Source organism: Myxine glutinosa, chromosome 1 (genome assembly GCF_964187855.1).
Source record: "Myxine glutinosa chromosome 1, kmMyxGlut1.1, whole genome shotgun sequence".
In the NCBI taxonomy this organism is placed as follows: Eukaryota; Metazoa; Chordata; class Myxini; order Myxiniformes; family Myxinidae; genus Myxine; species Myxine glutinosa.
In genome coordinates, this window is record NC_136261.1 from 280,583,660 (window position 1) to 280,702,697 (window position 119,038).

Sequence of the window (119,038 nt, forward strand, 5' to 3'; positions counted from 1 at the left end):
GCATGAGAGAGAGCAATTTACTTTGGAAGAATTCCCAGGATGAGTTGATGTCAGAGGTGGTAGAGATGGGAGACCAGTCCAGATGATTGATGGCTGCTTGAAGACCGTGCCAGTTGGCCTGAGTGAAATGCCAGACTCGTCGACGCTGAGCAGGCTCCCTGAGGATGGTCAGAGAGATGTCCACTTTAACATGGACATGATCAGATGATCCGATTGGAGCAGAAGAAGAGCAGCAGACATTTTCAGGGAAGTTAGTCATAACCAAGTCCAGAAGAGAAGATGTTCCGTTGACTGAGATCCGGGTCGGGAAATTGACAGATTGTGTCAGTCCCAGTGAGTCGCAGAAGTCCTTTGCTGAGGAGCCATGGCTGGTGAGAGAGGTACCCACACCCAGCCAACTGGCATGATGACAGTTGAAATCACCACATATGAGGAAGAGAGAGTTGGGATGAGTAGATAGAAGTTGGTCCATATTATCAGACAGCGAGATGTAGATGGAGTCATCACTGTTTGGTGGACGGTACAACACACATATGAACAAGAGGTGGGAGCGAAGGGGAAGCCGTAGCCAGAGGTATTCCTGGGGGTGAGGTGGAGAGAGTGCAGTGCAGGGCGAGTGAGGAAGAGAGTTTTTGATAAAGATAGCAACCCCGCCTCCAGGACGAGGCTCAGGTCTATCATACCGGAGGAGGGAGTAGCCCGGGAGAGATACTAAGGAATCAGAGACATCATAAAGGAGGAAAGTTTCTGTTAAGCAGATCACATCTGGTTTGACAGAAGCAACCTGTATGGAGAGATCAGTTAAGTTTGAACGAAGGCCCCGGATGTTTGAGGTCCATACCGTTAATGAAGAGGAAGGGGGAGCATCAGATACAGAACAGGGGGGAGGAGGGGTAGGGTAAGATGTGGAAGAGGTGGAAGAGGTAGGGAGAGCTGTTGAAGGTGTGTCAGAGATTTCAGAATAGCTCGGAGAAAGGGAAGGATGGGGCGGACAAAAGGTTTGATGGTGATTGGGTGTGGCACAATGAGGTGTTATTTGAGGAGGGGGAAGAGCGAGGCAGAAGGTTGGGGGAGATGGAGGTGAGAGTTGGAAGGGGGAAGAAGCGGGGAGGACGCTTTGAGGAGGGGGAGTGAGAGGGGGGAAATTGAGAAGCAATGAGGGTGGGGAGATTTGAAGGGGAGGGGTGAGGGGGGAGTTTGGGAGGGAAGGGACAAGGGGAGGGATTTGAAAGGGATGGGATATGGGGGAGATTTGGAGGGGAGGGGTGAGGGAGGAGTCTAGGAGGGGAGGGGCGAGGGGGCGTCTTGGCGGGGAGGGGTGAGGGGGTAGTTTAGGAGGGAGGGGGCAAGGGGGGAGATTTGAAAGGGATGGGTGATGGGGAAGATTTGGAGGGGAGGGGTGATGGGGAAGATTTGGAGGGGAGGGGTTATGGGGAAGATTTGGAGGGGAGGGGTGAGATTGGATTTTAGAAAGTGTACGATTTATGGGAAACGAACATTTATTGCAAAATGAGTTTCTTGTGACCTTCGAGTTAAAAATACGTTTAAGGACGCTGGATGGAGGATGGAGTGCAGGAGAGTTTAGGGAATGTAGAAAAAAGGCACTATAGGAGATGGATATTTTTTTTGGGATGAATTGATTTGGTGAGCAAGTCGAAAGCAGCCTTTTAAAGAAGAAGAAGAAAAAGGTGTTATAAAATATGACGGAATACATAACTTGAGGGGAAAGTGTAAACATTGAAGGTTAATAACAGTGAAAACTATCTGGGGAAATGGGGGAGAAACACGTGGTCGAAGAACGAACGAACGAATAAGAATGAATAAACGAATAAGAGAAGGAAATGTTTTTTTTTTTTTTTTTTTTGAGTTGAGATTTACACAAGGAAGTAGGCTATGGGTGAAAAGACTGGGAATACAGAGAACGAAAGTTATTGGATCACAAACGACGGACCACCGAGAGAAAAACAAGGCCTCAAGGTTGTACAGTGTACACTGTACAAGGCCTCAAGACACGACACGAATTAACACGATTTTCAATACAGGTATGAAAGATTTGCACCGAAAAATCTTCGTCGGGACACAATATACGTACAACACCATAAATAAATACAGTTTTAACGAAAATACAAATGGGAACAATCACTTAACTTCGATTTCAAATCGTTCGCGACGCGGCAAAGGCCTTGCTCGCGACACGGCAAACAGACGATCAATTTATGAAAGATAAACACCGAGAAACAACCAAAGTTGCACACAATAACTTCACACACCGAAAGATAAATACAGTTTCGACAAAATACAATTGTGAACAGACTTAACTTCGAATAACGTGGAGACCGAGTGGAGCTTCGAAAATCCCTCCCACCGTCTCCGAGATCTCGCGAGATGAATTGTTTCGTAAGCATCACAAAACAGCCAATCAGAACTATTGTTTCGTAAACATCACAAAACAGCCAATCAGAACTATTGTTTCGTAAGCATCACAAAACAGCCAATCAGAACTATTGTTTCGTAAGCATCACAAAACAGCCAATCATAACTATTGTTTCGTAAGCATCATGCAACAGCCAATCAGAACGATTGTTTTGTAAGCATCACAAAACAACCAATCAGAACTATTGTTTTGTAAGCATCACAAAACAGCCAATCAGAACTATTCTTTCGTAAGCATCACAAAACAGCCAATCAGAACTATTGTTTCGTAAGCATCACAAAACAGCCAATCAGAACTATTGTTTCGTAAGCATCACAAAACAGCCAATCAGAACTATTGTTTCGTAAGCATTACAAAACAGCCAATCAGAACTATTGTTTCGTAAGCATTACAAAACAGCCAATCAGAACTATTGTTTCGTAAGCATCACAAAACAGCCAATCAGAACTATTGTTTCGTAAGCATCATGCAACGACCAATCAAACGAGGATTTCAATAATCTTACAACAGTGAATGCACGGTTTAATACCACAATCCTTGTTTTTAATTGTGTTTAATACCACAAATACGTATTCCATGGGTTCTTTATTCCGTTTTTCTTGTCTTAATAGTTCGTAAATGCCTTCTTTATTACCTCCGCCACCAAAGGTGGATGGAGGTTATGTTTTCACCTCTGTCTGTCTGTCTGTCCGTTTGTGAACAAAATATCTCAAAAAGTTGTGGACGGATTCGGACGACATTTGGCAGAGAGGTAGCATGTGTGACACGGACGAAATGATTCGATTTTGGTGAAGATCCGGATTCGGATATGAGAATTATTTAATTTTTAAGTGATTCTTCACCATTGGGAGATCAGGCCAAAAACGATACGTAGCAGGATATCTCAAAAAGTTATGGATGGATTTGGACGAAACATGGTGGAGCGGTTGTGTGTTTCACAAGGAATAATCAATTCGATTTTGGTGAAGATCAGAATAGGCCTATGGATTCGGATATGAGAATTATTTAATTTTTAAGTGATTCTTCACCATCGAGTGATATGGCCAACCAGGTGGAGGTATGTTCTCCACTGAGTGCCGTTCTAGTTTCTGTCTTTTATCATTTCCATATTCAGGCTGCAAACTTGTTTGCCATGCTCTTTGTTTGTTACAGACAAACTAGCAGTCTTCATCAAGAATGACGTTAAAGAAAATCACAAATAGGTTTTTCTCGATATGATGTTAATTTATTTTTCCTATCAGCTGAAAGAAACTGCTCGACATTCACTGGAGTTGACTTGCAACTGTTATATGAAATATTTTGACCTTACTGTAGGTACAATCCCCAAGCAATTGCAACTCCATGCATGATAGAGAGCCTATCTCGATGTTCTTGGCAAATATCTAAAGTATGTAAAACCATGCGTCGGTTACATCACAGGGCCCTGTTATATGGCTGCAAGGTCAGGATGGGTAAAGGGAAGGAGGATGGGCAGGGAACAATGAACTGTGAAGAGCTACAGAGATGAGACTACTGCAATTCACAAGGCATGGAGATGACCTTTACTTTGATGTTAACTGTGGAATGGCTGGAAAAAGGACGCCTGTTGTAATAACACCAAGTGTTATGTACTGAAGTTGAATAATTTACTTCTTGGATACATGAGAGGTTCAGAAAAACAAGATGTGCCAATTTTCTCTAAACCGTTCATTTGGTTAACTATAAGGGCACCAGATAGAGCACATACCTCCGCTAGTCTGAACAGTTTATGTTTTGTATCCCACAGATAGGCCGGATCTGGATGTTCTCCAAAATTGAATCAATCCAGATTATGGTCGGTCTTCACCAAAATTGAATCAATCCAGATTATGGTCAGTCTTCAACAAAATTGAATCAATCCAGATTATGGTCGGTCTTCATCAAAATTGAATCAATCCAGATTATGGTCTGTCTTCACAAAAATTGTATCAATCCAGATTATGGTCGGTCTTCACCAAAATTGAATCAATCCAGATTATGGTCCGTCTTCATCAAAATTGAATCGATCCAGATTATGGTCCGTCTTCATCAAAATTGAATCAATCCAGATTATGGTCGGTCTTCATCAAAATTGAATCGATCCAGATTATGGTCGGTCTTCACCAAAATTGAATCAATCCAGATTATGGTCGGTCTTCAACAAAATTGAATCAATCCAGATTATGGTCGGTCTTCATCAAAATTGAATCAATCCAGATTATGGTCGGTCTTCACAAAAATTGAATCAATCCAGATTATGGTCGGTCTTCATCAAAATTGAATGAATCCAGATTATGGTCGGTCTTCATCAAAATTTAATCAATCCAGATTATGGTCGGTCTTCACCAAAATTGAATCAATCCAGATTATGGTCGGTCTCCATCAAAATTGAATCAATCCAGATTATGGTCGGTCTTCATCAAAATTGAATCAATCCAGATTATGGTCGGTCTTCATCAAAATTGAATCAATCCAGATTCTGGTCGGTCTTGATCAAAATTGAATGAATCCAGATTATGGTCGGTCTTCATCAAAATTGAATCAATCCAGATTATGGTCGGCCTTCACCAAAATTGAATCAATCCAGATTATGGTCGGTCTTCACCAAAATTGAATGAATCCAGATTATGGTCTGTCTTCATCAAAATTGAATCAATCCAGATTATGGTCGGTCTTCATCAAAATTGAATCAATCCAGATTATGGTCGGTCTCCATCAAAATTGAATCAATCCAGATTATGGTCGGTCTTCATCAAAATTGAATGAATCCAGATTATGGTCGGTCTTCATCAAAATTGAATGATTCCAGATTATGGTCGGTCTTCATCAAAATTGAATGAATCCAGATTATGGTCGGTCTTCACCAAAATTGAATCAATCCAGATTATTGTCGGTCTTCATAACAATAGAATGAATCCAGATTATGGTCGGTCTTCATCAAAATTGAATCAATCCAGATTATGGTCGGTCTTCATCAAAATTGAATGAATCCAGATTATGGTCGGTCTTCATCAAAATTGAATGAATCCAGATTATGGTCTGTCTTCATCAAAATTGAATCAATCCAGATTATGGTCCGTCTTCATCAAAATTGAATCAATCCAGATTATGGTCGGTCTTCATCAAAATTGAATCAATCCAGATTATGGTCGGTCTTCATCAAAATTGAATGAATCCAGATTATGGTCGGTCTTCATCAAAATTGAATGATTCTAGATTATGGTCGGTCTTCATCAAAATTGAATGAATCCAGATTATGGTCGGTCTTCATCAAAATTGAATCAATCCAGATTATGGTCGGTCTTCACCAAAATTGAATCAATCCAGATTATTGTTGGTCTTCATAAAAATAGAATGAATCCAGATTATGGTCGGTCTTCATCAAAATTGAATGAATCCAGATTATGGCCGGTCTTCATCAAAATTGAATGAATCCAGATTATGGTCGGTCTTCACCAAAATTAAATAAACTCTTCCTTGTCACACACCAAACCATTCCACCAGATTTCATCTCATTTTGTTCATAACTTTTTGACATATTGTGCTATATATTGTTTTAGCCCTATATCTCAATGGTGAAGAATCACATAAAAAATTATATCTAATATACGAATCGTCACCAAAATATAATGATTTCATCCTTGTCACACATCCAACATCTCCACCAGATTTCGTCTGAATCCTTCCACAAGTTTTGAAGATATCCTGTTCACAGACAGACAAACTGAAAAACAGACAAAACAGACAGGGGTGACAACATAACCTCTATCCACCTTTGGTGGTGGAGGTAATTACACTATTATTTTTATGGCATATAATGCCCCATTTGGCATATGACAACCCTCATTAAGAGTTTGCTGTTTGGTTTAGTGGTTGAAGACTTCTTCCTTCCTCCACTGACTGGTTTGGGATTGATTACCGTGGCTGCTCATTCTTGTCAACCAGCAGTTGGTGAGCATGACAAGTATGTCAAACAACATTTGATATAAGTTGAGGGAGACCTTAGCACTGCAGTGGATTGGCATAGGCTGGTTTACAGGTTTTCAAGGCGTAAAATGATCGTTAAGAATCCTAAACAGAAATAACAGAGCCAGCAAGACATATAATTGGCCAAAATGGATGAAATGGACTCCAAAAAGGAACAATTAAACACAAGACAAAAAAACTTGTAGAAAAAATAGAAATGGACAGTACTATGGGCTATGGATGGAATTTGCCAGGCAACAGTGCACAAGAAAGCTCAGCGCAAACACGTGGGAGGGAAACTGTTTCAAAAATATTACCGTATAAACATCAAGCCAGATTACAAACCATAATTTCTATGAAAGCACTAACATACATATGAAAGCATTTGTATGCTTTCAGCACTAACACTAACATAAAGCACTAACATATAAAGCATATGAAAGCATTTCATATGAAAGCACCACAGGATGGTGCATGAAAGCACCCACAGAAAACATTTACAAACTCCACATCTACTGCAACTTGTTTAATGACCCCAATTATGTCTAACTTCTGGGGATGGCCAGGGCACTTCATGACGCAAATCCTGCCTGCGAAGAAACACCAATCCAACAGTTTATAGTCAGGTCGAGAAAACATGATCCCAAATGTAAGTGACCTCTGCACCATCCTGTGTAATTAAATATATATATATATATATATATATATATATATATATATAGGGGAAGAGCATGTCTATGGATGGAAGTAAAGGGTCAACAACAGAAGAAGAAATGTTGGCATTGACTCAATGAATGATTCAACTGACTCTTTGAAGGAAAGTCCCATTATGCAGTCCTTCAATGAAGGAAAGGACTCAACAGATCTTGACAGAACTACACAACCGACAGAGATACATAATGAGGAGCTGATGTTGTGAGAACTTCGGAAATCATCTCCTCGCGAGACCCTGCCATGGCAGCCCTGACACCGGAGTGGAATGGCAATACAAGATGAAAGAGAACATGGCCCCATCCTCCAGCCACAACTCTCTATACTCTAAAAACCCAGCGAAAGTATAAAAACTACAATGCGGGAGAATGGTACATGTCCAACCGCTGTAGATGAAGAGAATGTTTGACGAGCCAACCAGGAGAGGTAGCACAAAGAGAAAGAAGGATGAGGGTGGGAGACTGGGGGGTTGATGGGAATGAAGAAGGAAAACAGGAAAGATAAATCAAAGAGAAAAAGGATGAGGATGAGGGACAGTCCAAAGTTGAACCAGACTTTGTGATGTCATGGTTACAGCGTCCGCTCCGAGTCTTGGAGGTTGGTGGTTCGAACCCCGGCCGAGTCGTACCAAATGCGTACTTTAAAAATGGTACTATACGTGCTTCTTCCTTGCTTGACGCTCGCCATTTAAAAAAAGGGAACTCATTCTTATTACTAGTATATAAGTCCCGTCGGACGCACGCACAATGAGACCAAGACCCTTTCATATTATTATTATTAAGAGCTGGCCAACAAATCAGTCGAACCAAAAATGATTCCGCTCAGTTAAGGAAAACGATATCGAACAGAAAGCAAAAAGCTTGAAAAAGGGAACAAACTTGGTATTCAGAAAACTGACAAGTAAAATAGCCCTTCCTTGTTTTGTTGCAAAAACTGAACATTCGAGAGACTTTAACAGATAATAAAACAATTATGGCACTATGGAAAAAGGCCTGACCTTCCAAGCAAAATCAAATGCAACAAATTGGAAACAAGAAATCTCAAGGCAAAGAGAACAAAGAAGAAAGGAAAGAGGACAAGTATGAATTTCACTTAATCGAGGTGATGAGATTTAGTTGGTGGATGTTAAAGATCCCATGGTGTCCTTCGTGAAGAGGAGGCGAGCTATCACCAGCACCCTGAAAAAATTACAAAATTCTGCTCGAACGACTTAGTTGAACGTCAGGCCTGACCAGCTGGTTCGTGAAAGACTTGAGCCAATTGCGGCTGTTGAAGAAAAAAAGAAAATCATGAGATTTTAAAGAGAATGTAAAAATTCAACATAAGTATAAAATCTAAGACAATGAAGAATGATTCAATACGCGACTTTCAAAATGACGTACAAATGCTAACGAGGTCTTTCACGCATGCGCGTGCTCATCCGGACACTTTTAACCTGCCGTTGCTGGGGCAAAATGTGCAATTCAAATGGTATTTTTCAGCATAAAACAAGATGGCAATTTCCAGCTTTGGTTAACCATAATTGTTGTTCCTGGATGCAAGTAAGACTCACCGGAATTTAGGAAAAATACGAGAACAACACTCGAGAGAGCGCATATACCTCAACCAGGCTGAACAGTTTACGTTTTTTATTCCACCGATTCACTGGATCTGCCTCCGGACCTGAACCAAAAATCTAATCGGCTTGTTTTTGTCATCTACCCAACATCTTCACCAAGTTTTGTCCGAATCTGTCCACAACTTTTTGAGATATGCTAGATATCGATTTTGGCCCTATCTCTCAAAGGTGAAGAATAATTTTAAAATTATCGGATATGGATCCAGATCTTCACCAAAATCTAATAATTTTGCCCTTCTCACACACTCAACCTGTCCACCAAGTTTCATCCATAACTTTTTTTGACATATAATGCTCACAAACAGACAGACAGACAAACAGAAGAGAAAAAAACCAGGGGTGAAAACATAACATCCATCGACCTTCGGTAGTGGAGGTAATTGAGTTCCTACCATTTCCAGTTAATACAGGGTGGGCCAAAAGTCACTGAAGGTTTTCTTTTCTTTTTTTTATATATATATATTTTTACTTAATTCTTCATTTATTTATTTCTTTTTACAGATAAAGAAGACCAGGGAGATACATTATAAATAAATGTACTAATGATCAGCGCGTGAAAATTGTTGAATGTTATTACTCCAGTGGGAAATCAATAATTCAAACTCAAAGAAAATTTCGCAATCATTTTAATATTCGAGAACAACCATCAGAAAACACGATTCGGAACTTGATTGCTCATTTTGAGTCAAAGGGGTCTGTTCATGACTCAGCCCGCAGTAAAAAAAAAAAACCACCTTTAGAGGCCATTTTTCCCCGCAAAGCGGGGGTTGGCCTTTTTCGGGAACCGTGGTTGTTGTTGTTTTTTTGGTCCCCTTTTTGAAGCAATGTTTTGCGGCCGGATGCCCTTCCTGACGCCAACCCTTTTTGCCGCCTTTAACGACAAACAGGGAATTACCAGTGAACTGGTACTCAATTTGCCGACCTCGGAAGGATGACAGGCTGAGTCAACCCCCCTGGCGTTAATTCAGCGATCGACCGGGATTCGAACCCAGGATCCTAGGATCCTAAGCCGGCACCCTAGCCGCTAGCCCAACACAACACCAACACCAGCTAGCCCAACTCAGCCCGCAGTGGAAGACCAAAAACAAGTCGTACTCCAGAAAACATTGACCGTGTTAAGGAGAGTGTTAACGAAAACCCAGAAACATCAACTCGTAAACGTGCAACTCAGCTCGGAATGGCAAGCTCATCATTGCGAAGGATAAGGAAGAAAGATTTGTTGCTGTTTCCTTGTAAGATCCAAATGGTGCCATGAGCCACAGACACTAGAGAAATTGAAAAACAACATTTCCGAGGAAATCGCAGCGATTGATCAAGGAGTTTTCTCCTCTGTAATGGATCACGTTTTTGAAAGAGCAAGAATTTGCGAAGAATCCAATGGGAGCCATTTGCATGACATTCTTTTTTAACAATTAAAATCTAAAAAAAACAAATTCCATGAATTAAACTGCCATTTGCGATTTATTTCATTAATTTTTATTCCAAAAAAAAAAGTTATAAAAAAAAAAGAAAACCTTCAGTGACTTTTGGCACACCATGTACAAGCAAGCGGCACACACACACGCACATGTACACACACACACACACAAACGGAGGTGGATACTTCGAAATCTGTTAGGTCTCCATTCCTTTTCCTAAAACCCACCCACATATAGAGATAGCATTCAACAACAGCAACTTGCACGCACGCACACACACACACACACAAACACACACAAACTTATTTTAGCAATAGATGCAAAAATCTACTACAAGTTAACTCATGGCTACGGAACCAAACAAACAGTATTTCTCAGCTCTGTAGCTCCATATTTTACTGTTGTAGAACAATAGCACTTTCTTATATTATATAAAAGCGATATATAGAACAATATCTCACAAAGTTGGGGACAGATTCGGACGAAACTTGGTGGACAGGTTGTGCGTGTGACAAGGACAAATCGATTCGATTTTGATAAAGATCCGAATATGAATCTGGATCCGAGAATTTTTTAAATTCGCGTTGATTCTTCACCATTGAGATGCAGGGCCAAAAACGATATATAGCATGATATTTCAAAAAGTTGTGGACGACAAAACATGGTGGATGAGTTGGTTTGGTGACAAGCACAAGACGATTAGACTTTGGTTCAGGACCAAATCCAGATCTGGCCTATTAGTGGGATAGAAAAGATAAACTGTTCAGCCTGGCGGAGGTATGCTCTCTACCGAGTGCCGTTCTAGTTCCTCATTTCCTCATCAATCCACCAAGTTTTGTCCAAATCCGTCCATAACTTTTTGAGATATCCTGCTGTATATCGTTTTTAGCCCTATCACTCAATGGTAAAGATCACTTTAAAAAATTATATTAGCCAGATCCGAATTCACCAAAATCTAATCATTTCATCCTTGTCACATACGCTACATCTCTGCCAAATTTCGTCGGAATCCGTCCACAACTTTTTGAGATATTTTGTTCACAAACAAACGGACAAACAAACAAACAAACAGACAGACAGGGGTGAAAACATAACCTCCATCCTCCTTTGGTGGTGAAGGTAAATATGTCCTTCCCATCCAAGAAGCACCCAAACCAGATACGGTGTCTTCCTCAGGGAAGTCTACCTAATACATCCAGCTTCCACGTAAATTATAGCTCACACAGGTTTGCGTATTTTCACGTCGTGAAAATGTCCTTTGCCAAAGAGTCAGTTACCGTTACTTGGTAGTGACACTTTCCAATCCAAGGAAAGAATAGTCTTTCCAATTAGAGACGTCCATTATATAATTCACCAAGGCTGCCATGTTTACAGGAGGCACTCCTGAAAGGCTTCACAAGTCCATTCACTGCTATCGATCCATTGGGGATTTTGGGAGAACCTTCAGGCCTTGCACCAGCCCACATTGTCTGGAATTTTTGCAGTATGGGAAGCTGAAAAGTATGTATCCTTTGGGCAAGCTGAGAAAGTTCTCCAAATCTTTTGAAGCACAGCAGTTTCTCTCAGGTACTTTTCCAAGTTTTTTCAGCTTTTTTCAGAAGCTTTGTTATCCATTCCAAGGAACAATCCTTATGTGGCATACACATGCCATCAACATTGCTAATAAAGGGTAATGTGCATGCCCACCGGGCATTCTGGGGTGGATTACTTCATTCCGAAAATCTCATGTTGGCACAAACAAACTTGAAATTTTGATTTTGAAGTACTTTCCTTTTATTTATGTATTTATTTTTGTGTACTAACGAAGTCGAGGCTCGTGTAAGAGCTAACACATATAACATATAATAAAGGGCGCAGGAGACAAGAGGGGGGAGAGTGGGAAGCACAACAACAGTAAGAACAGGGAGATCGGGAGATCTGTGGAAGGGAAAGGACTGGGGTGGGGTACACGGGATAACCAAGATGGACACTACAAAGACTTTCAGGACAGAAAACGGAATGTGAAGGAGGTGGATTTGGGGTTGTTTCGTAAAAACCGTAAAAAAAACCGTTTCTTACCAAAAAAATCTGGATACTCCAAGGTGTTTATGGCACATTTGGGGTAGGTTAACAGGGGTAGAAAATATCAAGGTTTTTGGATAGGGGAAGATAACAGAAGGTGGTGTACAGCTATTTTGAAGACCTGGAGGGAGGATTGGGAATGAAGAGAGTGTGGGAATTTGTTCCAGAGGTGGGAAAAAAGAGGAATAAAAGAGTGAAGATGAGCAGAGAGTTTTGATTTGGCAGTTTCACCAGAGGAGGACTGGACTTGAACTTCACTTCCGGTTTCGCGATCGAGGTGGCGACTTTTGTTCTCTCCCGGCATCCAAAGTTAAGTTATTTTTCCATTTGTGTGTTTGTCAAATTTCCACTCGTTATTTTATCATCTTTGCGTTATTGTTTGTTTCCCGTTCGTTTTGGTTTGAATTTCCTGTAACTCGTAATAAATTAATCGTTTCTGTTTGCCCCGCGTGCGCGGCCTTGTAGCCTGAGGCTTCCCACGTCGAAGTTTGTTCACTTAAGTTCCTTCCTTCGCTGTTTTTGCTCGGTTCTTAGATTTTTCCCTTCTCCCCTGAACTTCCCCGAAACATCGACTCTTTGTCTAACGTTTTAACCCCCCCCCCCCGAAACCCCCCCAAAAAAACAACAACATTAATTTCCCTTTCTCCACGTGCGCTGTTGTCTCATCGTGTGCTTCTGTCCACGTGCGCTGTGTTGCCCCGCCCCCTTTATCTCCTTGTCTTCCACCTTTTGCCCTGTTCACGTGACACGTGGTTGTCCCTCCAGGCTCTTTCTCCCCGTTGGTATTTTTGTGAATATAAGATTGTTCTTCACGGTTCTGTTTAAATGTTTAAACTTTCCCCTGCAGTGTTTTATTCAGTGGTATATTACAACACACTGTTTTTCTTCCTATTTAAAAGGCTCTTTTCAATTTCGTCTTAAACTCATTCCACTTCAAAAAAAAATTCAATCTCTTATAATTCTTCCTCACTACATGCTCTAAATTCACATTCATTCCACCCCTCCTCCATCGTTCTTAAACGGATCGCTAACTTGAAAATCACAATGAACCCAATTTGTTATTAATGTTCGTCTTTCATTAATCATCCACTTTCTAAACTCCCCCCTTGCCCCTCCCCTCCAAATCTTCCCCCTTGCCCCCCCCTTCAAAACTGCCCCCAACCCCTCCCCTTCAAATCTCCCCCCCTACCATCCCTCTCCAATTCTCCCCCCTCCCCCTCCTCAAAGCTGCCTCCTCCCCACTTCGTCTCCCTTCTATCTCATACCTCCACCTCCCCCAACCTTCTACTTTCCTCTGCCCCCCCTCAAACAACCCCTCACTGTGCCTCATCCCATCACCATCAAACCTTTTGTCCTCCTCATCCTTCCCTTTCTTGTAACTCTTCTGTAATCTCTGACACACTATCAACTGCTCTCCCTACCTCCCCCTCTCATCCTTCATCTGACCCTACCCCTCCCCTCCCCTGTCCTGCACCCGATGCTCCCCCCTCTCTCCTCATTAACGGTATGGACCTCAAACATCCGGGGCCTTCCCTCAAACCTGATTGATCTCTCCATTCAGGTTGCTTCTGACAATCCAGACTTGATCGGCTTAACAGAAACTTTCCTCCTTCAAGATGTCTCTGATTCCTTAATATCTCTTCCTGGTTACTCCCTCCTCCGGTATGATAGACCTGAGCCTCGTCCTGGTGGTGGGGTTGCTATCTTTATCAAAAACTCTCTTCGTCACTCTCCTTGTACTGCACCCTCTCCACCCCACCCCCAGGAGTACCTCTGGCTACAGCTTCCTCTCCGCTCCCACCTTTTGTTCATGTGTTCTGTACCTTCCTCCAAACAGGGATGACTCCATTTACATTTCGCTGTCTGACAACATGGACCAACTTCTTTCAACTCATCAAAACTCTCTCTTCCTCATATGTGGTGACTTCAACTGTCATCGTGCCAGCTGGCTGGGTGTGGGTTCCTCTCTCACCAGCCATGGCACCTCAGCAAAGGACTTCTGCGACTCATTGGGACTGACACAATCTGTCAATTTCCCGACCCGGATCTCAGTCAATGGAGTATCTTCTCTTCTAGACTTGGTTATGACAAACTTCCCTGCAAATCTCTGCTGCTCTTCTTGTGCTCCAATCGGTTCTTCTGATCATGTGCCTGTTAAAGTGGACATCTCTCTGGCCATTCTCAGAGACCCTCCTCAGCGCCGACGAGTCTGGCATTTCACTCAGGCTGACTGGCACGGTCTGCAAGCAGCCATCAATCATCTGGACTGGTCTCCCATCTCTACTGCCTCTGACATCAATTCTTCCTGGGAATTCTTCCAAAGCAAACTGCTCTCTCTAATGCACAGATTTATCCCATCTCGTCTTCAGTTGTCTTACCCTTCCTCCCGTCCATGGTACACTGAATCTTATGGTGAGGCAGTTGCCCTGAAACAACTTGCCTTTGCCTCTTGGAAGGAAAATCCAACTGAAGGCAATCTCAGTTCCTTCCACAAAGCTCGGAACAAGTGTATGTCTACTGTTACGTGGTCCCCTCGGTGAATACCTGGTCTCGGTGACCCCCGGACCGTGAGAGGAACTTCGCCAGAAAGCTGTATTATATATGCGCTTTCGCCACGCAATCCATATGAATTTCACCCAAGAGACAACTGATGTTCAAGGATATATTTCAATGGTAATGATACCATACAATTTCAATGATACCACCACGGAGATTTTCCCCGAGCAATCAACAATACACAACCATCAACAATTCCCAATCCACAATCAATTCCCTATGATTAAGATGGCCATCTTATATATGTGTGTCCCGGTGAGTACTCACGACCCCCTTTTGGTCTCGGTCCCGCACAATGTCTCTGGGCCCCTCCTGACCAAGATGATGGTCGGCGTCGCCGCACTCGGGCGGTTGAACGAACCCCGGGTGGACGTGTTTCCACCGGGCAGGTATCGTACCAGGCACCCCGGCTGCAGCCCCTCGTGGCCACGCGAAGCGGGTACGGGAAAGCAAGCCAAAAGCCCCACGCCGCTTGCAAGGCGTGTTAGGCCCCAACGGGCGACCCGTACGCGTCTTTTTAGATGGTGTCGCGAACGGCGCCAAACGCTGGGTCGGTGCACGGCCACACGACAGTTTGACGTCCACCGGGCAGGTATCCGTCCCGGTAACTCCTCTCGCCAGACAGGCTCGGGAACGCCGCTTTTCCACACGGCTCAATCAATCCCACCTTTCGTCGGAGCGGGGCGAGGAAGAAGAATACCCGTCCTTTTTTCCTCGTGTCTTTTCCTCTTCCGTTTCCGGTCACTTCCGTTTCCGGCCACTTTTTCAGAAGGGCTCCTGACCCTCCAACCACAACAACTACACAACAACTACAACCACAACAACTTAATATACTACACACGGATAAGCAAAGACCTGAATGGTAATTCACATACATTCACATAAATATGTAACACTCCCCCCCTTCAAGAAAGAAAGTTTGAACCCAGCGAAAACTTTCTTTGCCGGCCAATTTGGAGAAACAAACCAGATAACTCAACCCCCCCCCCCCCCCCCCCCAGATTAACTCAATCTGGACAAAGCGTCCGCCACGACATTGTCCCGGCCCCGTACATGTTCAATTTCCAAGTTGAACCCCTGCAAAGCCAAACTCCATCTCATCAACCTCTGATTTTTATTTTTCATTCTTTGAATGAAGGTTAAGGGGTTGTGATCCGTAAAGACCTTTATGGGAAAGGACGTGATTCCTAAATACACCTCATAATGTTGAAGCCCTAGCAGGAGAGCCAGGGTCTCTTTCTCCACGGTGGCATGCCTGATGTTTATTGAACTTTTTGGAGTAGTAGCACACGGGGTGGTCCACCCCATCCTCATCTTCCTGTAACAAGACCGCTCCCGCCCCCACATCGCTTGCATCTACGGCCAACTTGAAAGGTGCCTGAAAGTCCGGAGCGGTTAGGACCGGAGAGCTCATTAGTATCGCTTTGACATGGGCAAAGGCCGCCTGACATTTGCCATCCCAAACGAATGGGGTCTCCTTTCTCAACAAACTCGTTAAAGGGGCTACCACATCCGAAAAATTCTTACAGAACCGCCGGTACCACCCCGCCATACCTAAGAATCTCATCAGCTCTTTCTTCCCCTTTGGGACTTGGAAGCGATCGATAGCTTCTACTTTGGCGGTCACTGGTTGTACTTGACCCTGCCCTACTACATGGCCGAGGAACACTACCTGTGCTCTTACAAATTCACTCTTGGCTAAGTTGATGGTCAGACCTGCCTCGGACATCGTCTGAAAAAATGCATGGATTTGCTTAATGTGGTCTTCCATGGTCATGGTGTGGATGATTACATCATCCAGATATGCCTCCACCCCCTCCAGGTCTGCAATGAGCCTATTAATCAGTCGTTGAAATGTAGCCGGCCCGTTCTTCAACCCAAAAGGGAGGACCTTGTACTGATATAACCCATTCGGAGTGACCAAAGCTGAGATTTCTTTGGCTCTATCGGTAAGAGGGATCTGCCAATACCCTTTCAGCAAGTCAAATTTGGTAACAAATTTAGCTGGGCCTATTCGATCAATACAGTCGTCAATCCTCGGGAGCGGATAGGAGTCGGTCTTGGTCACTGCATTCACCCGTTTTAAATCTGTACAACACCGGAAGCTGCCATCGGGTTTCGGAACCAACACACATGGGGAGCTCCATTCACTGTTGCTTGGTTCGATGATGTCATTGTCCAACATATATTGCATCTCCTTCCGAAGGTACTCCATCTTCACCGGGTTCATCCGATAGGGGTGTTGTTTCACTGGAGTGGCCTCCCCCACCTCGATATCATGATATACTAAGTCCGTACGACCAGGTACATCTGTGAACAAATGTTTAAATTCGAACATTAGGCTGGACAGTTGTCCTTGCTGTTCCCTTGTTAAATGACCTAACTTCTCATCCAAATGACTCAACACTTCGGTGTTCGTCAATTTGGGGCAGGCCTGGTCATCCAAGTTATCAAACTTCACACCGGCGTTTCCGTCCATTGTCACCGGTACGACCGGTGAGACAGGAACTACGTCTTCCACCGGTTCCCTCTCATTATATTTCTTCAGTCGGTTGACATGACACAACTGTCGCTTTTTTCGTCGGTCGGGAGTGGTCACCACGTAGTCTGTCTCATTCACCCTCTCCTCCACTGCATAAGGACCGAAATATCTAGCCTGGAGGGGCTGACCTGGAACGGGCAGCAATACTAACACCCGGTCCTGAGGACTGAAATTCCTTATCTGCGAGGTCTTGTCATGTCTCTCCTTCATTTTCCCCTGGGCCCTTCTCAAGTTCCGTCGTGCCACCTCACACGCCTTTGCCAATCGGTTTTTTACTGTGGACACATACTCCACCATCGGTGTCCGGGACTCCTGTAGTAACCACTGTTCTTTCACCAATTTCAACGGTCCCCGCACTGCGTGTCCAAACACCAGTTCAAACGGACTGAATCCCAAGGAATCCTGCACGGACTCCCTCGCCGCAAACAACAATAGGGGTATCCCTTCATCCCAATCCTTGGCACATTCAAAACAATACGTTCGGATCATATTCTTTAAAGTCTGGTGAAACCTTTCCAGGGCCCCTTGGCTCTCGGGATGGTAGGCGCTGGATCTTACTTGTTCCACCCCCAACAGGTGTACCACTTGCTGGAACAGTGTGGACATGAAATTGGACCCCTGATCCGATTGGATGATCTTAGGTAGACCAACCCAAATGAAAAATTTAATCAAGGCCTTTGCAATAACTGCCGCCGTTATTTTCCTCAGAGGCACTGCCTCGGGGAACCTGGTGGACGCGCACATGATGGTCAGTAAGTATTGATGTCCAGCTTTGGTTTTGGGTAAAGGGCCCACACAGTCCACAATGACTCGGCTGAATGGCTCTTCAAAAGCTGGAATTGGCTTTAACGGGGTGGGTGGGATTTTTTGATTCGGCTTTCCCACCAGCTGACAAGAATGGCAGGACTTGCAGAACTCCGCCACATCCCGTCGCAGTCCCGGCCAGAAAAAATGTACCAATATCCTGTCACAGGTCTTGTTCACTCCCAGGTGCCCGGCCCAAGGGGTCTCATGTGCCAAACTCAAGATCTCCTTCCGGTACAGCGGTGGCACCACAATCTGATAGTGAACTTTCCACTCATCGTCTGCGGGCACCTCCGGGGGCCTCCATTTCCTCATTAGGGTTTCCCCCTTCATGAAATACCCCACAGGTATCTTCGTAGCCTCTTCTTCCGTAACGGCTTTCTCAATTAACCTCTGGATCTCCGAGTCTTCGTGTTGTTCTTCCACTAGTCTCCTTCGGACCAGTGCGGTTTGCTCCACTTCGTTCTCCTCGGTCCCCGACGGACACTCCACGTCCCTTTGCGTTCCAGACGCTACCATTTCTCGAAATTCCTGGGAATCCCTCCCCTGGTTATTTCCCTTTTTTTTTTTTTTTTTTTTTTTTTTTTGTATACAAGATCGAGGCTCGTGAAAGAGCGAACATTAATCACACAGAAAGACAAACCGACACATAAAACATATAACATAGGGAGCGGTAGACAAGATGGGGAGAGAGGGGGAAGGACACAAACACAACATTTGAGAGCAGGGACCGAGAGACATGGAGACATCGAGAGATCTGAGAGAGGGCGAGGGCTTTGGGGGGGGGGGGGCGTGGGAAGGGGGGGGGGGTGGGAGAGGTATAAAACATATGGACACTGCCAGGACTTCCAGGAAAGAAGTTGGAATTTCAAACAAGGTGGATCTGGGGTGAATTAGCGGGGGTAGAAAAGATCAAGGTTTTGGATGGGGGAAGATAAGAGATGGTGGTGAACAGCTGTTTTAAAGACCTGGAGGGAGGAGTGGGATTGAAGGGAGTGAGGGAGTTTGTTCCAGAGGCGGGAGAAAAGAGGAATGAAAGAGTGAAGGTGAGCGGAGAGCCGAGATTTCGGCAGTTTAACCATCAGAGGGTTGCTGGCAGATCTTGTGCGACCTGTAGGAATATTTGGGGGACAGAGCACAGAGAGAGCTGGGGGTGCAAGGCCGGAGAGGAGTCGGTAGAAGACAGAAAGACCACCAACCTGCCTGCGGTGAGTGAGTGAAAGGCCCTCAGAGATAGCTTCATCGCGGGAGATTCCAATAATTCTGAAAGCTTTGGTTTCAACAGCGTGAAGCCGAGCTAGGTGTGAGGCAGGAGCACCGGCCCATAGGGGAGAACAGTATTCCATTGAGCTGCGGATGAAAGCCTTGTATGTGGTGAGGAGCTCAGGTGTGCCGAGGAAGGACTTCGCACGACGGAGGATGCCCAGTCGGCGACTGGCTTTTGAGGCCAGCTTGGAAATGTGGTTTTCCCAAGAAAGATCATGGCAGATAGTGAGACCCAAAATCTTGAGCGACAGAACTTCTTGGAGAGGATTGTTGAGAAAGTAGATGGGAGGGTTGTCCAGTCGATCTTTTCGGAGAGACATAGTAAGAGTGTGAGATTTGTCAGGATTGAAAGACATGTTCCACTTGTTTGACCAGTCTGTGATTTTGTCCAGGTCTTCAGAGAGTGAGGAGGCAGCAGACTGCCGATCTGAGGGAAGAGGAATGGAGCGGCAGAGAGTGGAGTCATCAGCAAAGAGATAGAGAGGATTTTCGAGAGAGTCAGAGAGATCATTGATGAAGACCAGAAAAAGCACGGGGCCCAGAACACTGCCTTGGGGAACTCCAGCCTGAACAGGAAGAGGAGATGAGAGAAACCCATTCAGGGCCACACGTTGACGACGACTAGAGAGGAAGTCCGCCAGCCATGCGTGGAGATTTCCATGGATACCAAAGGAGGAGAGTTTGGTGAGCAGAGCAGGGTGCCAGACCGTGTCGAAGGCACGTGATATGTCGAGGGAGACAGCCTTTTCCGAGTTGTCTTCCCGTACCTCTAAGGGTTCCAACTCCCCCTCTCTTTCTTCCTCCTTCTCTTCCGCGTGCTTTCTACCCATAGCCCGAGTCACTGCACAGGATGGAAAGATACCCGGAATCTCCATCTCTAACCGAGTGGTGTTATTTTCCTTACTGGGCTTGTCCACCATTATTGGATTACCCGAAACTCGCCCCCCGGCCAAATCATTCCCGATAATAAAAGAGATTCCCTCCACAGGAAGGGTGGCTTGTAAGCCTACGGTGACCGGCCCGGATACCAACTCAGAACTCAACTGGATGACATGAAGCGGAGCTTTAACATAGCCCCCGACCCCCTGTAAAAGCACACTAACCCCAGTTGCCGTCTTCTCCGACAATGGCAAAATGCCCTCCAGCATCAACGATTGGTGGGCTCCTGTGTCCCTCAATACCCTAACTGGCTTCTGGTTACTCGGGTCGCCATCCAGCGACACGAACCCCTCTGAAATGAAATGTTTGTAGCCCTCCTGAACAAGGTTCTCCCGGGACGCCGTACCTTTGACAGGGGAATCTTCCCCCAGCTCTGCTCTCCAAGAATGATTTCTCACACTTGCCAGTGCATTCGGAGTCGCACTAGACTGATTCCGTTCCGGGTTCTCCCTTTTCCGGAGGTAACATTGGGACATCAAGTGTCCAGTTTTATGGCAAAAAGCACAAGTAGGCCCGGGGGAGAACCTCGGGGTCGGCCTTGAGCCCCCCGAAAAATAAGTTTGTCTTGGGCCCGTAGCCCTCGGATTTCTAACCGTTGGGGTATCATAGTTGTCCCCATAATCATCTCGAGGCCGCCGCCATGTAAGGTCGTTCTCCGCACCGGGTGTTCCATAACTCCCCTGCTGAAGTCTAGGCGAGGAGTTAGGTTTGTGGACCCCTATTCGGTGGGTTAAGGCATAATCATCTGCCATGGTGGCTGCGTCCCACAACTTTGGTACTTTCTTTTCCTGCAGGTACACTTTGATGTCCTCGTGGACACACTGCTGGAATTCCTCCACCAGGATCAAGTCCCGCAATGTTTCGAAGTCTTTCCCGACTCCTTTTGACTCACACCACCGATCAAACATGTTTTCTTTCACTCTGGCAAACTCCACATGGGTCTCACTCTCCCTCTTCCTGGCATTCCTGAATTTTTGCCTGTAAGCTTCCGGAACCAACTCATACGCTTTGAGGATGTGCGTCTTCAGTACCTCATAATCTGCACATTGGTCCATTGGTAGCGCCGAATAAATTTCCTGAGCTTTCCCCACCAGCACACTTTGCACGAGTATGGTCCAGGCCTCCTCCGGCCAGTTTAATTGTCGAGCCACTTTCTCAAAGTGTGGAAAAAATTTCGCGACTTCTTTTTCACTGAACGGTGGAACCAGCCTCACATGTCTGCCCACATCCCAGGTTTTCTGGTTAGGTGTCGACCCCGTCAGCAAGGGTGGTGCCTCTCCCCGTTCTCTCATTAACTCCAGCTCCTTGAATTTGATTTCTTGCTGAAGCTCCATGTCACGTTCCTTTAATTCCCTTTCCGCTTTTCTCTCCTCTGCTTCGAGGTCCCTTGCAGCTCTCCTCTCCTCCGCTTTTCTCCCTTCTAACCTTTCCTGGAGTTCTCGTTCCACTCTCCTTTCCTCTGCTTGTTTCTCTTCTCTCCTCGCTTCTGCTTTCCTTTCTTCTTCTTTTAACCTTTCCTGGAGTTCTCGTTCCACTCTCCTTTCCTCTGCTTGCTTCTCGTCTCTCCTCTCTTCTGCTTTCCTTTCCTCTTCTGCTCTTTCCTTTTCTGCTTTCCTTTCTTCTTCTGCTCTTTCCTTTTCTGCTTTCCTTTCTTCTTCTTTAATCCGTTCCTGGCTCCGTAATTGCAACTCCAGTTTCCGGAGCTCAACATCTTCTGGTTCTTCGGGTAGCCACTCCCAGGCTAACTCGTCCCATGTTCCTAATCCCACCATAGATTGTATCACCGTGGCCTGCAACTCTGCCTTCCTCAAATTAGTTCGGACCTCCAAGTTAAAATGTTTGGCCAATTTCAAGAGGTCCGACTTTAGCAACGCTCGGAACTGTGCCTCACTCGGGGTTACCACAAAGTTCTGTGCCACAAACGCCATGGTGCCTATCGTTAACACCTGTTAACCTTCACCCAAGACTTTACCCCAATTTCTCAAAAAAATTTACCAATTAATAATTAATTAATAAATTTTAATTAATAAAAAATTATTATTTTATTATGTTATACAATTTTAAATCCCGGACGTAGACCCAATTGCGAAACCGCAAATCGTAATTTGGACGAGCCCCCAATTCTGTTACGTGGTCCCCTCGGTGAATACCTGGTCTCGGTGACCCCCGGACCGTGAGAGGAACTTCGCCAGAAAGCTGTATTATATATGCGCTTTCGCCACGCAATCCATATGAATTTCACCCAAGAGACAACTGATGTTCAAGGATATATTTCAATGGTAATGATACCATACAATTTCAATGATACCACCACGGAGATTTTCCCCGAGCAATCAACAATACACAACCATCAACAATTCCCAATCCACAATCAATTCCCTATGATTAAGATGGCCATCTTATATATGTGTGTCCCGGTGAGTACTCACGACCCCCTTTTGGTCTCGGTCCCGCACAATGTCTCTGGGCCCCTCCTGACCAAGATGATGGTCGGCGTCGCCGCACTCGGGCGGTTGAACGAACCCCGGGTGGACGTGTTTCCACCGGGCAGGTATCGTACCAGGCACCCCGGCTGCAGCCCCTCGTGGCCACGCGAAGCGGGTACGGGAAAGCAAGCCAAAAGCCCCACGCCGCTTGCAAGGCGTGTTAGGCCCCAACGGGCGACCCGTACGCGTCTTTTTAGACGGTGTCGCGAACGGCGCCAAACGCTGGGTCGGTGCACGGCCACACGACAGTTTGACGTCCACCGGGCAGGTATCCGTCCCGGTAACTCCTCTCGCCAGACAGGCTCGGGAACGCCGCTTTTCCACACGGCTCAATCAATCCCACCTTTCGTCGGAGCGGGGCGAGGAAGAAGAATACCCGTCCTTTTTTCCTCGTGTCTTTTCCTCTTCCGTTTCCGGTCACTTCCGTTTCCGGCCACTTTTTCAGAAGGGCTCCTGACCCTCCAACCACAACAACTACACAACAACTACAACCACAACAACTTAATATACTACACACGGATAAGCAAAGACCTGAATGGTAATTCACATACATTCACATAAATATGTAACACTACCCTCAGGAGTGCCAGGAAGCACTCACTATCTCTCCACACTCAAGAATGAACTCCCAAAACTGTCTCCTTCCTCCAAATCCTGGTGTTGGTTAAATCTGGTGTTGTCTGGTCAAATCCGTTTCTGGTGTTTGTTCCCCCTCCATCCCCTCCCTTACCTCCCTTACCTCAAATGGCTACACAGTTGACACCGCACATGACAAAGCCGAATGCCTCAACTCTGTGTTTGCCTCAAAATCTTGTGTCCCAAACCCATCTCTCTCCGTTCCCACCTTACCCAGTCGAACCCAACTGCTCCTCGACTCTGTGCCCTTCTCTCCTGACAAGGTGAAGTTTTTGTCAAACCTCGACTCTGATTCTGCAACTGGACCAGACGGCATCAGCCCACGGGTACAAAAATCCTGCCCTTCCGCTCTATCTCACCCTCTCTCTGTTCTTTCACCCTCTATTTGCTCAAGGCCATCTGCCAGCATCTTGGAAATCAGCAAACATTACCGCTTTACACAAAAAAGGTGCAAAAACAGATCCTTGCAACTACAGACCAATCAGCCTGCTCCCAAATATCAGCAAAGTCATGGAATCCATCATTGCTTCAGATATCAAATCCTTCTTCTTCTTCAATGGCTTGATCTCAGATCATCAATTTGGATTCAGACCAGGTCATTCTACTCTGGACATGTTGCTTCTGCTGTCTCAACAATGGATGGAGGTCCTCAATGCCAAACAGGAAATCAGAGATGTCTCCAGTGACATATCACGTGCCTTCGATACGGTCTGGCACCCAGCCCTGCTCACCAAACTCTCCTCCTATGGTATCCATGGAAATCTCCACGCATGGCTTGCAGACTTCCTCTCTGGTCGGAGTCAACATGTGGCCCTAAATGGATTTCTCTCATCTCCCCTTCCTGTTCTGGCTGGAATTCTCCAAGGTAGTGTTCTGGGCCCTGTGCTTTTTCTGGTCTTCATCAATGATCTCTCCGACTCTCTGGAAAATCCTCTCTATCTCTTTGCTGATGACCACTCTCTGCCGCTCCATTCCTCATCCCTCAGATCGGCAGTCTGCAGCCTCCTCACCCTCTGCAGACCTGGACAAAATCACAGACTGGTCAAGCAAGTGGAACATGTCTTTCAATCCTGACAAATCTCACACTCTTACTATGACTCTACGAAAAGACCGACTGGAAAACCCTCCCATCTACTTTCTCAACAATCCTCATCAAGAAGTTCTGTCGCTCAAGCTTTTGGGTCTCACTATCTGCCATGATCGTTCTTGGGAAAACCACATTTCCAAGCTGGCCTCCAAAGCCAGTCGCCGACTGGGCATCCTCCGTCGTGCGAGGTCCTTCCTTGGCACACCTGAGCTCCTCACCACATACAAGGCTTTCATCCGCAGCTCAATGGAATACTGTTCCCCCCCTCTGGGCCGGTGCTCCTGCCTCACACCTAGCTCGGCTTCACGCTGTTTAAACCAAAGCTTTCAGAATCACTGGAATCTCCCGCGATAAAGCTAACTCCGAGGGCTTTTCACTCACTCACCGCAGGCAGGTTGGTGGTCTTTCTGTCTTCTACCGACTCCTCTCCGGCCTTGCTCCCCCAGCTCTCTCTGTGCTCTGTCCCCCAAATATTCCTACAGATCGCACAAGATCTGCCAGCAACCCTCTTATGGTTAAACTGCCAAAATCAAGACTCTCTGCTCACCTTCACTCTTTCATTCCCCTTTTCTCCCACCTCTGGAACAAATTCCCCCACTCCATTCAAACCCACCCCACCCTCCAGGTCTTTAAAACAGCTGTTCACCACCATCTCTTATCTTCCCCCATCCAAAACCTTGATCTTTTCTACCCCTGCTAATTCACCCCAGATACACTTTTTTGAAATTCCAACTTCTTTCCTGGAAGTCCTTGCAGTGTCCATATGTTTTATACCTCTCCCACCTCCCCCCAAGCCCTCTCCCTCCCACAGTTCTCTTGATGTCCCGGCTCTCAAATGTTGTGTTTTTGTCCTTCCCCCTCTCTCCCCATCTTGTCTACAGCTCCCCTTATGTTGTATTTTATGTGTCGGTTTGACTATTTGTGTGATTAATTTGAGCTCTTTCACGAGCCTCGATCTTGTATTCAAAAAAAATGAAAAGAGGATTTCTGGCAGATCTTGTGCTTGGCTCTCTGGCAGATCTGGCAGATCTAGTAGGAGGACTTGGGGGACATAGCACAGACAGAGCTGGGGGAGCTAGGCCGGAGAGGAGTCGGTAGAAGACAGAAAGACCACCAACATACCTATGGTGAATGAGTGAAAGGCCCTCAGAATCAGCTTCATCGCGGGAGATTCCAATGATTCTAAAAGCTTTGGTTTCTACAGCGTGAAGCTGGGCTAGATGCGAGGCAGGAGCACCGGCCCAGAGGGGAGAACAGTATTCCATTGAGCTGCGGATGAAAGCCTTGTATGTGGTGAGAAGCTCAGAAGTGCCTAAAAAGGACTTTGCACAACGGAGGATGCCGAGATGGCGACTGGCTTTGGAGGCTAGCTTGGAAATGTGATCATGGCAGATAGTGAGACCCAAAAGCTTGAGTGACAGAACTTCTTGGAGAGGATGGTTGAGAAAGTAGATGGAAGGGTTGCCCAGACGGTCTTTTCGGAGAGACAAAGTGAGAGTTTCTTTTTTTTTTTGGCAGGATTGAGATTTGTCAGGATTGAAAGACATGTTCCACTTGTTTGACCAATTTGTGATTTTGTCCAGGTCTGCAGAGAGTGAGGAGGCTGCAGACTGCCGATCTGAGGGATGAGGTATGGAGCGGCAGAGAGTAGAGTCATCAGCAAAGAGATAGAGAGGATTTTCAAGAGAGTCGGAGAGATCATTGATGAAGACCAGAAAAAGCAAAGGGCCCAGAACACTGCCTTGAGGTACTCCAGCCTGAACAGGAAACGGAGACGAGAAAATTCCATTTAGAGCCACATGTTGACTGCGACCGGTCAGGACGTCCGCAAGCCATGCATGGAGATTTCCATGGATACCATAGGAGGAGAGTTTGGTGAGCAGAGCTGAGTGCCAGACCGTATCGAAGGCACGTGATATGTCAAGGGAGACGGCTTTGATTTCCTGTTTGGCATCGAGGACCTCCATCCATTGTTGAGAAAGCAGAAGCAGCATGTCCAGAGTAGAGTGACCAGGTCTGAAACCAAATTGATGATCAGAGATCAAGCCATTGGAGAAGAGGAAAGATTTGATATCCGAAGCAATGATGGATTCCATGACTTTGCTGATAATTGGGAGCAGGCTGATTGGTCTGTAGTTGCAAGGATCTGTTTTTGCACGTTTTTTGTGTAAAGCGGTAATGTTTGCTGATTTCCAGGATGCTGGCAGATGACCTTGAGCAAAAGATAGGGTGAAAAGAACAAAGAGAGGGTGAGGTAGAGCGGAAGGGCAGGATTTTAGGACCCGTGGGCTGATGCCGTCTGGTCCAGTTGCAGAATCAGAGTCGAGGTGAGACAAAAACTCCTCCACCTTGTCAGGAGAGAAGGACACAGAGTCCAGGAGCAGTTGGGTTCGACTGGGAAAGGTGGGAACAGAGAGAGATGGGTTTGGGACACAAGATTTTGAGGCAAACACAGAGTTGAGGCATTCGGCTTTGTCACGTGCGGTGTCAACTGTGTAGCCATTTGAGGTAAGGGAGGGGATGGAGGGGGAACAAACACCAGAAACGGATTTGACCAGACGCCACCAGGATTTGGAGGAAGGAGACAGGTTTGAGAGTTCAATCTTGAGAGTAGAGAGATAGAGAGTGCTTCCTGGCTCTCCTGTCCTGAGTGTAGACACACACTGACACTTGTTCCGAGCTTTGTGAAAGAAACGGAGATTGCCTTCAGTTGGATTTGCCTTCCATGATTTGACCAACTCAAAATTCAAAATCGTTAAAAAAAATTCGAGGAACAACTCAACAACATCCAGGATAGCCCGAGGTCACACTCGGACTCACACACTCCACTCCTGTATACATTGCTCGGACAGCAATACTGCAGTTAAGAGACAAGTCCTGATCATTTTAACTACAATATACTCGTTCATTTTCCTGTAGAATGAGTTTTCCTCCCGATCGAACCCACCGTGGAATGCAATCCATATTCACATTTTGTTTCTTGCGGTTTCTTGTATCTTCGGTGCTGATAGTGCAGCTATCTTTGCGTCCGCTTGTTCTGTACTTTCAAAATCAACTCCCCACAATGTTCTCGCCACTTAATCACGTCGGACAGAGATTTGGCGCCATTTTTTGTACACTCGAGTTGCACTCCGCACATCCTGAACCGAGCCGGGAGCTCTCGGCTCGACTTGCAAGTGGATACGCAGTTTCATTCCACCGTCATTCTCACCTTCATCGCTTTATCATAAATTATTATTATTATTATTATTATTCGGGAATGCGTGCAAGTTGGACTGGAATTCAACGTCTCTTTCGAGGAACAAGGTGCCGCCGATGCGGTGCCCCCTGAGTACAATTATGGCGGGAATTTGGAATTTGTTCAAGATAGCCGCACATGATGCTCTGTTCTTCATGGAAAGACACCGCGGGAATCTTTCAAAATCCACCAGGTATAATGCGAGCCGGCAGGACAGCCGGCTTAACTGTTATATAGAGCCGGTTGGGGGAATCGAACCCGGACTGGAGTTCAAAGGGTGTGTGTGCTACCTCTGGGACTCTTTCTTTTTTCAAACACAGAGAGGGAGAGAGAGAGCGGGGGGGGATTGAGTGGAGGAAGGGGGAGGGACACGGCCACGGGAAGCGGAGACATTGCTGAGCTGAGAAGAGCGAGCTGGTTTGGGAAGAGCGGGGGAGCCGGAACGATAAGACTTCTTTGAAGCCAGAACGCTCTGTTCTTTGTTTGGGAGAGAGAGACCTCTGAGAATCAAGACGCTTTCTGTTTAAATGTATAATAAAAATAATACTACCAAGTTCCCTCACAAGGAACCTCAAGGCAGGCGGACGCCATTACGACAATCAAGCTTGTGCAATGGTTGCCAACCTATCCTATGGTTGTTTGTCCGTGCTCAATCCATTTTTAAATGCCGAGCAACGAAGCAGCACGTACCATTATTAAAGTCTGCTACGATTTGGCCGGGATTCGAACCACCGACCTCCCAGACTCAGAGCAGACACTCCAAGGACAACACGAGTCCGTTTCCTGCATTCGCGCCATATTGTGACGCCTCATCTGAACGAGGTGGATAAATACAAATATACAATCCTTGCTCATGTGGCCGAAGGTTTGCGAATAATATGAACGCCAGCCACTGAATAAAATACCTGTAGCTTATCTAGGCCTTGGCCTAATGTTGCAACTCAAATTTGGTAGCATTTTGACTGGTGGGGCTAAAGAAGAAGATTTTTGAAGGAATTTGCTAAGTCCGCCATTTTGATACACTTCCCTGACTGGAACGAGCTTTGCAATCCCCGTTACCAGGCAGGAGTGAAACCTTGCCGCCAGATTTCAGCCGGATCTGCCCAGCGGTTTAATCCTTAAGGAGGTTAAGAATTAAACATGACAATAGCTATTTGAAAACAAAGCAAAATGATCTAGATCGGTTGACGAAATTAATATAATATTACTCATTAAACCAGGACACAATTCTTCTTCTTTTCCTTCTCATTCTTATTCTTCTTCTTCTTCGTTAACACCCCAATTATGACTGTCGGCCGGGTAAGAATTGAGAACAGGGTGTTCAGTTGCCAAGCAGCTAGCTAGTGCTTGCCAAGCCAGCCGTTCCTTAACGGTTTTGAATGGATTGCTTAAGCCGCTTGGCGAGCGCTCGTTGTCCACTGCATCCCACTTTTCACAGAAGAATTTTCCATTATTTAAATATATATACGTATATATATATATATATTTCAATTTTCAATTATTTAATTAGAAGTAAATATTTAATTATTCCATTATAAGTAAATATTTAATTATTTAATTATTCCATTATAAGTAAATATTTAATTATTTAATTATTCCATTTGAAGTAAATATTTAATTATTTAATTATTCCATTTGAAGTAAATATTTAATTATTTAATTATTCCATTAGAAGTAAATATTTAATTATATAATTATTCCATTAGAAGTAAATATTTAATTATTTAATTATTCCATTAGAAGTAAATATTTAATTATTTAATTATTCCATTAGAAGTAAATATTTAATTATATAATTATTCCATTAGAAGTAAATATTTAATTATTTAATTATTCCATTAGAAGTAAATATTTAATTATTTAATTATTCCATTAGAAGTAAATATTTAATTATTTAATTATTCCATTAAAAGTAAATATTTAATTATTTAATTATTCCATTAAAAGTAAATATTTAATTATTTAATCATTCAATTATTCCCATCGTGAGGCACATTTTCAATTGGCTAATATTATGAGCTGGGTGTACCGGGAACGATCAGCAATCTCCGATCGCAGGCCTCCAGTTTGTAATTGTTTTTCGGGGCGCCGGCGATAACTCGCCTCCTCTTCATAAACGATCCAGTGAGGATGTTTAAGAAGGAAGACGGGATTCGAACCCAGGCTAGGCAGCTCGGGGGTGCATGTGCACACCTCTCGGTCACACTGCTAATACACCAACAAATTAGGGCACAATTCTGAAAAGAAAGTAATTGAAAATCCAGATCCAATTACTGTATAAACACAACTGCTCACGTTCCCTGAGGCTGCTCCTTGTGCAGTTGGACCTGAGCAATGGCGTCTCTGATTTATTTATTATTGATACTAAATGTTCGTCAGAATCCGAGGTCTTTCACAAACTCCCAAAACAATAGACAAAGAGTTTCATGTGTGAGTGCAGACTGTGGTATCACAAGTGTTAATCCCCAGCTGCGTCCTTATCTTTCCTCCCACCTTCCCAAACGTACAACTGGGGGAATGGGAGGGGTTCGGAGAAAGCCATAACGATAAAAGGAGATGAACCGAGCACGAAGGAGGAAAAGCGACGATTGGTTGGGAAACGTTACAACATTAAGGGAAATCCATAGGGAAATGTAATTAGGGGGAATATGGCAGCATTATGCGAGTTGTCTCCATTTGTGTCCAGCTTACTGCTCTTCCTCCTCCTATGCAGATACCTCTTTGTGAGATGTCTGCAAACAAAGAGGAATTTTGCATGGGAAGAGGAAGGGTTGGAATGTCCTGCAATCTTCAGCCGAGAGTTTTTTTTAGTTTTTTTTTTTAAAGAAACGTCTTTTGGAGAACGGGACCCGACGTTGAATGCAGTACTTCAACGTGCTTAATCCAGGTGTGGGAACTGCGTGCACATCAGCGATTGGTCAGGATGGACGGGCGCATGCGCTGCTGTGTGCTCATCCCAATCAGAGGTGCAGCCAACGCTTCTGGGTGCTCATCACAAACAGAGGTGCAGCCAACGCTGCTGGGTGCTCATCACAATCAGAGGTGCAGCCAACGTTGCTGGGTGCTCATCACAATCAGATGTGCAGCCAACACTGCTGGGTGCTCATCACAATCAGAGGTGCAGCCAACGTTGCTGGGTGCTCATCACAATCAGATGTGCAGCCAACACTGCTGGGTGCTCATCACAATCAGAGGTGCAGCCAACGTTGCTGGGTGTTCATCACAATCAGAGGTGCAGCCAACACTGCTGGGTGTTCATCACAATCAGAGGTGCAGCCAGCACTGCTGGGTGCTCATCACAATCAGAGGTGCAGCCAACACTGTTGGGTGCTCATCACAATCAGAGGTGCAGCCAACACTGCTGGGTACTCATCACAATCAGAGGTGCAGCCAACACTGCTGGGTGTTCATCACAATCAGAGGTGCAGCCAGCACTGCTGGGTGCTCATCACAATCAGAGGTGCAGCCAGCACTGCTGGGTGCTCATCACAATCAGAGGTGCAGCCAACACTGCTGGGTGTTCATCACAATCAGAGGTGCAGCCAGCACTGCTGGGTGTTCATCACAATCAGAGGTGCAGCCAGCACTGCTGGGTACTCATCACAATCAGAGGTGCAGCCAGCACTGCTGGGTGCTCATCACAATCAGAGGTGCAGCCAGCACTGCTGGGTGCTCATCACAATCAGAGGCGCAGCCAACCCTGCTGGGTGTTCATCACAATCAGAGGTGCAGCCAGCACTGCTGGGTACTCATCACAATCAGAGGTGCAGCCAGCACTGCTGGGTGCTCATCACAATCAGAGGTGCAGCCAACACTGCTGGGAATAGAAACTTTTGTGCTGCTTGGCAGGCCATGGTATTTTCATCTTTGAATGCGAGTATCCATTTTGGGTTTTTAAATACTAGTTAAACTATTGATGCAAATTATACACTACTAATACACTACTGATGTACACTACTAATGATGCAAATTGTACACTACTAATACACTACTAATGTACACCACTAATGATGCAAATTGTACACTACTAATACACTACTAATGTACACTACTAATCATGCAAATTGTACACTACTAATACACTACTAATGTACACTACTAATGATGCAAATTGTACACTACTAATACACTACTAATGTACACCACTAATGATGCAAATTGTACACTACTAATACACTACTAATGTACACTACTAATCATGCAAATTGTACACTACTAATACACTACTAATGTACACTACTAATCATGCAAATTGTACACTACTAATACACGACTAATGTACACTACTAATGATGCAAATTGTACACTACTAATACACTACTAATGTACACTACTAATGATGCAAATTTTACACTACTAATACACTACTAATGTACACCACTAATGATGCAAATTGTACACTACTAATACACTACTAATGTGCACTACTAATGATGCAAATTGTACACTACTAATACACTACTAATGTACACCACTAATGATGCAAATTGTACACTACTAATACACTACTAATGTACAGTACTAATCATGCAAATTGTACACTACTAATACACTACTAATGTACACTACTAATGATGCAAATTGTACACTACTAATACACTACTAATGTACACCACTAATGATGCAAATTGTACACTACTAATACACTACTAATGTGCACTACTAATCATGCAAATTGTACACTACTAAGACACTACTAATGTACACTACTAATGATGCAAATTGTACACTACTAATGTACACTACTAATGATGCAAATTGTACACTACTAATACACTACTAATGTACACCACTAATGATGCAAATTGTACACTACTAATACACTACTAATGTACACTACTAATCATGCAAATTGTAACACTACTAATACACTACTAATGTACACTACTAATGATGCAAATTGTACACTACTAATACACTACTAATGTACACTACTAATGATGCAAATTGTACACTACTAATACACTACTAATGTACACCACTAATGATGCAAATTGTACACTACTAATACACTACTAATGTACACTACTAATGATGCAAATTGTACACTACTAATACACTACTAATGTACACCACTAATGATGCAAATTGTACACTACTAATACACTACTAATGTACACTACTAATGATGCAAATTGTACACTACTAATACACTACTAATGTACACCACTAATGATGCAAATTGTACACTACTAATACACAACTAATGTACACCACTAATGATGCAAATTGTACACTACTAATACACTACTAATGTACACTACTAATGATGCAAATTGTACACTACTAATACACTACTAATGTACACCACTAATGATGCAAATTGTACACTACTAATACACTACTAATGTACACCACTAATGATGCAAAATGTACACTACTAATACACTACTAATGTACACTACTAATGATGCAAATTGTACACTACTAATACACTACTAATGATGCAAATTGTACACTACTAATACACTACTAATGTACACTACTAATGATGTAAATTGTACACTACTAATACACTACTAATGTACACTACTAATGATGCAAATTGTACACCACTAATGATGCAAATTGTACACTACTAATACACTGCTAATGTACACTACTAATGATGCAAATTGTACACTACTAATGTACACTACTAATGATGCAAATTGTACACTACTAATACACTACTAATGTACACTACTAATGATGCAAATTGTACACCACTAATGATGCAAATTGTACACTACTAATACACTGCTAATGTACATTACTAATGATGCAAATTGTACACTACTAATGATGCAAATTGTACACTACTAATACACTACTAATGTACACTACTAATGATGCAAATTGTACACTACTAATACACTACTAATGTACACTACTAATGATGCAAATTATACACTACTAATACACTACTAATGTACACTACTAATGATGCAAATTGTACACTACTAATACACTACTAATGTACACCACTAATGATGCAAATTGTACACTACTAATACACTACTAATGTACACTACTAATCATGCAAATTGTACACTACTAATACACTACTAATGTACACTACTAATGATGCAAATTGTACACTACTAATACACTACTAATGTACACCACTAATGATGCAAATTGTACACTACTAATACACTACTAATGTACACTACTAATGATGCAAATTGTACACTACTAATACACTACTGATGTACACTACTAATGATGCAAATTGTACACTACTAATACACTACTAATGTACACCACTAATGATGCAAATTGTACACTACTAATACACTACTAATGTACACTACTAATGATGCAAATTGTACACTACTAATACACTACTAATGTACACTACTAATGATGCAAATTGTACACTACTAATACACTACTAATGTACACTACTAATGATGCAAATTGTACACTACTAATACACTACTAATGTACACTACTACTGATGCAAATTGTGTAACGGAAGGAAAATTCAGCTGTCATGGCCAACCTGCCCTCTTCCCATTATATTTTGAAATGCACGTTATTTAATTTTTTTTTGAAACGCCCTTTTCGTTATTAAAATTCTTTTGAAATCATTATTGTGACGACGTCTCCTTTTCAGCCTTTGTAACAGTTGTTTTTGTTGTATAGCCCCGGACAGTTCTATTGAACAAGCCCGCAGCATAGAGACAGGTGATCGATCTCCCAGGAACGACCCAGAGATCCCCCACATCCAGGATGGTGTACCCCGGCCTTCACAAAGTCAGGGCCACAACAGAGTTAGACACAGAAAGAGACAAGGGATCATGTGGACCAATCGGCACTCTGACCGTGACTGCGCTGCCCTGACGAATCTGGGCAGCAGGGAGGAATGGGGAAGATTTGGCCCCAACTTGCGTTGGGGGTACAACCACCACGAAGAGGCATCCCCGATAGTTGTCCTTTGTAACAGTGGGATGAAAATGGGAAAAAGTCTGAGCTCAGTCGAAGTTAGCCAATCACCACTCAGTTAGTCTGGGGCTGCACACCATGTGACTGCATATATATATATATATATATATATATATAAAGACTGTGAAAAAGTTACTTTCTGACAAACTTCCTACTCTTTGTTACAAAAATTTCAAACTTTGACTTGCCACTCCAAGTACCTTTCTCCACTGATTACCATCCCAACTGATGTTCTTCGCCATTTCAATCTCTCGACTTTCTTCCGTTTACACAGAGATGGCTTTTTTACAGCAACTCACCCATAACGACCACTTTCGATAAGAGACCTTCTGACAGCAGATGTGTCAACCTGAGTCCATGATGTTTGTACCTGTTCTTGCACAAGTTCAGTTGTTGATTTTTCTTTTTAATTCTCAAGGAACTTATCTTTAAGTATTGATCATTTATGTTGCTGAGTTTCTTTGGTTCCTTCCAATCCGTTTTGTATATTTAACTTGTCCAGTCTCATTATGCTTCCGCATTGTTTATGAAATGCTCCGTCTGGAAACACCTGCGTTACTGGATATTTATGACTGGGAATTTGCTTTCTTGGTGTAAAAACGATTATCGAGTCTCGTCGGGTTCGATATCTTGGACATCGCGTGGGTTTATATTACCCGCAATCTGAAGGAAATGACAAATTCGTGAAAAGATAACGTGGTGGCTGAAGTCTTTTGATTTATTTGGAGAGAAAGAAAAACGGGAAAACAAAACAAAATCTAAACACAAATTATGGGAAACGTTACAGAACGCACGGAACAATCCTACAAATGGGATTTCCGCAGAAATCGCAGGAAATAATTCCAAACTTTAACTAGCACGGCACTCGGTAGAGCGCATACCTCTGCAAGGCCAAAATGTACGTTTTGTATCCCAATAATAGGCCGGATCTGGATCCGGACCTCAACCAAAATCGAATCGGCTTGTTCTCGTCACCGAACCAACTTATCCACCTCGTTTCGTCATAACTCGTCCATAACTCTGATATATCCTGCTCACAGACAGGTAGACAGGTGAAAACAACCTGCGTCCACCTTTATCATTATATAACACCTTTTATTTAACGAAATATGAAAACGTGACATGAACATGTTCACTTTCTTATGAATGTGGCCGAAGACCTTTGCTCAGTAGTAAAACACACACACACACACACACACACACACGAGCCAACTGGCGTCATTTGCTTGAGGTCGTACAGGAGTGTGGACCACTCCAAACACTCAGGGTGATCTCGCGGACACTGTGGACCCTTTATATATTACATTCCATTCTGCATATGGAATATAAATAGTTAAATACCAATGTTTTGATTCGCAAGTGAAAGCCACGCTGCGCCCCTCTCCCCACCGTGGGGGGCACACATACAAAAGCTGATCAGACAAAATACCGTTTTTCAGGCTTTCACATTAATTTGATTAATAATTAAAAGTGTTTATTGTGACGCGACCTTCTGCAGGTGAAAAGAATGCGGTACAGCAAATTTGGCTAAATGATATACTGTATTTATATGAAATGGTCTGTTGGCAAATCAAACAATATGACCACTTGACATGTGCAGACCTATGGATCTTGGATTGGGGAGTCACCTGGACATACATCCGAGTATTTACTTTCACCGGTTTCAGCGAGTGTGCCTTTAATCTCCAATTAAGGTTTAAATATTAGGCCTTATAGTTATGAACGAGTGAACGATCTCATTTATGCAAACAATACAATAGTAGTACCGAGATAAAGTATATAAAACATTTCATAAAAACAGATGGTGACTGTGCCCTTGTCTTGTCATAACCGAAGCAGTCTCTTGGCCTGGAGTCGTGCTGGGCGGATTGCCATCCCTCTCCCAGCAATAGTTCGGGCAGAAATTTGTAATTTGTTCAGGATGCCGGCGATGGCTCGCCTACAAGACACCGTGGGATCTGCAACGTCCACCCACTAATGTTGGCAGAGGGGATGCCCAGTTTAACATCCGTACGAGGGACGGCTCACACATTTATGAAACACAGGAGTGACAGTTTATAGCTGGGTCAGGATTCAAACCTAGGATAGACAACTCGCAGACAAGTGTGCCGACCTCTAGGCCAGCGTTTCGAAACCTGGGGGTCGTTTGGGGGTTTTCCGGGGGTCATAAATAACATATCAATTTGTTGAGCCCATTTTTAGGAACCTAACAAAGGTACATACCACATACAGTATTTTGTTCGCGTATGCACGTACGTCACGACCCCCAGGTTAAGAACCGCTGCTCTAGGCAATCCTGTCAGCCCTGTTTATTACATACTAGCAGAAGTACCCGGCGTTGCCGGGCGGGGGAGGGGTGGAAGGGGAGAGAAGGAGGAGAGAGGGGGGAGGCAGGAGTGGGGGAGAGGGGAATGGGGAGGGAGGGAGGGGAAGGGGAGGTTTGGGGGAGAGGGAGGGGAGGCAGGAGAGGAAGGGAGTTCATATATATGCTGGTGGGTGAATGTGGTGTTCATCACGTTTGAGTTAAGTGTGATGCCGATCAGGAAGAAGAAGAAGCCGTACTACCAACTTCGTACACTTCCGAAATGGTTTGATTTATTTGTATTCAAATGTCTGGTAGTTTTGTATTTATTTATGCGAATGTGTACTTGTATATAACTGTCATTAATTTAAAAAGGCTTCGGCACCATCGAGCGATTTTTCTTTTTTTAACTCCAGAAAAACGAACTTTTTATTTTCAATTTTTTGGTTTTTTTGCCAAAAACACTCCCAGGCACACTGATGAACCTCTGAAAGTTTGATGAAGATCCGTTCAGCCATCTCTGAATAAAACGCGCACACACACACAGACAACTCGCGTTTATTTATATATAGATGTAGACATGGTGTCATGGCCAATTATTTGTAAAAATTTCCCCGAAGTGTATTTTATTTTTATTTTATCTTTCAGAAAACAGGTGAACAAACAAAAGAATAAAGTGGTTCAGGCAAATCCTCCCACTCCCAGGATACAAAAACATATCAGGCATTTTGGATGTGGTGTTGCAAGTGCAAACGTTATGACAATTCGCAATCAAGATGCAGTTACTTATCGTACAGAAGAGGTCGTAGTTGGTCATAGAATACCGTATGGCATTAGAGTGTACAATGTCAGGAAATTATAGAGAAACTCCTGCGAAAGACACCATCGATTTTACTACAATGGAGACAATACCAGGTCTCATGGCATACAGATCAACAAAAGTAACTATAAAGAGGAAGAAAAGAAGAAGAATAGCTGGGAGAATGCCCTAAAGGTATGCAGACTTGCCTATGAGCTGTCTATCCTGGGTTTGAACCCCAGTCCAGCTATAAACTATCATCCTGGTGTTTCACAGGCAGGGTGATTCATCAACGTGTGTGCCGTCCCTCAAATGGACGTTAAACGGGCATCCAGTCTTGGCATTCGTTGGTGGACGTTAAAGATCCGCACGATGTCCTTCGTGAAGCGTAGGCGAGCCATTGCGAGCACCCTGACCAAATTTCCTGCTCCAACATACAGGAAACACTGCATCAGTGGCACAGCCACATCCCTGGAAAAAGAAGTTGCAAACCTGCAGCGACATGCTGCACATGAAAGAAGAAAAAAGAAAAAGGAATAGTCAAAGATTTCTTTATTGTATTGGACTAAACATTCAAAACAGCTTCCACATAAAATTGCCTTTCCCAACCCTCCAAAATAATAAGACCTGTACAGTGAATGCACCCAAGTTCAAAATCCTCACGTGATTGGTGAAATACTTGGCTGCAAAAGTTCAAGTTTGGCCCATTGTTTGCCCCCTTTGATCACAGGGTTTGGCCAAAAGCCATATTAGAAAAAAATAAATAACTGCACAGCTTGGAGTTTGACTGGAAGAGAATACTGAAAATGTGGCTTAAACCTATTATCCAGGCAAGAATAAGCCTGGAGTACTGGAAAGAAGAGGAAAGTGGTGAAGACCAACAAGAAAAAGGGAAATTATAATCCTACATCTCGGAAAGAAAGTTGAAAGCAAAATGACGTTACAAATGCTCAACTACCACATCTCTCAAGCAAATTGCACAACTCTTAGTAGATTCTAACAACATGATAACATTGCTGAACAAGACAAAATCAATCCTGTTCATCTTCTCAACAAAGATGGAGAAATAAAATGATTTTTTGGTCTCAAAGCAAAGACACAAAAGTTCAGGAAATGAAGACGTGCAGCTTCCCCACAATGCATTTAACATTGTACTCCAGGAAATGTGAGGGTGCCCTGTAAGATTCTACACTTCCTGTGGGAGGGGTCTTGCAACCCCAGGTACAGTCAGCCGAGGTATCAGAGCATGGAACTGAGGGCGGGAGATCTGAAAAAAAAGACAAGTATTAAAACCATGAACACCGGAGCTTATGGAGTTTGTTAATTGGTGAGACTCACCGAGTGCAAGACAATCAAAATAAACAGCAAGTCAGATATTTTGAGATCTCGGACAAACACTCAATGTGCCACAACTCATACCTTGATGTATTGCAGGTCTGACAATGCGCGGACGGTGTAATCTGGAATAAACATGTTCTGCAGGACCAAAGGGTGGTTTGTCGACTCTGACACATCAGAAGAGTCAGCAACCTCTTCCAAACCACCTGGTATGAACAGGCAGCCAATCATTGACAAATAGTACAACAACAAAGAGAGAAGACTGATGATATGTCGTCTTTAATGAACCATGTCAGGTTGCACGATATATTTGCACAACCACCTACACCAATCACTCAAATCAATTAAATGTATATCGCTTTTTATTAAGTAAAATGTCAAATCAGTTGGGACAGAGAGAGAACAGGTAAGAAGAATAAAAATTAATAAAAGCAACTGTAAAATGAGAAGGCCACTCGGTAGAGCGTATACCTCAACTAGGCTGAACAGTTTACCTTTTGTATCCCACTGATAGACCACATTTGGATCCAGACCTGAACCAAAGTCTAACCAACTTGTTCTTGTCAACTAACCAAGTCTTCCATGAAGTGTTGTCATAATCCATCCACATCTTTTTGAGATATTGTGCTGTATATCATATTTGGCCCCATCTCTCAATGGTGAAGAAAAACGAAAATTTTTTTCTCGTATCCGGTTCCAGCTCCGGATCTTCATCAAAATCAAAGCAATTCGTCCTCATCACACACCCAGCCTATCTACAATGTTTTGGCTGAATCCGTCCATAACTTTTTGAGAAATAGTGCTGGACATAGTTTTTGGGACTCTTTCAATGGTTATGAATCACTTAAAAAATATTATAATACAGTGAGTCCCCGGTTTGCGAACACAACGTGTTCCTGAAAATGGGTTCTTAAGCTGAATGTTCGTAAACCGGATCCCCTTTAAATACATGTATTAAGTGGTTAATTGGTTCCTGGACACAAATTAAATCCTACTTTTTACATAAAAATGTAATTAAATGTACTTTTTAAAATAAAAAGGAATAAATACATTGATGCTAAAAATTGTGCTCGAGTGAGAACAGTTGCCAGAGTGTGCGGCAACGTTTGCTAGAGTGAGATGTGCATGAAAGAATTTTCGGGAACTGAGTGGCATGCTGACGAGGAGGGGAGTGTCGTTAAAGCTGAAGGGAAAGGTGTATGCTGCATGTGTGAGAAGTGCTATGATTTATGGGAGCGAGACATGGGTAATGAACGTAGAGCAGCAACGAAGGCTGGAAAGGGTGGAAATGCGAATGGTTCGGTGGATGATCGGTGGATGTGTGGAGTATCGTTGAGAGAGAGGAAGACAAATGAGGAATTGGGAAAGATTATGGGAATAGAGCCTGTGATGGATGCTGTGAAGATAAACAGGATGAGATGGTTTGGTCATGTGTTGAGGAAGGATGAAGGTGACTGGTTGAGAAGAGTGATGGAAATGAATGTCGAAGGAAGTAGAGGACGGGGAAGACCGAGAAAGACTTGGCTAAAGATGGTGGAAGAAGAAATGTGGGCAAGGGGGTTAACAAGGAGAGATGTAGAAAATAAGGCAAAATGGACAAGATTGTCATGGGGCCCACAAGGCTAACCCCCGCTCTAGCAGGGAAAATACCCTTAAAATGCCTGTTGTTGTTGTTGTATGCTATAAATACATACAGTAATCTATCTATAATTCCACTAATCTCTGTGTGTATGTTTGTTTGTATGTTTGTCTGTGACCGCTGTTTCTCGACAACTACCGGTCCGATATACTTGAAACTTGCCAGGTATATTGCTGGGGACCCGAGGATGTGCCTTTTCAAGGTTTTAAATTAATCGCAGAAGTAGTTACCGAGCTATGTCCAAAAAACGATTCAACCAATCAGAGAGCAGCGAGCTATCACGTGTGCCGAACGTGGCGAACAGACTCTGCCTCGGATGGCACATTTGAGAGCGTATTCATTTATTTCCCATCGGCAAATTATGTTGCCGTTAAACTATGTTTTAAAACTAATTAAAACTAATTTGCGATTCATCGTAACTGCGATTCGTAACTGCCGTTCGCTTTGGCTTTGCGAATGGACCAAACCATTTCATGTAAATAGAGGGGGGGGATTGTCACCGTACTCGCAAGCCGTTCGCTTTGGACCAAACCATTTCATGTAAATAGAGGGGGGGGATATAATTTTAGATATAGATATAGTACGGGCATGCCCTAGTAATAATAATAACAATAAAGCATAAAAAGCACTATTTTCACCATGGTTACTGGTACTACTTGCTTTAAGCTTTTCAGCCATTGTTAATCGTTATTACGGAAAAAAGTAAAAATGCTCACTAAATGCACAACATATACGTACAAATAGTTTTTGGGCAATCAACAGACATGGCAGTTGGGGGAGGTCAATGTGTTCAAAAGCAGTTCGATACAGTACAGTATAGTGCCACCAAAAAGGGCAGCCGCATCATGGGAACATGAATGAATCCCTGTGCCCCGCCCACGCAATGGTGGTTTTCCTGAGTGTCCGATTTCCTGTGTGTTCGTGGAATGTTCGAAAAGCCTATTAAACAACCCATTTTTGTTTTACATAAAACGTTATTAAATGGACTTTTCAAATCAAGAATGAATAAATTTATTAGAGTATATCAAATGTGTGTAGTGTAAGGGGTGACGACAGATAACGAGCTAATTAGAGAGGGCAGGACAGTAAAAGACCCCATAGAAAGAATGCTGTCTCTTGTGCCGGTAAGGAACCCATGGAGAGAATGCTCTCTCTCATGCCGGTAAAACACCCCATAGAAAGAATGCTGTCTCTCTCTTGTGCAGGTAAGGAACCCATGGAGAGAATTCTGTCTCTCATGCCGGTAAAAGACCCCATAGAAAGAATGCTCTCTCTCATGCCGGTAAAAGACCCCATAGAAAGAATGCTCTCTCTCATGCCGGTAAAAGACCCCATATAAAGAATGCCGTCTCTTGTGCAGGTAAGGAACCCATGGAGAGAATGCTCTCTCTCATGCCGGTAAAAGACCCCATAGAAAGAATGCTTTCTCTCATGCCGGTAAAAGACCCCATAGAAAGAATGCTGTCTCTTGTGCAGGTAAGGAACCCATGGAGAGAATGCTGTCTCTCATGCCGGTAAAAGACCCAATAGAAAGAATGCTGTCACTCATGCTGGTAAAACACCCCATAGAAAGAATGCTGTCTCTCTCTTGTGCAGGTAAGGAACCCATGGAGAGAATGCGGTCTTTCATGCCGGTAAAAGACCCCATAGAAAGAATGCTGTCTCTTGTGCAGGTAAGGAACCCATGGAGAGAATGCTCTCTCTCATGCCGGTAAAACACCCCATAGAAAGAATGCTGTCTCTCTCTTGTGCAGGTAAGGAACCCATGGAGAGAATGCTGTCTCTCATGCCGGTAAAAGACCCCATAGAAAGAATGCTCTCTCTCATGCCGGTAAAACACCCCATAGAAAAAATGCTGTCTCTCTCTTGTGCAGGTAAGGAACCCATGGAGAGAATGCTGTCTCTCATGCCGGTAAGGAACCAGTGGAGAGAATGACATGTGAAATGGCAGAATAGTGATGGAGGGAAAACCATGTGAATGAGGTGTGAATGGGTAATTAACTCTCAAGGTCCGATTTCCTGCATTTAGTGCTTAGTGTGGTATGTTCAAAAAGGCCATGTTCGTGTGAATGGATTGAACGTTCGTAAGACGAAACATGATTATAAAGTATCATGTTTGTATGAATGGATACTCAGAAAGCAGGGACTCCCTGGACCTGAAACCAGATCTTCACCAAAATCAAATTGATTCGCCCTTTTCACACATCCACTTGTCCACCACGTTTCAACCCAATCAATCCAGAACATTTTGAGATATGCTACATATAGTTTTTGGCCCTGTCTCTCAATGCAGAACAATCATGAAAAAAGTTTCCGTATCCAGATCTCAACAAAAATCAAATCAATTTTTCCTTGTCACACACCCGACCTGTCCACCAAGTTTCGTCTGAATTAGTCCATAGCTTTTTGAAATATCCTGCTCACAGACAAACAAACAAACAAACAGGGGTGAAAACATAACCTCTGTCCATCTCCAGCGGTGAGGGTAAAGATGGGGTTTTGAAAGATTAAATAAATAGCACCGCAAAGCGGGTGTAACCCCTCAGCCCATGCATGGTGAAAGGAAGCATTGATGATAATCTGTTATTTGAAGCGAAGTTGTATACCGAGTAGGAACTGCAAGTAATGAAATTTTCGCCCATTAACCCGTTAACCCATTTCGCGCCCATGAACCTTCCTCGACTCAACCCCAACACACACTGCAAAATGGATTTAATCGGACAAGTCATTCTGGTCAAAATTGATGGAAACCAATTTCTAGATGGCTGCCATGGCGGCCATATTGAAAATCGCAGCACGCCCATTTTCGAAAGGCACCTTGCTCTACTCAACCCCAACACACACTGACAAAATGGATTTAATCGGACAAGCCATTCTGCTCGAAATTGACGGAAACCAATTTCAAGATGGCTGCCATGGTGGCCATATTGAAAATCGCAGCATGCCCATGAACCTTCCTTGACTCAACCTCAACACACTGCAAAAATGGATTTAATCGGACAAGACGTTCTGTTCGAAATTGACGGAAACCAATTTCAAGATGGCTACCATGGCGGCCATATTGAAAATCGCAGCACGCCCATTTTCGAAAGGAACCTTCCTCTACTCAACCCCGACACACACTGCAAAAATGGATTTAATCGGACAAGCCGTTCTGCTCGAAATTGACGGAAACCAATTTCAAGATGGCTGCCATGGTGGCCATATTGAAAATCGCAGCGTGCCCATGAACCTTCCTTGACTCAACCTCAACACACTGCAAAAATGGATTTAATCGGACAAACCGTTCTGTTCGAAATTGACGGAAACCAATTTCAAGATGGCTACCATGGCGGCCATATTGAAAATCGCAGCACGCCCATTTTCGAAAGGAACCTTCCTCTACTCAACCCCGACACACACTGCAAAAATGGATTTAATCGGACAAGCCGTTCTGCTCGAAATTGATGGAAACCAATTTCAAGATGGCTGCCGTGGCGGCCATATTGAAAATCCCAGCACGCCCATGAACCTTCCTCTACTCAACCCCAACACACACTACAAAAATGGATTTAATCGGACAGGCCGTTCTGCTTGAAATTGACGGAAACCAATTTCAAGATGGCTGCCGTGGCGGCCATATTGAAAATCGCAGCAAACCCATTTTCGAAAGGCACCTTCCTCGACTCAACCCCAACACACATGGCAAAAATGGATTTAATCGGACAAGCCGTTCTCCTCGAAATTGACGGAAATCAAAAGTTTTACGGAAGCCCGGATGGCGGCCGTGGCGGCCATATTGAAAATCGCAGCACATCCATTTTCGAAACGAACCTTCCTCTACTCAACCCCAACACACACTGCAAAAATGTATTTAATCGGACAAGCCGTTCTCCTTGAAATTGACGGAAACCAAAAGTTGACGGACGCCCGGAGGCCCGCCCGCCGCCAGTGATGACAATACCCCTTAGCCCATTGGGCTGAGGGGTGAAACCTATAATCGTGGAGGCTTATGGATTTTAAAAAGCAACAAATCATATTGCTGAAAAGCATATCTGAAGAATGTGTGAATGCCAAAAGTCTTCATTGACATACACGTGAGGAAATAAGCCAGGGAACCAGGAAGAGCGCTTGTCATTTTTAGGTATTGAAGCGATAGATGGAGCAGATTGGTATTTAAAATTGGCAGATTGGTATGAGGGTATTTAAAAGTGTCTGGCTATAAATTGAGATCAATTGTTCATTAGGGAAGTGCAAAAACAGGATTGAAGTAGATAATTGGTTGCTAAAGTGTTGATTATTTATCACGTTCAGGCTTAGGTAAGTCATGGGCTTCAGGATGTAAAGATTTCAGCAAATGAATGGCAAAAGTGTTAAATGAGTTGTCAGAAACGGGAGTACTTTCAAATCAATGTCAGTCACATGATCAATATTGTGGGATGAAATGACATCTAGTAATTAATCGGGTGGGATAAGCTGTGTTGCTGCAGATTTTTCTGAAAGTGGCTCATGGAAGTCATCAACATAACCACTCTCTTCATGGGGGCACAGGGCCCAACCCACAAATATAAAAATCGAGAGGATGAACGATTTTTTTATTGCATATAATCACTGGAATCCATTCTCCTGTTTGCTATGTATTGCCCTTTTAAAATGTTTTATCACATTTATATGGTCGAAGCAGTAAGGGCCGGTAGAGAAGCATTAACATAAATCAGGAACACATGCAGACAAAGACAAGCCAACACCGTACTTTCATTCAGGCAAACAAAGCCGGGGTGTGTCGTGCTCTATCCTCCAATTGCTGAGAGTCCAGCGAGGAAGCAGCATGTGCCATTACTAAAGCCTTTCTTGATAAATAACTCGGTTAAATGGAAGTTTGAAATGCGGTAAACCAACTGCCTTCTAATGGGCACAGCAGTTGTACAGCATTTGAAGTACAGTATGCCATTAGTCAGAGGGGCACATCTCGTTTTACTCATTCACCTTCCAACAACTTCCACGAGCCTAAACCATGTATTAATATCTATATATATATATATATATATATATATATATATATATATATATATATATATATATATATATATATATATATATATATATACAGTATATATATATTGCTCAAAAAGTATCCGACCTTTATTTTTCGTGCATAAAAAAAAAGAAGCTAGGGAGGCGTTGATTGGTGCACGTATGTAGGCGATCCTAATGCACACGCGTGAATTTTTTCACACCTGCAGAAGCTGTCACTCGACGGCAGACCGCCGATGAGTGAGGACATGTAAGTGAGCGCCGTCGGATTTTCGTTTTTGACAAAATGACGGAAAAACTTGAACAACGCTACTGCATCAAATTTTGTGTTTCATCAAACTTGCATCAAAACTGCAACTTGGTTTCTGGGTCGTACCCATAAACCCAGGACTCATCGCCAGTGATCACTGTGTTGAGGAAGCTGGGATCGCTGTTCACAGTCTCCAGCATGTCCTGTGCGATCTCCAAACGGAGTTGCTTCAGCTCAATCGTTAGCAGCTTTGGTACGAACTTCGCTGAGATTCTCCTGAAGCCCAAATCCTCCTTCATAATGGAATGAACGGTGTTGAATCTTGCGGATCGTTTCCACTTGGGAATCGCCAAGCTTTACACAAAATTTGATGCAGTAGCGTTGTTCAAGTTTTTCCGTCATTTTGTCAAAAATGAAAATCCGACGGCGCTCACTTACATGTCCTCACTCATCGGCGGTCTGCCGTCGAATGACAGCTTCTGCAGGTGGGAAAAAATTCACGCGTGCGCATTAGGATCGCCTACATACGTGCACCAATCAACGCCTCCCTAGCTTCTTTTTTTTTTACGCACAAAAAATAAAGGTCGGATACTTTTTGAACACAGTAGTGTATATATATATATATATATATATATATATATATATATATATATATATATATACACACACACACACACACACACACACACACACACACACACACACACACACACACACACACACACACACACACACACACACACACACACACACACACACACACACACACACACACACACACACACAGTCACGTGAAAAAGTAAGTACACCCCATGTAAAGTTTTGACTTTTTCAACATACAGCCATTTGATCTTCATTTCAACAATATTGATAGATAAAGGTGATATAATGTAACAAATATCATGAAACATTTACATTTTGTAGTTCATTGTGTAATTTAAATAAACATAAATGCAAATTTCGCATGTGGAAAAAGTAAGTACACCCCCACATTTATCACTACTTCAAATACCTAAAATTAGAATCAGGTGCACCAGCTCAGGTGCAAATGATTAGAACATCGTTAGAGAGGATCTTGGAGGAACCTGTCTTATTTAAACCTCAGACATTTAGTTTGGTTTGCTCTTTGTTGTTGAAGTGTGCGGCGTCACCATGCCGAGATCAAAAGAGTTCTCCGAGGCCTTCAGAAAGAAGGTTATAGATGCCTACGAGTCTGGGAAGGGATTTAAGAGGATCTCCAAACAATTTGAAATCAATCATTCGACTGTCCGGAAGATCATCTACAAGTGGAGAAGATTCCAAACAACTGCCAACTTGTTCAGGCCAGGCCGCCCCAGCAAGTTCAGCCCGAGAGCAGACCGCAAGATGCTGAAAGAAGTCTCGAAGAACCCCAGAATGTCATCACGGGACCTACAGGTAGCTCTTGCCACTGTTGATGTCAAAGTGCACGAGTCTACCATTAGAAAGAGGCTGCACAAATTTGATCTACATGGGAGGTGTGCCAGGAGGAAACCTTTGCTGTCCAGAAAGAACATCAGGGCAAGACTAAAGTTTGCCGATGAACACCTAGGCAAAGACCAGCACTTCTGGAACAATGTGCTCTGGACAGATGAGTCAAAGGTAGAGCTATTTGGCCACAGTACCAGAAGACATGTTTGGCGAAAACCAAAGACAGCATTTGACCACAAGAACCTGATACCAACTGTAAAGCATGGTGGTGGAAATATTATGGTTTGGGGCAGCTTTGCTGCATCAGGGCCTGGGCAGCTCACCATCATAGAATCCACAATGAATTCTTCATTGTACCAGAGGGTGCTTGAGGATAATGTGAGGCCATCTGTCAGAAAGTTGAAGCTCAACCGAAGGTGGATGTTGCAACATGACAATGACCCTAAACATACCAGTAAATTCACCAATGAATGGCTGCAAAGAGATAAATGGAGTGTTCTAGAATGGCCAAGTCAAAGCCCGGATCTAAATCCCATCGAGATGTTGTGGGGGGATTTGAAACGAGCTGTGCATGCAAGAAGCTTTAGAAGAAGCACAAGGTTCTCATGCAAGAAGCACAAGAAGCTGTGCAAGCTTTATTGGAAAGCTCTTGGTGAACGTCATCTCGGGATATGCTCCGCAGGTTGTTCGAAGCGATGAAGAGAAGGACAAGTTCTGGTGTGCGATAGAGAAGCTGATGGAAAACGTGAAAGATGAAGAAGTTGTTGTGGTAGGAGGAGACCTAAATGGACATGTGGGAAGGAGTATGGATGGTTTTGAGGGAGTTCATGGGGGTTACGGATATGGTGTGAGAAATGGAGAAGGTGAAAGGATTTTGGAGTTTGCTGATGGAGCTGATTTGTTGATTTGTAATACTCAGTTCCAGAAAGAGGATAATAAGCTTGTTACATACACGTCAGGTGGGTCGACGACAACCGTTGACTACCTGATGGTGCGTAGGCGAGATAGGGGGCACCTCCGGGGCACAAAGGTGATCCCGGGGGAGGAGGCTGTTTCACAGCACCACTTGGTTGTCTGCAACATAAGGGTGAAAGGTGCGAGGAGAGCTCGGCGGGTGAAGTACCAACCGAGAATGAAGGTGTGGAGGTTGAAAGAGGTGACAGTAAGGGAGGCATTAAAAGAGAGGCTGAGTAGGGTCGAGGATGATGTGGTTGAGCTTGAAAGTGGTTGGATGTCAATGAAAGCTAGTCTGTTGGGAGCCGTTGGTGAGGTATGTGGATGGACAAAAGGACCACCGAGGCACTCGGAAACATGGTGGTGGGATGATGAAGTTGGAAAGAGGATTGACGAGAAGAGGAAGAAGTTCAAGGAGTGGCAGAAGGCGAAGGGTAAGGGAGCAGAAACAGCAGAGCATGAAAGTTATAAGGCAGCCAGGAAGGCTGCAAAGAAAGAGGTAGCAAAGGCGCAGGAGGCATGAAGGAAAATGTTCGGAGATCGCTTGGATTCGGAAGAGGGTCAGAAAGCAGTATTCAGGATTGCAAAGCAGATAGCGAAAGAGAGGTGTGATGTGATGGGGGTGAGTTGCTTGAAGGATGAAGTGGGACAAATCGTTGTCGACCCAGATGGAATTAAAGGAAGATGGAAAAGATATATGGAAATGCTGTTGAATACAGAGAATGAATGGGATGGCAACATAGAGAGTAACCCAGTTTTAGGACCGGCAGAGAAGATAACTGAGAAGGAAGTTGAGGAAGCGATAAAAGCAATGAAGGGTAGAAAAGCGGGAGGGCCGACGGGAGTTGTGGGAGATATGTTGAAGCCAGCAGGAAGTTGGGATGTGAAGAGAATGACAGAGATGTGTAATCTGGTGGTGAAAGAAGGCCGCGTTCCAGTGGATTGGGAACTGAGTACCCTCGTCCCTCTATACAAGGGGAAAGGTGACCCTCTGGAGTGTGGCTCGTACCGAGCGATAAAGTTATTGGAGCATGGAATGAAGGTATTGGAAAGGGTGTTGGAGAGGAGGATAAGGAAGAAAGTGAAGATCAACGAAATGCAGTTTGGATTTATGCCAGGAAGAGGAACGACAGACGCGCTTTTCATTGTGAGGCAGTTGCAGGAGAAGTACATGGAGAAGAGGAAGAAGTTGTTTCTTGGATTTGTTGATCTGGAGAAAGCATTCGATAGGGTTCCACGCAAAGTATTGACATGGGCATTGAGGAAGTTAGGAGTGGAGGAATGGTTGATCAGAGTAGTGATGGCAATGTACAAAAGAGCGCGCACAGCTGTAAGGACGAAGGACGGGAACAGTGGTGAGTTTGAGGTGAAGGTGGGAGTGCATCAGGGGTCGGTACTAAGTCCACTACTATTTGTAGCTGTGATGGAGGTGCTGGCTCAGAACGTAAAGGAGGGTTTACCGTGGGAGTTGTTGTATGCAGATGATCTGGTGTTGATTGCGGAAAGTATGGATGGATTGAAGGAAAAGATGAACAAGTGGAAGGAATGTATGGAGACAAAAGGTCTGAAGGTGAATATCGGAAAGACGAAGGTGATGGCAAGTGGTAAAGCATGTGGTGAGGTGGAAAGAACTGGGAAGTGGCCCTGTGCTGTGTGTAGGAAGGGTGTCGGAGTGAACTCCATTCAATGTACAATGTGCGCAGAGTGGGTTCATCAAACATGTAGTGGTCTGAGAGGGTCATTAACCAGTGTGGCAGCTACATTCAAATGTAAGGTGTGCACAGAGGGAGCTGCAGATGGAGGAAATGTTGAGTTGGATCTTGGAGACGGCGTGAAGCTGGAAGGTGTGAAAACATTTTGCTACCTCGGAGACATGCTGAATGGAGAAGGTGGATCAGACTCGGCAACGGTTGCTAAAGTGAGATGTGCATGGAAGAAGTTTCGGGAACTGAGTGGCGTGCTGATGAGGAGGGGAGTGTTGTTGAAGCTGAAGGGAAAGGTGTATGCTGCATGTGTGAGAAGTGTTATGATTTATGGGAGCGAGACATGGGTAATGAATGTAGAGCAGAAACGAAGGCTGGAAAGTGTGGAAATGCGAATGGTTCGGTGGATGTGCGGAGTATCGTTGAGAGAGAGGAAGACAAATGATGAATTGCGAAAGATGATGGGAATAGAGCCTGTGATTGATGCTGTGAAGAGGAACAGGTTGAGATGGTTTGGTCATGTGTTGAGGAAGGATGAAAGTGACTGGTTGAGAAGAGTGATGGAAATGAATGTAGAAGGAAGTAGAAGACGGGGAAGACCGAGAAAGACTTGGCTAAAGATGGTGGAAGAAGAAATGCGGGCAAGGGGGTTAACAAGGAGAGATGCAGAAAATAGGGCAAAATGGAGAAGATTGTCATGGGGACCGCAAGGCTAACCCCCGCTCTAGCAGGGAAAATGGCCTTTAAAAATGCATGTTGTTGTTTGGAGCACAATGAGCATGGAGAAAAGAAAAAAAACCAGAGAATTGTCTGAGGAGGCCAGGCACAAGATTGTAGCCAAGCATGGCCAAGCATGGACAGGGCTACAAGTTCATCTCCAGAGACCTTGATGTTCCTGGGTCCACCATACGCAATGTTATTAGGAAGTTTAAGGCCCATGGCATTGTAGCTAAACTCTCTGGACGTGGCCAACACGCAAGAGAAAACTTGATCGAAGATTGCATGAAGGATTGTTTGAATGGTGGAGAAAGCACCTAGATAAACTACCAAACAGATTCAAGCTGACCTTCAGACACAAGGTACGACAGTTCCAACTCGCACCATCCGTCGCCAACTCAATGAAAGGGGGTTCTATGGTAGGAGACCCAGGAGGACCCCACTGCTGAGAGAGACATAAAAAAGCCCGAATGGAGTTTTCCAAAACACACCTGAACAAGCCAAAATCTTTCTGGGAGAATGTCCTGTGGACAGATGAGACCAAATTCGAGCTTTTTGATAAAGCACATTATATTGTAACGAATTTGAGAAAGTGTAAAGAATGTGAGAATTATGGTTTTGTTGTGTGGAAATGTCACCCTCCGTAATGTAAAGAAAGGTCGAAGCTCGTCCTCTTAGTTAATTCCATAAACCTACACGCAGGGCACCATATATCCTTTTAAATAGTTATTCCCTTATTCTATGTAGTTTAAGGCTGTGTTTCCCAATAGGTTGACTCTCCATTGCACCGAATTAAATAAGAGTAGGTCCCATCTGCAAAGTGTCAGGTTTGGATGGTTTTCGCCGCAAATGGACTCCATTGAGCACGCGGTCGGTTGGAAGAAGAAAGGCGTGTGTCCACCTCGTCATAGAGGGGAGGAGTGAGCCAGCCCCGAACAACCAACCAGGTATAAGGGGTTTGGCTTGAGAGGGTGGAGAGAGAACAATCTGGGAGGTTCGCAAAGGTTCAAGGGTGGGGCTTATATAACCCGCGGGAGACGCCCCCACCAGAGATGCGCTGGAGATGAGCAGATGAGTCCAAGCAGCCGTGATACGTGCCGCGCTGCAGGAAATACGGACCGAGGCAACGCAAGGAGCGCGCGACGCAGCAGTGCAGAGAAAGGAACTTCGCCCGCGCAGTTTGGGGGCTCGGCTTCTTGACGGCGGTGCCTTCTGGCCCGACCGTGCCCAGTCCCCGCTGAACCTTCCTTGCCTCTCAAAGCCATCCACCCCAAGCCATTCGTTCCTGCCATCATTTCCCCGTGTAAGTGTGAATGTTCGTCTGTCGTACACGTTGTCCTGGGGTTTATTAATTAAGACTGTTAATAGGTAAGCTAATGATTTCACTGTCTCCTGCTCCTTCCATTTCCCTGTATATAACCTTGACTGCTCTTTTTGCTTTGGCTTGTGTAAATAATTAATAAAGCCTGTTATTCCTCCGTACTTCTTCTTCTTCATTCTCGTTCGGTCGCTTTAGTGGTTTCAATATTGAGTGTACGTGGCGCGATTCGGCCAACGTTCAGGATCGGGTTTAGTGAAGGCTAATGACTCGAACTTCGGGTTGCTAAAAACCGCTCGGCAACTAGACCATCCAAACCGGGGTTCGAGCGGTACTCGTCTCCCTAGTCTGCGGAGGGACGGATAAAGGTATTCGGGATAAACCCTGGACCCATAACCCTGATCCGTTCCATCCCGCGGGATAGCGTTACAAGTGCCAGGAGCGGAGACGGTCAGCTTAACAAGACAAGGGACGAACCACCCCTTGCTAAGGGGGAAGAGCCGTACTCCGTATCCGTAACAATATCTATGTTTGCAGAAAACAAAATGAAGCCTTCAAAGAAAAGAACACCTTCCTTACAGTCAAACATGGAGGAAGTTCAGTAATGTTTTTGGGTTGCTGTGCTGCCTCTGGCAGTGTGAATGTATGCATGGCATCATGAAATCAGGAGATTACCAAGGCATTTTGGAGCGCAATGTTCAACCCAGTGTCAGAAAGCTGGGTCTCTGTCGAAGGTCATGGGTCTTGCAGCAGGACAATGACCCCAAACACACTTCAAAAAGCACCAAGGAATGGTTCAAGACAAAATGCTGGACTGTTTGGAAGTGGCCAGTAATGAGTCCAGATCTAAATCCAATTGAATACCTGTGGGGAAATCTGAAAACAGCAGTTGGGAGAAGACACCCTTCAAATCTAGGAGAACTGGAGCAGTTTGCACAAGAGTGGGCCAAATTGCCAGTAGAGAGGTGTAGAAAGCGCATTCATGACTAGAGGAAGCACTTGACTGCAGTTATTTTGTCCAAAGGCCGTGCTACCAAATATTAAGTCGAGGGTGTCAATAATTTTGTCAATGCCATTTCTTTTTATTTCCTGATTTAAAATGATATATTAAGTTCTGAATCAAAAACAAAGGTTCAGTAATATTAACAGTGAAATAAAGAATTGTGGAGACCAAATACTTTTGTCAATTGTAACTTATTTTTAGAGAAAATTGTGAGTTATTTGAAAAAAGTGCAAGGGTGCCAATATTTTGGGCCATGACTGTATGTACGTATATGTATATATATATATATATATATATATATATATATATATATATATATATATATATATATATATATATATACATATACATATATATATACATATATACATATATATATATATATATATATATATATATATATATATATATATATATATATATATATATATATATATATATATATATATATATATATATATATATATATAGTCAGCAAAAAAAATTGGAATATGATTGAATATAGTCAATAATAAAAACAAAATTGAATATATATGTATATGTATATGCATATATATACAATTTTATAAACGAATCAAATTCCTGCGAGGGGCTAAGTGTGAAAAAAATTCTGACTCTTATGCGGGGCTCGAACCACGGACCTCCGTTGATAACACGTCAACAGCCCACTGCGATATGACTCTTATGCGGGGCTCGAACCACGGACCTCCGTTGATAACACGTCAACAGCCCACTGCGATATGTGTGTGTGTGTGTGTGTGTGTGTGTGTGTGTGTGTGTGTGTGTGTGTGTGTGTGTGTGTGTGTGTGTGTATGTATATATATATATATATATATATAAAATAAATATATATATATAAATAAACTTACAAAATAAGTCATATGGGGTCATTTAAAATTCATGGATTAAGTCACAGCAGTTTTATTTTTGCATACAGAATCGAGGCTCGTGTAAGAGCTAAATAAGAGCTCATGTAAGAGCAGTTGTAAATAAATAAATAAATTTCTCACCAATAGTCGAATGAATCGGAGACGGAGCTGGTGAAGCACGTGGTGAATATGAAAGCAGTGGAGTGCCAAAATACGAGAAGGACCCAGTCTCAAACTTCATTCCTTCTTGGCCAACAATCACCTCGACACGTCCCTATTTTAACAAATAACAACTTGGATTACTTTCTTAAACCAACATCTCCGCATAATCAAACACCACATCAACAGTTCATTACTTCAAATGATAAGCTCCAAGTGAGAAATAAGTTTTTTGAATCTTAACCTTCGATTAAATTTCACTTGTGTATAGAACGCTTGAGAATAGACAGTGAATTTGAAGCCCAGGCCAAACAGGGAAGAATATTTTACAGAACAAACAAAAATATTTCAACCAGTAAACTTTGAAATATACAAGATAAAAAAATGGAATAAAAGGTGGCAGTCAGGTAAGAAACGCTTCAATTTTTTTTTTACTGTACATAAATAAATAAGCAAACGAGTAAATAAATAAATGAACAAAAAAAAGCAAACAAATTGAGAAATCGCAGACCTGCAAAATGAGAATGAACCCATCTGTGGCCTCCCCCTGGCGGTACAAGAAGTGATCTGATGTTGTTTCTGCTTCAATAGGTAGTGTCGGCTGGCGGTGGTACTCATTTGTCACCACTGGCAACCGCAGGAGGCGAAGCAGTGCTTTTCCAGATACATCTTTAAACGCTGGTACTTCTGTAATGGTGAATATAGTCAGATGTCTAGTATGATCTAGTGTGTATGCATGTGAGGATTGTGAGTGCTCTAGTGTGTTTAGTATGATCTAGTGTGTTTAGCACCACACACAATTAATATGTGTTTGAATTGCAGAATAATACAGAATCATAAATCTCTTGTTAAAGGAAGTGCATTACCAAGGGAGAAAAGAAAAGGAAAAATATTAAAAGTGTGGGAGAGAGGGGAGGGTGAGGGGAGGGAGAGGGGTGAGAGAGGGGTGAGAGGGGAGGGAGGGGGGAGAGAGAGGGGAGAGAGAGGGGAGAGAGAGAGGAGAGAGAGAGGGGAGAGAGGGGAGAGAGAGGGGAGAGAGAGAGGGGAGAGAGAGGGGAGAGAGAGAGGGGAGAGAGAGGGGAGAGAGAGAGGGGTGAGAGAGGGGTGAGGGGGGAGGGAGGGGGGAGAGAGAGGGGAGAGAGAGGGGAGAGAGAGAGGAGAGAGAGGGGAGAGAGAGGGGAGGGAGAGGGGTGTGAGAGGGGTGAGAGGGGAGGGAGAGGGGTGAGAGAGGGGTGAGAGGGGAGGGAGGGGGGAGAGAGAGGGGAGAGAGAGGGGAGAGAGAGGGGAGAGAGAGAGGGGAGAGAGAGAGAGAGAGAGAGAGAGTGAGGGGTGGGAGAAAGAGGGGGGGGGGGGAGGAAAGAGAGGGAGAGAGACAGAGAGAGAGAGAAAAGCAGTCATATAAATTAGTCATTGCAACCTTTCCCTTTGAAACTCAAAACAATAGGCTTCAGTCAGTTGTTGTTGTTGTTTTGTGTGCTGCCTGTGGCTGCTGGTTGCATCATTTCTCTGGAAGTGCGTTTGCGCCGCTGATGCAGTGCCCCAATTATCAGTGAGCTGGTACCCAATTTGCCGACCTCGGAAGGATGATATGCTGAGTCGATCACCCTGGCGTTAATTCCTCGATCGACCGGGATTACGAACTCAGGATTCTCGGATCCCAGGCAAGCACCCGAGCCGTTAAGCCAACACCAGGTTACTTCAGTCAGTCATTGACTGGGACTTAAAATTGGCCCTGGCATTTGTAAGCACAGTGGCTCAAATTTCGGCTATAGACAGTTTATTTAATTTTTTTTCTAAAAGCTTTTATTTCAAGGCTGATTCAAAGTACATGTCCCAGCTAAAATAAGTTATGTTCTTTGTATCACAAGTGGGCCCGTCAGATTAAACTTTCATTGGTCTTCGCGGCCTTGTAGCATACCTTCCTGCTGTAGTGCTTGAGTATTTTTAAAAATGATATATCACCTGCCACAAAGCCAAAGACCACTTGAAGTGGGGGCTACACAAAGGAAAATATAGATATTAAACAGAAAGGAGAAATCTATTGACAATCCTCTTGAATTGAGGGAGGATGGGACTGAGGGGAAAGCAGGATGTAGGTAAACTGTTCCAGAGTGATGCAGCACGGGGGAAAAAAAACATAGGGGCAATACCCCTGGCACTCACCTGGTAAACAGTAAACTGCACTGACTAAAGGTATTTTAAACCAATTTCAATGCTTGCTAAAAGACAGGGCAGCATGTAGAATCATACTAACATAATCATCACACTTTAAACAAATAAAAAAATACGTATTTTGGGGGGAAACCCCTCCCTCCCACCCTGTGTACCTCCTCAGACCCCAATTTTTCCAATGCCTTGAGCAAACATTGGTACATTACGGATGATGAAGGTTGTGGTGAAGTTTCATCAAAATTGTGTGTGTAGTTTCTGAGAAGAAAGCAAATATCTATTTTGGGGGGTCAAACCTGGATCCACTTTGACCCATGGTAGACCCCCTTAGACCCCGATTTTTTTTAATGCCGTGAACAAACTTTAGTCACAACACAACAAATATCATTTGTGCCAAGTTTGGTCACAATCCCTTCAGTGGTTTCGGAGAAGTTTCAAGTGTTTACAGACTGATGGACGGACTGACGACACGCCATCAGCATAAGCTCCCCTGAACTTCGTTCCATGTGAGCCAACTCGAGGAATACCTCATAATCTTACTCCTCGAGACAGATATAGTGTATGGAAGGGAATAAACTGCCAAACGTGTAGAGCAACTGAAAGGATTTCAGGTGCAACAACCTGTGAGACCCTCAGAGCACACTCCGTGATAATATATATGAATTAGCCTTTTACCAAACACACATGTCCTTGGGCCAGGGCATGGTTGGGGGTGGGAGGAGGGAATTATACATTCATTATTACTATTGTCAAATGATACTACTATTATTATTGTTGATAATATTATAAGTATTAATGGATATATGACTTGTTACAATGTTGTCATTGTTTCGTTATTTATTTTGTAATTATAATGCCATGCCATGGAAGGGCCTATTAAACTGCTCGATACACCTTAACATGGTGCACGTTTAGAAAATGGGAAATCTTCCAGATCATTTGTAGTTAATCATCAACTTATATTATCAAAAGCTCCAGTAGAACCCCACAACAAAAAAAACCCCAAAACAAACAAACAAACAAACAAACACACACACACACACACACACACACATACCGCCCCCCCCCCCCCCCCATCACCTTATAGTAGATTAGTTGTACGCAACGCAATAGCGAAATAAAAATCTTGAATTACTGAACAGGGTTAACCTCGACTCATTGAAGAAAATTTTGTAATTTGTTGTGCGATAAACATGGGACATGACGTATTAGTACGATTTTGCCGTGCAATCTTATTGGCCCATTTGGGCTGTTGAGGAAGGATCTTTGGGGCTGTCGAATATGGGAGTTAATTTCAACTAAGAGCGCAACAAGAAATGGAGTACAAATTGGTGGTAATAAAATATTTCAATACGAGGACCACATTGTGTAATATATACAGTGCCTAAACAAGGTCTACACCCCCTTTCAAAAAGTTCACCTTTTGTTGCCTTACAGCCCAGAATTAAATTGTATTAAATCAGAGTTTTTCCACCTTTTATTTACAAATCGTAACCCTTAATTTCCACGTGAAAAACAAATTCTACAAATTTCAGAAAATTAATTTAAAATACAAAATGAGAATATCATGGTTGGATAAGTGTCCACCCCCCTTATAATAGCAATTGTAAATTAGCTCAGGTGGAACCAATCACCTTCAAAAACACACACCAAGTTAATTGGCCTCCACCAATGTTAAATTGTAGTTATTCTGATTATTTCAGAATAAAATCAGTTGTTCCTGTAGGTTTCCTCTGCTGGGTAGTGCATTTCACGGTAAAGACTAAACCATGAGCACCAAAGAGCTTTTAAAATACTTCCGGAATAAGGTTGTGGAAAGGCACAGATCAGGGAATGAATATAAAAATATTTCAAAGTCCTTGAACATCCCTTGGAGCACAGTCAAGACAATCATTAAGACGTGGAAGGCATATGGTACCACCGAGACCCTGCCTAGATCAGGCCATCCCCCAAACTGGATGACCAAGCAAGGAGGGGACTGATCGGAGAGGCCACAAACAGGCCAATGGCAATTTTGAAAGCTACAGGCCTTTATGGCAAAGACTGGTCACTGTGTGCATGTGACAACAATATCCCAAGCACTCCACAAGTCTGGCCTGTAAGGTAGGGTGGCAAGAAGGAAGCCAATACTCAAAAAAGCCTACCTTGAGTCCTGTTTGAGGTATGCAAAAAACCACTAACCACTGAAGTCATGTGACAAAAAGTTTTGTGGTCTGACGAAACCAAGATGGAACGTTTTGGCATAAATGCAAAACGTTACGTTTGGCGCAAACCCAACACAGCACATCACCCAAAGAACACCATCCCTACTGTGAAGCATGGAGGTGGCAGCATCATGATATGGGGATGTTTCTCATCAGCAGGGACTGGGACACTTGTCAGGATAGAAGGGAAAATGGATGGAGCAAAATACAGAAAAAACCCAGAGGAAAACCTGCTGCCCTCTGTAAGAAAGCTGAAATTGGGACAGAAGTTCACCTTTCAGCATGACAACGACCCAAAGCAAACAGCCAATGCTACACTGGAGTGGCTAAGGAACAAAAATATAAATGTCCTTGAGTGGCCCAGCCAGAGCCCCGACCTAAATCCAATCGAAAATCTGTGGCATTATTTGAAGATTGCTGTCCGTCAACGCTCCCCACGCAACTTGGCTGAGCTTGAACAGTTTTGTACAGAATTGGAAAATATTGCCCAATGAAAGTGTGCAAAGTTGGTAGAGACCTAGATCCCAACAGACTCACAGGCCTAATTGCTGTCAAAGGTGCTTCTACCATGTATTAACTCAGGGGAGTGGACACTTATCCAACCAAGATATACAGTCACGTGAAAAAGTAAGTACACCCCATGTAAAGTTTTGACTTTTTCAACATATTTCAGCATACAGCTATTTGATCTTCATTTCAACAATATTGATAGATAAAGGTGATAAAATATAACAAATGTCATGAAACATTTACATTTTGTAGTCCTTTGTATAATTTAAATAAACAAATGCAAATTTCGCATGTGGAAAAAGTAAGTACACCCTTGGCTCTAATAGGTGGTATTGCCCCCTTTGGCAGAAACAACCTCAAGTAGGTGTTTCTTATAACTGTCTACCAGTCTCTGACATAGACTAGGAGAAATTTTTGCCCACTCCTCCATGCAGAATTCTTTCAGCTGTGCGATGTTGGAGGGGTTTCTTGCATGCACAGCTCGTTTCAAATCCCCCCCACAACATCTCGATGGGACTTAGATCCGGGCTTTGACTTAGCCATTCCAGAACCCTCCATTTCTTTCTTTTCAGCCATTCCTTGGTGGATTTACTGGTATGTTTAGGGTCATTGTCATGTTGCAATGTCCACCTTCGGTTGAGCTTCAACTTTCCGACAGATAGCCTCACATTATACTCAAGCACCCTCTGGTACAATGAAGAATTCATTGTGGATTCTATGATGGTGAGCTGCCCAGGCCCTGATGCAGCAAAGCTGCCCCAAACCATAATATTTCCACCACCATGCTTTACAGTTGGTATCAGGTTCTTGTGGTCAAATGCTGTCTTTGGTTTTCGCCAAACATGTCTTCTGGTACTGTGGCCAAATAGCTCTATCTTTGACTCATCTGTCCAGAGCACATTGTTCCAGAAGTGCTGGTCTTTGCCTAGGTGTTCATTGGCAAACTTTAGTCTTGCCCTGATGTTCTTTCTGGACAGCAAAGGTTTCGTCCTGGCACACCTCCCATGTAGATCAAATTTGTGCAGCCTCTTTCTAATGGTAGACTCGTGCACTTTGACATCAACAGTGGCAAGAGCTACATGTAGGTCCGGTGATGACATTCTGGGGTTCCTAGAGACTTCTTTCAGCATCTTGCGGTCTGGTCTCGGGCTGAACTTGCTGGGGCGGCCTGGCCTGAACAAGTTGCCAGTTGTTTGGGAATCTTCTCCACTTGTAGATGATCTTCCGGACAGTCGAATGATTGATTTCAAATTGTTTGGAGATCTTTTTAAATCCCTTCCCAGACTCGTAGGCATCTATAACCTTTTTTCTGAAGGCCTCGGAGAGCTCTTTTGATCTAGGCATGGTGACGCCGCACACTTCAACAACAAAGAGCAAACCAAACTAAATGTCTGAGGTTTAAATAAGACAGGTTCCTCCAAGGACCTCTCTAACGATGTTGTAATCATTTCCACCTGAGCTGGTGCACCTGATTCTAATTTTAGGTATTTGAAGTAGTGATAAATGTAGGGGTGTACTTACTTTTTCCACATGTGAAATTTTCGTTTATGTTTATTTAAATTATACAATGGACTACAAAATGTAAATGTTTCATGATATTTGTTATATTATATCACCTTTATCTATCAATATTGTTGAAATGAAGATCAAATAGCTGTATGCTGAAATATGTTGAAAAAGTCAAAACTTTACATGGGGTGTACTTACTTTTTCACAAGACTACTACTTTTGCATTTTTGATTAATTTTCTGAAATTTGTGGAATTAATTTTTCACTTGGAAGTTGTGGGTTACGATATGTAAATAAAAGTGGAAAAAGTCTATTTTAATTCCAAATTTCTCCACAGACTGGCCTGGTCCACCGGCCCTCGGAGTGGACCAGCACACCGGGCATTAGCCCGAACTGCCCTATAGTGAGTCCTGGAGCATGGCTTCACTGACCCAATATGCAAATCCTGTTCAAATTTCAAATAAATCAGATGAAAAGTGATGATTTTGTGACCTTGACATTTTAACCTAAAAAAAACACCTCGCTTTTGACTCGCGCTACCGGGTGGTTAGATTTTGTGAAGATCGGTGTAGAATTGTGACCTGTAGTTGTTTGACAAACAGACAGACATAAAAACAGACTCGACCAACCACTGTGCTTTTTATTTTGTATACATGGTGGAAGAGCTAGCACACTGAACGTATAAAGACTTAACAGACAAATACAGGACACAAAACACCTGTATGGAGAAGGAAACTCCAAGGAGGAAAAACTAGAAAATTAGGAGGGATTTGGGTGGAGATAATAAGGATAAACAAGCGTTACGCCTAGGTCCCCCATCGGTGAAGTGATGTGAGTTGACAAAGTGGAAGACGGAGAAAACATGCTATGATATGATATTTCGCTCACAAGGTTCAGACATACATGGAGGTGGCCATCTTGGATTTTGACGTGGCGACCAAATTTTCAATGGCGTTCTTCCTTATGCCGAGATACACCCACACACCAGATTAGAAGTTGGTACTTCGCTTATTTTTCAAGATATTCCGCTCACAAGGTTCAGACATACATGGCGGCGGCCATCTTGGATTTTGACGTGGCGACCCAATTTTCAATAGCCTTCTTCATTGTGCCTAGATACACCCAAACACCAGATTAGAAGTTGGTACTTTGCTTATTTTTTCAAGACATTTCACTCATAAAGTTCAGACATATATATGGTGGCGGCCATCTTGGATTTTGACGTGGCGACCCAATTTACAATAGCGTTCTTCCTTATGCCGAGATACACCCACACACCAAATTAGAAGTTGGTACTTCGCTTATTTTTCAAGATATTCATCTCACAAGGCTCAGACATACATGGCGGCGGCCATCTTGGATTTTGACGTGGCGACCCAATTTTAAACAGCCTTCTTGCTTGTGCCTAGATACACCCACACACCAGATCAGAAGTTGGTACTTCGCTTATTTTTCAAGATATTTCGCTCACAAGGTTCAGACATATATATGGTGGCGGCCATCTTGGATTGTGACGTGGCGACCCAATTTTCAATAGCCTTCTTCCTTATGCCGAGATACACCCACACACCAAATTAGAAGTTGGTACTTCGCTTATTTTTCAAGATATTCATCTCACAAGGTTCAGACATACATGGCGGCGGCCATCTTGGATTTTGACGTGGCGACCCAATTTTAAACAGCGTTCTTCCTTGTGCCTTGATACACCCAAACACCAGATTAGAAGTTGGTACTTCTAGTCAGGTTCACTGTGTATTTTCGTTGGTTTTTCTTGGAGATTTGCAAAACTATACTTTTTTGGAAACTTTATAGTATAACCAATCGGAAAAGTGATGTTTTCATTTGCATGGAAGGTTCCATGGCGGCCATCTTGGATTTTCAAAATGGCCGCGCTAAAAATTGATATTTCTCAATATCTTGGCTTCTAGATGACCTAGGGTCTTGATTTTAACAGCTAAACCTACATTTTCTGGGGCAAGAAATCCAATCGTACCAAGTAAAATAAGCTAAAATAATCATAGAGCCAAATATTATGTTGACGAATGTTTTATTCTGTAGTACAAAGAAGATAACCTGCATGGAGAGTTGTGAATTTCAGGAATAGGTATCCTCAAGCATTAATTTTAGGGCAACCTCTTGGATGCTATGTACCTGGACTTCAGCTAAAAATCAGCTTGAATATCATGGCGTAGGAGAACACATCAGATCAAGTATTTATATAGGGACTAATCGATTACAGCGTCTCTGACAATAAACACGTTTACACATCGTCATCACTCTCATCAGACATCACATCGTGGGAGTCCTCATCGTTCTGGCACTGGGTGCTGCACTGACAGAGGTCTGTGTATGTTAAGTTCTTTGATCTGCAAGAACATCTGGAAGATGAACAGTCTGCCTTGCATTGACATCTAACCATCTCGATGATGGCCTTGGGGGCTGGGAGGACCTCAGTTGTGGTGGGCTTGACCTGACCATCTGTGTCCTTGTAGAAGCCACTTTTCAGTGGATCCAGGAACTCCTGCTCAGGGATACTTGCCTGACCCCATACTCTGGCCTGGATGTGGACTCTGAGGATGTGCTGCTTGAGAGCCCCAAGGGTAGGAGGAAGTTTGTCACTTTCTGCCATGTGCTTAGAGAAGAGATGCCATCGTAGCTCTGGGATCGCCTCGATGTGAATGCCCTTTGGTGAGTATGCAGCACATACAAATGTAGATAATGTAGAGAGCATATCTTGTCACCTCAGTGGCATCTTCTAGCATCTGCAGAGCCTTGATGACATTTGATGTAGACTTGCAGCCATGTTGCCTTGCCTATTCTAGAGAATCTCCCAGTATTGTCTGCCCCCGTGAATGCATGGAAGGCGGGCAAAGCCTTCGCTCTTTCGGGACCTAGAGCTGTCCATATTGGCTCTACTTGGACAACTCCAGATGTCATCGAAATTGATGTGTTTCTCAGCAAGAGGTCATAATTTGCTATGACCAGCACTAGTACGTCTGTGTCTGGAGAGAAGAACATCAACTCTGCATCACGTGGGTTCCGATGTGATGCCAGCACTGCCTGTTGGATCATCAGTGTGTCTGCTTCTTCGTGCACTGTGCATTGAGAAGACCCATCAGCATTTTGCTTCGTGTATCATGGTGCACAGTCAGTGCCAGTCCCAGAACTTGGGGGTTTTCTCTTGCATGTTGTGGCCTGAATGTTGCAGAATCACTGCTTGGATTGTACTTCACCTGTCTGGTGGACTTGAATCCATACATGATGTTTTGGCTCAATGTGAGTGCCGTTCTGTCAACAACACTGGTCTTCGCTTCGGTCTCCAGCTCATCCATGGGCCCCACCATGATCCAGCGGATCATGGTGTATAGTTCAGCTGGAACATCATCGATGTTGCTAGACACTGGTATGGCACATTCTGGCTTGTCCTTCTTTGTGAAGTCTGCAATGCTCTTGCGTATCGCATGTGCTGATTTGTAGATGGCCTTCATGTTCTTCACGTCATCCTCTTCACTTGTGATAGCAGCATGGACCATGTCTTCCTCACATGCGTCTGGAGAGTAGAGGACGGCTGATTTCCTTCGATTCTTCTGTAGAACAGACTTAACGGTGGGCAGCTCAGTGAGGATCATTTCCTTCAGCCAGCGTCTAGTGAATGCAGGGTAATGGTGGTCAAGGCCTTCTGCACCAAGCATGTTGACATAGGTGGTTTCAATATCGTCCATTGAGAGGTAAGCTTGGTTTTGAGTTTGAAAATCGATGAGGTTGATCAGCTCAATCAGACTTGCCCTTTGCAGCAAGTGCTCTTTGTCTGTACTTCTGGTAGTTTCATCTCGCACAACGTGGAACACATGTCTTGTCCAACATGGCTTGTGGTACCTCACGTCTATTGCGTGTGCATCAGTGGGTGAGATAGATGTGTTCAGCCTTGTTTTCAATGATGCATCGTCAGACATCTCCACAGCTTTTCTCAGTTGTTTACCAGCATTTTCAGTCCGAACTGTGAACAACTGCTGGTCATCATCCGTCTGACAGAAGAAGCACTGGTCCTTATCCAGTGGCACAGTGCAGGACCGTGTAAACGGCAATGAACATAATGAAGAACCAGAAGTTGGTGGACCTTTTTTTTTTTTTTTTTTTGTATACTGAATCGAGGCTCGTGAAAGCTGACATTTACTTCACAAACAAATCAACCAGACAAACAAAATATATAAAAAGAGGGAGCGGAAGACAAGAGAATGGGAAGCACACAAACACTTGAGAGCACACAACATTTGAGAGCAGGGAGATGTGTGGGAGGGAGAGGGCTTGGGGGGAGGAGGCGTGGGAAGGGGTGGGGGCGTGGGGGGTGGGAGAAGTATAAAACACAAGGACACCAAGGACTTCCAGGTCAGAAGTTGGTATTTCAAAAAGTGGAATTGGGGTGAAATTATCGGGGATAGAAAAGATCAAGGTTTTGGATGGGGGAAGATAAGAGATGGTGGTGAACAGCTGTTTTAAAGACCTGGAGGGTGGAGTGGGATTGAAGAGAGTGAGGGAGTTTGTTCCAGAGGCGGGAGAAAAGAGGAATGAAGGAGCGAAGGTGAGCAGAGAGTCTTGATTTTGGCAGTTTAACCATAAGAGGGTTGCAGGCAGATCTTGTGCGACCTGTAGGAATATTAGTGTGCATCAGCACTAATGACTGACTGCACACCTGACTGCACACCAAACAGCACACCTGACTCATCCATCTCTGTGCTTCCTCTCTTCTGGCCACGTTTCTTTGGAATATATGACCCATTAGACAGTTCATGATCTCTGCGGTCCCTTGCACGTTGTATCAGTTCTGTGTTTGTTGCACTGGCGTAGCAAGTGCGGTGCCAAACAGCCTTCTCTTGGCACAGTGTTTCTTTTGTGCTGTCTTTCAGTCGTATTTGCACTTGAACAAAGTTGCCATCTTTCAAGCTGGCTCTCTCTCTTATCACCCCCAAGAGATGATTGTAGGAGTCTATTCTGGGGTGTAATACCAAGGCTCCTTTCCCAGTATCACCAGACTGGCACAGCAAGCATAGCTCCCAGTTCATGGATTCCTCACACACGTGTTGACCAAGCTCACATACCTCACTCATGATGGATTAGGACCTGCAAATACACAAAATCAAAACTACAGCTAGAAGGGTCATATGCAAATTAGAAGAGTCGCGAAATTCTTCCACGAGAATCTAAATGGATTCTCGCGCAGTGTCGCGAACTTCTAGGCCTGGTACCAGATATTCTGCCACTTGTTTCATTGATTTATTTGCTAGCTGTACCATTACATGGGTCTCAACAAATGTATATATTCATTACTGTGTGGGAGCATGAACCTACGCCAAAGACCAATGTCAGGCATAGGACCACGTGGCTAAACTTGTGACAATCCAAAATGCCACAATTATTGACAATGGGCAAAACATACAGTACTCTGGTCCTCGCTGGACCAGTTGCAACGGTAGTTGTCACTACACTCACTAGGTGGCACTGCAATCACATTACTGCACATCTTATGATTAGTGTGGAGTTTATAATAGGACCAGGCATTATAATAGTGATGTAACAAGTGTAATGGTCTAATGGACAGTGGAAACACGATACATGTATATCAAACTATGGAAAAAATAGTAGGACAAAAGGCATAACTGACCGTAACTGGTCTAGGGATGGGTATATGCCATTTTACTTGGTACGATTGGATTCCTTGCCCCTGAAAATGTAGGTTTAGCTGTTAAAATCAAGACCCTAGGTATTCTAGAAGCCGAGCTATTGAGAAATATCAATTTTTAGCGCGGCCATTTTGAAAATCCAAGATGGCGGCCATGGAACCTTCCGTGCAAATGAAAACATCACTTTTCCGATTAGTTGTACAATAAACTTTCCAGAAATGTATAGTTTTGCAAATCTCCAAAGAAAACCAACGAACTTAACAATCTGAACATAGTGAACCTGACTATTCGCTTATTTTTCGAGATATTTCGCTCACAAGGTTCAGACATATATATGGTGGCGGCCATCTTGGATTTTGACGTGGCGACCCAATTTTCAATAGCGTTTTTCCTTATGCCGAGATACACCCACACACCAAATTAGAAGTTGGTACTTCACTTATTTTTCAAGATATTCATCTCAAGGTTCAGACATACATGGCATCAGACATACATGGCGGCGGCCATCTTGGATTTTGACGTGGGTTGCACCCACACACCAAATTCGAAAGCGGTCCTTCGCTTACGCACACCCGCACACACGCACGCAAACACGCACAGACGGACGGACTGACACACGGACGGAGGGGAAAACCATAGTCCCCCTTTCGCTCCGCTGTGCGACGGGGGACAAAAAAGATCATGGTTTTGGATTGGAGAAGATCTGAGATGGTGGTGAACAGCTGTCTTGAAGAACTGGAGGGAAAATGAGATTGAAGAAAATTTGGAAGTTGATTCCACGGGTGAGAAAAAGGACGAACAAATGAGTGGAGGTAAGCAGTGATCCTGAATTTAGATATTTTTTTACCAGAAGGGGGTTTATGGTGGACCGTGTGCCTTGCAGAAACCTGGGATGGAGGGAGGGTGGAGAGGGGAGGGGGGTTTGGGAGGAGTGGCGGAAGTTAGGGAGAGGGGTGGGAGATAAAGCACGGAAAGGGCAGAGGGTGCAAGACCAGAAAAGAGGCGGTCGAAGACCGAGAGACCACCATCCTATCTGTGATGGTGAAGTGACATAGACTCAGCTTCATCCCAGGAGATTCCAATAATCTTGAAGGCCTTGGTTTCCACAGTGTCAAGCTGAGCAAGATGTGAGGCAGGATCATCAGCCTATAGGGGAGAGCAGTACTCCATCAAGCTGTGGATGAAGGCCTTGTAGGTGGATAGGAGTTCAAGTGCGTCAACGAAGGACTTTGTAAGACGGAGGATGCCCAGACGGTGGCTAGCTTTGGAGGCCAACGTTGAAATGTAGTTTGCCCAAGAAAGATTGTGGCTGAAAGTGAGACCCAGGAATTTTAGACACTGAGCCTCCTCAAGAGTATTGTTAAGAAATTAGATATGAGGGGGCTCTATTTCTCCATATTTCTCGCACCGACAAGACCAACCTTTATTACCGGGTGCCGCAATCTTTAAAATGCTGTGCATTGTGGTATATCTTATGTAACATTGAATGTACATTTTTGGTTATGAATAACAATTATTTTGATAGAATTAAAATTGTTCAGTTACAATACATTGTTTGCTTTTAAAATCTTTCATCTAAACTTTAAAAAATAGACACTGCCATGGCAGCAAAAACTAGAACGGCACTCTTCGACGTCACCTGATATGCCTCCACCCACATTATTAAATCTTTACAATACCTGCACCAAATTCGATTTAAATCCATTCAGCTGTTCTCAAGTTATCACATTTCTACCTGACATGACCTCTGACCTTTAGCCTCTTCACCTCAAAATTTCATCAGTTGATGTTTACATCATTATACATACCTGTACCAAGTTTGAATTAGATCACTTCAGCCATACTCAAGTTATAGACATATTACAGACTTTGACCGTTGACCTCTTGACCCCAAAATCTAATCAGTTCATCTTAACATCATTCTACATAACTGTACCAAATTTGGTCAGAATCCCATCACTGGTTCACAAGTTACCACGGTACCAGGATTTTTACCTAACATGACCTCTGACCTTTGGCATTTGACCTCGTGACCCCAAAAATTTAATCAGTTCATCTTTATCTCGTCATACATACATGCACCAAGTTTGACTAAAAACCCTAGAGCCATTCTCAAGTTATCGCGGTAACGAAAACCTATCACGGACGGACGGACAAACTGAAAACAATGCGTCAGGCGACTTCGACGGCGGAGGCATAAAAAGGCTTGGGGATTAACACGTGCATTGCAGCACAATCGATTGGTTGAGAATTACTTCAAGTCTCCAGTGAGCCATTAGCTTATGAGTGACGAACAAGCTTTTTTTTTTTTTTTTTTTTTTTTGTATACAAGATCTTACAGTGCTAATCTGATCGATATATAGTAACATATCACTCAGTAAGAGTTAGGTACCTTCCACATGCCAGGTCGTTCGTCATACTGTTTTTCATCGTTAGAAGTCATCCATTATGCTGATATTAAACACCATCCAAAATGGCTCTGTCATGGATTGGCAAAAACCTGCTTTTGAGTTAACTAAATTTCCAGTCCTGAGCTGGAGTTTATTTTTGGGTTGCGAGTTATACATACAAACTGGTATATTCCTGAGAATTTTATCCTGAGAATATACACGGTAGTGGATTATACACCAGTGATTACGGTGTTTATGCAAAGTCAGGAAAGTCTACACTAATCTTCGATAAAATAATATTTTTTGCCCCAATGAAAAGAAATGATAGCTTTCTGTATAAGGAAGTGATGGTTCTCTTCAATCTTTTGTGGTATATAATACCCATTCCTCAATTGCAAGTTTGTCCTTCGCCCACAAAAGTTTCCTGAACTGCCTCCACTTAGTGTAATTTTCCAGGAACGAGGCCTGAACGATCGAAAAAAACAGATCGGCAGATGTGTTAGAACAATACAATTTAGTTTATGTTGGACTAGGAGTGTGACAACAATACCTAATTTTTGACATGGTGTCTATCTCTCACATCATCACGTGCAGTCATGTCACGTACTCAGACACAAAATATTCCTTAATGAAAACGTAGTAAAGGTAAACACCATTAAGTTTGCTTTAATCTTCTGCCAAGTTAATGGAGATGTGTAACTTTCTTCTGGTTCTAGCATGGAGGAGTTCAAAACTTCAAGAAGAGTCTGTGATGCAACTATTATTCCATAATTTCCTGGAAGCCGGGTTGGTTTACCAACCTTTTCACCTCAAAGCTGAGGAGTTTTCAAAGGCCATCCATGAAAATGAAATTTGTCGAACACCGTGTGATTGTTTGCATGGCTAGCACGTTAGTGAACGCCCTCATTATCACAGAATTAGGGCCAACAGAATGGTGTAGACCTAGAGGTACGCACAAGCACTTCTAAGCTGTCTAGCTTGAGTTTGAATCCCAACCCAGTTAGAAACTGTCATCCCAGTGTTTCACAGGCAGGGTGATTCATCAATGTGGGTGCCGGGTGCCGTCCCTCGGATGGACATGAAATGGGCGTCCCATTTGCCAGCATTTGTTGGTGGATGTTAAATATCCCATGGTGTCCTTCGTGAAGAGTAGGCAAACTACCGCCAGCACCACAGCAAAAGTCCAAATTCCTACCCTACCATGACCAGCAGACGAGATTGCATCAACAGCACAGACATGCCCTCAACCAATTATCCTACCATGCAGCCTTCTGCTGTACACGAATGAAGAAGAAGAATCAGATTTGCATAGCTTAGTTGACAATATAATGCATTCAATCATGAGGTTAAACAGTACAACCAAGATTTGCAAGTGGAAACACTGACAGCACCTTTAAGGAGGAAACGATGAGTTGTGAGAAGAAGCTGATGAGAGATGCGCAGTTTTGGGGGCGGTTGAAGGCCCAGAGTCGCTGGGAAAATTGGAGGAAGGGGCATGGAAACAGTCTCTGTCCACTCCTGTTCTTTTCTTTTTCCTCGCTTGTCCACTGCCAGAGTGAAGGCACATATTGAGGTAAATAAAGATTTGAGCTTGCATCGCGCAAGCTTTTTTATTTTGTTAGTTGTGACACAGCTACAGCATGTAAAACAGTTTCACAACAATTGATTTGAAGACATGTTTAAAAGGATTGGATCACAGCATTATGAGCAAGTCATAAAATCCAAAGAGGTCACTACAAGAAAAGGACTATATATCAGAGCATCCAAGCAACATAGGTGTGAGAAACACTGGGATGCACACTGCTGTTCTACCTTTGCATTTATGCAGGCATTTCTGCTCTCTGAAATTATGATGCATTAGCACGTGGTCTGCTATTTGAACATGAAGAAATACTTTTGCTGGTGAAGGCTCGTATCGATGGACAGGCAGAACAATTGACGGAATAATGAGGACATTGTTCGAAGTATGTTAACCACCGTGGGAAGCAAGGAGACTGATGTTTGAGGGGTTAAACCTTCGTCGGAGCAAAGGAGGGCAACACCCTTTCTATCATTCACAAGGAGGAATTGTCTCAGTATATGGTCATCTTCAAAGGATGTACAGAGGTCTATGATGGCCCACAGGGTTATGCAGCAACAAAACTGCCCATCATGTCCTTTGATTAAGGGTGTGTATTTATATATATATATATATATATATATACACAAAGTGCATTCAGAAAGTAATCAGACCCCTTCACTTTTTTCACATTTTGTTATGTTGCGGCCTTATGCTGAAATCGTATAAATTCATTTTTTCCTCATCAATCCACACTCAATACCCCATAATGACAAAGAGAAAACAGGATTTTAGAAAGTTTTGCAAATATTTTAAAAAGAAAAAACTGAAATATCACATTGACATAAGTATTCATACCCTTTGCTATGACACTTGAAATTTAGCTCAGGTGCCTCCCATTTCTCTTGATCATCTTTGAGATGATTCTACACCTTGATTGGAGTCCACCTGTGGTAAATTCAATCGATTGGACATGATTTGGAAAGGCACACACCTGTCTATATAAGGTCTCACAGCTGACAATGCATATCAGAGCAAAAACCAACCTTGAGGTCGAAGGAACTGCCTGCAGAGCTCAGAGACAGGATTGTGTCGAGGCACAGATCTGGGGAAGCCTACACAAAAAAATTTCTGCTGCATTGAAGGTTCCCAAGAGCACAGTGGCCTCCATAATTCTTAAATGGAAGAAGTTTAGAACAACCAGGACTCTTCCTAGAGCTGGCCGCCCGGCCAAACTGAGCAATCGGGGGAGAAGGGCCTTGGTAAGAGAGGTGACCAAGAACCCGATGGTCACTGTGGCTCAGCCCCAGAGATCCTGTGTGGAGATGGGAGAAACTTCCAGAAGGACAACCATCACTGCAACACTACATTTTTGATGAACCCACTCAGCGCACATTGTACATTGAATGGAGTTCACTCCGACACCCTTCCTGTACACAGCACACGGCCACTTCCCAGTTCTTTCCACCTCACCACATGCTTTACCACTTGCCATCACCTACGTCTTTCCGATATTCACCCTCAGACCTTTTGCCTCCATACATTCCTTCCACTTGTTCATGTTCTCCTTCCGTCCATCAAGTCTCTCCCCAATCAACACCAGATCATCTGCATACAACAACTCCCACGGTAAACCCTCCTTTACATTCCGAGCCAGCACCTCCATCACAGCTACAAATAGTAGTCGACTTAGTACCGACCCCTGATGCACTCCCACCTTCACCTCAAACTCACCACTGTTCCCATCCTTCATCCTTACAGCTGTGCGTGCTCTCTCGTACATTGCCATCACTACTCTGATCAACCATTCCTCCACTCCTAACTTCCTCAATGCCCATGTCACTACTTCACGTGAAACCCTATCGAATGCTTTCTCCAGATCAACAAACCCAAGAAACAACTTCTTCCTCTTCTCCATGTACTTCTCCTGCAACTGCCTCACAGTAAAGAGCGCGTCTGTCATTCCTCTTCCTGGCATAAATCCAAACTGCATTTCGACGATCTTCACTTTCATCCTTATCCTCCTCTCCAACACCCTTTCCAATACCTTCATTCCATGCTCCAATAACTTTATCGCTCGATACGAGCCACAGTCAAGAGGGTCACCTTTCCCCTTGTATGGAGGGACGAGGGTACTCAGTTCCCAATCCACTGGAATGCGGCCCTCTTTCACCACTAGATTACAGATCTCTGTCATTCTCATCACACCCCAACTTCCCACTGCCTTCAACATATCTCCCACAACTCCCGTCGGCCCTCCCGCTTTTCTACTCTTCATTGCATTTATTGCTTCCTCAACTTCCTTCTCAGTTATCTTCTCTGCCGGTCCTAAAACTGGGTTACTCTCTATTTTGCTATCCCATTCATTCTCTGCATTCAACAGCATTTCCATATATCTCTTCCATCTTCCTTTAATTCCATCTGGGTCCACAACGATTTGTCCCACTTCATCCTTCAAGCAACTCACCCCCATCACATCACACCTCTTTCGCTATCTGCTTTGCAATCCTGAATACCGCTCTCTGACCCTCTTCCAAATCCAAGCGTTCTCTGAACATTTTCCTATATGCCTCCTGTGCTTTTGCTACCTCTTTCTTTGCAGCCTTCTTCGCTGCCTTATGACGTTCATTCTCTGCCTCTTCTGCCCCCGTACCCTCCGCTTTCTGCCACTCCTTGAACTTCTTCCTCTTCTCGTCAATCCTCTTTCCAACTTCATCACCCCACCACCATGTTTCCGAGTGCCTCGGTGGTCCTTTTGTCCATCCACATATCTCACCAACAGCTCCCAACAGACTATCTTTCATTGACATCCAACCACTTTCAAGCTCAACCACATCATCCTCTGCCATACTCAGCCTCTCTTTTAATGCCTCCCTCACTGTCTTCTCTTTCAACCCTCATGTCTGGTCCTGGTTATTGTCTCCCCTCGTTCGACAAGCCTGAATCCAAGCCTGGTGGTGGAGTTGCAGTTTACATCTAGAACTCCATTTCTCTCTGTCTGTGCACTGTTCTTACCCCTCCAAACCCACAGGAATACCTTTGGCTGTGCTTTCCCCTCTGCTCCAACGTCTTCTCTGTCTTTGTGTTGTACCATACTCCTAAATGTGATGCCTCCATTTACATACCTCTCTCAGCTGATGTAGACAATCCCAACGTTCTCTTACTCATTATGTGGTGGTTTGAATTGTCAACATGTCAATTGGCTGGGTGTTGGTACCTCTCTTACCAACAATGGCAGTGCAGCAAAGTATTTATGTGACTCCATGGGCTTAACTAGATCTGTGAACTCTCTGACCTGGATTTCTGCCAATGGCAAATCCTCCTTATGGACTTGGTAATAACCAACTTTTCTGCTAATGTCCCCTGTTCTTCCACTCCTCCAATTGTTTTGTCTGATGGTGAGAGTCAACATCTGGCAATCTCAAGATTGAACTTTCAAACTAGTTTCTTTCCTCTAAAACATGGTGGTGCCTTGTACAGGCTGTCTCTGGAGTAATCCCCCCCCCCCCCCCCCCACACCTTCACTCACTTCAAATGGCACTACAGCTGACTTTGCTTGTGAGAGGGCCGGATGCCTCAATTCTAAGGTTACTTCCAAATCTCGTGTCTCCAACCCGTTGCTCTCTTTACCCACCCTACCCAGTTGTATCAACTGCTCCTGGACTCTGTGTCTTCTCCCTTGGACATGCAGCTTCTGCTCTCCCAACAATGATCCTATCATCTCCTCTCCCTTTCAAGACTGGAGTGCCCCAAAACAGTGTCTTGGGCAGAGTCCTGTTCCTAATCTTTTTCAACAATTTTTTAAACTCTGGAAATCCTCTACCTCTTTGGCGATGACTTGACCATCTGCCATAACATCCCTCATCCTTCAGAAAGGCAGGCTACAACCTCTTCCCTCTTCAGACCTTGATAGAATCACCAGCTGGTCAACACTTGGAATATGTCTTTCAATACTGACAAACCTCACACTCACTCTGTCTATCCTGAAGGACCGTCTGGTAAACCCTTCCATCTACTTCCTTGACAAACCTCAAGAAGTTCAGTCACTGAAACTTTTGGTCCTCAGTATCAGCCATGATCTTCCTTGGGAAAATCACATATCTAAGTTGACTTCCAAAGTTAGTCGCCGACTGGTCATCCTCCATCGTGCGAAGTCTTTCCTGGGAACATCTGAACTTTTATCCACCTACAAAGCCTTCACCCACAGCTTGATGGAGGACTTTGCACCATTGTGCAAGCTTGATTAGCCTAATGGCCTCCTCCTGCATTGAAGTTCCTTGTAAGGGAACTCATATTTATTTCCATTGGCATTATGTTGCCATTTGCTCCAGCTCATGCACAACAGCTGTGGGATTCCCCCTTGACCGAATATTTACAGGCCTGCTTTTCTGATGTTGCATTTCACACAAGTTGCAACATGTCGCAAGGAACCAAGCTATTTCTCCAAGAGCACAATGATCTTGAATTGCTGAAAACCACTTGATAAAGCATGTGCATATCCTCTTACCATGATGGTGTGTTATTCAACCAAATGAGAAGGAAAGTAATTAGCTAACCAATAAATATTTTTTATTACCTTCTGCTGTAGTTCCATGTTCATTGATCAGTTCAGCCTTTGGTTCTATTTTGAAAGACAAGTCTAAGCATTATGTGACAAATATTTTTATATTCTTACCAACAGCTTGAGTCTCACTGAGCACCTCGGTGCGGATTATCTCCTCCACTACATCCTCCAGCGTTACGATCCCCAACACCTCGTAAAATGGATCTCCTTCGCCCTCGCTGTTAACCCTCTGCACCACAGCCAGCTGTGAACGACCTGAAAACACAATTCTCCACTGACTTTCATACGAGAAAACCCTTTTCTGCAATGTCCATGATCATTCTCAAATCCCACATATACGAAAGTGTCAATCAGCATACATTTGTTTACCCATTACTTTATGCTGCTGCCACATCAAATGCAAATGAATCCTGCCTGACCCCCATCTCTTCTGTCCCCCACCCCCAGTCCAATGTGATATCCACAGCCACACCCACATTCTCAATCTCAATAGCCACAACCCACCCTCCCCCCCCCCCCCCCCCCCCTCCAGTGTCATCCGATCTCATACCTCGCTTGAATTCATCCAGCATGGCATCTAGGCGAGTATCGGAGAAGACAAAGTGGAGTGAACGGCCATAGAACCTGGTGAAGCTACGCAATGGAGTGCAGTCTGCAGGGTCCAAACACTCAAGGTCGCACACGCAGAGAAGCTCCACCACATTACCTCTCTCTTCCTCATAGACAGGAACACGGGAATAGCCACTCCGCATGACTTCAGACATGGTCTGCACACACCAGCCAGCTGTGACCAATATTAAGCTTCTTAAGCCACCACCATCAGCAGCAGACCACCACCCTAAACCAACACCATTGACTGGCAGCCACTACAGGCTAACATCAAAATCGGTGTTCTCAAAAAGCTTGTAGCCAGTGACTTATATACACCTACCGAATAAGGAATTGTGAGCTGTCTCGGCTGAAGTTAAAGAAAGAAAAACTAGACATAATTTGACATCACGATGTTGACTGATATGCCCCCGCCAACATCAAGTCTTTGCTTACTCTTACTTTGACCTAAAACCTCAAAACCATTTGACCTCAATATCTAATCTGTACATATCATGGTACATGTACTTAGTTTTGTTAAAATCCCATATTCAATGGTATCATAACAGGAGTTTTAATGTGACCTCTGACCCTTGATCTTTTAGTAACAAATCATCTATCATAGATGGATGCACTGATGGGGGTTTATACATACTTCTAACAAAGTTTGATTTAAATCCCTTCTCAAGTATCAAATTTTTACCTAACATGACCTCTGACCTCTTGACTCCATAATCTAATCAGTTTATCTTTACATCATTATAAACACTTTTACCAAGTTTGGCTTAGATCCCTACAGTCGTTCTTAAGTTATTGCGGTAACGAAAACCTATCACGGATGCACGGACAGCCTGAAAACATAATGCCTCCAGCGACTTCGTCAGTTGAGATTTTACCTTTTGCTTGGATGTTTTTTAAAAATCAACTGTGAACTAGATGTGTTTTTTTTTTTTCTGTTAAAACTTTTAAACATGCTTTTGATAAGATTCTCATGATTGATCAAACTGATCGTTGGAATCCTGTCGGCATAAAAACAAGTATTTCTGGTTTTCATGTGGATCACATGCCGCTTGCATGCCATTATATCAAGTTGTCCACCAGATTGTGCAGTGCAACACTGTTCCATGCTTGTGTTACTTCTTGCTGATGCTTATGAACTTTCTGATCTTGCTGATGTTTACAAATAAAGTAACGGTAAGGTGGAGTGAACTAGACAAGAAAGTTTAGAGGAAGCTTTCACGTCAAATAAACACGAGCAAGTAGGAATGGAGATGGCAAAACATATTTTCAAGTTTGGTCAACAATTATTTACTGTCAAACAGTACTACTTATTAAAACCAAGAAAAACTGAAAGCCTAACTGTGAAATATACAAGCAATATTTTTATATTGATAAACTGCAGAGACTGATTAAATCCTCCACTTACAATCAATGAATGGATTTAAAGCAAACGAGCTAACAAGACCTTAGACTAATATAACACAAACTTTTAATCTGTTAGTAAAAGGAAAAGAGTCCGTCCGTGTGCGTGTCCGACCGTCCTTCACGCTTTATTCCAAAAGTTTCCTGTTGCCGTAGAATAATAACAAGTAAACGAAAAAACATGTTTTAGGGCTACACACTTTTACTTAAAAAAAAAAAGTTTTAAACCTATTAAAAAAAACAAAAACATTTTTTAAATTAAAATTTGATAGATGAAAATGTACCAGAAAAGAGGAGGGCCAAATTTCAGCTGTCTAGGACATATGGAACCTAGAAAACGAACGGCTCAATGATTTGAAACGGAAAAAACAAAGTTCAGATGAAGTAAAACAAGCATTCTGAGTATTGCGCTGCAATACATGTCCACTACCAAAGTTCAAAGTGCCATAACTTTGTCAAAAATGATCGAATATGCAAATTTATGCACGGTTGATGCTGGTTTTCAAACTTGATCTGAGGTATGCTGAGACATGTGTGTCACGCCTCGCCTTGTTGATAAGCCCGCAAGGTCGCTCCGTGGAGCGGCCTGCACGTATTGCACTGTGTGAATTATATAAATTATTACCAACTCACGGTCTGAGGTACTAGCGATTCAAGAGATATCCTTTTTTTTATTTTTTATTTTCGTTTAATTAACGATATCTGCCAAACCACGTGCCCTATCGCAAATTCCAAAAGGACATTTTAGTGCTGAACAGATCTGTTAAGTTTCCCCTCGATTGGATCAAAAATGAGGGAGGAGCTCGGTTTTAAAGGTTCATGCTTAAAGACGTCATAACTCTGAAACCATGTGACGCATGACGTCATGCTCGCTGACTTTTTTGTTCGTCACGGGTATGCGATCCTGCCTGAAAAGTTTGGCCTCGATCTGTTCAGCCGTTGCAGAGAAAAAGGGGTTTTCATCTTTCCACGAAAAACAATATGGCGACCGAACCACGTGACCTGTGACGTCATAATTACGATTAAAATATTCTACAGACCGAGTCCATCATATGGTGAAAATTTTATCTCAATCGGTCCTATTATTGCAGAGAAATTGGTTTTTAAAGGAAATTAAAACTTAAAATGGCACTGAGTTAAGGATCATCAGAATTATAAGAATTACCAAAGTTCAAAGTGCCATAACTTTGTTAAAAATGATCGAAACGTCGTGAAGTTCGAACTTGATCTGTAACTTATCATGAGGAAACCATGTGCCAAGTTTGAAATCATTAGCATTAAGCGTTTTAGTGGGGCGGCTTAGCCCAAATATTCAAAAGAATTGTGCATTTTGTGATACAAGCACCAAATTTGGCACAAATGTACATTAATATGTTGCGAACATTTTCAGATATTGGGCCACTTGAAATTCCGTAATTTTTTTTTTCAAATTTTTTCAAATTTCGTAATTTCAAATTTTTCGGGTGACACCGTCACAATTTCGGTCTTCGAGGCCGGCCGATAGGCAAAGTGTGACCGGAAGGGACGAGGTTCTCCTGATCACGTGGCCCTCGATCTGGGACGCGAGAGGCGTTCCATTAGTGGACGCGCCCCTCACGCCCGACTTTTGGGCGGCCCCGGCAGGCCGTTTGTTTTGACGTTCCGTGACAGGCCCCGCACCCCCACCTCCGGGCCGACCGGAAGCTTGTGCTGAGTACATCATACCTGAACAACTCAGTGAGGCAGAACACAGCAGTGCACACCAGGGTGACCCCTTCAGTGCATAAACCAATTAACCTGTCCACTGCAGGGCATATAGAAATGAAGTTATTTTCTGCATATAATAATAATATAAGTTCAGTTCTATATAACAATTTCTGTTATCACCACTACCACTACAACTACCACTACTACAAGCTTTGTCTGGAATTTTGTGGACTAACAGACAAACAGACATACAGACAAGCTGGGATCAAAACATTACCTCCTTCCACCATTGAGTGTAGAGGTAAACATCATGGAAATTATATCATGCCCTAGATTTAATTCATGCTTACCCGTGTATTTGCTTCACTGGTTCACAAGGTCTTTTGCATACATGTAATTCAGACTCTCGTCTTCATTGCTGACCACACAATGTTCGCAACATATTAATGTACATTTGTGCCAAATTTGGTGCTTGTATCACAAAATGCACAATTCTTTTGAATATTTGGGCTAAGCCGCCCCACTATATCGGCCGGCCTCGAAGACCGAAATTGTGACGGTGTCACCCGAAAAATTTGAAATTACGAAATTTGAAAAAATTTGAAAAAAAAAATTACGGAATTTCAAGTGGCCCAATATCTGAAAATGTTCGCAACATATTAATGTACATTTGTGCCAAATTTGGTGCTTGTATCACAAAATGCACAACAGGTTTGCTATGCTGCTACACTATTAGAAAAAAAGTCTGGAAAACTGTTCTTTGCGTGACAGACTGACGGACTGACAGACGGAGGGACGGCGTGCAAACCTATAGTCCCCTCCGGTGTACACCGGTAGGGGACTAATAAAAGTGTGTAAAAATAGGGGCAATACCCCTGGGCGCTCACCTGGTAGAAGAAAGCAGTATACTACACCAACTAAAGGTAATTTGAACCATATCACAGTATTTTGAACCAATTTCAATGGATGCTTCAAGACAGGGCAGCATGTAGGATCATACTAACGTAATCAAAAGACGTTAAAGAAACAAACAATAAAAACATCTATTCTTTGGGGGGCCGGGGGGGACCTCCCCCCACAGACCCTGTTAGATTCCGATTTTTCTAATGCCGTAAACAAACATTGGTACATCACGGGTGATGAAGGTTGTGGTCATGTCTCATCAAAATAGTGTTTGCAGTTTCAGAGAAGAAAGCAAATACCTATTTGATGGGGTCAAACCCCGCCCCCCCCTCAAAACCCTCTTAAACCCTGATTTTTTATGTCATGAACAAACGTTGATGCATCATTGGTGATGAAGGTTGTGGTCAAGTTTCACCGAAATCACGTGTGTAGTTTCAGAGAAGAAAGCAAATATCTATTTTGAGGGGTCAAACCTGGACCCACTTTGACCCCCTTAGACTTCGAATTTCTTAGTGCCATGAACAAACTTTGGTACATCACGAGTTATGAAGGTTGTGGTCAGGTTTCATCGAAATAGTGTGTGTAGTTTCAGAGGAAAAAACAAATTCCTATTTTGGGTGGTCAAACATGGATCCACTTTGACCCCCAGTAGACCCCTTAGACTCAGATTTTTTTTTTAATACTGTGAACAAACTTGAGTTGCAACATACCAATATCATTTGTGTCAAGTTTGGTCACAATCCCATCAGCAGTTTCGAAGAAGTTGCAAATGTTTACGGACTGACGGACAGACGACGCGCCATCCCCTTGCCTCCCCAGAACTATGTTCCAGGTCAGCTAAATATGGTACAGTTGGAAAGCGAATAATGTATTTACTTGGTTGTGGTGGTGGTTTGTGTGCAGCCACCCAGCTGCTGTTTGCATCATTGCTGTGGGCACGTCTGCCGCTGATGCAATGCCTCTCTATAACCAGTTATCTGGTACTCATTCTGCCGACCTCGGAAGGATGACAGGCTGAGTCAACCCCACCTGGCATTAATTCAACGGGATTCGAACTCAGGACCTTCAGATCCCAAGCCTGCCGCCCTAACCATTAGGCCAACACCAGGTGATATTTACTTAGTTGAAAAGCCAGTAATCGATACTTGGAACAAACGTTTATGTCCATTTAATTGTAAAAGTGAAGAAGAGAAGAGGGAGAAGCAGGATTTAGAGCTTTGATGTAGTGGGTCCAACAGTACAACAGTAGGAACCCTTTAGAATAAAGTATGACAGATACGGAGGGGGCACAAAAATTATATGTAGTAATACGTCTTGAAGCAATAAAAAACTAGAGTGAATCTGATGAATAATGTATCCACGACCAGCGTAACCATCATTATAGAAAAAAAAAAATTTTTTTTTTTTTACGAGTCACAAGGTTTGTTCATTTGTGCAAAGTTAAAGTAGATCTTTAATTGTTAAAATCATAAAGCCTGAAGAAATGCCGAAATAATGTGGTTACTGAAATTTAGCGAGGAAAAACAATTTGCTTGGCTGATTCCATTTGGACATTGAAGAAAAATAGCCAAAAAGGACAGAACTATTATCGAAACAGATCGGAGGCAGAAAATAGGTAGTTGAATTAAAAGAAAATGGAGGAAGAAGTGGAGATCTAACCTGAAAATCCAAAGTTGCATCCAGGTTGAGCATGAAGCATTGATTCAGTGGGGTCATCACCTTCTCAACCCAGGTGGCACGAAGACGTGGGCCACCACTCCGTACCCCACCTCGCTCGTCGACTCGTCCTGAGACTCCTCCGGATCCTCCAGCAACACAGGCTGCCCACACTAACTGGCAAAGCCGTCCGCACTCCAGCACTTTGCCCATTTCCTTCCTTGAGTAAAGATGAGGGGTGTGGAGGGGGAGTGAGAATCAAAGTAGTGCGAAGATAGGTGGGCGGTGATTAGACAGCTCGTGAAAAAGGATCAGAGAGACAGAGGGTTAAAGGAAGGGGAGGTGAGAAACCTAGTTAAAACTAGAACGAAGTTGATGGCACGCCATTGCAAATGCCCACAATTCCCACCTAGAGAAAAGTTGAAAGATGGCAAAAGGTTCCACAAGGAATGGCCCAATATCAAATTTTGAGTTAAAAAATATATATATAAAATCTGTTTTGATCCATGTGATCCCAAGTCCCCACCCACAAGAACCGGGGGACAAATCCAAAAAATCGTTACATATTTCATGAATCCCCCAATGTTGATTGCTTACACAAATATTTGTTTAAGAATGTTTTTAAAATGTGCACGTAAGTGCATTTTTTGGTATTTGACATTTCTACCCCTATGCAGGGGGCCAGGCGGAAAGGGGACCAAAAATGATACTGTTCCTGCATGTTCTTGACATGTGGTGGTGATCATAACTACCCAGTTTGATGAATCTCTGCACAACCGTTTAGGAGGATATAGCATGATAGCCAGACAGGACAGACAAACCTGATTACAATATCCCCGGTTTTTTTTAGGCATGGGGATAATAACAATAAAACATTGATCCTTCCTCGCCACAAATTAATTATTTTCAATTTATACTGTAGATCACAAATCGCTTTCTTGGCACTTTGAAAAGCCTTCCGTTTGGCAGTACGTAATACAAAATATTACACCATTTGTAATGTAATGGCAGAAGCATTTGCCGCTCGTGTTCTCAGCCTTGGGGAATATCCAGATTCAGACAAAATCGCGGTTCGTAGGAAACTTAGAGCATGCTTGGAAACGCATAGCAATTGTTGAAAATAATCTTCTCATGTCCTTTTCTCAAGACTGCGCAGGGCGAGGTGTTCCATGAACTCTCGTGTTGGCTCCGCCACACGAGCTGGACGGGGGTTATGTTTACACGCTGCTTGTCTGTCCGTGAGCAGGATATCTCAAAAATGTTGTCGACGGATTCGGATGAAACTTGGCGGACAGGTTGTGTGTGTGACAAGGAAGAATCGATTCAATTTTGATGAAGTTTTTAGTGTTTTTCCTCCTTGTATATGTACACTGCTCCACACCCCCAACACCTACACACCCTAATGCAGTTTTTAAAACTGCAGCCCTTCATTATTTTGCTCCTCCCATGAGCCTAGACCCTTGTATTTAAAAAAAAAGCATAAGAAAGCTGGTGCAATATCCCTTCCCAATAACCAAATTCTCCAGAATACATTATAATACAGATACAACTATGCAAATAAATTCTGCAGGGGAAATGTCATACACACTGAATGAAGAAAATATTCTCATTTGCAGTACCAACGTTTTAGTCCGAGTCGTTCTTTTTACAAAATAAAGAATAATTTTGCAATAATAAAGGTGCAATTGGCAATAAAAAAGAACAATTTTTTGCTCTTCCCACTTTATAAAAAAAACCCACTGTTTAGAGGCCATTTTTCCCCGCAAAGCGGGGGTTGGCCTTTTCGGGGACCGTGGTTGTTGTTGTTTTTTGGTCCCCTTTTTGAAGCAATGTTTTACGGCCGGATGCCCTTCCTGCCGCCAACCCTGTTTGTCGCCTTTTTCCGATAAACAGGGAATTACCAGTGTACTGGTACTCAATTTGCCGACCTCGGAAGGATGACAGGCTGAGATCAGCCCCCCTGGCGTTAATTCAGCGATCAACCGGGATTCGAACCCAGGATCCTTGGATCCTAAGCTGGCACCCTAGCCGCTAGCCCAACACCAGGGATTAACCTTTTACCTAGCCTAGCCTAGCCCAACATTAGCATTAGCCTAGCTAGGCTATTAACCTAGCCCAACACCAACACCAGGGATCCCACTTTATAAAGAAAATTCTGATTAGAAAACAGACAAGCAAAACACTCAGATGGAGAGCAAACCCCTGGAAAATGATGTCAAGCAGCTTCCCGAGAGGTATGGAGACAGGTGAGGTGAGACAAAGAAGAATTTGACCAAGACAGCACACCTGTGCTCCCATCCGCAATCCTTGCCAAGTGCACAGCATCTGCATAACATAGCATACAAAGCATGTTTCATTCCCAATTCTACTAAATCTGAAAAGTATACAACTCCAGAAATGAACCAACAACTCCTACCTGGGGAACCAAGCCCAAGAAGATGAAGAAAACACCGGTCAGAAGTAAAGTTGACCAGCCAATATGAGCTACTTTCCCAGAGACTGCAACTCGTAATCCATCAGCCATTAAAGCTGACGCTCCTCCCCAGGCAACTGACCCAATAATAAGTGGTCCGAGAAGGGGAGCATGGTGTGGAGATGGGCGATGGATAAGTCCAATTCTTTGAGAGAAACGTCGTTCTAAAGGGGATCCCAGCTGGCACAGTACGGATAGAGACACTGGATCGAGAGCTGAGCAGACAGAGAGCACAAACGAGCAAATGCTGGCCACCAAGGTGAGAAGTACAACGAGGACAACCTGTCGGACAAAAGGGGGTGACGGTGGAAAATAAAATAAAAGAAGGTTTACGAAAAAGTTAAAGAGAGGGGCAGGGAGAAAGAGAGGGAGGGTAGGAGACGAAGCACAAAACAGATCAAGAAAGCATGACAAAAAGATAGAAAAATAAAAGGTTGAGGGCGGAGATGGATAAGAACAAGGAAGTGAACAGAAGAGGAAAACCAAGAAGAATGAGCACAAATTGAAATGGGAGAAATAAACAAGACAATGGAGTGTTTGGTTGATTTTTTGGTTAATGTAATCTACAATGACTGGTGTGTCCTTTAACTGACACATTGTACTGTATATTTTTAGAGCCAAAGTCACTCCAATGATACAATATTGTGTGGGTGCTTATTCAGTCAACTTAATTCACAGGAGAAACTAGAAGGAATTCGTTCTCGTCACACAATCAACCCGTCCACCAAGTTCCGTCCAAATCCGTCCATAACTTTTTGAGATATCCTGGTATACACATTGGGTTTGGCACGATCTCTCAATGGTGAAGAATCACTTAAAATTATATTATCCAGATCTGGATCTTCACCAAAATTGAATCAATTGTTCCTGGTCACACACCCAACCTCACCACCAAATTACGGCCAAATCCGTCCATAAGTTTTTGAGTTATCCTGCTCACAAACAGACAGATGGGGTGAAAATATAATCTCCATACACCTACGGTGGCTGAGGTAACAAATCTCAGTTGGAAGAGAGACTAAAGGAGAAGCAAACAGCACAATCATAGAGGGACGTACCAGTAACCATACTGGCAAGGCAAGGAGGCATTCGCATTGTGGGTTGGAAGCCGTGACTCGTAGCCGAGTTTGACCTGCCCACTCCCACGATCCATTGCGGTGGACACACACACCATACAGCTGGTCGGGTGATCCAGACAAATGTCCAACTGACACCTGGACAATGGCAGCAGCATTTAGCTCAGAAAGCTGGATTCTTGCACAATATAATGAGGTGCTGGTTCAATCTAAGAAATCGAGAGCACAAGCGAGAGGCAGAGAGACACCTTCACAGTGAACCAGTCCTTTTCTTTGTGCGTAATTTTTGTCGGAATAATCATGCCTCCTTGGCATGACTTTGGACTGTCCAAGGGATTGTTCAATGGGGAAAAACCCAGCCAGGTATTCACATCGTCGACTTGCTGCTGGGAATGTACAAAAAGAACATGGTGCAATTATATGTAAATATAAAAAGGTTATTGCAAATCATTTTGGAGTTTTGAAATAAAGGCATCCTTACTATAATTCTCAGAATGATGTGTGTTTGTCATGCTACCCCTCCCACAGTAGTGGCCTGATTACATCCAGACTTGCTACATGGGCTCAGCATGACCCCAATTCGCATATAGGGGTGTTTTTATCTTTGCTGGTGGTCTTGTTGTGGAAGGACGCAAATTATCTATGTAAATTTGTATCGTATAGTGCCGCCTACAGGTGGAAGAGAGTATTGAGTATTACAAGTCTCCACCCTTCACGGTACAGTATTCCTGTTCCTACGTCTTCCAGTGCAGTGAGGTGTTTTGAATTATAAACAGAAGGCATGTTTTTGCTTCATGCACGTAACCCGGATCATTTCTTTTATTTTCAGGAGTGATTGAGGCAGCTGTCACTTGCCTATACACCACCCAAATAAAAGTATGTGTCAGAAGAACGTGTTGCATGCTTGGAGCAAGATTTCCCGTAGGGTGGGTACTCTGCTAGTTTAAACAATAGATCAAAGGAAACTAGATATGTTGAGAAATAATTTCAGTTCAATATCTAATAGCAAACACATCCGGCCGTAAAACATTGCTTCAAAAAGGGGACCAAAAAAACAACAACAACCACGGTTCCCGAAAAAGGCCAACCCCCGCTTTGCGGGGAAAAATGGCCTCTAAAGGTGGTTTATCTAATAGCAAACACACAGCTCTTTGAAAGTCATATCGTAAATTACTAATATTAGAACAACCAAATATTTATTTCCTAATTGAGGGAAACCAGACTGTCATTGATTCCTTGCGATAATATTCATATCCAAAAACACATAATCACCACAAAACAAGTCGAATGCCTTGTTAAAACCCAATCCTTGTGAAGACAAGTGGTTGACATAATGATCTCAAAAATCTGTCCATTGTGACAAGAAGACGTCTTCAGAGGTTAGAGTAATCATATAACAGGAATAAGCTTGTATCAGAGGGCTGCATGACTCGTGTATGCTGCAACACATTACAATCTTCTTCTTCATTATGTTAACTTGGGGGTCAGCAGTTCATGGAGCATGTTGTTGTTGGCCCAAGTTTTTCACGAATCAGCTCACCAGGCCTGACCTCCACTAGAGCTGGTTGTCAGGAATTCAAGGTTGGTGTTGGCCTAACGGTTAAGGTGTCTGGCTTGAGATGTTAAGGTCTTTTGAGTTTGAGCTCCTGTCGTGCCGTTGAATTAACACCAGGTGGGTTGACTGAACCTGTCATCCTTCCAAGGTCGGCAAAATGAGTACCAGCTTCCTACTAACAGGGGCACTGCATTAGCGGCACAGCCACGCTTCCAGAAAATGACGTACGTACGTTTGTACGTACGTACATATGTATGTATGTACGTAGGGGCAGTAGGGGCACTGCATTAGCGGCACAGCCACGCTTCCAGAAAATGACATACATACATACACACACACACACACACACACACACACACACACACACACACACACACACACACACACACACACACACACACACACACACACACACACACACACACACACACACACACACACACATATATATATATATATATATATTAGGGTGGTCCAAAATTTTGAAGATTGGATTTTCATTTCTCCACAAGCCTGCCCCTATTCCTATTGAAGAAAGTAGTTTGTGGTGAAAATTTGAGCTTGATTGGACAATATTTAGAGGTTGCTCAAAATGTTGAGAAATTTTAATGAATAATAAGATACAGAATTTTTAGCATCATACATCAATTCATTGATATAATTATCTATTTTCAATTACTCAAATTATTTATTATTGTTATCGTTTGTTTGTGAACTAATAAATAATTATGTGCAATGTACCATTGTACAATGTACATGTATGTTCAATTGTTCATTGTTCAATGTTCATTCATATAGTCAAATTAAGATTAAAAACAAAACAGTAGATTAAACATTCATGTATTAATTTGACAATAAATCATTTATCGGAAAAAATAAATCATCCATCAGAAAATGTAAAATATCTATCAGAGACGATAAAACAAATCTATCAGAACAATTAAAACAAAGTAAACATCAGAATACACATAATTCGAATGATTTTACGTAACATTGTTTTCAGAAACTTGTGTTTCAAAACATTGCCTACTTCTTTGACGAGATGGCTTTGGTTGACACTGGAAAGTTTTCACGATGAAGTTTCACAACTCTCAACACAAATTGCTTCTGCTCTTCATTCTTGGTCAGTGTCATGGAAAGTTTGGATGAGAGCAACACCTTGCTCAGCAGTCATTGATAACCTTCATGCTGCGTATCTTCTTCTCAAGCTCTTGGTATGAGTTGTCTGTGTTCCAGAGGTGTGGCTCCTTTTCCAGAAAACTCAGTGATACTTCTTTGTCAGAATCTGAGATGACAACACCAAATAATTCAAGAGATCGACTTGCGATGTAGGTGTCCACTGAGTCAGAAAGCCTGAAGGCTTTACCATCTATCCTATGAAGATTGTTTGGCTTTGGAGCCCGCTTGAAGTTCCTCACCATCTTTGCCTTTGTCTCATCATCCACCCGGCTATCAAAAAGAGCGATTGCAGCAAGGTGTTCTGACAAATACCAGAGGTGTCTAGTGAATGCTTTGACAGCAGTTTCACGGACAACCATATCTGGGTAAGAATCAAGGGTTGAAAGAAGAAGCAAATCATTGAGAGGTGCCTTTGTGGGTAGCGGCGCCTCATGCCAGAATCTCGCATACACAACTGCAACAAAAAGAGCAATCTTTGTGATTCCCTTCAATTCACGTGATGTTAGCTTTATTTGGTCTTTGAAGAGAACCATCTTGAGAGCATATATGGCTTTCATCATCCAGCGGGCATTGTGCATAGCTCCTGGGGCACGGAATTTCACCTCTCTGGCCTCACATCCACCCAGACATGTATGGCATAGTCTCAGAAGTTCTTCATAGTCATCACGTGGGTGTTGTTCTTCGAGTGCAGCTGCATAAAAATGTATCCTATTATGACGTTCAACAAGGTTATCGGAAAACATTTTATCTTCTCCTACTTGGAACCTCTTCTTGTCAATTAAAGGCCACTGTTTCTGAAACCTCTTGAACAGTCTGATCTCAGGTCCGCTAGTGGGTCCTATGACTTTAGTTGTAACATCAGAGAGCATTACTTCAAACACATGATGACGACATGCAATCCAGACAAGCTTAGCATCCAAAACTGCTTCAATGAGGGTACATGCTCCGTTTCTCAGCCCTGTGTTGGATGCCGTATATATGAATGAATGAATGAATGAATGTGTAGATCTGTGTAGATCAGTGACAAAAAATCTCAATCTAATCCGTTTTACATTCAGGCTTGAATACAACAAAATATGAAAAAGTCAAGGGTGTGAATACTTTCTGAAGGCAGTGTGTATGTATATATATATAAATATGTATATATATATATATAATATGTATATACATATGTGTATGTATATATATATATATAATATGTACATATATATGTATGTATATTGTATATATATATATACATACACACGGTGCCTTCAGAAAGTATTCACACTCCTTGACTTTTTCATATTTTGTTGTATTCAAGCCTGAATGTAAAACGGATTAGATTGAGATTTTTTGTCACTGATCTACACATATTACCCCATAATGAAAGTGGATTATTTATTTTTTTTAAGAATTGTTTTTACAAATGAACTTAAAATGAAAAGCTGAAATGTCTTGAGTCAATAAGTATTCAACCCCCTTGCTATGACACTCCAAGTTGAGCTCAGGTTCATCCGATTTCCTTTCATCATCCTTGGGATGTCTCCTCAACATGGAATCCACCTGTGGCCAACTCAATTGATTGGACACGATTTAGAAAGAAAGAAACACACCTTTCTATATATAAGGTGCATATTTGACATTGCATGAGGTCCAAGGGATTTCCTGAAGAACTACGAGATAGAATTGTGAGGAGGCATAGATCTGGGGAAAGGTATAAACAATCTCTACCAGAGTGTTGAGAAAGTTCCCAAGAGCACACAGTGAGCTCCATCATCAAGAAATGGAAAGAATATGGAACTATCCAGACCTTTGTTGTAAATGAATTAATTATTAGAGAGCTTCGTAAGCAAACCTCTATGGCAATTGCATGTACAGTGGAACCTTGACTTACGAGTTTAATTCGTTCTGTGACCGAGCTCATAACTCAATTTGCTCGTTTCTCAAATCAAATTTCCCCATTAAAATGCATTGAAATGCTATTAATCCGTTCCAGCCCGCCAAAAACCACACCAATTTTTTTTTAAATATGCAGTATATATAAAAATATCTCGCGCTTTATATTTCACCTGTATGCAGCATACAAGTTGGCAGGATGGCCTGGACTGGAGGTACGCACACTTGACTCTAAACTGTCCAGCCTGGGTTTGAATCCCGACCCAGCTATAATCTGTCATGTCGGTGTTTCACAGGCAGGGTGATTCATCAATGTGTGTACCGCTAAACTGGGCGCCCCGTTTGCGTCCCATTAGTTGTTGGATGTTAAGAATCTCACCGTGTCTTCCACAAAGAGAAGGCGAGCTATCGCCGGCACTCTGAACAAGTTGTGGCCTGGCATGCTCTTCTCCTCTGCCGTTATATACGTCCTCCTCGGCATCTTTTTCCAGAAGAGCCCTGTCTCGTCACAGTTGAAGATTTGCTGGGGGATGTATCGTTCGGCTTCTATCAGTTCGGCAAAAGTTATAATAAAATCTTCAGCTGCCTTCACATCTGCCTCACCAAGTCGACAACACGCACACCTCGCTCATGTTTTTCGACGATTGCGTGTTTTATATCCAAGCACATCATCCTCTTCTTCTTCTCAGTACTGCCCTTGGCACTCAATTACTTAGGACCCATGGTTAAAACTAAGAAATTTTCCAAAATAACCAACATGCGAAAACAAAACAGCAGCGATATACGGCAGATATGCTTGCACGGCAAGATAACCACGTGACCGGAACCCACCTGGTGGCGGCTGGCGTAAGCTCCAAAATAACCAACATGCAAAAACAAAACAGCAGCGATATACGGCAGATATGCTTGCACGGCAAGATAACCACGTGACCGGAACCCACCTGGTGGCGGCTGGCGTAAGCTCAAAAATAACCAACATGCGAAAACAAAACAGCAGCGATATACGGCAGATATGCTTGCACGGCAAGATAACCACGTGACCGGAACCCACCTGGTGGCGGCTGGCGTAAGCTCGTAACTCAGATCTCGGCTCGCATCTCAAAGCAATAAACCGCCCGAGCGACGGCTCGTATCTCGGAAAACTCGTAAGTTGGTGCACTCGTAAGTCAAGGTTCCACTGTATATGTAAATCCATTCAAAATTTCACTTTCATTTCAAATTTCACAAAAAAAAAAAAAAAATTCAAATTTTCCCCCATTCCTTTGGGAACAAAATTTCATGTTGTCATTTCAAATGCCCCTTCCATGATCCGCCATCTTGTCCCTTCCATGATCCGCCATCTTGTCCCTTCCATCTTGTCCCATCTTGCTCACATGATCTTGCTTTGGTCTGGCGCGACCGATAAATTATTTTCACCTGGTGATTAAAATCAATAAATTACAATACAGTACTGTACAGAACGGATTTTGATTTCAAAACCGCTCATCATTTACGGCAGCTACACTGACTTCATTTCAGCCAGGTACACCGCTTTCAGTTTTCCGCCATCGACACCGACTTCATTTAAGCCAGGTGCACCGATTTCAGTACGTCCCTGCCTGTCGGACCTACATACCTGGTCCAGTCGACTAGAAGTCTCGACTATATATAGGTACGTGACTATCGGATACTGAGTAGCGCGTCGCTGTGGCACCACTACCTGGTCTGCGAGCGATCTCGGCTGTCGGCACAGCCCTCTATTACTATCGCTGCAGAGATCGTATTTGTTTTTCTTCGATGAACCGGAAATACTTATGACGTAGTTCAGATTTTCCCCTTTGAAACCGTCTTCCAACCTTTATTTTCCGACTTCGAGAAGTCGGTGAATTTATTGCTGGAAGTTTGGGTTGTCAAACCCATTCACTGATTTTGACGAAGGTAAGTTTATATCGTTCTGAAACCAATTTATTGTGTTAGTTTATATATTTATCCACATCTAGTTGTACACCGCTCCTTTCCTATGCCATCTCCAGGCATTGCAAATCGTCATTGCTGGGCACCGAAGGGGGCTCGGCAGTGACGCGCGCTGAAAGAGAGTACTCAGTTTTCACTCTGGTTGTTTGTTTGTTGTACACCGCTCCTTTCCTATGCCATCTCCAGGCATTGCAAATCGTCATTGCCGGGCACCAAAGGGGGCTCGGCAGTGACGCACGCTGAAAGAGAGTACTCAGTTTTCACTCTTATCTGGTTTCTTTCTTTCTTGTTGTACACCGCTCCTTTCCTATGCCATCTCCAGGCATTGCAAATCGTCATTGCCAGGCACCAAAGGGGGCTCGGCAGTGATGCACGCTGAAAGAGAGTACTCAGTTTTCACTCTGGTTTCTTGCTTTCTTGTTTTCTTGCTTTCTTTCTTGTTTGTTTGTCCGGGCGATATCTCAGCCATCCTTTGAGCTAGGAAGCTGAAATTTCGGCACAAGAGTGAGCAAGTCCTTTCTCAAAAACGGTATATATTTTTTTTGATTAATCAATAAATTGAGGAGTTATTTAATTATTAGCGATTAATTAAGTACTTATTTAATTAATCAAATTTCCTTTCTCTTCTGACCATTAACTCAGGCACCTTTTGAGTTAGGAAGCTGATATTTGGACATGCCAATGACCAGGTGATTTGGCTGCAAAGGATATTTTTGATTTATTAATTAATCAATTAATCGATTAATTATTTAATTATTCGATTAATGACCAAATTTTTTTTTTTTTTTTAAGTTACAGATTCTGATGAAATAGTGGTAGTTTATGTGTTCTCTGACCAAATTGATTAATAATTAAATTTTTTTATGATTATTATTTATTTATTTTCATTATTAATCATTTATTTATTTTCTTTCTCATTTGGCCAATATCTCAGGCACCTTTTGAGCTGGGAAGCTAATATTTGGACATGAGTGACCAAGTGATGTGGCTATCAAGGATATTTTTGATTTATTGATTAATCATTTCATCTATTAATTATTTATTGATTAATCGATTAATTATTTATTGAGTAATCAATTAATTATTTAATTTTTTATAAATGACTTATTTAATTAAATTTCTAAAAGATACATCTTCGGATGAAGCACTAGTGGTTTAGTTATGCGATTAGCCAATTGATTATAAAAATATTTTGTGATAATCTTTTATTGATTTTAATTATACAATTAATCAATCAATTAGTGTACACCTCTCCCTCCCAATGCAGCCTCAATGAGCTGCACTGCGGTACTGCCGGGCGCCGGAGGCGCCCCGGCAATGCCGCGCTGCAGCATATTTAATTATTTGGCATGGGGCGGTGTACTTTGAATGTATGTGTACTTGTTGTACACCGCTCCTTTCCTATGCCATCTCCAGGCATTGCAAATCGTCATTGCCGGGCACCAAAGGGGGCTCTGCAGTGACGCACGCTGAAAGAGAGTACTCAGTTTTCACTCTGGTTGTTTGTTTTCTTGGTTGTCCGGGCGATATCTCAGCCATCCTTTGAGCTAGGAAGCTGAAATTTCGGCACAGTAGTGAGCAAGTCCTTTGTCAAATACGGTATTTTTTGTTTTTTGAATAATCAATTAATTGAGGAGTTATTTAATTATTAGCGTTTAATTAAGTACTTATTTAATTAATTAAATTTCATTTCTCTTCTGACCATTATTAACTCAGGCACCTTTTCAGTTAGGAAGCTGATATTTGGACATGCCAATGACCAGGTGATTTGGCTGCAAAGGATATTTTTGATTTATTAATTAATCAATTAATCGATTAATTATTTAATTATTCGATTAATGACAAAAAAATTTTTTTTTTTTAAGTTACAGATTCTGATGAAATAGTGGTAGTTTATGTGTTCTCTGACCAAATTGATTAATAATTTAATTTTTTTATGATTATTATTTATTTATTTTCATTATTAATCATTTATTTATTTTCTTTCTCATTTGGCCAATATCTCAGGCACCTTTTGAGCTGGGAAGCTAATATTTGGACATGAGTGACCAAGTGATGTGGCTATCAAGGATATTTTTGATTTATTGATTAATCATTTCATCTATTAAGTATTTATTGATTAATCGATTAATTATTTATTGAGTAATCAATTAATTATTTAATTTTTTATAAATGACTTATTTAATTAAATTTCTAAAAGATACATCTTCAGATGAAGCACTAGTGGTTTAGTTATGCGATTAGCCAATTGATTATGAAAATATTTTGTGATAATCTTTTATTGATTTTAATTATACAATTAATCAATCAATTAGTGTACACCTCTCCCTCCCAATGCAGCCTCAATGAGCTGCACTGCGGTATTGCCGGGCGCCGGAGGCGCCCCGGCAATGCCGCGCTGCAGCATATTTAATTATTTGGCATGGGGCGGTGTACTTTGAATGTATGTGTACTTGTTTGTTTTCTTTCTTGTTTTCTTTCTTTCTTGGTTGTCCGGGCGATATCTCAGCCATCCTTTGAGCTAGGAAGCTGAAATTTCGGCACAGTAGTGAGCAAGTCCTTTTTCAAAAACGGTATTTTTTTTTTTGATTAATCAATAAATTGAGGAGTTATTTAATTATTAGCGATTAATGAAGTACTTATTTAATTAATCAAATTTCCTTTCTCTTCTGACCATTAACTCAGGCACCTTTTGAGTTAGGAAGCTGATATTTGGACATGCCAATGACCAGGTGATTTGGCTGCAAAGGATATTTTTGATTTATTAATTAATCAATTAATCGATTAATTATTTAATTATTCGATTAATGACAAAAAAAAATTTTCTTTTTTATTACAGATTCTGATGAAATAGTGGGTTTATGTGTTCTCTGACCAAATTGATTAATAATTTAATTTTTTTTATTGTACACCGCTCCTTTCCTATGCCATCTCCAGGCATTGCAAATCGTCATTGCCGGGCACCAAAGGGGGCTCGGCAGTGACGCACGCTGAAAGAGAGTACTCAGTTTTCACTCTGGTTTCTTGTTTGTTTTCTTGCTTTCTTGTTGTACACCGCTCCTTTCCTATGCCATCTCCAGGCATTGCAAATCGTCATTGCCGGGCACCAAAGGGGGCTCGGCAGTGACGCACGCTGAAAGAGAGTACTCAGTTTTCACTCTGGTTTCTTGTTTGTTTTCTTGCTTTCTTGTTGTACACCGCTCCTTTCCTATGCCATCTCCAGGCATTGCAAATCGTCATTGCCGGGCACCAAAGGGGGCTCGGCAGTGACGCACGCTGAAAGAGAGTACTCAGTTTTCACTCTGGTTTCTTGTTTGTTTTCTTTCTTGTTTGTTTGTCTGGACGATATCTCAGCCATCCTTTGAGCTAGGAAGCTGAAATTTCGGCACAATAGTGAGCAAGTCCTTTGTCAAAAACGGTATTATTATTTTTTGATTAATCAATAAATTGAGGAGTTATTTAATTATTAGCGATTAATTAAGTACTTATTTAATTAATCAAATTTCCTTTCTCTTCTGACCATTAACTCAGGCACCTTTTGAGTTAGGAAGCTGATATTTGGACATGCCAATGACCAGGTGATTTGGCTGCAAAGGATATTTTTGATTTATTAATTAATCAATTAATCGATTAATTATTTAATTATTCGATTAATGACAATTTTCTTTCTTTTTTTTAAGTTACAGATTCTGATGAAATAGTGGTAGTTTATGTGTTCTCTGACCAAATTGATTAATAATTTAATTTTTTTATGATTATTATTTATTTATTTTCATTATTAATCATTTATTTATTTTCTTTCTCATTTGGCCAATATCTCAGGCACCTTTTGAGCTGGGAAGCTAATATTTGGACATGAGTGACCAAGTGATGTGGCTATCAAGGATATTTTTGATTTATTGATTAATCATTTCATCTATTAATTATTTATTGATTAATCGATTAATTATTTATTGAGTAATCAATTAATTATTTAATTTTTTATAAATGACTTATTTAATTAAATTTCTAAAAGATACATCTTCGGATGAAGCACTAGTGGTTTAGTTATGCGATTGGCCAATTGATTATGAAAATATTTTGTGATAATCTTTTATTGATTTTAATTATACAATTAATCAATCAATTAGTGTACACCTCTCCCTCCCAATGCAGCCTCAATGAGCTGCACTGCGGTATTGCCGGGCGCCCGAGGCGCCCCGGCAATGCCGCGCTGCAGCATATTTAATTATTTGGAATGGGGCGGTGTACTTTGAATGTATCTGTACTTGTTTTAATATTTAGTTAATTTGAGCACCGAAACCTTGTTTTTGACGATAATAATAAAACGTGTCGTGGATGGATATTCCAAAAAATGTCGTCGTGGTGCATCGTGCGCTCACAGCTCATGCATCTCATGACATGCATGCAATCACACGTTTGTGTTGTTAATTGGCCCTCACTCTCCTCCCACCCCTCACTCCTCCACCCACCCCTCACTCCTCCACCCACCCTTCAACCCACCCCTCACTCCTCCACCCACCCGCCCCTCACTCCTCCACCCACCCGCCCCTCACTCCTCCACCCACCCGCCCCTCACTCCCCCCCCACCCTTCCCCGCCCCTCACTCCCCCCCCCACCCTTCACTCCCCCCCCCACCCTTCACCTCCCCTCACTCCCCCCCCCCACCCTTCACCTCCCCCCCCACCCACCCACCCTTCACCTCCCCCCCCCACCCACCCACCCCTCACTCCCCCCCCCACCCACCCACCCCTCACTCCCCCCCCCACCCACCCCTCACTCCCCCCTCACTCCCCACCCACCCACCCTTCACCTCCCCCCCCACCCACCCTTCACCTCCCCCCCACCCACCCCTCACTCCCCCCCCCCACCCACCCCTCACTCCCCCCCCCCCCACCCACCCCTCACTCCCCCCCACCCACCCCTCACTACTCACTCCCCCCCCCTCACTCCCCCCCCCCCCACCCACCCCTCACTCCCCCGCCCACTCCTCACTCCCTCCACCTCCCCACTGCTTACCTCCCCTCCCTCCCACCATTCCCCTCCCCTCACTGCTTATCACCCCCTTCCTCCCACACTCCCCCCACTGCCTGCCACCCCTTCCACCCCCCTCCCCACACTGCCTAGCCACTCCTCACTCCTCCCACAATTGTTTGTTAATTGAAGGCAAGTTTATATCGTTATGAAACCAATTTAATGTATTGGTAAATATATTTATCCACATCTAGTTTTAATATTTAGTTAATTTGAGCACCGAAATCTTGTGTTTGACCATAATAATAAAAAAGGTCACATTTTTTTTTTTCCTTTGTTTCCATTGATTACAAAGGACCAAAATTGCGCCTAATTGGTAAATGTCGAAATGCTTTAACTCTTAATATTAGACCTAGGACAATGATGCGGGTATCATTTTAATGGTATTTTCATGCTCTTTCCAATGCTACCAGTTGCAAAGGAGTTCCTTGTTTTTGAATTTTTTTGTGACGTACCTTGTATATAGCCTACAGTAGGTAAGTCCTGCATTCTATCCCAATCTATCCATTCAATAAAATTAATTTGAATTTTAATTCTAAGCCCAAGATCAAACAACCTAGCCTAGCTCGGCCTACAGAGTACAGATGCTTGCGAGGGCTACGTACTCGATCGACTGACCATTGTCGACGAAGCTCTCACTCTACGCAATTTCATATTATTATATCATTGTGAGGGCGATCAGGTGAATACAGTATACATTATGTAGAATGTAAAATCCATTTGCACATTATGGAGATCATCAAGGCTGAGGAGAGCTTCGTAAGCAAACGAATTAAATTTCTCTACAAACCCTTTGTTTATACTATTATATAACGTAACAGTTAACTTAGCTCGACGAGTGAATCACCTTGCAGGCAGAAAGCGAACCTAACAGCATCAGCTCAGCCCATCCGTCGGCGAGAAGCGTCACGACGCCCGGCGAACTATGTACAAGGCCGACTGCAGATATTGCGAGCCCCGGACACTGCTCCACTACTCTCCCTGCACTGAGGCGTGCAAAAAGCGGAAAGAAAAACAAATTGAGGAAGGCCGCAGCTATTCGACGAACCATACTGCACTGGTAACACCTCCGCCAAAAAGTTCAGTCAGGCTGCTTGTTGTTGTTTTTCGTGTAGTGTTCAATTTACATAAACTTTACGTGTTTTAAATTTCTCTACAAAATTCGAATATTTCTCTCTGCACGCTGTACTTTTGCTTTCTATAATTATGGAAAGAACGTGGAACCAAACGGTGATAACATAAATACACCGCTCGATCTGAACATTATAAATTATGAAGATTTCGAAATCGAAGAATGAAACCGTCATTTTGTAAAATTAATGGATTAAAAATATCAAAATGATTTTAAAAAGGGAAATAAGGAAAACGAGACTGCAATTGGTCGATTCAAAACGATATATTTATTGAAATAAGTATATATACTAGCCGAAACCACAGAACTCAAATCTCAAATAGACGTAGAAGAACTATGCAGGCCGCTGTGTGGCCCCTCCGCCGCAACGCGGCAGCCATTTTAGTTAGCGCAAGACACCTCCGCTTTCTGCATACAGATAGGCCTATTGTTAACATGAGCAGTGTGAATGTTCAACAAATATCAGCAATATGCCTTCTTGTGCTGCAATAAACTGTACAAATCGACTTGTGAAAGGTTCTGGGAAAACATTCCACAGGTAAGTAATTTATTTTTCTTAATTATGAAGAGTTTACTCGCCAAACTCTAGTTAAACTTTCACGTTATGCACAGATGTAGTTTTTCGTTTATGTAGTCCCATCTGTTAGTTTGTGTGTGTTTGTGTGTGTGTGTGTGTTTGCGGATTTGTCAGTGCATTTTGACTTGAACCAAAGGCCGTGCCTTTGCTTGAACTTAAGGACTCTAGCTCTTAATCTCTTCTCTCCCAATTTTGTTGAGCCACACACAATTTTGGGCTGTTAGGAGATGCATAAACATGTTCAGTTATCAAGGATCTAGGTTAACATTTGTCGTCTAATTAGACTAATAGGGTTGTATTTTGTAATCGCTTTCTTTATCGTTAGTAATTGTTACTTTGTGGAAAATATTGGTGTGACGCGTGAGTGAGTGCAATCTGTGCCCATTTGCCCTAGTTAATCATAATGTAGGGTGAGAGCCAAGATAACATTACGAGTTTAACTGATAAAAGAAATAAAGCTTGATAAAGTATTTCCCTTGCTGTGTGTACAATGTCGCCAAGCAAAAAATATTGGGGGCTAGAGTATGGTCTAGTGATTGAATTTTCGGACACTGTACCGTATATAGAGTGTAGAAAACATGTGGGGGGCAGGCGTGTAGGAAGCAGTTTTGGTTGGGGGGGGGGGGCAAAGACCCAAGGGGGCTCACAAATTTTGTCTTTTCTTTTGAATATAGATTTCCCAAGGATGGTTCAACCCTTCAGAAAGAATGGCTCGTAAAGATGAGGAGGGACAAGTGGACACCCAGCAAGTATGCCAGCCTATGCTCGGATCATTTTGATGCTGAGTGCTTTGACCGTACTGGCCTGATAACCAGACTTCGCCAAGGTTCAATTCCAACCATTTTCAACTTCCCAAATCATCTCCAAAAGGTAAGTAAAATTCAGAATTCTTGCATTAGGCCGGTTTACTAACTAAAGAATAGAGGCCAAAATAAAATAAAATAAAATTTTCCTTCCAAACTTTCTGACAACCAAAAATATATATCATAATAAATGAATGAATGAAAAATACAAAATAAACATTTTTATCAATCTAAAGTTCCGATGAAGTTTAAGCTACCATTGAAATGCAGACAAATTGTCTGATCCATTCCAAAGGCAGTAACACATACATGTACTATACATATATAATTTGTGAATTTTGGGAAACTGAACTAGTCTAGTTATACATTTTCTTTTGTTTATTTTTATCTTTGTCACTTTTAGACTGTGAAACAGCGCAAACCACCTCGTCCAAGAACCAGCCAGAACGACTCTCCAACTTCGTCTTCAGAAACACCACAGTGCTTGGCGGGTTCATCCAGCAAGGCACTGCCTACATCTCCAATCAAGCAACATCATCATGACCACACTTACTTTGTTTCGGATAGTCCAAGGGGTGTGAAACGTAAGCTGGACAAAATGCAAGATATTGTCATCTCTCATCAAAAGCGACTCAAAAACACTCAACGTAAATCTCGTAGACTTCGGAAAAAAGTCGACACTCTAGAGACCGTGGTAAACACCCTGAAACAGAAAAATCTTATGTCAGAGCAAGGACTAGACATGCTTCAAGCATCCTGCAATGTCCGCGCAGAACAAGATCCGAATGCATCATCTTGCCCGATTGAAGAATGAGAAGTTGAGTGGACCATTTGTAAGAAAACAATTATCAAAATTAATCTTGTTCAAACACCAGTGAGCTTTTATACAGAGATTTCTTCGGATGGCTTGTGAAAATGACATTCACATGTTGTAATGGCATCATTATTGTTTGTAACACAAGTACTGAATACTCCAGTACAATATACTTCACTGTGCAAACATTTTGAACTGTTAACTTTGCCCAATACAATCTTGCATAGGTCAATTATTTTCCTCAGTCGAGCATTTTTACCTGTTTATGGAAAATGTTAGTTCTTTGATGCCAAATTGCTCCCGATATTGTCAAATCAATTTTGTTTTTCCGAGAGACTTGACTTGGGCAAAATTACTTGTACTAGCATTTATCATATGTTTTTAATGCTTTTTCTACGGGAAATATATATATCTGTATTGTATTTTGACTGAATGGAAATATTGGAAAATACATCTATCTATAATTCCAGTAATCTCTGTGTGTATGTTTGTATGTTTGTATGTTTGTATGTCTGTATGTCTGTGACCGCTGTTTCTCGACAACCACGGGTCCGATATACTTTAAACTTGCCAGGTATATTGCTGGGGACCCGAGGATGTGCCTTTTCAAGGTTTCATATTAATCGGAGAAGTAGTTACCGAGCTATGTCCAAAAAACGATTCAACCAATCAGAGAGCAGCGAGCTATCACGTGTGCCGAACGTGGCGAACAGACTCTGCCTCGGACGGCACATTTGAGAGCGTATTCATTTATTTCACGTTGGCAAACTATGTTGCCGCTATGTTGGCGTTAAACGATGTTTTAAAACTAATTAAAACTAATTTGCGATTCTTTCGCTTTCCTGCGCGTTTGTGCATGCTATGGCGATTTCTTTACCAAACTCCGCAAGCCGTTCGCTTTGGACCAAACCATTTCATGTAAATAGAGGGGGGGGGGGGGGATATAATTTTAGATATAGATATAGTACGGGCATGCCCTAGTTACTAGAAAACTAAGAAAAATATTCATGTTTGTTCTTGTGTTTTAACGTGCATATTAAATTGCATTCATCATTATAGATTCATAGAATAGATTTAAAGAATTAACAAATAGTAGAAAGAGAGAGGGAGAGAGCTAGTAGAAAGAGAGAGCGAGAGAGAGAAAGAGAGAGAGAGTGAGTGTGTGGGGGGGGGGGGGAGGGAGGGAGGGGGAGGAAGGGAAGATGTAAAAACATGACCAGAAGGGGAAGATAGTAGAGTGAGAGAAGGGAACAGGAATGAGGGGGAGGAGGGGGGGGGGGGGGTAGTGGAGAGCAAAAAAAGTCAAGTTCTGTGATGGAGAAACTATCATACTGAGAATTGGCATGAGAAGGGAGTGGAAAGGGGGAGAGAGAGAGAGAGAGGGGGAGAGAGAGAGAGAGAGAGGGGGGGGGGGGGGTTGTGTGTTTGTTTTTAGAGCTGGAGAGACAATTATGTTGAGAACTGGAAAATAATAGAGGAAGAGAGGAGCAGGAAAGAGAAGGAGGGAGAGAGTGGTAAAAAGTACATGAGAAAGGAGCAATAGGCAGAAAGTGAAAGAGAGGGAGAGGGGGTACAAGAACCAGCAAATAGTAAGGAGTGAGAGATTAGCAGCTAGAGATGAAATGGAAAACTACCGGGGGAATTCGGATAAACTATGTCAAGATGCCAGGAAAATGCTTCGACAGAGATTTAAATTATGAATAGAATTCATAAAATAGTGTTTAAAAGCAACACAACACCGTCCAATATAAAAATTCACGTCCACTCATCCACTTCCACTAGGCCTAGCTAGCGCACACGTTCGCCTATTCAGTTCTTGCGCTAACTAAAATGGCGGCGTGAGCGCGCGAGCGGGGCCACCGCTGTGTGTGTGTCGTGAATGGGCATAGTTCTTCTACATCTATTTGAGTTCTGTGGCCGAAACCCGTGGAACATCCACGGAAAGGAGGATGTGGTGTATGGATAGAGTGTACCATTATGGATGGCATAGGGGATTTGCTTGTCCGAGTAAGAGTTAGGAAGAAAGATGAGAATGAAGAGTGCGTATATGAACAACGTATTTATTGCAATCTACTTAAATGACAACGCTACGATATACTTTTGAAAAATGAATGGATTCGTAATAGGAATCGGCAAAGCACCACTCTGGGATTGTCCACTCAGTGGACGGCTTGCTGTCGCCTTCGACTGTCCAATCAGCGGACGGCTTGCTTCGCCTTCGCCCAGCAGACGCCAATACGATGGCGTCGTAAGATGGCGTCGTATCGGCAGTTAATCGGATGCTTTTGGGCCCCAACGTCGGCTACTCATCCACCTCGTTTAGTCATAACTCGTCCATAACCTTTTTAGCCGCGTCGCAGACGCTGCTCATAGAGTGCCCTCTGCTGTTGTTGTTGTTGTTCTTCTTCTTCTTGTTCTTGTTGTTGTTCTTGCAGAAAAGACAAAACCTCAAAGCTCCACCCATTGTGGGAGAGGCTTCATATAAACAAATATCCACCATTTTATTAACTCGCATAGCTTTGAGGCCTGTTTTGTAGGCCCGTGGTGTCTTGCTCTCTCACACAGTTTTCTTTCAAATCAAATTCGATATATCATTTCATTTTTCACAGTCGCTAACATAGTTTTAGACTCGGTTGAAAAAAAACGTGAAGAAAATCCGATGAAAGTTGCCCTTTATAGAACGAAATGAATTCTCAAAGGCCTGTAACTTCAAGTCCATTGAGATTTTTTTTTTTTAATTGCGGCATGTCAGTCATACACCGCCCGAAATAACAGACGGGAAAATGCCGATATATATATATTTTGTTTAAATCGCGGCATGGTCAGTCATACACCGCCCGAAATAACAGACGGGAAAATGCCAAGATATATTAAAAATTCGTCCATTTGATGACAATCGTCACGATGAAATATTTAATTTATACGTCGTCACAATAATGTGGAGAGAGGAGCATAGCTTCGTTCACGTGTCGCCACACACGGGAAATTGCCGAGATATATATTTTTTAAATCGCGGCACGGTCAGTCATACACCGCCTGAAATAACAGACGGGAAAATGCCGAGATATATTAAAAATTCGTCGCCACACACAGGAAACTGCCGAGATATATTTTCACTTTGCACAAAAATAACATCAAGTAATCGAATCAATAGGAATGTCCTGTGCCTATAACATCGACGTTATAGGCACAGCTGCATCTAGGCATTGTGTAACATCGACGCGGCTTTTGTTTTAATTAAAACTTTTTGTACTTGTTTAATATCGTGTTATACATCACTTTTCGCCCGATCCCTCAATGGTGAAGAATCACTTAAAAATTTAAATAATTCTCATATCCGAATCCATATTCAGATCTTCACCAAAATCGAATCAATTAGTCTTTGTCAGACACCCAACCTGTCCACCAAGTCTCGTCCAAATCTGTCCATAACTTTTTCAGATATCCTGCTATATATCGTTTTTGGCCCAATCTCCCCAATGGTGAAGAATCACTTTAAAATTCTCCTAGCCGGATCCGAATCCGGATCCTCACCAAAATCTAATCATTTCATCTGTGTCACATACACTACCTCTCTGCCAAATTTCGTCTGAATCTGTCCACAACTTTTTGAGATATCTTGTTCACAAATAGACAGACAAACAGACGGAGAGGGGTGAAAACATAACCTCCATCCACCTTCGGTGGCGAGGGTAATAAAAGAGAAGTCACCAAGACTAATGGAAGTGTCCACACTTGGTTAATTGGATAAATTAATCATAATCTAACTTCACTTGAGACTTTAAAATAATCCAAGTCCGTAAAAACGAGTGCATGAATGAAATAAGAGCATGAAAGGGAATAACCACCGTTTAGAGGCCATTTTTCCCCGCAAAGCGGGGGTTGGCCTTTTCGGGGACCGTGGTTGTTGTTGTTTTTTTGGTCCCCTTTTTGAAGCAATGTTTTTTTTTGACAGAAACGTGCGGCGGCCGCAGAGTTTCTGAGGTAGCCTCAGGGTGGCCCTAGGGCGTATGGCTATCTTTTACAGGCCGTAGGGGTCGCCGTAGAATTATAGCGCGGAGTTATAACTTTTTTCATTTCTAGGGTGGCCGTAGCAATTCGACAAGCCGTAGCCATGACAACTGTAAGTGCTGTTTTACATATGAAAAATAACTGCTATATATACCCACTCGTTACCGTCCGTCTGGCCGCACGTTCGCCTTAGGGCCCCCCTGCGGTCGCCTTGCGGGCACCTTGAGGCTACCTTGCGTCTGCCTTGAAAATTCTATGGCCGCCGCAGGGATGCCCTAAGGTCACCGTGCGACATCAAATCAAAGACCGTACGGCACCCCCACGTTTTCGGTCTCCACAATTTCTAAATACCCCGTGCGGCTACCCGAAAAATAAAAACATATGTGACTGCTACATTGTGTGACCGTGGAAATACTGCGGCCGCCCTATAATTGCTAGTGGCCGTAGATTTCTTAGACCCTACGGCCGCCGAGCCAAATGTGACTGAAGCATGAGTCAACCCCCCTGGCGTTAATTCAGCGATCGACCGGGATTCGAACCCAGGATCCTTGGTATCCTAAGCTGGCACCCTAGCCGCTAGCCCAACACCAGGGACTCAGATCATGAAAGGGAATGAAGAATATAAATGAAAGCAAGACAACGACAAGTGATACAAAGAAAGACAATATTTATCTCTAATCAGTACCATTCTTTGATACACAGTGGAAATCCACCGCAGGAGTTTAGTGAGGGTGCCAGCACTCAATGATACATATTTCTAAAAACAAAGCACTATCAAGTACGGTATTCAAGCTCCACTAGTAAATTATATAAATAGCCCTGAGTGGGCTGAAGCTCATCTCTTGCGGTTGTAGCTCAGACTTCTACTAATTTGGGAGCACTATTCCAAATTGTGATAATATCATTGTGAGATATTCATTTCAACAAATATTCATTTCAACAAAATTTCAACAACAAGCTATGATAATATCATTTCAACAAATAAAAATTGAAATTCGACTAAAAATAACTGTACGAGTTTTCTGAAACTAGTTTTCAATGTTTTCTAGTTTTCAATGCCATCGAATGTCATGGCTAGCAAAGACAGGGAGGTAAACTTGATTTAAATTTGGAAAATTTTTTTTTTTTTTTTTTTTTGGCAAGGAACGGGCACCCACGTACGGGCACGTCCTAGTTTCAACAAAATTTCAACAACAAGCTATGATAATATCATTTCAACAAATAAAAATTGAAATTCGACTAAAAATAACTGTACGAGTTTTCTGAAAATCGTCACACCTCCCTGACGGACCCTGTACTAGCAAAGGTAGCCGTCAATGACGGGGGTCGCATAAATGTCTCACCTAAAATGAGCAATTTCCTTTGGAGTGTGTATTGATGGAAAAGGGATTTCAGTGTAAATATTCAGTGAGCATATGTCGCAATGGGTGCAGCTCGCAACCTTGACAACCTCGTTCCATTCTATCAGCTAAGATTTCAATCCATGCTTGTTGTACCTCCGAAGTACTGCTCAGGAGTGAAGGTGATATTATGAAAGCTCAGCTGGGAAACGGCGTTAGGCTTTTTTTGGCCTACCGCCTGATAGAAGATCACCAAAGTTCTTTCCATACCAACCGACCACCTCCGCTCCAGGCACCTATAGGCCTACCTCTCCACATCGTTTCTTCAGCTCCAACCTCCCCCCCCCCCCCCCCCCTCTCTCTATAATCCCTATAGCTTTGCTTTCAGCAATTTCCCACAGCATTTCATTCTGGTTTCCCATTCGATGATCCATAGATCAGTAGTTTCAGTTTCACTTTTCAACATCAGTTTCGCTTTGAGATATCAGTTTAGATTCGTCATTGCAACTTGTGATGTGACGTGAATAGTGCACAGAAAAGGTCGGCAAAACTGATTTTGAGAGGAAATCTTTTCTAATTATCGAAGGGTCTAAAGTTTTTTTTAAGGTCATAAAGGGGTCTAAAGTGTTTAATGAATCATTGATCTTAAAAGGGCCAAGTGAGGTCTAAAGGTGTCTAAGAATGAAAGAGCAAAAGGGGTCAAAAGTGTCCAAATGGTCTTAAATTGGCCAAAGTGTGTTAAAAAGTCAATAGGTCTGAAAAGTGTCAAAAGGTGTATATGTCTCAAAAGGGTCAAAATGGTATGAAAGGGTGTAAAGGTCTAAGGGGTGTAAAAGGTCTAAAGGGTTTAAAGGGGTGTAAAGGGTCGAAAGGGGTGTAAAGGGTCTAAGGAGTGTAAGGGGTCTAAAAGTGTGTAAATGGTCAAAGGGGAAAAAGGGGGTGTAAAGGGTCTAAAGGGATCTAGGCGGTGTAAAGGGTCTAAGGAGTGTTAGAGGTCTAAAGGGGTGTAAATGGCCTAAGGGGTGGGTCTAAGGGGAGTAAAGGGTCTAAGGAGTGTTAGGTGTGTAAAGGGGTGTAAATGGTCAAAGAGGTCTAAGGGGGTGTAAAGGGTCTAAGGAGTGTAAGGGGTCTAAAGGGTTGTAAATGGTCAAAGGGGTCTAATAGGTATAAAGGATCTAAAGGGGTCATAGGGGTGTAAATGGTCTAAGGGGTTTAAAGGGTCTAAGGGGTGTAAAGGGTCTAAAGAGGTCTAAGGGGTGTAAAGGGTCTAAAGAGGTCTAAGGGGTGTAAAGGGTTAAAAGGGGTCTAAAGATGTTCTAATGGGTATAAAGGGTCTAAGGTGTGTAAAGGGTTAAAAGGGGGTCTAAAGATGTTCTAATGGGTATAAAGAAAGAGTCTAAGGGGTGTAAAGGGTCAATGGTTTCTAAGGTGGTTTAAGGGGTCAAAGGAGTGTAAAGTGTTACGGGGTCCTCTGCAATCCCCTGGTCTCGGTAACCTTCGAACCCCGAGAGGAACCCCGGCAGAAAGATGTAGATGTTATTCCGTGTCGAAATCAATCACTAATGAAACCATCCATGAAACCCTCAAAGGAAACAATCCAAATCAATAAGGAAACCACACCCTTGGTTGTCAATGCACAAATATTATATTAAAAGCACACAAAAAGAACCATACAACAATGGGGGCAATCAACCCTACAATCAATATCTTAAGATGGTAACCCCAAACTCACGGCACTCCCAGGAAATGGAACCGAGCCCTCCTCAATGTCTCTATAACCCACCAAGGCGAAGTTGATGCGCTCCGGCGGCGATCGTTGGAACAATGTCCGATCAAGAGCAACCGAGGCGTAAACGGTCGAAGCGACACAGAAGTCACGTGGTTCAACACCCAGCAAACTCGCGGTAGAAAGGGAACTCCCAAAGACGCGATCCAGACGTGCACCTGCACCGTTCAATCAGCGAACCGCAGTGCAATCTTCAGATGCCGCTTTATTGCACAGCAGTCCCCGGCAAACCACCGGAGGATAAGCCCAACCGACGCGACAAAAACCTTTTCTGATGAAGGTAGCGTGTGGGGCGAAATGGCGGATGGCCCTCACTCGAGCCAGAGCTTCTAGGCAAGGATTCTCCAGAATCTCAATGCCGATACCTGTCTACGCAGGCTCCACAATACTCCGGCGATATCACCTATCGCGCGAACTTCCTTTCAAGGACTCAAAGCCCACTCGCGACGTTCACTCAACCACGCTCCGTACAGAGCTTCAAGGCACGTCTTTTACTGTCCTCACGTCTTCTTCTTCTTCCACGCCTTTCTCTTCCGGGTCACGATCCGATTTCCTGTCTCATTTTTACCATGAGAGCTTTTAACCTTTTAACCACAATAACCATTTCCCTTAAGCAACAATACCCATAATACGTAGAACCCACAATAATAATAATAACAATAATAATAATAAGTGCCGAATCCGTAACAAAAGGGTCAAAGGGATCTAAGGGAGTGTAAAGGGTCTAAGCCTAAGGAGTGTAATCCCTCATATCATGGAAGATGGTGAAGAACGGCCAATAGCATTTGCGTTAACCTAATCAGAGAAAACTTATTCACAGATAGATAAGGAAGCATCTGGGGAGTCAAAAAAATTTCACCATTTTGTTTTTGGCAGGTAGTTTACCCTGGCCACGGACCACAAACCCCTGATATCAATCCTGTACCCTCACAAAGGCACACCGGTGATGGCAGCTGCTCGTCTGCAATGATATGCATTGCTTTTAGCTGGACATGATTATGACATTGAATACAAGAGCACAGCTGAGCACGGCCACACAGATGCATTGTTTCGGCTTCACCTTGAGATCATCCAGCCATCTGCATAGAAGGATGTTGATGCTGTTTATGTGCTTCACATGTCACAAAATGAGGTACTTCCAGTCACAAGTGATGAGATCCGATGGGAAACTCAACATGACATGGAGTTGGCTCGGTTGCTAGAGCATGTCACTCAGGGTTAGTCTCCAGAAGCTAAACAGTTTCAACCTTACTACAACTGAGGATGAACTGTTAGCCCATTGTGGCTGTCTGTTGTGGGGGACACACTTAATTGTACTCCGATCATTGCGCAGTCGTGCACTCGTACAGCTACACGAAGGACACATTCTGGTAGTAAAGATGAAGGCATTAGCACAAAGCTATGTATGGTGGACCTGAATTGATAAGGAGATCGAACAAATAGCTAAGTGCTGTTATGGAAGTCAGCTCCATCAAAACATGCCACAGGTGACACATTTGCATCCATGGGAGTGGCCCACTGGCCCCTGGCAAAGGACACATGTGGATTATGCTGGGCTGTTTCTTGATACTGTTTCTGGTGATGGTTGATGCACATTCAAAATGGCCAGAGAATTACATCATGAAGTCAACTACAACTACATCACAACAGACCATCATCAAACGGCATGAGCTTTTTTCCAGGAATGGCGAACCTGAACAGCTCGTATTAGATAGTGGTGGCCATTTCACATCGGATTAATTTAACCTGCTTCATAAAACGGAATGGAATTAAAGACCCACACAATGGAATTATGACACATTAGGAACTACCATCCAGCCACAAACGGGTTGGCTGAACATTTCGTCCAAACTTTCAAACAGGCTTTTCACTCTGCAAGGGATGAGGAGGGTACCATTGAAGCCAAGTTAGCTCAGTTCCTGATATCCTATAGGAACGCTCCTCATACAACTGGAGAGAGTCCTGCAAAAATGTTTCTCGGCTAACTACTTCCTGCGTACTTCCAATCACGTGATGAGATCAGATGGGAAACTCAACATGACATGGAGTTTCCTCGGTTGCTAGAGCATGCCACTCAGGGTTAGTCTCCAGAAGCTAAACAGTTTCAACCTCACTACAACTGAGGATGAACTGTTAGCCCATTGTGGCTGTTGTTGTGGAGGACACATATATAGTGGGTGGGGGTAATATGGACCCCAATGAATTTCCCATGATGCACTGCATCAAGCCTAGTCTCCATATCATGGGATAAACAAGTATGGCCGACCAGCAAGTGAACAACTGCAGTTGATTCAAACTCTTTAATGACGGTAAGTGCAAACTTCCAAAAGTTTTCATCTCAAATTTTACAATTCATAAGCATGCAGTACTGTGTATGTACATTGTACATGTAGTCACAGCTTGTTTGATGAGTGGTGTCCCTGGCTGAGTACACGTGAGAGCTGACTACAGCACCACTGTGTGTAGAAAACTCCATCCCAGCCCATATGTACTGGGCATGCTGACATGATCGAGAGGTATGGTGTGGGGAATATGGACCCTTTGGTGGTGTCTAATATGGACCCATGTCCATATTCCCCACACAGGAAGTTAATAGAATAAGTCCACAAAACAGCATGTTCAATGTCAAAATTTGAATCAAATAAATTTTTCCGCACAGAAATATGTGACTAAGCAAAACTAGGCATGGTCCAAGTAGCCGTCAAGCTAGATAGATAACATGTACACTTGATTCTGCATAAAAATCCGACAGTGACTATGCACTGTCGGAGATTTAACTCGCCCCGAAAAAGGGTTGTTTTTTTTGTATACAAGATCGAGGCTCGTGAAAGAGCTAACATTAATCACACAAAAAGTCAAACCGACACATAAAACACAAAAAATAAGGGGAGCGGTAGACAAGACAGGGAAAGAGGGGGAAGGACACAAACACAACATTTGAGAGCAGGGACATCGGGAGAAATGTGGGAGGGAGAGGGCTTGGGGGGAGGTGGGAGAGGTATAAAACATATGAACACTGCAAGGACTTCCAGGAAAGAAGTTGGAATTTCAAAAAACAAAAGTGTATCTGGGGTGAATTAGCGGGGGTAGAAAAGATCAAGGTTTTGGATGGGGGAAGATAAGAGATGGTGGTGAACAGCTGTTTTAAAGACCTGGAGGGAGAAGTGGGATTGAAGGGAGTGGGGGAGTTTGTTCCAGAGGCGGGAGAAAAGGGGAATGAAAGAGTGAAGGTGAGCAGAGAGCCTAGATTTTGGCAGTTTAACCATAAGAGGGTTGCAGGCAGATCTTTTGCTACCTGAAGGAATATTGGCAGGACAGAGCACAGAGAGAGCTGGGGGAGCAAGGCCGGAGAGGAGTTGGTAGAAGACAGAAAGACCACCAACCTGCCTGCGGTGAGTGAGTGAAAGGCCCTCGGAGTTAGCTTCATCGCAGGAGATTCCAATGATTCTGAAAGCTTTGGTTTCAACAGCGTGAAGCTGAGCAAGGTGCGAGGCAGGAGCACCACCCCAGAGGGGAGAACAGTATTCCATTGAGCTGCGGATGAAAGCCTTGTATGTGGTGAGGAGCTCAGGTGTGCCAAGGAAGGAAGGACTTCGCAGGACGGAGGATGCCCAGTCGGCAACTGGCTTTGGAGGCCAGCTTGGAAATGTGGTTCTCCAAAGAAAGATCATGGCAGATAGTGAGACCCAAAAGCTTGAGCCACAGAACTTCTTGGAGAGGATTGTTGAGAAAGTAGATGGGAGGGTTTTCCAGTCGGTCTTTTCGGAGAGACACAGTAAGAGTGTGAGATTCGTCAGGATTGAAAGACATGTTCCACTTGTTTGACCAGTCTGTGATTTTGTCCAGGTCTGCAGAGAGTGAGGAGGCTGCAGACTGCTGATCTGAGGGATGAGGAATGGAGCGGCAGATAGTGGAGTCATCAGCAAAGAGATAGAGAGGATTTTCGAGAGAGTCAGAGAGATCATTGATGAAGACCAGAAATAGCACAGGGCCCAGAACACTACCTTGGGGAACTCCAGCCAGAACAGGAAGGGGAGATGAGAGAAATCCATTCAGGGCCACACGTTGCCTACGACCAGAGAGGAAGTCCACAAGCCATGAGTGGAGATTTCCATGGATACCATAGGAGGAGAGTTTGGTGAGCAGAGCTGGGTGCCAGACCGTATCAAAGTTTTCATCTCAAATTTTACAATTCATAAGCATGCAGTACTGTGTATGTACATGTTTCGCGGTCCTTGTTATCAACACAATTTCAACGTAATTCCACATTCAACGTAATCATTCCGACAATCCGGACAGAAATGTAGTGCAGGAGATTGCCTTCGGAGAGCTAATGGCCAATATGTCTCCACCGGCTCGCGGAACAAAAGCAAGACGTAAACGAAAAACTGAGACGGCAGAAATCATCACATCCTCTCCTTATAAAAGACGTTTGATTGTGGAACATCAAGAACAAGAGAGAAGGGCATTGAAGAAATGGCCAACACGCGAGAAGCAGAATCCTATATCCCCAACTAATTTGAAAGCGAAAAAATGCAACAGACCATGAACAAAGCATGGTCCTCCAGTTCGAAAGCAGGTTACCAAGTCTGCTAAGCAACACAGAAAAAGACCTGAAAACTGCATGAGTAATGTCTACTGCATATATTGCAACTCGCTGAGGTACCCGGCTTCGCTGGGTTGAATAAGAATAATACAAATATATGATGAAAAGAACATGTATATTTTAGAGCAATATCACAGTACATTTCCTACATGACGTTTTTTTAATTTTCAATTTCTCAAAACCTCTGGGTATACAACATTTCTGGTTTTCTTACTTGGTGCCAAGACATAAAGATTGCTTGGTTTTCCAACCCTCGAGCAGCCCACGTACAGCTGGCCATGGGCAAACACTTGTTCTGTGAAGTTCAGGCCTACAACCTTCATTGATTGCCCCTGCGCCCTGTTGATGGACATAGCAAAACATAGCCTGATGGGGAACTGAATCCTCTTGAAGGAGAATGGAAGGTCAGGTGGAATAAGTGGTATCTTTGGAATGAATACTTTCTCTCCTCTGTATTGTCCTGAGAGGATGGTTGCCTCTAGGACATGCGGCATCATTTGCTGGATTGTCAATCGTGTTCCATTACACAGCTTTGGTGGATCAAGATTCCTTAGAAGCATGATTGGTGCTCCCACCTTGAGAATCAACCTGTGTGTTGGGAGTCCTTGAGGCTGACGACTGTTGAGAAACTCAGTTGGGAGGTTTACTGCCTGATCTTCATGTCACTTTGGCAAGAGAATCATAATGTCTTTCATGACCGGGCAGCGAACGTCATTATGTGCGACATTACGTCACTCCTACGGACGTGAAAACATTTGTTTTCCTTAAAAATATATTTAAAATAAATAACATAGTACATACAGTAACAATAAAAGAAGCTAAAAAACAATTTAAAATACAATAAAAAGCACACTAAAAAAATATAAAAATGTACGTACAGTATACTGTACGTACGCGCAACTGCTGATTCTCATTCAAAACAGAGGCGACGTACAGTATTCCTTTACTGTGTCTGTGTTAGCCATGGGTCCGAAGAAGGATAATGCTAGTGTTTCCAAGCGTAATGTGGTTACGATGGATGATAAGGTAAATCTGATTAAAAAGTATGGAAAAGGTGGAAAAGTGTCGGTGATAGCACATAGACCTCATCGCGAATCGGAACCGCAATGCGTCATGGGATCGGAAAGGGGCAATAGCGCTGCCACAAACTACACCATGGAATTGCAGCTGGCCCAGTTTTTTAAACCATTGATATTAAAATAAAAAGTAGCCTATAACCACCGGAATTTTATGCTGATTCCGAATCTGGCTAAAACTTTTCTCCGATGTGTAGTTCTTGAGTTATAAGCGGACATCCAGACAGAGACACACACACACACACACACACACACACACACACACACACACACACACACACACACACATATACACACAGACACTCCTCCTTTATTTATATAGATGAGCTATTTGTTGATCCACCTGAATTTTCTTGGATCCAATGCAGTGAATGCAAGCAATGGGCCCACGAAAACAAAACTGACTATGAGGGTATAGGTGCTTTCGTCTGTGACGAGTGTCGCTAAGGTTGTTGTTCACTGAAAAATCGGAAAGTAACATTTGTCCCAGGGAACATTTGTCGAAAATAAATTGGACTTACCACATTGAGGTAATATGGACCCGCGGTCCATATTACCCCAATGGGGGGTCCATATTCCCCACGCTGTTTGGAATATGGACACTGATGGCATATTTTTATTTGTCCCCTCAATCATATGTCTTTGATTTTATTCATCCCAAACTGCACGGGGATGTAGGCTGTCTGGTTGTCTAAATAAACCATTATTTGGAAATTTTCCTTTTCTATTTTTGTATAGCCTCTATCGGGACTTTGGCTTAGGGGGTCCATATTACCCCCACCTACCCTAATTGTACTCCAATCATTGCGCACTGAGGAGAAATCCGGATGCGGTTAAACGTGACATCAGGAAAAGGGTCAATGATAGACATTTTCACCGGGCCTTTGGCGGAGGTAAAGGCCGCGTATGTGAATTTCTGTTGGGACAGTCTGTTCTTGTGGGTGACTACTGTCAGCACCACAAATGGGTAACTGGTGCTGTAAGGTCCAGACATGGTCCCTGAAATTATCATGTTGCAGTTGGACCTTGTGTTTGGGAACTGCATGTGGATCAAAAGTGGATAACCGGGCTTAGGTGTGAAGTCCTACTCTTATAATGAGCAGGCCCTCCTGTAAGATTGGAGTCAGAGGGGTCGTGGTCAACAGAAATGATGTCTGCACCGGCGAGAACATTGCCGGCTAAGACCGATGCTGCACGAGCATCAACAGGTGTTGCATCTCAACCAACTGAGGCTCTGGGAACAAGGCGGAATCCACAGAGACACCATAAGGCCCCAGAAAGATTGTATCTGTGATGTGATTCAGTTATGGAGCAAAATAATCTCAAAATCTTGAGCCAGGGTAGGTTTCACCCCTGCAATTCCACTATATTGTACATTTCAGTTACATTTTGGAAGATTTTTGTGATTGATTGCAGTGTTCTCTTGTTATGATGCTCTTTCAATGTCTTTGATAATTATATTTTCTGGTGTCCATCAAATAAGTAAAATGTTAATTTATTGTAGTGAGGGATTAGATCTAGAAGGGAGTAAATGTGGTGTATTCGTAATAATATTGTATATTATAGGTCCCTTTGTGTATTTTGTAAGGATTCACTGTGGAGTGACACAGCCTTGTTATGATCATGCATCGGCAAGTATTTCCAAGCCTGCCATCTTTCGTGCCTGGCGTGATTACTTTGAGCTACTCAAGTCCTGATAACATATACAACACCCCCTCACCACTTCCCTTCTCTCTCTACTGTTATTTTGTCCTCTTGCATCCGATTCCATTCAGTTCTCCAGTAGTACTAGCTCTTCGACGAGCCTTGACTATGTATACAAAAGCAACTCTCTCTTTTTTTTCTTTTTTTTCCTCTCTCTCTCTCTCCCTCCCTCTCCCTCTCCCTCTCCCTCTCCCCCCCTCTCTCTCTCTCTCTCTCTCTGAATGTCACATTGAGAAGCTGAATCTCACGATCTGGTAGGTCGGCTCCAAGTTGAAAAACTTGCAGTTTTTTTTTTTTTTAACTGACCCTTTTCTAATCAGGCAGATTGACACCTCCTTCCTCCCTCACACCTCTCCACCCAGACCCTGACTATCCATGACCAATCTTCCAGAAACACTTTCCTTGTAACTATCCCCAAGTCTAAATAAAACACTCACCTTCATTCTTTCATGGTCCTTTTTCACCTGAAGGATCTTTCCTAAATCAAATATGAAGCTCTTCCCTACAGGATTTAAACTTTGCTGCCCACTGCCACCTCTTTGTCTTTCCTATTTTCACTACCGGGACCCTGTTCTCACCCTTCTACAATTCTCTCTCCTGACCGGCCTTGTTGGTATGCTAGAAACCCTGTTATCAGTGTATCAGCAAGACGTTTTGCAGTATGGAACATATTACCTGCAGGAAGATGGTGCCACATGCCAGAGGTATAGAAATCGAACAACCTCTGCCTGTAAGAGATGGAGTGGGCTGTAGCATCCTGTCTGTGAATGCCATTGAACACTGACCAATGGGAACATGAAGTGGGAGCTGGGCAAAAATCCACTTATGCAAAGTAATACACAACCAAAGAGCTGCAACAAAATCTATTCCACTTTTGCCAATGTCTGGATCAGTCTGACATACAGAATACTACACAAGACGGTGATTTTTCGGAGTATGAAGTGATGTTTTTTGTGGCTCTTCCAGTCCCCAAAATCTGAAATTTTCTTTATTCATCATCCCATTAATTTAAATATGTCACTCGTCAGAGAAAATTATGTCATCGATTACTGAGGTCTTCATTTTATAGTGCTTCAGAAAAGCGGTTAGAAAATTCATCCCATCTTCTGTGATCATTTTCATTAAATATCTGCAAAAGCTGTCTCGTAAGGAAAAATGTAAAAATGTTAATTCGACTTCTCCTATTTCCAGACAGAGTTAGACAGCTCAAGTTCGGTTTATTTACCTCTCCAGATACATTTGAGTCATTATCAACCCTTAACAAACACATACAGTACATGCTTTATTCTTGATTCCCCTCATAACCAATGTTTTTTCCCTCCATCCTGACACATTTATGAAACAAACACGTTATTCATTAAACACAAACACCACACATGCAAAGAGCCAAGTCCTCTCAGCTTGAACTCACCTTGTTGCGAAATGCGAGGAACAGGATGCTCAATGGAAAACATCCCCGAGCACGAAGCGCAGTTGATTGTCAGGAGAGCGGCAAGGAGCATCTGGAGGGGTGCCAATCGGGATGCTCTGTGCAGGACCAGGACTCATCCCGCTTAAGTGAGTATGAAGACGGAATGTAAGCAAGCACCGTTCATGGCCTTGGACCCAAGTCAAACATCTGCTGAAGAGGAAGAACCACCTGCCTGCCACTGAGGAGAAATCCGCATCTTGGAATCGAGCCGGAGTTCTGCTGTTAGCCAGGAGGATCGCCTGCGTGTTATCTGAGAAACCGCGTTGTGCTGAGGAAGAGACCATTGCCCTGAGGGAGCGACCCATGTGCGCTGGGCGTGAAGTGCCGTGCAAGTGGTGAAAGGCGAGAGGAAGGATTGTCTGCCTGTCATCTTAAAGGAAACCCGCGTTGTGCTGAGGGAATGACCATTGCCCTGAGGGAGCGACCCATGCTGTGTTAGGCGCGGGATGCTGTCCAAGTGGTGAAAGGCAGGCCAAGCAGAGATCTCTGGTAGATGAGGTTGCACTACACTCACACTATCATACTGATCATTCCCTTAAGTTGCCCAAGTAAGACAGGGGCCATCCCTGAGCCCTGAACTCATTTTCATCCTCTTCTATTTCCTCCTCTCTATCTTTCCTCAGAGTGTGATTCTACTGGGCCCATGTGGTCTTTGTAAATAATCAAGCAAGACTAGAGAAGGGATTTAAGTGTGAATTTCTGTGAACTATGAAGTGAACTGTTTCTGTGAAGTGTGAACTGGAAGATCTTGCGAGATCTTGCAGGGGAGGTCACGATTTTTTGAAGCTGTCTACGACCTTCACGCATGCTCGAAGTTAAGTAATTGTTCACAATTGTATTTTTGTCGAAACTGTATTTATCTTACGGGTGTGTACCTAAAGTACGTCCCTTGGAAGATAATTATCGGTGTTAATCTTTCATACCTGTATATAATAGTCGCATATTTCATGCCGCGGTATTTTGCAGACGAGTTATTGAAGATTCCTACCTTGAGGCTTGTTTTCTCCCAGGGGTCGATTGTGGTCCTTCTACTCTCGTTCTCTCAGTCTTTTCACCCCATACTTCCTTGTTTAAATTAACTATTAAAAAAAAAAAAAACATTTCCTTCTTTTCATTCGTTCTGCCACCATGTGTTTCACCCCCATTTTCATGCCATTCCCCAGATCTGTTTTGCCCTATTCCTTTTGCTGACACCTTTTGCCCTGTTCACGTGACTCGTGGTTGTCCCTCTAGGCTCCCTCTCCCCAATGGTATTTTTGTGAATATTAGATTGTTCTTCACTGTTCTGTTTAAATATGTTTAAACTTTCCCCTGCAGTGTTTTATTCAGTGGTATATTACAACACGCTGTTTTTCTTCCTATTTAAAAGGCTTTTTCAATTTCCTCTCCAACTCATTCAATTTCAAAAAAATATTCAATCTCTTATAATTCTAATTCACGACATGCTCTAAATTCAAATTCATTCCACCCCTCCTCCATCGTTCTTAAACGGATCTCTAACTTCAAAATCACAAGAAACCCAATTTGTTATCAATGTTTGTCTTTCATTAATCATCCACTTTCTAAACTCCCCCCTTGCCCCTCCACTCCAAATCTTCCCCCTTGCCCCTCCTCTCCAAAACTCCCCCTTGCACCTCCCCTCCTAAACACCCACCTTGCCCCTCCCCTCCTAAACTCCCCCCTTGCCCCTCCCCTCCTAAACTCCCCCCTTGCCCCTCCCCTCCTAAACTCCCCCCTTGCCCCTCCCTTCCAAAACTCCCCCTAACCCCTCCCCTTCAAAACTCCCCCCTACCCCTCCCCTTCAAATCTCTCCCCCTACCATCCCTCTCCAATTCTCCCCCCTCATTCTCAAAACTGCCTCCTCCCCACTTCATCTCCCTTCTATCTCATACCTCCACCTCCCCTAACCTTCTACTTTCCTCTGCCCCCCCCTCAAAGAACCCCCCACTGTGCCTCATCCCATCACCATCAAACCCTTCGTCCTCCTCATCATTCCCTTTCTTGTAACCCTTCTGTATTCTCTGACACACTATCAACTGCTCTTCCTACCTCCCCCTCTCATCCTTCATCTGAACCAACCCCTCCCCTCCCCTCTCCTGCACCCGATGCTCCCCCTAACTCCTCATAAACGATATGGACCTCAAACATCCGGGGCCTTCGCTCAAACCTGATTTATCTCTCCATTCAGGTTGCTTCTGACAATCCAGACTTGATCTGCTTAACAGAAACTTTCCTCCTTCAATATGTCTCCGATTCCTTAATATCTCTTCCTGGTTACTCCCTCCTCCGGTATGATAGACCTGAGCCTCGTCCTGGTGGTGGGGTTGCTATCTTTATCAAAAACTCTTCCTCACTCTCCTTGCACTGTCCTCTCTCCACCCCACCCCCAGGAGTACCTCTGCCTACGGCTTCCTCTCTGCTCCCACCTTTTGTTCATATGTGTTCTGTACCGTCCTCCAAACAGTGATGACTCCATTTACATGTCGCTGTCTGACAACATGTACCAACTTCTATCAACTCATCCCAACTCTCTTCCTCATATGTGGCTACTTCAACTGTCATCATGCCAGCTGGCTGGGTGTGGGTTCCTCTCTCACCAGCCATGGCACCACAGCAAAGGACTTCTGTGACTCATTGGGACTGACACAATCTGTCAATTTCTCGACCCGGATCTCAGTCAATGGAGTATCTGCTCTTCTAGACTTGATTATGACAAACTTCCCTGCAAAAGTCTGCTGCTCTTCTTCTGCACCAATCGGGTTTTCTGATCATGTGCTTGTTAAAGTGGACATCTCTCTGGCCATTCTCATAGAGCCCCCTCAGCGCCGACGAGTCTGGCATTTCACTCAGGCTGACTGGCACGGTCTGCAAGCAGCGATCAATCATCTGGACTGGTCTCCCATCTCCACTGCCTCTGACATCAATTCTTCCTGGGAATTCTTCCAAAGCAAACTGCTCTCTCTCATGCACAGATTTATCCCATCTCGTCTTCAGTTGTTTTACCCTTCGTCCTGTCCATGGTACACTGAATCTTGTGGTGAGGCAGTTGCCCTGAAACAACTTTCCGTTGCCTCTTGGAAGGCAAATCCAACTGAAGGCAATCTCAGTTCCTTCCAACAAGCTCGGAACAAGTGTGTGTCTACCCTCAGGAGTGCCAGGAAGCACTCTCTCTCCACACTCAAGAATGAACTCTCAAACCTGTCTCCTTCCTCCAAATCCTGGTGGCACCTGGTCAAATCCGATTCTGGTGTTTGTTCCCCCTCCATCTCCTCCCTCACCTCAAATGGCTACACAGTTGACACCGCACGTGACAAAGCCGAATGCCTCAACTCTGTATTTGCCTCAAAATATTGTGTCCCAAACCCATCTCTCTCTGTTCCCACCTTACCCAGTCGAACCCAACTGCTCCTGGACTCTGAGTCCTTCTCTCCTGACAAGGTGGATAAGTTTTTGTCAAACCTGGACTCTGATTCTGCAACTGGACCAGACGGCATCAGCCCACGGGTACAAAAATCCTGCTCTGCCGCTCTA

General features: G+C 43.2%; 3 protein-coding genes across 5 annotated transcripts; 1 reads left to right on the forward strand and 2 right to left on the reverse strand.

The window, feature by feature from the left end:
- Nucleotides 1-38,325: 38,325 nt before the first annotated feature.
- Nucleotides 38,326-97,289, reverse strand: LOC137438218 (metal transporter CNNM4). 3 transcript variants are annotated; one of them, XM_078766560.1, is made up of 13 exons: nucleotides 97,035-97,289; nucleotides 84,837-84,971; nucleotides 84,571-84,726; nucleotides 83,456-83,794; nucleotides 83,240-83,364; nucleotides 81,043-81,259; nucleotides 75,335-75,551; nucleotides 74,896-75,039; nucleotides 70,054-70,209; nucleotides 54,714-54,889; nucleotides 54,185-54,317; nucleotides 39,210-39,334; nucleotides 38,326-39,057 (listed from the first exon to the last, which is right to left on the reverse strand). In XM_078766560.1, the coding sequence occupies exons 1-13, from the start codon at nucleotides 97,236-97,238 to the stop codon at nucleotides 38,977-38,979; spliced, it is 2,208 nt and encodes a 735-aa protein (XP_078622686.1). In that variant the 5' UTR covers nucleotides 97,239-97,289; the 3' UTR covers nucleotides 38,326-38,976. The 3 variants fall into 3 exon arrangements, with proteins under 3 accessions (XP_078622686.1, XP_078622682.1, XP_078622693.1); XM_078766556.1 differs by having other exon boundaries at nucleotides 84,837-84,974; nucleotides 97,035-97,278; XM_078766567.1 differs by lacking the exon at nucleotides 97,035-97,289 and adding an exon at nucleotides 90,252-90,616.
- LOC137419428 (uncharacterized) lies at nucleotides 63,307-65,326 on the reverse strand. The gene is made up of 2 exons (XM_068105487.2): nucleotides 65,309-65,326; nucleotides 63,307-64,711 (listed from the first exon to the last, which is right to left on the reverse strand). Exons 1-2 carry the CDS (start codon nucleotides 65,319-65,321, stop codon nucleotides 63,666-63,668), a joined length of 1,059 nt encoding a protein of 352 aa, XP_067961588.1. The 5' UTR covers nucleotides 65,322-65,326; the 3' UTR covers nucleotides 63,307-63,665.
- Nucleotides 97,290-97,447: 158 nt separating the features above from the next.
- LOC137438170 (THAP domain-containing protein 1-like) lies at nucleotides 97,448-100,569 on the forward strand. The gene is made up of 3 exons (XM_078766574.1): nucleotides 97,448-97,857; nucleotides 98,571-98,766; nucleotides 99,103-100,569. The coding sequence occupies exons 1-3, from the start codon at nucleotides 97,790-97,792 to the stop codon at nucleotides 99,511-99,513; spliced, it is 675 nt and encodes a 224-aa protein (XP_078622700.1). The 5' UTR covers nucleotides 97,448-97,789; the 3' UTR covers nucleotides 99,514-100,569.
- Nucleotides 100,570-119,038: the final 18,469 nt, after the last annotated feature.

Coding starts and splice junctions, on each gene's coding strand:
- LOC137438218 (XM_078766556.1), bottom strand. CDS start 97,238: ATGGTTCGTCGAATAGCTGCGGCCTTCCTCAATTTGTTTTTCTTTCCG. Junction 84,727..84,836: donor AGGACTGGTTCACTGTGAAG/GTGTCTCTCTGC, acceptor GCCATTGTCCAG/GTGTCAGTTGGACATTTGTC. Junction 70,210..74,895: donor CAGTGAGACTCAAGCTGTTG/GTAAGAATATAA, acceptor TCACTCTGGCAG/TGGACAAGCGAGGAAAAAGA.
- LOC137438170 (XM_078766574.1), top strand. CDS start 97,790: ATGCCTTCTTGTGCTGCAATAAACTGTACAAATCGACTTGTGAAAGGT. Junction 97,858..98,570: donor TCTGGGAAAACATTCCACAG/GTAAGTAATTTA, acceptor TTTTGAATATAG/ATTTCCCAAGGATGGTTCAA. Junction 98,767..99,102: donor TCCCAAATCATCTCCAAAAG/GTAAGTAAAATT, acceptor TGTCACTTTTAG/ACTGTGAAACAGCGCAAACC.